At 30.0% G+C, this 142150-nt stretch overlaps 22 protein-coding genes and 6 non-coding genes across 31 annotated transcripts; 12 read left to right on the top strand and 16 right to left on the bottom strand.

The window, feature by feature from the left end:
* Positions 1-10320: 10320 nt before the first annotated feature.
* On the top strand, positions 10321-13264 carry LOC124945680 (tobamovirus multiplication protein 2A). 2 transcript variants are annotated; one of them, XM_047486151.1, is made up of 7 exons: positions 10321-10465; positions 10824-11120; positions 11749-11848; positions 12169-12249; positions 12332-12436; positions 12523-12735; positions 12818-13264. In XM_047486151.1, the coding sequence occupies exons 2-7, from the start codon at positions 10888-10890 to the stop codon at positions 12926-12928; spliced, it is 843 nt and encodes a 280-aa protein (XP_047342107.1). In that variant the 5' UTR covers positions 10321-10465; positions 10824-10887; the 3' UTR covers positions 12929-13264. The 2 variants fall into 2 exon arrangements, with proteins under 2 accessions (XP_047342107.1, XP_047342108.1); XM_047486152.1 differs by having other exon boundaries at positions 10326-10465; positions 10839-11120.
* Positions 13265-20373: 7109 nt separating this feature from the next.
* LOC124945011 (type I inositol polyphosphate 5-phosphatase 2) lies at positions 20374-23840 on the top strand. 2 transcript variants are annotated; one of them, XM_047485372.1, is made up of 11 exons: positions 20374-20595; positions 20719-20824; positions 20923-21015; positions 21102-21192; positions 21278-21382; positions 21495-22305; positions 22390-22574; positions 22688-22796; positions 22876-23024; positions 23136-23414; positions 23495-23840. In XM_047485372.1, the coding sequence occupies exons 1-10, from the start codon at positions 20563-20565 to the stop codon at positions 23371-23373; spliced, it is 1920 nt and encodes a 639-aa protein (XP_047341328.1). In that variant the 5' UTR covers positions 20374-20562; the 3' UTR covers positions 23374-23414; positions 23495-23840. The 2 variants fall into 2 exon arrangements, with proteins under 2 accessions (XP_047341328.1, XP_047341327.1); XM_047485371.1 differs by having other exon boundaries at positions 23136-23420; positions 23497-23840.
* Positions 23841-25398: 1558 nt separating this feature from the next.
* LOC124910877 lies at positions 25399-25490 on the bottom strand. The gene has a single exon (XR_007096494.1). It is a non-coding gene; the product is annotated as a small nucleolar RNA Z101 (small nucleolar RNA).
* A 48-nt stretch (positions 25491-25538) lies between these two features.
* Positions 25539-25629, bottom strand: LOC124910876. Its single transcript, XR_007096493.1, has one exon. It is a non-coding gene; the product is annotated as a small nucleolar RNA Z101 (small nucleolar RNA).
* Positions 25630-25706: 77 nt separating this feature from the next.
* On the bottom strand, positions 25707-25789 carry LOC124910909. Its single transcript, XR_007096519.1, has one exon. It is a non-coding gene; the product is annotated as a small nucleolar RNA snoR14 (small nucleolar RNA).
* Positions 25790-29601: 3812 nt separating this feature from the next.
* LOC124946115 (tobamovirus multiplication protein 2B) lies at positions 29602-32027 on the bottom strand. Its single transcript, XM_047486680.1, has 5 exons — positions 31791-32027; positions 30488-30553; positions 30328-30392; positions 30118-30205; positions 29602-29834 (listed from the first exon to the last, which is right to left on the bottom strand). The coding sequence occupies exons 1-5, from the start codon at positions 31959-31961 to the stop codon at positions 29781-29783; spliced, it is 444 nt and encodes a 147-aa protein (XP_047342636.1). The 5' UTR covers positions 31962-32027; the 3' UTR covers positions 29602-29780.
* A 1164-nt stretch (positions 32028-33191) lies between these two features.
* On the bottom strand, positions 33192-34586 carry LOC124945206. Its single transcript, XM_047485599.1, has one exon. It carries the CDS (start codon positions 34510-34512, stop codon positions 33484-33486), a length of 1029 nt encoding a protein of 342 aa, XP_047341555.1. The 5' UTR covers positions 34513-34586; the 3' UTR covers positions 33192-33483.
* Positions 34587-36176: 1590 nt separating this feature from the next.
* Positions 36177-37131, top strand: LOC124910104 (eukaryotic translation initiation factor 2 subunit 3-like). The gene is made up of 4 exons (XM_047450725.1): positions 36177-36212; positions 36322-36384; positions 36547-36774; positions 36869-37131. The coding sequence occupies exons 1-4, from the start codon at positions 36177-36179 to the stop codon at positions 37118-37120; spliced, it is 579 nt and encodes a 192-aa protein (XP_047306681.1). The 3' UTR covers positions 37121-37131.
* Positions 37132-37234: 103 nt separating this feature from the next.
* LOC124910103 (eukaryotic translation initiation factor 2 subunit 3-like) lies at positions 37235-38077 on the top strand. Its single transcript, XM_047450724.1, has 3 exons — positions 37235-37288; positions 37386-37646; positions 37733-38077. Exons 1-3 carry the CDS (start codon positions 37235-37237, stop codon positions 38075-38077), a joined length of 660 nt encoding a protein of 219 aa, XP_047306680.1.
* Positions 38078-38660: 583 nt separating this feature from the next.
* TRNAD-GUC lies at positions 38661-38732 on the bottom strand. The gene has a single exon. It is a non-coding gene; the product is annotated as a tRNA-Asp (tRNA).
* A 2226-nt stretch (positions 38733-40958) lies between these two features.
* LOC124945594 (nuclear intron maturase 2, mitochondrial) lies at positions 40959-43460 on the top strand. The gene has a single exon (XM_047486057.1). It carries the CDS (start codon positions 41198-41200, stop codon positions 43328-43330), a length of 2133 nt encoding a protein of 710 aa, XP_047342013.1. The 5' UTR covers positions 40959-41197; the 3' UTR covers positions 43331-43460.
* A 2691-nt stretch (positions 43461-46151) lies between these two features.
* Positions 46152-49272, bottom strand: LOC124945356 (protein NRT1/ PTR FAMILY 7.3). The gene is made up of 5 exons (XM_047485777.1): positions 49154-49272; positions 48901-49012; positions 48026-48243; positions 47366-47928; positions 46152-47215 (listed from the first exon to the last, which is right to left on the bottom strand). Exons 1-5 carry the CDS (start codon positions 49181-49183, stop codon positions 46336-46338), a joined length of 1803 nt encoding a protein of 600 aa, XP_047341733.1. The 5' UTR covers positions 49184-49272; the 3' UTR covers positions 46152-46335.
* A 21923-nt stretch (positions 49273-71195) lies between these two features.
* On the bottom strand, positions 71196-73521 carry LOC124944489 (pentatricopeptide repeat-containing protein At5g46580, chloroplastic-like). The gene has a single exon (XM_047484748.1). It carries the CDS (start codon positions 73454-73456, stop codon positions 71318-71320), a length of 2139 nt encoding a protein of 712 aa, XP_047340704.1. The 5' UTR covers positions 73457-73521; the 3' UTR covers positions 71196-71317.
* A 4459-nt stretch (positions 73522-77980) lies between these two features.
* Positions 77981-78932, top strand: LOC124910102 (NAC domain-containing protein 71-like). The gene is made up of 3 exons (XM_047450723.1): positions 77981-78170; positions 78242-78714; positions 78801-78932. The coding sequence occupies exons 1-3, from the start codon at positions 78014-78016 to the stop codon at positions 78930-78932; spliced, it is 762 nt and encodes a 253-aa protein (XP_047306679.1). The 5' UTR covers positions 77981-78013.
* A 476-nt stretch (positions 78933-79408) lies between these two features.
* On the top strand, positions 79409-79480 carry TRNAC-GCA. Its single transcript has one exon. It is a non-coding gene; the product is annotated as a tRNA-Cys (tRNA).
* Positions 79481-79929: 449 nt separating this feature from the next.
* LOC124944817 (ferredoxin C 2, chloroplastic) lies at positions 79930-81186 on the bottom strand. Of its 2 annotated transcripts, none has more exons than XM_047485161.1 (6): positions 80900-81186; positions 80680-80743; positions 80494-80582; positions 80335-80403; positions 80218-80262; positions 79930-80132 (listed from the first exon to the last, which is right to left on the bottom strand). In XM_047485161.1, exons 1-6 carry the CDS (start codon positions 81125-81127, stop codon positions 80088-80090), a joined length of 540 nt encoding a protein of 179 aa, XP_047341117.1. In that variant the 5' UTR covers positions 81128-81186; the 3' UTR covers positions 79930-80087. The 2 variants fall into 2 exon arrangements, with proteins under 2 accessions (XP_047341117.1, XP_047341118.1); XM_047485162.1 differs by having other exon boundaries at positions 80685-80743; positions 80900-81080.
* A 203-nt stretch (positions 81187-81389) lies between these two features.
* LOC124944816 (AP-2 complex subunit mu) lies at positions 81390-86687 on the top strand. Its single transcript, XM_047485160.1, has 13 exons — positions 81390-81625; positions 82974-83151; positions 83538-83628; positions 84020-84114; positions 84345-84434; positions 84515-84563; positions 84641-84779; positions 85289-85405; positions 85585-85675; positions 85757-85899; positions 86059-86173; positions 86245-86289; positions 86418-86687. Exons 1-13 carry the CDS (start codon positions 81543-81545, stop codon positions 86496-86498), a joined length of 1317 nt encoding a protein of 438 aa, XP_047341116.1. The 5' UTR covers positions 81390-81542; the 3' UTR covers positions 86499-86687.
* An 834-nt stretch (positions 86688-87521) lies between these two features.
* On the top strand, positions 87522-87911 carry LOC124910101. The gene has a single exon (XM_047450722.1). The coding sequence runs from the start codon at positions 87522-87524 to the stop codon at positions 87909-87911; it is 390 nt and encodes a 129-aa protein (XP_047306678.1).
* A 1999-nt stretch (positions 87912-89910) lies between these two features.
* On the top strand, positions 89911-91284 carry LOC124946081 (mitochondrial carnitine/acylcarnitine carrier-like protein). Its single transcript, XM_047486645.1, has 2 exons — positions 89911-90337; positions 90674-91284. The coding sequence occupies exons 1-2, from the start codon at positions 89946-89948 to the stop codon at positions 91173-91175; spliced, it is 894 nt and encodes a 297-aa protein (XP_047342601.1). The 5' UTR covers positions 89911-89945; the 3' UTR covers positions 91176-91284.
* A 2232-nt stretch (positions 91285-93516) lies between these two features.
* Positions 93517-94559, top strand: LOC124945236 (abscisic acid receptor PYR1-like). Its single transcript, XM_047485632.1, has one exon. The coding sequence runs from the start codon at positions 93592-93594 to the stop codon at positions 94213-94215; it is 624 nt and encodes a 207-aa protein (XP_047341588.1). The 5' UTR covers positions 93517-93591; the 3' UTR covers positions 94216-94559.
* A 4180-nt stretch (positions 94560-98739) lies between these two features.
* Positions 98740-98827, bottom strand: TRNAM-CAU. The gene is given in 2 exon segments: positions 98740-98775; positions 98790-98827. It is a non-coding gene; the product is annotated as a tRNA-Met (tRNA).
* A 1356-nt stretch (positions 98828-100183) lies between these two features.
* Positions 100184-102432, bottom strand: LOC124944754 (transcription factor MYC2-like). Its single transcript, XM_047485092.1, has one exon. The coding sequence runs from the start codon at positions 102332-102334 to the stop codon at positions 100436-100438; it is 1899 nt and encodes a 632-aa protein (XP_047341048.1). The 5' UTR covers positions 102335-102432; the 3' UTR covers positions 100184-100435.
* Positions 102433-109296: 6864 nt separating this feature from the next.
* On the bottom strand, positions 109297-110439 carry LOC124945851 (transcription factor MYC2-like). Its single transcript, XM_047486362.1, has one exon. The coding sequence runs from the start codon at positions 110352-110354 to the stop codon at positions 109332-109334; it is 1023 nt and encodes a 340-aa protein (XP_047342318.1). The 5' UTR covers positions 110355-110439; the 3' UTR covers positions 109297-109331.
* Positions 110440-111961: 1522 nt separating this feature from the next.
* LOC124910506 (glycine-rich protein DOT1) lies at positions 111962-113002 on the bottom strand. Its single transcript, XM_047451152.1, has one exon. The coding sequence runs from the start codon at positions 112827-112829 to the stop codon at positions 112197-112199; it is 633 nt and encodes a 210-aa protein (XP_047307108.1). The 5' UTR covers positions 112830-113002; the 3' UTR covers positions 111962-112196.
* Positions 113003-125023: 12021 nt separating this feature from the next.
* On the bottom strand, positions 125024-125620 carry LOC124910100. The gene has a single exon (XM_047450721.1). The coding sequence runs from the start codon at positions 125618-125620 to the stop codon at positions 125024-125026; it is 597 nt and encodes a 198-aa protein (XP_047306677.1).
* Positions 125621-128618: 2998 nt separating this feature from the next.
* Positions 128619-129630, bottom strand: LOC124910738 (protein TORNADO 2-like). Its single transcript, XM_047451419.1, has 2 exons — positions 129117-129630; positions 128619-129049 (listed from the first exon to the last, which is right to left on the bottom strand). The coding sequence occupies exons 1-2, from the start codon at positions 129615-129617 to the stop codon at positions 128738-128740; spliced, it is 813 nt and encodes a 270-aa protein (XP_047307375.1). The 5' UTR covers positions 129618-129630; the 3' UTR covers positions 128619-128737.
* A 1337-nt stretch (positions 129631-130967) lies between these two features.
* On the top strand, positions 130968-132056 carry LOC124910464 (RING-H2 finger protein ATL51-like). Its single transcript, XM_047451106.1, has one exon. The coding sequence runs from the start codon at positions 131043-131045 to the stop codon at positions 131856-131858; it is 816 nt and encodes a 271-aa protein (XP_047307062.1). The 5' UTR covers positions 130968-131042; the 3' UTR covers positions 131859-132056.
* Positions 132057-138055: 5999 nt separating this feature from the next.
* Positions 138056-139644, bottom strand: LOC124945448 (transcription factor bHLH71). The gene is made up of 3 exons (XM_047485893.1): positions 139239-139644; positions 138304-138756; positions 138056-138232 (listed from the first exon to the last, which is right to left on the bottom strand). The coding sequence occupies exons 1-3, from the start codon at positions 139575-139577 to the stop codon at positions 138143-138145; spliced, it is 882 nt and encodes a 293-aa protein (XP_047341849.1). The 5' UTR covers positions 139578-139644; the 3' UTR covers positions 138056-138142.
* Positions 139645-142150: the final 2506 nt, after the last annotated feature.

The following is a 142150-nucleotide window of genomic DNA, read 5'->3' as shown; positions in this document are numbered from 1 at the left end:
TCTAAGAGTTTTGATTCTCTTACCTGTTTGATTCTCAATCAAAATCTTCCACTCTTTAAACTTTTCAAAAACATCAGACTTATGTTTTAAAAGTAACACCCAAACTTTCCTAGAATAATCATCAATGATGGACAGAAAATATTGGTTCCCTCCATGTGTAACAACACTAGAAGGACCCCACACATCAGCATGTAAATATTCAAGGATATCAGTACACTTAGACACATTTGGGTAAGAGGAGATGGGAAAACTCACCTTATGTTGTTTTCCTAGCACACATGATTCACAGAAGGGGATGGGGGACAATTTATCACTACCAAAGTGACCACCTTTATGCAAAATTTCTAGACCTTTGTTACTCATGTGACCTAATCTATTATGCCAAAGAACAGATTTATCACCAATCACAGAGTTCACAGAGTCACAAGTAGTCTCAGCATGACACACATACAAATTGTTCATCTTTTTAGCAGTAAAGATAACAAGAGACCCACGTAAAATTTTCATAACACCTTTCCCCCACTTTCCCTCCAAACCATCATTCTCAAGAGATGCACAAGACAACAAATTATAACGCAAATCAGGAACATGCCTCACATTCTTCAAAGTAAACACAGAGCCACAAGAGAATCTTAGGCATACATCACCTATTCCTAACACTTTGCAATTTTTCGAATTTGCCATAGACACAAAACCATGTTCAATCTCTTTATAGTTGGAAAACAAATCTCTAAATGGAGTCACATGAAAAGTACAACCAGAGTCAACTAGCCAATCAGATTTGCACAAAGAATCAGATAACACAGAGTTTAAGCTAGCATAATCACATAGATTATTAATCATAAAAATATCACCCATATTGCCCTCACAAACAGCCACATTAGCATTTTCAGTATGCTGATTTCTCTTAGGCTTAGGACAATCTTTGATAAAATGACCAGACTCATGACAATTATAACACTTTTTAGCACTAGACCTAGACTTAGATCTGCTTTTACTAGCAGGATGAGATTTCTTACCAGAACTCTCATTACTGACATTCTTTTGGGCATTCGACCTACCCTGAGATCTACCCCTCACATGCATGACTTCCCCACCAGACTGTTTACCCCTCTCGGAGTGTTTTAAATCTAACTCCTTACTCTTAAGACCATTGACAACAATATCAAGAGTGACACTGTCTCTACCATACTTAATGGCAGACTTCACATCATTAAAAGAATCAGGAATAGCATTCAACAAGACAATATGGGCATACTCATCAATGTTTTTATCACCACACAACTTAATATCAGAAATAAGTTTAGTGAAAATATCTAGATTATCTTCAATGTCCTTGGACATATCCAATCTAAATTTAAAAAACTTTTCAAGTAAAAACATTTTATTAGGCAGAGAAGTTTCAGTATAGAGTTCAGACAATTTATCCCACAAGGTTTTTGCACACTCTAAATTACCAATTTTTCTCATCACAGAATCAGATAAATTCAAGTATATAGAGGCACAAGCATTTTCATTCATTTCACTATTTTTCTCAACGGTATCAGTAACAGCATAAACCTGACTAACAGCTTTAAAACATTTTTTCTGAATCAAAACACATTTCATTTTTTGTTTCCAAATGCTAAAATCAGTTTTTCCGTCAAACGGAACCATACCATATTGATTAACACCAGACATGCTATCAAACAAATTAAAAGCAATCAACAATCAATTGGCAGAATTTAATAGGAGGGTTCAAGCTATGATACCTTGCGAAACTTAAAGAAAGTTTCGACTTACCCACCCCGCTCGGGGATTTGCTGCTTCGTCTTCTCAGCAGCGGCACGGTAGCGGCACGACAGCGGCACGATAGCGGCACGGCAGCGGCACGACAACGGCACGGCAGCGGCACGACAGCGGCACGGTAGCGGCACGGAAGCGGCACGGAAGCGGCACGGTAGCGGCACGACAGCGGCACGGCGGCGGCTTTGATTCTCAACGGTCGCGACAAACGCGACACCGACAACGGTTGAACAAGACAACAACGACTTGTTATCCAGAGGCGGCAGCGACAAGAGGATTAAAGAAGGAACAGAGGACAGATCTGCGCTTACTGGTGAAGATAACTTATATCCTCCAACCTAATCTCAAACTTCAATTACAAACCCTAAACCCTAGCTCTGATACCACTGTTGGGTGTGAATGCGATTGAAGTTTGGCTCAGTCCTCTTGTTTATCGATTCCGTTGCACCACTATCTCACACAAAGGAGGCAACCCTCTCACTAGCATCCAAACACCACAAAGGAATTTGACCTCTACCTCCCACCAAGAGAGTAGTATCTATTTATATTATTAGGTCAAGCCCAATAAGCGGGTTACTAGAGATTGGGCCACAATGTTGGGCCAACCAATACCCAACACACACAAATCCGATGACTTTGCACCAACTGCAATGCGGTTGCCTTACCCGTGTTGATCAACCCAAAACCAATAGCTAGTTTCTCGCTATGATAAAACATCATTTTTCCTCATTCTCATCCACATCCAGTTAGTGAGCAAAAAAGTATTCTCCCCAACATAATCGCATTTTTTTGGCTATCATCGAAACCAACTCTTCAACTTTCTCATATATCTCCTTCTTATGATAATGAGACTTGTCTCCTGAATTGCTCTTTCTTCACTTCAATCCAGGTACTTGCACGATGCATCTCGATACCCTTTCGTTTCAACTTCTTCATCACATCATGCAGTTTTCCTTAGCAAGCCGAGACTATTGTATATGATCAAGAGCACCACGTAGTTTCCAAGCTTCTCCGGTTCAATGCCATATATCTTCTCAACTACTATTTTCCCCATAACCATATCTTTCTTCAATCTACAAGACGTCAACAAAGCCGCCCACATGCATGTTCACGGTTGGACTAAATGGGACTTCCGATATGAAATCGAAAGCCTCCTCGAGAAACCCTTCTCGGCCTAAGAGCTCGATCATACACGGGTAGTGCATTGGGCGAGGCTTGACTCTGTGGAATTCGGCCATCGATTCAAAGATCTCCCATCCGAGTTTTGATAACCCTGAGTAGCTACAAGCCGATAAAACTTGAAGAAATAATAAATTAAATTATTTATGAGCCGTAAAAATGTAATTGTTATTAGTTTGTTAATTTGTTTTTAGTAGTTTTATTATTTGTTAAAAACAGTTATTTTGTTATTATGAAAGTTAAAACACTATATAAGATGAATGAATGGTTAAAAAACCTTATCGATTTTATTTTTCTCTCAAGGTTCCTTTGCGCTCTCTCTCAATTCACAAATCAAGTTATCCGCTAAATTTGCACATGGTATCAGAGCCAGATCGTTGAAAAAAGAAACTTATCATGATTCGAGAAGGACCGTTAGGTTTGTCTGATCATATGATACTATCTAGCAATAACCCTAGCCTTAGTCAAACTCTAGTGCGAGTCTCGGCTCTGATCGCTAAGCCTATGACGATCGAGAGTCAAATACCAATAACATGTATTGTTCCAGTTAAGAGAAAATACAACAACGATCTGTTAGTTATTCATGCAGCGGATCATCTAGGGATGAATATCACTTCTGCAGTTCTTACTGGAAGAGACACATACTTTGGCTGGAGTTTGAGTGTTCGTCTAGCATTTCAAGCGAAGATCAAAAGCGATTTCATCGATGGATCATATCCTCAACAAAAAGAAAGTGATGAACATGATCAATGGAGTATTGTTGATGCTCTGGTTAAAGCTTGGATAATGAACACGATAGAGCCAAAAATTAGAAGAAGGTTTCAGTCAAAGAAAACTAGTCACGATTTGTGGTTAGAAGTTCAATCTCGATATGAAGGTAATAACGGACCAAGAATGTATGGATTACAAAGAGATATCAGTTTTGTTCAGCAAGACGATTTAGATCTGGAGGAATATTATTAAAGGTCAGGTTGTTTTGGGATGAAATGTTAGGGCTGAAACCACTTCGAAGATGCATGTGTAAGGGAGTTCGAATCGACTGTGATGGATGTTTTCTTGAGGCTGAGATGCTTCAGGACGATGAAGAACTGAAACTGTTGCAATTCTTGATGGGCCTCGATAAGAGGTATGAGTATGTAAAGGATCAGATCCTCATGCAAGATCCATGGCCAGATGTGTACAAATCATTCACTATGTTACAAAATATTGAAAAAAAATCTAGACAGAAAAGACCATATCAAGAAGAAAGAAGATTTTACAAAGAAGGGAAGTCAAAATGTTGACAAAAATAAATCTGTTTGTTCTCATTGTGGAGGAAAGGGACATATTAAGGAAGGATGCTTTAAGCTGATAGGATATCCGGATTGGTGGAAACAACCAAGGGATAATCATGGAAAGAAGAAGAATGTATATCAAAACGGGAATGCACATGCTGCAGCTGATCTTGAAGACGTTCCTGATAAGAATATGAGGGACATTAAGACTAAAGGAGGTGGCTCTACTTCCTCTGTAGGTAAGTATTCTTTATCAAATCTGTTTTCATTTAATCTGTTTGATTATAGTTTTAGCATTAATGAACAAATTATTATGACAGATAAATGGCTTATTGATTCAGGAGCATCATGTCATATTTGTAATAACAAAAATATGTTTATTAATTTGAAGAAGTTAGAAAAGTCTAAGATTATGTACTTAGCTGATGGATCTTGTAGGAATATAACTGATATAGGAACTGTAGAAGTATCTAATGGATTGAAAACTTAAAGATGTATTGTATGCATCTTGTTTTAAATATTCTTTAATTACAGTTTCTAAATTAGTCAAAGAAAACAAAACGGAATGTGTTTTTTCAGAATTTGTGTGTTATTTGCAGGACCGTAAGAAAAGGTTCAAGGTGATTATGGGAAAAAGGAGTGAAAATTTGTATTTCACTGAGAATAGTTTGTTTTCTTGTAATGATGATGATTCTGTTGGTAACATTTCCTCTAATAATGTTGTTGATTCTATGTTGATTCATAAACGATTAGGACATCCTTCTTATGATGTTATCAAACTTGCATTTCCAGGTTGTTTGAATAAAAAATTTCATTGTAATACTTGTCCACTTGCAAAAATGCAAAGATTACCGTTTACAAGAAGTGAATCTAAAACACAAACTATTTTTGAACTTATTCATGTTGATTTATGAGGACCATATCGAGAACAGTCTATTTTGAACATACTTTATATGCTTACAATTATTGATGACTTTTCTAGGTGTACATGATCTTTCTAAACTCTAATAAAGTGTTTGTGTTTGATAAACTTCAATATTTTTTTTAAATGATAAAAAATCAATTTAACATTAGTATCAAAACTATTCGATCAGATAATGGAACTGAATTTATAAATGAAAGATGTTCAGGATTATTTAATTTTTTAGGAATTATTCATCAAACAACATGTGCTTACTCACCACAACAAAATGGTGTTATAGAAAGAAAACACAAACATTTGATCCAGGTTGCAAGATCTTTAATGATAGATTCTAATTTTAAAACCTAAATTTTGGTCTTTTTCGTTATTGACAGCAACTTATATTATTAACAGAATTTCTACAAACATTTTGAATGGAAAAACACCAATTGAGATTTTGAGTGGAAAGAAACCAGATTATGATTCTTTTAGAGTATTTGGTTGTCTATGCTATGCTGCAAATGTTTTTCCAAACAAGTCAAAATTCTCAAATAGAGCTAATAAATGTGTTTTCATTGGTTATCCTTTAAATAAAAAAGGTAATACAGTTTATGACATTGATGAAGGTAATGTTTATGTTTCTAGAGATATTATATATTTCATGAAAACATTTTTCCTTTTTCAAAAAAGGTTGAGCATGATGAAAATATTGTAAAAGGTGATAAGTTACATAATGTACCTTGTTTCTTTGATGAAGAATTTTACAAATCATGATAATCTAGATTTAGATCATCATGACCTTAAATTTGATGAACATTATATTCCAGAGTGTGATTTACAACATAATCATATTAATCTAGAATCTAATGTTCAAATAGAAAATTATGAACATGATTTACAGCATAATCTTGTTAATCTAGAATCTAATGATCATTCTGAAAATTCTGAACATGAAAGTATACCTTTAAATGTTCAAAAAGAAACAAATAATGATACTTCTAAAAGAAGTTCTAGATGCACTAATCCACGTGTTTGGATGAAAGATTATGTAGCAAATCAAGTTGAAACAAATGTTAAACAAAAAAGGATTTTCTTACCACCTTCTTATCCGTTTGTTTCAACTTGTAAAGATATTGAGTATACTGATTTTCTTGGAAATATTGATCATTTTCTGAACCAACAACTTATAAACAAGCTGTTTTAAACCCAGAATGGGTAAAAACAATGAATGAAGAGTTAACTGCTCTATATAAAAATCAAACATGGACTTTGACTAATTTACCAAATGGTAAAAAGGCCATTGGTTGTAGATGGATCTATAAAACAAAGTTAAATGTTGATGGAACTGTTAATAAATATAAGCCAGATTAGTTGCAAAGGGTTATAATCAAAATGATGGAATTGATTTTCATCAAGTCTATGCACCAGTGGCTAAGAATGTGACTATAAGATTACCATAACCGGCGAATAACGCGTTCCACGATATCACATTCTTTCGTGGTATTTTCTCAAACACGTTCCTAGCGTCTTCGATTCTTCCCCATTTGCTATAGAAATTTACGAGCAATGCGCCCGCGACCGTGTCGAACGAGACATGCATGAGCTTGTCTTGCGTGCTCTAACGAGGCTAACCTAGTGCAAACTCTTATGATTATCGAGAACGTGAAATAGTCCATTTTAGCGCCGGAATCCCTCATTTCGTAGTACATTTCCAATGCCTCCTCGCTATAGCCGTGAAGAGCGTAGCCCACAATGATCGAATTCCAGCTGACCGCCGTTTTTTCTTGTAGCTCGTTGAAGACGCATCGAGCGTCTTTGATACTCCCGGTTTTTCCGATGGAAATGATTCCAATTCCGGTAGATGCTTTGATCATTGTGGCGAAAGTGTGAGCACTGGCTTCAGATAAATCATGCCACATTGTTATGAACAGATGTAGTTTCCTGGATCAACTAGCCCTCCTATAATCGTGTTCCATGAAACTAGATTCTTAACAGGCATTTCATCGAACAGGTTGCGTGCATCAATCATCATCCCGCATTTCACATGCATAAGCAATACTCTATTGCTCATGTACATGATGTACTGATCAGGATCATAACCACAAACATTCATATGATTATACACCCTTTTAACCCTCCCTGATTGATCTTCATCGCATTCTAGTAATTCAAACAAACAATTTATGGCCGGCTTCGAGATACCTTTTGTGAAGAACTGATTTCTCTATTCACGACCTTAGATATTTCAATTTTGACGGATATATCATATATATTGTATACTATAAAATACAATTAATATTAATACTTCACTCTTAATAAAAAAAATTATAAAAAAATTGTAAATTTCTTAAAACAACTTAAAAAAACATATTTTACAATGAGACAAAAAAAATAATAAGAAGAAGAAAACTTTAAACTACTTTAATTAAATAAACATTGTATTCAGTTTTCCATATTTATTCTCTGTTGGTTTCGTTAATCAATATCATAAAAAAAATTTGTCCTAAATTGACTAGTAGATTATTTGTTTTCTTTAGGATTGGGATCGTCCTTTAAATTTTTGTTTCCTCTTCTTCTCTCAATCTCTTTTGTTTGATATTACAGTCTATATTCAAAATAAGTTTGGTTTTATTAACATATAATGTTCTATGATTATTTGAAAAAAATTGTGGTAAATAAAAAGTTGTTTTGAATTTCTTGACCATAGCATGTTATTTGGTTAATCCATTTATTTGTATTTCATTTGTGATTTAGTTATTTTAATCTAAACTATTTTGATTTTTTATTTATTTCTAGACATTTAATGATATTTATTTTTAACACAATATTAATATATATATATATATATATATATAAAGTAAAGTTATAATTTATGTGTTTAAAATAAATATATATATTACATATATAATATTATTTTAATTTACCAAAAAAATGGGGGAGAATTTAATTTCTCTTAATGAAACTAATTTTATTAATTTTCATGAGCTTTAAAATGTTAACTTGCAATTTCATGAATTTTGTTTTTTTTATGATCTGATAATTTTTTCTATTGGAGTTGAGTTAGTTTTGGGAACAAATATTATTGAATATATTAATATAAATTAAATATAATCCAGTACATTATCTAATCTAAATTAATATTTTATATAATATTAAAAAAAATTATCAAAAATTCATATAAATTAGATCATATTTATTAAATGACTCACAATTTGATTGTCCAATGGAAACTAATTGGAATAGCTGATGGGCCGGGCATTTATTAGGCTAAAAAATAAGAAAATGTCCATTGGTCCATTATAATTGAAATCAGGTATTAAAAAATTGGGTTTGATTTATAAGAATCCAATCAAGTCCTTGCTCAAAATCCTAAAACGGTGACAAAAGGAAAGTGTTTGGCTGAATGATTGTGTGTGTGTGTGAGAGAAATAATAAAACCATTAAAATGGGTGTTTCTTAATTATTTGTTTGTATTTGACATTTATTAATTTGGCTAGATATATTTGAAGTTTGAACGAGGTGGACCTGTCTTTGTTGTTGTTCTCTTTCCATTTTCCTCCTCTTAGGATTTTTATCATCTTAATTCTTAACCAACAACAACTCTTCTTGTGTGTGGGGTTCGGTCGGTTGTTTATAAATTTTAATAATAATGTTATAAGATGACCCACATTATCACCCCCACGTGACCACTATCCGACACATCTCGCGTGCCATCACTCATTAAAAATTAAAGTGACACAATTCAGCTTCTTTTTCTTTAACTTTACAACTATATATTATGAGACTAAATTTACTCTATTTCAAGTTAAAAAAATAATAATAATTAATATATCTGAGCTAAACGGATTTGCCGTCCCATGCCAAATCAATATATTATAAGTCATGCGTGAGGTATGATATATAACTATGTATTATTGAATTTTATATTATAACTATTTCATACCTAATATCAATCTGGAAAATATTTAAATTTCAAATCTTATGAATTTTAAATTTGGGTTGACTATTTGAAATTTATATGATTAATTCTTTGTCCACACGTAAATAAATGTGATTGTCTACTTTCCACACCTATTCTTTCTCTCAGGTCTCATATTAACATTAATATGACCCATTGCCTTTATATCTAATTATTCTCAATCAATAACCACCTTATTTGAATATTTATTACTTTCTATCACAAAATAAGAACTCTGATTGATCTCGAGTGTTTAAAAAAAAATATGTTTTCATCATATTATTATAATTTTAATCACCAAATTATTTAATTTATCAATTTAAATATTCTTAATTTTAATTTTTATTAAATTTTAAATAAATATTTTAATAATTTATCTTAATTATAAAAAACTCTATCATCATACCAGTTCAAGTTATTTGGAATCTCATCAATTCCTATCCCCTATTAGATGAGACTGACTCTCATATGCAAACATCTCTAAGAAAAACATAATATATTATCTATAGAATTAATATTTACAAATATTCAAAATCATTATTCATCATTAAACATTTTAGCAATACAATTAAACAACCTAAAAATCTGTATAATATATAATTTATTAAACAACCTGCCTAAAGTTTTATAAAGAATTAAATGAAGGTATTTGTTTATAAAGGTCGGTTTGGAAGGACTTCTTGACTATAATATTTTTATGTGAATAAATTTGTACAAATAGGAGTTTTCTATACCAAATTTGAAACACATAATTTGAAAATTATATTAAACAACTCAATTATACTTCTGCACTGTTCAGAATGAAATTAGATTGTGTGGATAATGATGTTTTGTTATATTTATTAAGGTTATTATTATTTTTCTCTCTCTAAATAAATATATTAAAAAAATATCAACCAAACAAGACACAGACAAATTAACAAAAGCTAGAGAGAGACCGAAGTAACGACAACGAATCGTGGACGGCGACAACTCTGCTCTCAAAAAGTATGTTTCAGCGCGGCAAATATAATCGAAAATCAATCCTCCAACTATGTTATCTGAGTCATAAAACACCCCTATTTATTGTTAATTTCATTCAAATTTTCAAATCAATAACTGTTATGCTTCCTTTTGGAACTGGAGAACGAAATTGACATTATTTAGAAAGATCAGGGGCATGTTTTGTATGATAGGTCCCCAAGGGCAAAGTTGAAATATAATTTGGGTTGGCAAAAAAAAAAATAAAAAAAAAAAAAATCAATCTTCCAGCTGGCGAGATAAACACAGAACGAAAGCATAGACGTATTTCTTCCCCATGTCTCTTTCCGTTGCGAAGCGTTCTGCCTCGCATCTGTGAAAAATTGAGATCGCCGCTTCCTTATACGAGTAAGTTCTTCGATTTTATGCTTATGAATTGATTCGATATGATATGATATGATGTATTTCTGCTGAAAATGGTGATCTCCGTGTGTCGTTCTTAAACAATTTCTATTGATTTCCTTCTCGCGACATAGATTTATCTTCATCGATGTTTCAATTGAGGAATTTGGATATCATAGGATTTTAGATTAATTGTTTTTGTATCGATTGACCGGGTTTTGTTAGATTCCGCGATGAAATATGTGTAAATGGTTTCCGATTGATTTAATCGAAATAAGGATGTCCGATCAGTGGAGAATATTCAATTGCCGTCCTTTTTAACTTTTTTATTTTTTTCTTTCTACATTTTTCCAATACTTTTCAGCTTGTAAAAATTAAGGTTTTGGTGAAGCAGAGGATATATCAGTTGATTTCTGGGATTTTGAAAGATGGCGTGTAAAGGGTGTTTGGAATGTTTGTTGAAACTATTAAACTTCTTGCTCACTCTTTTGGGTCTGGCTATGGTGGGTTATGGGGTCTTCTTGTTTGTCATGTACAACAAGTCATCGGCTGATGATTCTTCACAACCACCTTCCAGCAATGATATGATACAGTTTGGTCGACCAATGCTCATTACGATGTCTCTGTCAAGCAGCTTTCTTGATAACCTGCCAAAGGCTTGGTAAAGTAACACAATTTTTACTGAAATTATATGTTCTCTTCACTTTTCAAGATTAATTGAAGAACTAGTTCGTATGAAGAAAATTATACAGAAACAAAGAAGAAAATTTTGATTTCACACAAATTGATCAAAGTTATATGTGGACTATGACTAACCTAGAAGTTTATTGTGCTTTATGATAGATAGGCATTGAGTTTTCTTGAACGAGAATGAAGCAAATATTTAGAAAAAACACAATTCTATCAAACAGTGGTAGACTTAAAATTCCATGCATAGTTAAGGAAACAAGATAGAGCAACAGAATCAAGTGGAAAGAAAGAAAAGAGAAAAATAAATAAATTTTGATGTTTGCATCGTCCACTGGTTTCCTTATCAGAGTTTTAATGTTCCAAGTGCTTATGGTTCCTTGTATAGGGGTGTATTGCCACAAGATCCCCCTGGCAAATCGTATGCATTGTTCCTAGTATTGGTAAAATGAAATATTTATGATGATATGAGTAACTTGTTAAGATTCAGATATCTTTCAAGTGTCTTTTGGTGATGACATTTTGCTTTTATATAACCAAGATCATGAGAATAAGTTTTTCGGGCAATCAAGTGATGCCATGTTCATTTCATGTTTTTGCAGGTTCATATATGTATTCATTGGTGTTGGCGGCGTTCTGTTTGTAGTATCTTGTTTTGGTTGTATTGGAGCTGCAACAAGGAATGGATGCTGCCTAACATGTGTATCCTAAATCAGCAGCGAATACTGCTTTAGACCACTTTGATATATTTATTAACTTAACGGTGACACAGTGATCCATTCTGCTATGTCAAAATATAGCCGTTTGTGTTCATCGTCATCATTTATATTTAGTACTTTCATACTAGTTTCTATTTATTTCTCTAACTCCTTGTTTGTGATAAGGATGATAAGTTTCATCATGCTGCAATTCATTAATCCATGAATCTTCCTCCCCACTTGCTTACATAAAACTCAATTATGATGGACATTGAGCTTGTTTTGGTCTTTATACAATTTTGTGTAATCCTTGATGGAAGACAGTATGCGATGTTGATTATCTTGCTTATCTTGGTTCAACTGGGATGTGCAGCCTTCATATTTTTCGATGAGAGCTGGAAAGATGTGCGTGGTTTTGTTCTTCTCCTTAAGATTAGTAGTTCCTTTCACCTTTACTGATTGTGTAACATTTGCTGTCTTTCTTCAGGTAATACCAACTGATAAAACTGGAGATTTTGATGAGATATATGGCTTTCTAGATGACAACTGGGAAATTATCAAGTGGGTTGCTCTTGGTTTTGTTATTTTTGAGGTAAGCTGATAAGATAAGTTTCCAAATTGGATGGATTTGTTATTTTTGAGGTAAGTGAGATATTTTAATAATATACGTGATTGCAGGCTCTTCTATTCATCTTGGCCCTTATAGTAAGAGCAGCAAACAGACCAGCTGAGTATGACAGTGACGATGAATACATCGGTGGACCCAGGCAACAAATCCGCCAGCCTTTGGTTAACAGGCAGCCAGCTCCAGTCACCGGAGTACCTGTTACTGCTAGCCTTGATCAACGTCCAAGCAGAAACGATGCTTGGAGTGCACGTATGAGAGAAAAGGTACAATGACGTCTGTTTTCAGTACAAATAAATGTTTAGTATTTGAGTCATTGCATTAAGTTTTTATTCTTGTGGAAACCAGTATGGTCTGGACACTTCGGAGTTCACATACAACCCAGCGGATCCAAACAGGACCCAGCAAGCTGCAGGAGGACAGCCACCGGCAGAGGAGAAGCGTTGCACCATCATGTAATAACCGGGGGAATAATCTTGGTGGGTTTGTGCTAAAAATTGAGTTTGGGGTCGATTTTTTTGTTTTCATTGACTGGTGTGAGATACTTTGATGTTGAGCAGATAAACTAAGTATGTTTCTGTTGTACAAAACATTCAATTGAGTTTTATTTTGCCACTTCTAGCTAGTTTCCTCCTCGGCCAACGCATCTAAAAAGGTGCCCCAGTGCATTTTGATGGTTTTAGTACATGGATTTGATCTTAGGATTTGTAATTTGTATGGGTCGAGGTTGGAATATGATTTGCACAGTTGAAGTTAACCATGATTTAATTAGTGCCATTGACTGGCTTCTGTTTTGTTTTAACCAAACATTCTTGAACAATTTGTGATTCTTAAATAAAAAGAACAATAGCAGAATGCTCCTGGTATGATTTGCTTTGTTTCTACTCGACTGATGATAATAATATAGTGGTCCCTTTTAAATGAGTAAAGTCAACAGGATGGAGGTTAGGAGAAGGGGCAGTTGGAACAGCTGTTGGGCACCTTCCTTATTAAGACAGTCATGTCTATAATGTGATGAGTTCAAAATGATATGGGTGATATTTGTCCATTTCAAGATAGATTCAAACCAATCATACTTCTTTCTTGTCTTCACCTTCTTGTTTTATCTGTCTGTGTTTTTGCTCTCGGTTGGGTTGGATTTATTGCAGATAACAAAATGACGGCTATTATTATATAATAATAATAATACACTACTTGCAATTTGGCCTAGTTGAGTTAGTTCTTTGTTAGCTAGTGTGTTACTGGTCCTCTATTGTCCCAATTAAGTGATGTATAATGAATTAACCATTCATTATTTTAAGCAACTTTTTCTATCTCCCGGTAAGTGGGGCTGAATTCCATCAGATTTGGAGTAATGAAAACCAAAAGAATTGCAACTGGATGAAGAGCCAAGAGACAAACATAATGCAACTGGATGAAAGGGCAATAGAGAAAACATAATGGAACTGGATGAAGGGCCAATAGAGAAACATAATTGAATTGGATTTGATTTGTGTGGTTTGGATGATTTAGATTAAGTAATTTGGTTTGAAGACGAAATGTGTAATTAGTAAAAAATAAGTTTTAATCCAAATCAAGAAACACAACTTACTTAGTTGAAATCTTAAATGATCAATAGTTTTAAATTAATTATCAAATAGTTCAAATTCCAACCATAGAATAAGAATTTTCTTACGAATCATATAAGTTCTTTATTTTTTTATTATTTGAAAGAATTTTAACTATTTTAAACAAAAGTAAATATATCACGAACAATTTCAAATTAAATTATATATAAAGATATTTAAAATTTGATTAAACTTATATTATAACTTCACCCAATTTAGATTTATGTGAAAAACACATATTTGATTACATAACTCAGGTCTTCATAATCATGAGTCCGAGTATTTCCATTCGAAACATTTAAAAAAAAAATTGTGTAACTTATATTCAAATTCAGATATAAAAATGTAAAAAATGAATTTATTGACTAACTCAACCAATTATGTCATGTATATAATATAGTTGATATTAATATACAAATAAATAAATTAAAAATACATAAATTTACTGCATGGTTTCATGGTAATATAGATCTTTAAGATAAAGTTAAAGGATAACTTCACTATTTCCACCACCCTAAATAAGTAATTTCACCCGATAAAATAAAGGCGGGAAAGATAGAAGGTAAGTTCTCGGAGAATACAATTCAATCGGCAGTCATGGCTGGAACCGGCGAATTCCTCCCAATTGTGCTTCTTTCGAGCGCGAGGAGAGAAATTGAAAGAGGAATTGAAAGAGAAAGAAGGAAGGATTATCCTACTGTCCGCACCGGCGTCGGTTAGTGGATTTCATTTTCGCCATTTTGATTATCCCGACTTTAACTGTATCTTGTTGATGTTCATCGCTGTCACTTGAATCTACTACTTGCATTATTAATGTCAACATCTGCATATCGTGTGAGTATGCGTGTGCAAAATGAATAGAGTTTGGCACTTTGCTCGCACTCATTAGATGTGGTCCAACATAAGAGAAATTCACAAGGAAATTTCGTTTTCCTTTGTTTTGTTCTGTTCTGTTCTTAATTGGCCTGATTATATCAATTCATGTAGGTTCCTCTTATGTATTTTTCTTTAATCTGACTGCGACGGATCATATCATTTTGCATTTGCTTTTGCTTTTAGCTATTGTCTAATCACTTTTCTTATTTTTATAATTCTTGTTTTATCCCTCATAATAGTTGTACCAAAAAGGAAATCTTCCTTCATCTATATTGCACTCATATGGATTGAATAAACAATGATGCAAACTTCAATGATCTACAGTCATTAACTAATAATCTATAGCGCTGATCAGGTCAATAATTGTTAGGTCAAGACTTGTTTCAAGATAATATTAACAAATCCTTCTGAAATATTTCATGTTTCTTTGTTAAATTGGTTAATCAGCATGAAAACATGACCTATGAGTACCTGATTATACATAAAACTTAATTATTAAACTAACTACTAGCTATTATTGGTTAATCTTACTATTTTACGATCTCTAATCTCTGGATGCAGGAGGATTAAGCAATATCTCCAGACTGCGTCATTTGGAATTAGCAAAAGTTACACAGGTATTACTTTCTTTTCTCGTTCTTTTTTCGACACATTAATGATCCTCACTTCAATTTGGGGCAATCTAATACTCTTTTCAATTGAGTTACCCTAGTGAGTTAGTTACATAGGTATTACAAGTCAATATAACCCTAGTTTGGTGTTGGTATATTTAATTTTCAAAATTAAACTTAACATTCTCATATCTCAACATCATCTATAATAATGACTTTCTAGATTCAAATCAAAACACTATTATGTAAAAGTAAAAAACAAATAAGAAAGAAAAGGTAAATCAAAGTCAAATTGAAGGGAATCCAAAAAGCTCCTTTTGAGCTTATCAAACACAAATATTTCCAGTCCCTGATTCCCTGCCCTTGAAGTTACTTCATTGTCAATTGAATACAGTAAAAGTTATTAAACTAAAAGCATGATCAGAAACAACAAAAGAGTGACAGAATAAAAGAAATCCCTATATCCCTATATGTGTAGACATGGAAAACCTAATTAAAGTGTCAACCACCTTTTTACTATCTTATCCAAAGGCTCAAAATAATATATAGGATAAAAACACACATTGAATGAAAACCACATACTTCAATTATTCATAGATTCTCAGAATACACTACCCATACCTACCTATATCATCTATATTAAAAACGGAAAAAACTTGTTAGAGGCATTTAATTAAAGTGTCAACTAAAGTTTCACGTTCCTAGCTAAAACTTGATATATGAAAGAGGCGTGAACGTTAAAAGAACTCCGCTTCTCTAGCTAGTATCGCAAAATTCAACAAAGAAAACGGATAGAGTTAGTTTGAACTAGATCGGCCTTATTTGGCAAGTCTTATCTGAGATTATCCAAATAATTTCAAATCTCATAAACACAATCATCATTGTGTTCATTGTCTAAAATAAATGAAACCTTTATTTTCTTTCCAAACTATATACAGGAAGGGTAAAATGATCCAAGGATTCAAAAGTATTCTTGTTGGCCGCCCAAACATTTGGCCAATGCATTTTTTTGGAATCAACCCAGCCACAAACTCAAACATCTTTTTAATATAACTAATATGATGCTCAAATAGAATATACTTGAGAATCTCTAACCTACTAACTTGTATAAAAAAAATTGTATTTGGCATATATTCTTCAGTGGTTTTAGATGACCAGCCAAATAAAAAGTTTGAATCTCTATCAATTGTTTATTTCAGCCGAGTCTCCTGCTAAAATTAGTGGTGACTCACCAACAAAAAATATCTACTATGAATTGCCTCAACAAGATGCTAAGTTGGCTTGAAAAACAATGACAAAATATACACTGACAAAAGGTGTAAATAAAATTATTAAAATCTTAGAGGCCACTTGCTAAATGTGTATTTGGTGATACTTACAAAATTGCTTAGGTATATAAATCTGCCTATTTAATAGGAATGCGATAATTTTCTCAAAGATCAATAAATGAGAGTTTATGTTGCATTTCTTTATGTTATCGTAAGGCTTACAAAATATCTTTGAGGCCACTTGCTAAATATCACTATACAGCTATGTTAATGACAATTTCCTGTAAATCCTATATATGGTATAATAAAGAGAAATTTAAATATATATTATCATACAATATTCACTCTATCTCATATCTGAACAACTATAGGATTCTTAGCAAAGCAAATTAGTGTTATATAGTTTAAAATTTATCATTGTGTCTGAATTTTAATTTAATATAATTAAAATTAATGTGCAAAAATAAATGTGACTATATGGTTGGTTTAATGGGGGCAATTTGAGGACCAAAAGAGGGATTGTTTGAAATCCTAATGAATTTTAAGCACAATCTTGTTTGTTTTGGGTTTTAGATTTGATGGTTTTGTATTTGATACAAAATGATACTATTTAGAAGGGAAAATTGAAAAGAGAAAAACAAATGATAAAATGAATTATTGATATAACATGCAATATTTTAATTTTCTCTTATTTTTTAAAGTCATTCTCACAAAATTTATGTTAAAATCATCTACCAAAACAAACACCACCTAGTATAGAAAAAAATCGTTTTGGACTGTTTAGTCTTTAGCACAAATTCCAATTCCAACCATAAAACTTTGGTTGTATAGCTGTCCAATGAGCATCGATTGGATTAGAATTTCGGCTACCAAAAAAAATAAATATCTTATATAAAATAATAAATAGAAGTAATTATTTTCTTTTAGTTTCCTTCCCCTCTCTGGGTTCACATTTAATTTGGACCTCAACTGGAGTCAGCGCTAGTTTATGTTTGCGTTGTCTCTGTCTCCTCGATGTTGACTGCCAGCCATCTTATATTGAAATATATTAGTATGAAATTGTACAGGCTACCAATTGAGGGGGTATATTGAAAAGGCATAACATTTTAGGATAATATTATTTTCTTATGATGGAATAAAATAACTGCAAGTGGTGTATACTTTTTATGTTTTAGTATTCATTGATCGGAAATAGTAATTATAATTGAGTATAAATACAATTAAATATGAATGTTGATGTATATCAAATTTAATTAAAATCATATCTAATCACTAGTAGTAACATTACAACAACAACAAAAAGGTAATAGTTGACATTATTATCTCTAAACTTGGCTTCTCAGATTGAAATATTCATGATGATTTTTTTTCTAGAGCTTTTAGGACTCTGTGTTAATGACTTAGTTTGGTGGAATTAAATTAAGAAGAGTATCGAGATATTATGACCTTCAACGTATCACTCTTGTCTAAATTGTGTTGACGGTTTTTTAAGGAGAATGATAGTCTCTAAGTGAATGTGATCCAAGCAAAACATATGTTGGATTGGTCGGGTTGGTTTATTAAGTCGATAGTCAATTTGTTTGGGATTGATTTTATTTTAAAAAAAAAATAACTAACGAATAACCTATTAATTTTCTCATAATAAATTAAAATAAATATCATCTAATAAAAGATGATTTTGTTGGAAGAAGTGATTCTAGAAGAGCCAGGTTTACCAAGTACAAAGTACTATGGACCATGAAGCACAACATGCGACTCAGCTGTCCTGCACCATTGCTTTTAGTTCTCGTCTAGTTATTCCTTTTCCTAATCATGCCGTAGCCACCTTGAAAAAGTTGGCAGGACACGGATGGGTACCACATTTTCTCTCTCTATAGAATTTTCAAATTAGCATTCCATATTTGATATTTCCGTGTGCAGTGAATCGTGATAGAGACTTTATTTTTGTAATTCACTTAAAAGTCTTACAACTACTATACTATTATTGGCTCAAAAGAAGAGGGAGATTCTTGGCAGAAGGGCTCAAGTACTCTCTACTTTTAAATGGCATATATCTTACCACCAAACAATGGAATATTTGTTAGAATTTATTTTTTGCTTAAAGCATATATATGTTAGAATAAGTACTTCAAGTCATTCATTCAATCATTAATTATGTCTTCACTGTGTTGATTTTTCGTCTCTTGTTGTTCATCGCGTCTTGGATGGAAAAGTAAAACAAGTAAAACGTATGAAATGAGTGGTTTTTCAAATTGATGGTCAATATATGATATATTTGAAAGTAGAGTATATGATTTGAACACTTCTACCAAGTCTTAGGTGTGAATTGAGATTCTTATTTTAATCTTTGTGTCATAGTCATCTTGAAAACTCTTTAAATATCTTTACTCATATCCCCCCTCCCCTTCTAAGAAAGCAATAATGCTATTTTATGTCTCTCCACTAGCTAGGCTTTAGCTATTAGATCAGATGGATCTTACAAGTTACAATAATAGGATCAAGTTGGGAAATTCTATCATCTTAAAATGTTGAGTAGCATTCTATATTCTTATTCTATTTATGTGGCTGTAATTCAACGCCATCCCCAAAATCAACCTAGAATGACATATCCCTTGAATTTGTTTCACCCCCCAAAAAATAAAAAGATAAAAAAAAAAGGAAACTATATTTTGCTTAACTGCATCCACGTATAGTGCTCTGGACCCCCATGCATGCTCTCTTCTTGCCTGTTGTCATTTCATGTCCCATCATATTGTAAAACCTCTATTCTGTCTCTAGATGATTCTGTGTAAATATATTACTGGTTAGGTATACCGTCTTGTGAATAATCAAATATCTGCTGATGCAAGTAGGCGCCTGAACTTATACAATTGACTTAAGCTTTCTTGTTAATATATTGTGGTGCCAAATCTGGGGTTTTCAACATATCTAGTTCTTTAATGTCCTATGGGTCCTTTCCTTTTCTTTCCAATTGTTTGGATTTTTTATGCTTTTACTATTTTAATATGTATACCTATCAACATATGCATTCTATATTATATTATAAAAGAAAATGTGCATGCTAGTCCATGTCTTTTTTTTGGTAGTTCTAATTAATGCTTTTTTAATTCATCCTTTTCACGGAGGAAAACAACCTAATCTTTTTTCTTTTCAGTGAAACTGGCCAGCTGGGGGTGTCAATGATTAATCATTAGGTAAATGTAATATTTGAAATCTGATATCTGGATCGTTCAACTTGCAATTGTTTGACATTAGCTGTGACTCAAGGAATTGTTTTTTTTTTCTTCCCTTTATGGGAACTATTGATAGCAACCCAATACTTCATTGAAAGGTGTGGAGGTGGCAATAATCAAATTTAATAATGATTTGTCGAAGAAGAAAATGACATTGCCAATTTGCATTGATCTTTTTAATTAATACTTGTGCCTAAATAAATTAATTTTCAACAATATCATCGTGCCTTTGATTTTCTACACGAAAGGGACATGCTCTAAGAAGACCATGGACTGTATATATATATTTCATTTGAGAGGCTGTGAATGACTAGTGAAGGTGACCATTACTTTTTTGTCCTTCATATTTTGTCTCAGGACAAACCTTTTCTGTCACGAACTTCATTGCAGTATTTAGTCTTCACGAAGCTTAGTGAAAGCCTTTGACAAGTTTGTTATAACTCTCTTTATAATTCTGACTTCCTTATTTCACATCTTAACGAGTTTGTTCTAAGAAAAATGAGAACTAGGAAAGGAGGAAAGCGGTCCGAGGTGAGCAGCTCACTGTGCTTTATTATATACAGTACTTACTTTCCATTTGTTTGCTTCAATGATCCGCAAGTAAAATATGTAGCTTCTTCTATTCTTTGTGTTTGATTTTGACTGGTTCTGCAGCAGTTTTGGCCATCCCTCATGATGAAAAAATGGCTGAATATCAAACCAAAAGTATACGATTTTAGTGAAGATGAAGTCGACACTGAAACAGAGAGCGAAGATGACGGTAAGATGTATCAATAATTATAATCAAATTTGTTTCTTGATTCTCTATCTCTCTCTTTTATCTTGATCGGTTTCTCTTTGCTTATTATTATTATTCAGCTTACTCTGTTAAAGATAAAAGAAATCAAGTGGACGAGGATCATGCAAGGAGAATGCAAGGCAACCAATCTACATGTGAAAATCAAACTTCAGGCAATATAGAATCTCTCTCACTCTATATTTATATATCTTAAGTGGTGACCGGAAGATTTAACCTTTCATATTTATTATTTGTGCAGGTAGAAAATCTTCTAAGGGACATGTTTTCAGACACAGGAGAGGAAAATCAGAGACCTTGCGCGCTCAGTACATCAATACAAAAGATGTGAGGTTAGTTGGGAAAAGTCCTGTTCTTTACTTATTATGGGGTCTTAATATCACTTAATTATTGATTAATTCGAGCAACATGCTTCAGGGTTACTGTCGGGACTTGGAATGTGGCTGGAAGACTTCCTAACGAAGATCTTGAAATTGATGACTGGCTTGATATGAATGAACCGTCGGACATGTATATTATCGGGTGAGTAATTTGTACTGAATTTGTAATCTTAAATCGTCCAAAAACAAAACCCAGTCGCAAGTCCTGTTTTACTGCCTCTTTTGATGTTATAGTTATTGAATATTGTATATAGATTCCAAGAGGTGGTCCCTTTAAATGCTGGGAATGTGTTTGGGGCCGAGACGAGGAGGCCAATTGCAAAATGGGAAGCGATCATTCGTAGAACATTGAATAATAAAACATGTGAACCTGAAACAAAGCATAAATGCTTCAGTGCCCCACCTTCTCCAGTACTAAGAACTTCTTCTGCTGCTGCTGATATTCTTGACGATGAATTCGACCAATCTGCTTTAAACAAGGCTGCAGAAGATTCGTTGGTCACTAATGATCTTAGCGAATCCAGCAAGCATAAATTTAATGAAATAATGAATATCGGGCAGAACCTCCGATTCAAGAGAATTTATGGTATTGATTGTGACAGAAGATTGGATTGGCCAGAGCTTTCTTTAGATGCAACACCTCAAGTTCTCTCTTCCAGTTTTAAAAAATTGAGAAGAGTCTCCAGCCTTTCAGAAAGAGTGAGTTGTGTCTGGAAGGAAAATCTTCCAGTCTTGGGAGCTCAAACCATGAGAATGCATCACAGTTCTGGAGACCTATCACTGATGGGGATGGTGGCCACCAAGGAAAAGCCAGTTGAAAAGGTCTCCGACTCGGAGGATGAGGATGAGGATGAGGATGAAGATGAATTTTCCATGGAAAACGAATCAAGTGAAGCTGATGATGGAGATGGAACGGATTCACGTCCCAAGTACGTGCGTATTATCAGCAAGCAGATGGTGGGAATATATATATCAGTTTGGGTTCGAAAACGGTTGAGGAGACATATAAATTATCTGAAAGTGTCTCCTGTTGGAGTTGGGCTTATGGGCTATATGGGTAACAAGGTATCTATCTATCTATTATTATTGAATCAACTGTTCTCATCATCATCATAGCCTTTAATCTAATTTGAGTCTCTTGTTTTTCAGGGTTCTGTTTCAGTTAGCATGTCTCTGTTTCAAACACGTATGTGTTTTGTCTGTTCTCATTTAACTTCCGGCCACAAGTATGGCGACGAGCAGAGGCGCAATTGTGATGTGCTTGAGATCCTAAAACGCACCAGTTTTTCTTCTATACCTGACACTAATGAGACACTGACAATTCCAGGCCACGAGTAAGCATTTCTTGTATATATAATTGTTAAGTATTTCATTAATTCGTACTTGTTTTTATAAACTGGAAGTAGAGTGATGAATGAATGAATGAATTGGTTTTGGTGTTTAACAGCAAAATATTCTGGTTTGGCGACTTGAATTATCGGCTGAACATGGCAGATGCAGAGGTCAGGGAACTTGTTGCGAAGAAACAATGGGATGAGCTTCTGAACACTGATCAGGTAATAATTTATTATTATTATTATTATTATTAAATGTTTAATTATTTATATAAATGATTTTTATGTTTGTGACTGACAGCTAAGCCAAGAACTCCGTTATGGGCATGTGTTTGAAGGATGGAGAGAAGGAAGCATAAACTTTGCACCTACTTACAAATATGAAATAAACTCCGACAATTATGTGGGTGAAGAATATAAAGAAGGAAAGAAGAAGAGATCCCCTGCATGGTAACAATTCAAGTACATTAATTCATTACATATTTATTGATTCATGTATGATTTTATGATTATTAAGATGTATGTATGTATGTATGTATGTATGTATCGTTGATGTTGTAGGTGTGATAGAATACTATGGACGGGGAAAGGAATAAAACAGCTATCATATGGGAGAGCAGAGACAAAGATGTCGGATCATCGTCCAGTGAGTGCAGTATTCATGTTGGAAGTTGAAGTGTTTGATCACAGGAAGTTGAACAAGGCACTCAACAACTCAACAATGGCAGCAGTTCATCCCGAGATTTTTCTTGAAGAGGATGATGATGATGATGATGATGATGTAGGACTGGAACGATAAGAATAACAAGGGAAGGAAGGAAGGACAGAAAGAAAGAAAGAAAGAAGGTAAGCCACATTATGAGAAGGGTACTGTAGTTTATGCTTTAATATGTACTAAACTGTTGATCGATATTTGTTGCAGATAAGTGCAAGTCTTTTTAGATGACCTGCAAGCAAATGAATATCTCTTATTGATGATGACAAAAGGGGGTCCAGGACTCACCTACTGCCTTTACAGAAGATATGTTATTAAATTTGAACAATTTTAATCATTCTTTTCTTGGTGAAGGGGGGATGTTTATTGATGTAGTAAGTAGTGTGGTTGATGCAATTTTACAAACAGAATACGTTTGTGACAATTTTGTGTTGTACAAGGGGGGACTTATCATGTATATAAATTCGGTTAATCATTTTTATTTTTTTTTGTATCATTATATTGAAGTGTATGTATGTTTAATAATATAAGTTGTGATTGAAGGAATTTTATCTTTATTTTATAGGTATAATAAGTTGTTTTACGTGTATTTAAATCTACACAGTATAAATTTGGAAGTACTAAAAAGTTAAATTAAACAATCATTTATTCTATCATACTGCATTCTGACTATAAAAATATTAATTTCGTTTTAAATTAATAATTGAATTAATGTGAAACCCGAAAATCAGTTTTACTTCAAAATAAACTCTTAAATAACTAACCATTTAGCTCATAGTTCTTGCAATTTATAAGAACCATTTTATGTTATATTCACATTTCAAACAATGCTTCCTATACTAACAAACTTTTTCATTTTATTTCTCAAACTACAACTTTACCTTTTTAAATTATTAATTAATTTCCTCATTCTTTACTATTAATTAACTATCTCTTAATCAACTAATTAAAATATATTATATAAATATTAAAATAAAATAATACATATATTATACTTTTACTTAAATTTAAAAATATAATATATTATATTTATAAATTTAGTTAAAAATAAATAAATATACTTTTTCTTTTAATATTTATATAATATATTTAAATTAATTAATAATTAAGAGAGGGTATTCATTAATGGATTAACTAATATTTAATGGGGTAATTTTGAAAAAAAATTTGAATTGTGGGGGAGAAACATTGTCCCAATTAACAAAAAAAACATTTGAGAGTTACTTAATTTTAGAGAGACCCGGCTATTATTTCTTTGAAACTAGGAATTTGACATGGAAAGTGAAAACATATGCTCGACAATGTTTTATTGTAACAAAATTTATAAATACTAAGCAGAAACAAAAGAAATTTCAACCATGTCTGCAACAATTGTCTAAGAGTATGGCTATCCATAACCCAGCCATAACCCAATTTGCCTTTGATTGTGTTAGTTTATCATGACTAATTGGTAAAAACTCAATCAGTTCATTCCATCTTACTATTTGTCAAATTTTGATAAAAAATCAAAACCAATAAAATGTTATCAGCCTCTAATTGGTGACCATATTTTTTTTAAATCTGGGAATGATAAAATTGTCAATTGCTTGGAAAGGCCAATATCAAGGTAAGTGGGAAGGCAACACTAATATTAAAAGTGAGCATCTGAAGACTAGTGGATTTGGCATGCTTTTTTTGGCATGCGAGGATCATATAACAACATTAACATCCTTCATAAACCACCGGTGTGCGATGATGTTCTGGAAACATCAATCAAAGGCTGACAAATGTCAACATTTTATTGGATGAGTTTGATGGTGAGAATTGATTGTGATTTTTGTCAAAATTTGACAAAAAAAAAAGAAACGCAATGAACTGAATTAAATGACCAATGCAATGAACTAATTGTAGTTTTAGTCATTAAATGACCAACCAATTGGTCATGATAATAAACCTAAAACTAAAGACAAAGTCTGATGATCATGTATGAAAGTTTTGAACTTTTAAAAATACAAAGCATGTAACCAAAATATTCTGCCTAGTTGAGCAAACCTATCCTGTGTTCAAAAAGTGGATTCGATACAAGTATTAGACAAGTTTATGAGATATTTTTCTTAAGAACCAAATTGAGAATGGCATCAGTTCTCCAAGGTGTTTTAACATCATAGATAGATCAGATGCAAATTACCCATTTGTCAATGATAATTCATCATTTGCCATTTAGAATTCAAAATATACAATCTAAAATTACAATAAAAATAAAGATGTGCGAATTGCATCAGTTCTCCAAGGTGTTTTAGCATCATAGATAGATCAGATGCAAATTACCCATTTGATTTTGATATTCATCCTTTGCAATCACATACCAGAAAAAAACATTCTATAAGATTGTATTTAGCCTATCTAAAACAAGTAATATGTTAATTTGATTTGAGTAAACGATCAGAACCTGTAGAGATTCATAGTAAACATCAGTAAATCAGTGGATTGACAGACTTATGAATTTCTATCGTCACCTCGCTTCTTCAACATCATATAATAATATATAAAAAAAAAAAAAAAAAAAAAAAAAAAAAAAAAAAAAAAAGATTGCTCAGAACTTCTTAGAGGGTTGTGTTTTTCCTTCACAGACGAATTCCAAAAAGAATCCATCTTTAGACACAAAAGAGATCTTCATTGCCTCAAATCAAAATTTTGAAAAAAATACATAGATTGAAACTAATATTATTACTGTGCAATTGCAAGAGAGAAGTGGACGAGTCTTGATTTTGTGAGTATGGAGGGCGATGAGACATGAATGGATTTATAAAGGCGTCAACTGAAACCCTAAATTTACTTTCCAAGACAAATGCGGCCGCCGCCGCTGCTAACCCTAGTCCTGTTTATATTCTTAATAGACAATTTTAAATTAATAATGTCCACTAATGACTAACCCATTTGTAGCTCCAGGCCGGTCTAGGTAAGCCCAATAAGCAATCTAATTAAAACAATCTTTTTCTCACCCATTTTGAAAAAGCAAATTATTATATTTGAATATCTACTTTAGTGATAGAGTTTCTTTTGTTTTTTTTCATAAGTTCAAAATTTGAAATTTCTATTAACATTTTTTTCTTGGGATTGAGCTTCTTTAACATGTTTCATGTACAATCATTATCTGCCCTAAATAAATTTTGTTTTTTCCAACTCAAGAGTAGTAAAATGTGAAAAAAAAAGATAAATGGATGAGATTTGAACATATGACTAAATTAAAATTCACACACTTATATTTTAAACGTTCCTACATCAAAGTATTTAAAATAAAAAATTTACGTAAAATCGTTAATTAACTATAAACTTGTAAAATCTAAAATTATTTGATATATTAAGAGTTTAATTTGAAAAAATATCAGTTATATATTATTATTATTATTATTATTTATATCTATAATTAATAATTTATACTTTGTGAATTTTAAAAATTTATATATTTAAATATATAATTAATTAAAAATTAATAATAAACAAATAATACTATAAAAAAAATATATTTACAAAATTAATTATATTAATTAATTAATTTAAATAAATATTATTATTTTTAATTTATAAATATAAATTTGTTATTTTTAACGTAAAATCGAAATTATTTATAAAATCGTGAAATCTTATTCTCGTAAATTTAAAATCGTAAAAATTTACCTATTTAAGGATTTACTTAAAATCGATTTAAAAAGTTTTACTAAATCATTTTATGTTTAAAAAAATATAACTATATGTTTTTAATGGGTTGTCTGAGTAGTTGGGCTGCCCTAATCTGGGATTGATGGGCTTCCCAAAGGGGCGGGTCCTGTGTGAATACATTAAGTTTAAGTTTAAGTTGGATAATTAATATGGGTTGTATCTTGTTTATTTATTTTTAAATAGTTCCCTAAAATTATATGTTGCTTGGCCCAAACACAAATTTTATGAACTTAACCTACTCTACGATAAATTATGACAGATAAACGAGGTTCGAATTAAGGTTTCTGAATGTAACAAATGGTCTTTGCCCACCTGAAGGATGGTTTAAAATTAATTGTGACGCAGCAGTTTGTAAAAACAGTAAATAGTTCCAAAATTTTGAATGAGAAGCACATCACTGATGTAGAAAATGAAGAAGATTGTGGTGAACATGAAGGCTTTGGTTAAACAAAGATAAAATTTTAGATTATCTTTTACTAAATGTTTGTCCATTGTGTGACAAGTTTAGCAAAAATGAAATGTCTAAATTGTATGTGAGTTTGTAACCTAATGTTGAACTCAAATGTGTCGTCTACGATAGGGGTGTAAATGAGTCGAGCTGCTCGTGAGTGACTCAGTCAAAGTTCGATTCGAGTTCGGTCAAAATTGAATTCTAGCCGAGCTCGAGCCAACTCGTTTAAGATTCGAACTGAATTCGAGTTTAGGTAAGACTCGTTTGATGACTCGTCGAGCTTTTTCGAGCCTAATCATATATTTTTATTTATTACCTTGTAATCAAAATTTAAAATATACTCATAAGACTATTTATAGACTTATTGCTTATTGGCCTCCCAAAAATATACTTATAAATTAAAAAATATATGTTATATAATGTTTATAAGGAATAAAAAAATTTGATATTAATTAATTACATAAATATAATTTTTGAAAATCAAATCAAAATATAATTATAATGTAATTTTATTTAATCTCAGTTTATTATATTTTATAAGATATAAACTTATTTTTATTTAACTATAAAATGTTTTATTTTTTAAAATAAATATAATAGAATGTAATATATTTTCAAGTTTATCTCAAATACAATACACGACTTCAAAATATTCTTTTTAAATTTGTTTGAACATGAATATCTCTCTCAGGTATTCTACGTGTATTCTTATGTAAATCAATTAATACGTCCATTTTTACGTGAACCAAGTTCTGGCTGAGAAAGAGTTACGAAGCTTAAAACAAAAAAAAAATACGCAGAAAGTTGTACGGTTCCATTATATTTTTTTTAATATAAGAAATTAATATATAAATATATTTAAATTCGAACCTTTCGAGTCAAACTCGAGCCTATGGTTATATGATCGAGCTGAGTTCGAACTTAATATTTTGAAAACTCGAGCTTAATATTGAAAGCTCGATCGAGCTCGAGTCGAGCCAAACTCGAGTTAGGACTAGTTCGAACTCGGCTCGACTCGTTTACACCCCTAGTCTACGAGGACAGTTTGAATTCAGTTATGAATTATAATTTTTACGGAAAAAAAAACAAGGTTTAAATGGTCAAATCGGGATCCTTGAGTGCTAATTAATATTTCGGATATTTTCTTTCAAATATCACAATTTAAAGTTCTTTATTATTAAAATTATACAAAAAGGAGGTTTTGTATAAACAATTTTAAACGTTGTTAATTTATTATTTACGTGACATTTATAAATAAATAAATTAATATCACTAATTTAACAATCAAATTGATGGAAAAAGTCGATGTAAGAAACCAAATGTCACTTCAATTATCATTGGAAACACTCTGAATGAAAAATGGATAGTCATGTGGCTACGGGTATCCATAGCTACATAGTGTCATGCTAGTTGTTTTTTTCAACCAAGAAAAATGAATTTTAGCGAAAAATGGTTTTAACTATCGAATTTTAAATAATCGTTAGTCTGAAACTTATAAATGTCACGTATATAATAAGTTTACAACGCTTAAAACCGTTTAATTCATTTTGTATAATTTTAACAATAAATAGTTCTAAATTGTAAGATTAAAAATAAAAATGTTCAAAATTTAAATTGACGGAATGAGCTTTAATTTCTCAATTGGGTCATTAAACAACAACCCCATAATTATATGTTGGCTAGCTCAAATGCAAAAGTTTATGGACAAATAAATGAAATAGTAGAACTAGAAGGATAAGTTTGAGTTTTTTAAGTTATTGAGCTTGCATACCAATCAAGTTAGGATTCAAATGAAGAGGAGAAGCTGGAGTTGGATGAGACTGAATAAAAACTTATTCATGCACGAGCAAATCAATGTTCTGGCAGCGGAAAATCATTTTAGGGAACACGCTTTATTGAGATTGAGCGATCTCGGTGATTAAACTACAAGATTGCCCCTTCTACGGTCCAGCGAGTTAGAGTTGTGCTTCACCATAAAGAATAAAGATATCATTTGAAGTAATATCAACTTTAAGGAATCTGAAATGATAAAATAGGATAGGATGAATGTAAATTGAATTAATTTTCTTTAAAACAAAATTAATCACATTGTCAATTTGTAATAGACATATGAATCAAATGAAAAACAAAATTACAAGCAGAAATACCCAGAAGAAGCTATATTCATCAAACTTTTTCATTTCACTAAACTGTCAACAGTAGTGTTTTGATAATATAGTAGCCTTCCTGTTTGATGTAAACAAATTCAACTGTCAAGGGAAGATGTTAAATTTCTCGTCAAGAGTAGAAAATGATGCATCAAAACAGAAAAATAAAAGTCGACAGGCCATTAAGAATAAACTCAGCTATTCGACACCTCAGTTAGTCGCTCCTCCTCTTCTTCCTTTGGTTGTTCCTACAATAAGAAGTTTTGATTATCAGAAAATTCCTAATAATTTATTAAGTAATACTCGCAAATAGGTTAAAATCTATTGAAATAGAATTTTAGTCGCACAAAAGAGACATCAACTCTACTCATTATATAGAGATGCTTGTGGATAGGATTGAATAGGTTTTTGATTTGGTTGTATTTGATTGGATGTAAATGTTTGATGTATATCTTTTGTGAGATCTTAAGCCAAGCCTTTTTAGATTCTCCAACATCAACTTTTGTTCACAGTTTTGAGTTTTAGAATTACCTCTCGTGGAGGTTCGGATGATAAACACTTGAACTGGGAGCTTTCAATATTTGCTAGTAACTGGATTACGGTTTTCAGATGAGAAACACTGCAATTTATTAAAACCACGAATAGTAAATATTGCGAAAGTTATACCCTACCAAACAGTCAAGTCAATATATTGGTTTCAATGGAAAAGGAAATAATAATAATAATACAGTTTGCAGCAACCTTTGTAAGCCACTGTCTATATGTGCATCCAACGATGATATTACACGGGGCATCTGCTCCAGTACCTGTATCTCAAAGCAACAACGCAATGAAAAGATCAACATAGACCACATATAGTAGGTCTTGAATTCTTCATTTTGGTTTTGGAAGATCAAATCACCTGCTCAGTGTTCTTTATAGTTGATGCTTTAGCCAAAAGGTTTTTTGGAAGCTTTACAAGGTGGCTCTGGAAACACAACCAAACATGTATATAAATGATAAATGGAATAAATAATTCATAGGAATCCCACACAACTACGATCAAACTATTCATCCAATAATGCTTATAACTAAATAATTAACAGGAGGCATTGGCGAATAAAACAAACTGAATTCTCTCAAGTTGATTTGGAATTGAAGGCCCAATTCCAAATCTATCATTTGCTTGAGGACTTATAAAATAAGGATTTGAAATTATAATTCCAATGAAATTGAATGTGTATGGACTTTTATGTTTTAATTTCAGCCTTCCTACTATGGAATTGTAAATCCATCAAGAATTTAATTATAATTAAATTCTTAAACTTATTAAATGAGAATTTCAATTATCATCAAAACAAGGCCTTAATGTATTGAATGATCAGGTATTTTAGACACTGCAAAGACAAAATGAAGAGAAAAGTTGTAATAGAACACAAAATTCCACTTCAATCTCATTTCCCTAATATTATGAATGGTATATCTAGTCTTCAAACATGGAAGATGAATCTCAAAGGGACCAAGTAGCTTATGATAAAACGATGATGAGAGCAAATATAAGCTATATTTGTGGTACTATAAGTTTCGTGTTTTCAGTATCAAAGTGTTCTTTTCCCTTTACGACTTATTGACATTCCATGACAAAAGAATATAGATGATATGCTAGTCGTGATTACTCATATTCTTTACCACTAAAAGGAAATCATAAAACCAGTACTGAGACTCCCCACTCCATGAAGGCAATCAATGAAAGCCATAAAACCAGTTTATTTAACGTGATCCTGAAACTGAGGCTTAAGATTGTTCAAGTTGCATCTACAAAAGAATTGATTCCCCTCATAGATCTTCTACCTCGACAAACCACATTGTCAAATCTCTAGGAGGACATTGATCGATTTCTCTTCTCAAAAGAACTGATTATATCAAGAGTAGATTGATTCAATTCCTCAATATCCAACATCTAACACAATCACAGTCAACTACCAAACAACTAATTTACTTTCCCATAAAGTTAACTGACTTCAAGTAAACCCTACTTTTCCAAAGTAAGATTGATTCAACATCATTTTGCTGTTACATCAGAACAAATAGAACTGCGTATCGATTGAAAACAACAAAATCTGTAGGAAACATTTAGCATATTCAATAATTAAACTCAATTTAGAGAAATGAAAGCCGCAACAAAACTTCTGCTGAACAACTGAAAAGAAAAAAAGGATAAGAACCTGAGAAGGAGAGGATTGTTGCATGAGGTGGAGGAGATTCGATGTGGATTGAACAACCTGTGATATTTGATCGGCCACCATTGCTTTTGCTGAGCCTTCTCTAGTACTCGGCGCTTTCCGGCCTCCAGCAGTTGACGGTGTTGCTCCGATCTTCGTCGAAGAGGTCGCCATTTTCGGCCTCGATCGCCTTTAACTTCTCTTGCTATCGATAATCATCAGCTATGTCTCCAGAAAGGTTTTTCTTGTATAGAAGAAGAGAAACAAGTTGCAATTTGTATAGATTTAATATGTTTAGGGGCATATATTGAATAAAGTAGACTTAGGGGGGACAATTCTTCTACTTTATAAGTTCAAGGGCTAGTAAGTGCTTAATAAATATAAATATATATATTTTTTTCATATTTTAATTTTTCATCTCGATAACGGGAACTAATTCAAATAAGATAAATTTGATTTGTTCTAATATTCAATTATTTTTGTTATGCTATTTGGCTGGATTAAGTGATATATTTTTAACAAGTTAATGAATTCGTCAAATGTCTGGTGATATATTTAAAACATTTTTTTTTATATTTATAAAGGATATACTCGTCTTACTGAGGCAAGAAGGGTTCATGAATGACAAAAGTTGTAAAATTTGTATTCAATATAATTTTCGTCATTATACTAAATGTTTCAAGATTCTAATGGTTTTAAATATGTGTCATGTCAGTTGAATATTTTTCGATTGAATGACTGATCAAATAAGCAATTTTATTATCTCGGAAAAAAAAAATTTATTTTTTAACTTGATTGTGTCAATTTGGATTAATCTTGTAGTGGTGAGAAGATACTCTAGAGTATTAAATAAATGTGTTTGAAAAATGGTCATTTCTTATTACATTATGATTTTCAAATTCAATACTTTCATCGGAAAGCAAATAAGCAAAACAAATGTTTATAAGTGCATTTTATTATATTACCAAAGTGAATTTAATACTATGTAATGACATTCTAGTGATCGCAAATTTGCAACAAAATTATTGTGAACGAAATGACTATAATATCTCAGTTATTAATATTTCAAATAGTATAAAAATATTTGTTTCATAGTTTTAAATGATTTGATAATATAAATATTTGACTAAAAGAATCAAATGTTGGAAGTTTTAGAAAATAGTTCAGTTCACCACCAACAGTGGGAATTTCTTTAGCATGCTTATTCTTAACAACAAATTCAAAATTTAACATGAATGAAACATCACAATGTCAATCAATAATTCAATATCATGTCAGACATGTCCACTAAGAAAACCATTATGGGTTTTGAATTTGGGATAGAATACTCAGAATTTTTTTTGATCATCATCATAATCTACTGGTTCGAATCTGATAGATAGATTGATAACAGACAATGAATAATAGGGAAGAACAACCATTGAAGTATTCAGATAATCAAAAAGGGTTTAACTTTTCCAAAAATGAATTCATACCATCTATTAAGAATCTTTGAAACAGAACAACAAGAACAACAAGCGGACAGAGATTGAAGGACTCAATCAAAGAATTACAGAGCAACCTGTTCTTGTGGGAATTGGAAGATGCAAAGCTAAATGCATAATCACCACCACACAAGTAGTAATAAAAGCAACATTCATTTAGTAATTTCAAAGAAGTTCTTTGAAAGAAGAACAAGCCTTTTGATCTGCAAAACTCACTGCTGATTCATGTTCTTCTTAGCCTCTTTCTTCCCACCATTAATTTCATCTCCACCACCACCACCAATCTTCCTCTGCTGCTCAGAATCACCATAACTCTCTCGGATTGGATTTGCAGTCTTTGCCCATTGCCGTCCCTGTGGTGATGATGCTGTTTTCATTTCATCCAAAACCCACACCATCTCTCTGTTATGACTCTGCAGGACCTCCAGCTCTTTTCTAGTAGACAAAAACAAGTCTTTCATTGCAATTAGATCACTCTTATTATCCCCATTATCAGGTTTCACCTTAGTCTGATCCACAGCATCAATCCTCTGTATGGAGATCTTATTCACAGTCAAGTACGGCAACTGTTTCTTGATATCCTCTGTAAAATTGACTCCCCAACGGAATGACATTGAAAGCCTCTTCATCAGAGGAAGCTCCGTCTTGGCTGTAACAGCCATGCCTGACAAAAGACACTCCTTATATGGAGATGATTCCATTGCCTTCCAAGGAAATGGACTTGCCAATGGAAGAAATTCAAATGAATTATCTCCATCAGCCTTATCACATTTGTTCCCAGCCTTGGGAGCCGAATGAGTTATCTTGTGAAGAGAGAAATTCCCAAATTGAGGTTTAATTTGAAGAGAGAAAGTAGGGTTAGGGTTAGGGTTACCAGGGTTGACAGTGAAATGAGCGGAGAGCATAAGAGACGAATCGCGCGGCGATCCGAAGAGACCGATGCCAGACTTGAGCGTCACGCTCAACGGCGGCGAAGACGATGCGGCGGCGGCGCAGGTTCCGGTGAGATCCGTGACGACGTAATTAGGGGAATATGATAATTTGAGAGACGGACCTGATGAGAAGTTTGTTGAAAGAGAAAGGGAGACATCGGAGGCGTCTGTACCGGCGATTGAAGATAGAAACGGAAAACCGAAGACGGTGACCGGTACTTTAGCTCGTAGAAGAACTGGATTTGTGTTCTGAATCTTTGTATTGTTATTCTGTGAATTCAGATCCTGCAGTTTCATGGAAAGCTTCATCTTCTTCTTCTTTGATTCCTGCTGGACTTCTCTCACTCTCTGGAAATGGATGAACGAAGAAGATGAAGATGAAGAAATCTGAGATTTCAGAGATGTATTTATATTGAAGAAACGGAGCGGGAGTATAATGAGTTTTTTTTTAAACGTTGGATGAGACTTTTCATTGGGTCCCATGGACCCATATACATACAAGTATATTTGTCAGCTAGTTAATTCAAATTTTGGAGCTTGATCTTGGATTATTTGAATTTTTGAAAAACAAGTAATCATTTGAAAAAACAATCTTTTATGGTTAGAAATCCGGTTATTTAATAAAAAAAAAAATTAACTTTTTTATCATGACAAAAAAAGGTAAATTATTTGAGTAAAAAGATTTATATAGTATAAATATATAATAAAAACAATATTTTAGTTGATATTTTTATATATTAATATTGGATCATGTGAATTATGATGATCTGTCATTTCAAAATAATTTCAAACTCAAAACTAAATAGATTTGTTTCTATATTTGAATTTAAACAATGATTTAAATGATAAAATTAAGAATTTTAACTATTCATTTAGATATAATAATAATTTGTAAACAAAGTTAATTGTAAAATTTAATAAGTATATGCAGTTTAAATTTAAAACAATTTAGGACACGCAAATTTAAGAATATGAGTAAATATCTATATATATATATAATGATGCTTAATTTTTAAAGTGTCCGGATTGCCGGGTCGAGAGCTGTGGTTAATTTGGATACTTGGTCGGATTGTGGGTTTACCCGTTTTTAAATTTAAAACGGTTAAAAATAAAATTAAAAATGCTAGAGGTATGTTTCGAACTTGCAACCTAACAAAACAAGTACAACTCTTTAACCAACTAGGCTACAAAGACTTTATATTTTAAATTCAACACCAAATTTGATAAACGCGGGACGTTTTAACATTAATATAAGTTCAACTTTTTAACTAACTAATCTATATATATATAATGATGCTTAATTTTTAAAGTGTCCGGATTGCCGGGTGGAGAGCTGTGGTTAATTTGGATACTTGAGTCGGATTGTGGGTTTACCTTTTTTAAATTTAAAACGGTTAAAAATAAAATTAAAAATGCTAGAGGTATGTTTCAAACTTGCAACCTAACAAAATAAATACAACTCTTTAACCAACTAGGCTACAAAGACTTTATATTTTAAATTCAAACACCAAATTTGATAAATGCGGGACGTTTTAATATTAATATAAGTTCAACTTTTTAACTAATTAATATATAATGATGTTGAGTAAATGGATACTTGGGTCGGATTATGTGTTGACCCACATATAAACTTAAAACGGTTAAAAATAAAATTAAAAATGTTATCTGTAATTTTTTTCACGATTTTTTATATTATTATTCGTGCAAATGCACGGGCTAAATGCTAGTTTTATTAATATCCTTTTGTCCAAAATAAAATAAGGTGAAGAAGAAAGAAAAATACAAATTTGGATGGGCCTACTTAACAGAAAAAAGGCCCGTGATGGTTAGGCCCATGAGAGAAGTTGTTTAATTTCGGCTTTTTCACACAAGGAAGGAGAATCTCGCTAATCTCTCTGGTTCGAAGTGCTAGCCTTCGGCGATTTTTTCTCGACGCTTGTAAGTAGGTGTTTTTTCTCGACGCTTGTAAGTAGATGTGTCTTTCAACCAGTGCTATCGATGCTAAACTTGTTTACTACTTTATAATCCTTCCTAACTTAAAGAAGCTATAATAATAATAATAATAATAATACTTCTCTTCTTCCAATTGTTTCTGTAATCTGTCTTTTATCTTTTCAGTATTTGAATCTTTTTTTTTTGAGAACGCAGTATTTGAGGCATGTGTCTTTTGTTGATTGCCCTGTAAGTTACATGTCTAATCTTTGGTGGTTCAAAACATTGATGATGATCTTGTTTAAAGTACATGTTGTTGTAGCATTTTTGTTTGATGTTTGATCAATGCTAACCTTTTTTAAGATCAACATGAGGCTGAATTTCTTCTGTTTGTTTTCTATTTTCATATAGGGACATGACACTCTCATGGCTACGATGCTTAATGGAGCAGTAATCATGGATGGAGCATTGCTCCTGATTGCTGCTAATGAAAGTTGTCCTCAACCTCAAACTTCAGAGCATTTGGTTGCTATTGAAATAATGCAGCTCAAACATTTAATAATTCTCCAGAATAAGGTTGATCTAGTTCAGGAAAATGTAGCCATCAATCAACGTGAAGCAATTAAGAATTTTATCCAGGTTTGTCGCCTTCGAGTGTTTACAATGGTAAAATCTTGATCATATATACGTGGTGCTTTCTACTAACTTGTTCCCTCAATGTTTCTCAAACCAGAATACTGTTGCAGATGGTGCACATGTGATCCCAGTTTCTGCTCATTTGAAATATAATATTGACGTTCTGTGTGAATATATTGTGAAAAAGATCCCCATTCCAAAGAGGAACTTCATTTCACCTCCAAACATGATAGTTATCCGGTCTTTTGATGTTAATAAACCTGGCTTTGAAGTTGATGAAATTAGAGGTGGTGTTGCTGGTGGAAGCATTCTCAAGGTACACTGCTTTTTCTTCAGTTCATTCTTTTGATAATCATATTCCTCTTACAAAAAAAGGGATTTTTGAGAAAACCCTGTTTGATAAGGGGATATGAATTGACTATAGAACCTAAATTGGAAGTTTATGTAAATACGATATGTCAACATGATAGTTAATGAAGTAGTAGGTTTAGAAAGAAAGAAAGATGTTCATCAACAAGTTATAGTTTGAATGTCAAATCTATCTTGAGTATCAAGAATTTGGTTTCCTTAAGACAAATTGACCAAAATATATACATTGTGTTGTGTGTGTGAAGGGGGTTTTGAAGGTTAATCAGTTGATTGAGGTTCGGCCTGGCATTGTGGTTAAGGATGTGAATGGGAAGATTAGATGCACACCAATATATTCTAGGATTGTTTCATTGTATGCTGAGCAAAATGAGCTGCAATTTGCTGTTCCGGGTGGGCTGATTGGTGTTGGTACTACCATGGACCCTACTTTGACACGAGCTGATAGATTGGTTGGTCAGGTTCTTGGAGAGGTGGGGTCTCTGCCTGATATATATGTGGAACTTGAGGTGAGTTATTTATTCTGTCTTAAATATTAAACTCTTCTGGCTTGTGAGATTTGATGATAAAACAAATGAAATATTGATTTTGAAAGGTGAGTTTCCAATTGTTGGGCCTGCTAGTTGGATTGAGATTGAAGGGAGGAAAAGAGAGCCAGGGAAAGGTTGCAAAGCTGACAAAGGGAGAGATACTGATGTTGAACATAGGTTCGATGTCAACAGGTGCTCGTGTCATTGCGGTGAAGAAAGATCTGACAGAAGAAGTTCAATCGACAAAACATCTTCATCTGGCAAAACTTCAACTGACATCTCCCGTGTGCACCAGCAAAGTTGAGAAAGTTGCACTTAGTAGACGTATTGAGAAGCATTGGCGTCTAATTGGTTGGGGTCAGATTCAAGCTGGTATCACCCTTGATGTTCCCACCCCTTCCCAGTTTTGAGAACAACAACAACAACATTTCTTAATTTATTGGTAACACTTTTGTGAATAACAACACTGTCTTTTTTAATTATTCTTGCTCCTTTTAGTTTCTTAGTTATTGGGAACACATTTGTGAAGAACAACACTAGTCTTTTGTAATTATTCTTGCTGCTTTTTGTTTCTAGCTATTTGTGTGAGATTATTGTTACATTATCATCCTTCTTCCTAACCTCTTATTAGATTAAATTACTATATAAAACAGAAATATAAATAATCTTATATACTGTATAGTTATGTCTTTACACATTAGGTGAGCCAGAATCATATAAAAAATAATAAAAAAAGTAACTATAACAAAAATATAAAATTAGGTACATACTACACTTAAACTACTAAGGATATCACCACTTCACCGGTAAACAAGATAAGACAATTGTGTCCTACAAGTGTACATTTACTCGTAATGCCCACGAAAAGACACCTTACATCAAAATAAATCATGCAATATATAAAGTTGCCGTTAATGCAACCTCCATTACGGGGCCTGTTCTTGTAGTAAATGTGAAACACTTTATCGTTGATTTTGAAACAAAACAAAAGAACACCGTTGCCGGGGATCGAACCCGGGTCACCCGCGTGACAGGCGGGAATACTTACCACTATACTACAACGACTTGGTGTTATATAATTCAACCTATTATATTTTCCTATATTACTATTGTCTATTTAAAACCTATCATCTTACTACTATTCATTCCACAGCCGGTGCACAGACCCATACTGCCCCGATTTGGTTCGTCTTGATAATATAAAGTGGGTGGTATATAAGATTTTGTTTGCATAATTTTTTTTTTTAAGTTTAAAATATTTTCATTTAACTAAAAAAAATGTATTATAAGTCAATTGTCTACCTTTAATTATCGATATATATTACATAACTCAAAATTAATGTGAATAATATCGAAAATTTATTTAAAAAAAATGTCATCTTTTAAATTGATAACAATATTTTTATGAATTATCTACTCTTTTAGCCTAGCGGCAATAATATGTAGATATTCTTAGTCTCCTCGAGAGGTCTTGGGTTCAATCCCATCAGGTGCCAAGTTTTATGCCTGGTTAAATGTGTTTGCGGGTATGTGCTTAACCCAACCCCTTTTGACCACTTTTTAGAATTTATCCGACGACAAATTCTTGAAATTCTTCTCCAAGAACATGCACATCATTATACTCAACAATAATAACAAATCAGAAATTCATTCGCATCATCGGAAATGCAAGAAACGTCGTTCGTTGATTGAAACACGGTCGGGAGCGCCACAGAATCCCCGATCGAATCATTCGCAAGCGCCACTAGGGTTTCAATTGCATCACCAGAAAAGTAAGAAACGTTGTCCATCGATTAACACATGATCGACATGAGCGACACAGTCGATACATCACACTCGACAACACGAACGATAGCACCGCACAATTCCCGGTCGGATCATATTCACAAGCGTCGTTATGGTTTCAATCGTACTGATCGCGCATCGCTCAAGCGTCGAAAGTCCATTTTGGTTGCTCTCGGTCGACATTGACCACCTGTTTAAAGAGTGCGTGTTTGTATCAAAGTTGTGAATAATTTTTTCTCAAAACATGAATATCACTAACTTTCCAGGTACATGGAACAAAATCATAGATTTGTGAAGAAAAAGGCTAAAGGCGATACTTTCTACACGAATGTTTTCAAATACTTCTTTGAAGTCCTGATCTATAATACCTGGAGAGAAAAAAATACAAAAATTAATAGCACGAACAAGAGAATAGAAGGAAAAGTTTGAAATGATATTTTTTCTGATGACAACGCTCTCATACATACATAGAGGAGAATTCCGATTTACGAAAACAGTTGGAAACTCAGTCAAATGTGAAATATTCCCTACAAAATCATTACAAATAAATGAAGGTTCAAATAATTATTGTTTGATGACTTGTTTGTAATTCAATTATTTATTATTCTGTTTGTTTTTGCAATTCAGTTGGTATTTTCAACAAAATTAGAATCTGTCTAGCTTTGTTTTGAAATCCATTTTTTTAAAATTTTTTTTAATGAAATTATATTAATCATAATTTTTTTTGATCGAATTCAAACCGAGTGATGAATATCTCATCATTTAAAGTGATAATAATATTTATATAAATAATATATATCATATTTAATCTTATTTTTTAAAATTTATTCAATTTAAATTTTATTTACTTATCCACCAACAAATATAAAGATTTAAATGTAAATTGTATGCTTATTTGTTATAATTCCTTTTTATTTTTATTGAATTCAAAACTAGTTTTTGTTTATTAAAAAAATAGATATAATTTTTTAATAATTTATATAAAAGTTATTCAAAATTATTTTTTCATTTTCACCTAAATTTTTTGTGTGATAATTTTCATGACTCGTTAGGAACTTGTGATAGTTTTCAAATATTTTTTAGTTTCTAAATATTAATATTTTGAGCGATAATTATTGTTATAATATATATATATATATATTAAAATAAAACAATTAATTTATATAGTAATCTTTTTGAATGTCTTAAACAGTGTTGAGTATTTTTATAAAAAAATATAACTTTATTATTATTAAATAAAAATAATTAATATTATTGTTAATTAAAATTAATAAATTATTTTTTTTTTAAAAATGTCAATCTTTTACATTACATTTATTTGACGTTTTAACTTTTAAAATTATTTAATATGTATTTCAATTTGTTTTAGTAAAGGAAATAAAATCAGATATTAAACAATTTATATAGTAATTTGACAATTGAGTCAAAGTTCAGGACAAAATAACAATTAGGCACCTAATAAAACCTAGTCCAGACTCTTCTTCTTCTTCGACCTGCAATCCATTGGTTCTTACACAATCGGTTAAGGGGCTGAATTTGAAAAAGACTTTGTAATCTTCATTTCTTTTTCATCCAAAAACATTCAGCAAGAAAAGGGGAGAACTTGGAATGTAATAATCGTCTTCTTCAATTGGAAATGACGGCAGCTGAAATCAACTTAAGACTGTGCTTGTGCTTCACTGAAAAATCTTCCACCGCGTAAGCCTTTGAATCTTATACTTGTTACTTTATCGTCTGTATCTCCGATGCATCGTCGCCTTTTATTGTTTAGCCATCGAACATTAACAAATTCCAAACCAGACATACAGTGGTTTGTTCCTTGCCCTAGAAGAACTAATGGGTTTAAGATGTTGTCGTCGTTCAATTCAACCCAGCATAATCGTAGTAGAGGTCCTGACCCGAATGACCCATCCACCTTGATAAAAGAGGACGCAGTTGCTGTCTGTTCCCAGATGTGGCTCGATAATTTTCGGGAACCTAATAAAACCGAGGCCAATTTGACTCAGTATCTGCGTCGATTTGAGTTATGGGTATTGTCTTATCAGAAGGTTTATGCAGATGATATAGGTGCTTATTTGCCTCGAAGTGGAATACAAAGGTCTGCTCTTGAGGATCTTCTTGCGCTTCGCAATGCTGTTCTTGATGGTAAGTTTAAGTGGGGAGCGAGGTTAGATTTCTATATAAAGTCACCTAGGGATAAGACTGAGTATGAATCTTTATCGAAGAGGAAGATTAAGGCGGTTTTGACAACTACACAGCCAAGTCCTTTTCAGGATAAGATTGTTCAAGAGGTTCTGTTCATGATCTTGGAGCCTGTTTACGAGGCTCGCTTCTCGCCTAAATCGTTTGCATTCAGGCCTGGAAGGACTGCCCATACGGTGCTGAGGGTGATAAGGAGGAATTTCGCCGGTTATTTATGGTATATTAAAGGTGATTTGAGTACTGTTTTGGATGGGATGAAAGTTGGGATGGTTATAGGTGCTTTGATGAGAGACGTTAGAGATAAAAAGGTTATTGATTTGATCAAGTCGGCATTGGTGACATCTGTTGTCACAACTGCACCCCATTTGGTCGATACCAAGAAGAAGAAGAAGAGGAAGTATCAGAAGAAGAGGGTTTTAGCTGACGACGAGCCAAAGCCCGATCCTTATTGGCTTGATTCCTTCTTTGGTTTCGCACCTGAAGAAGCTGAAAAGGTTCCAAATTGGGGACATTGTGGTATCCTTAGTCCCCTTCTTGCCAACATCTGTCTTGACGAATTGGATCATTGGATGGAAGACAGGATCGAAGAGTTCTACCGCCCGTCCAAAACCGACGTCATTTGGAATGCTCCTGAAGGGGAAGTTGAACAGGGGAATACTTCTTGGCCGGAGTTTGTTCCCACCAGTGGTCCAGATAAGACGAGGAAGATTGATTATATCCGATTCGGCGGTCACATTCTGATCGGCATACGTGGTCCAAGAGCTGATGCTGCAATTTTGAGGAAAGAGTTAATCGAATATTGCGATCAAAAATATCAATTGAAACTCGATAACGATTGCCTCCCTATAGAACACATAACCAAAGGGATAATGTTTCTCGACCATGTATTATGCAGGAGAGTTGTGTATCCAACTCTTCGATACACAGCAACAGGAGGAAAGATCATAAGCGAGAAGGGAGTAGGAACTCTTCTCTCCGTTACTGCTAGCTTGAAACAATGCATTAGGCAATTCAGAAAGCTGAATTTCCTAAAGGGCGATAGAGATCCAGATCCTCAGCCCTGTTTTAGAATGTTTCACGCCACTCAAGCTCACACAAACGCTCAGATGAACAAGTTCTTGGGGACAATGGTGGAGTGGTATCGATACGCTGATAATAGAAAAAAGATTGTGAATTTTTGTTCGTATATTATTAGGGGTTCTCTGGCGAAGCTTTATGCTGCGAAATATAAACTACGATCGCGTGCCAAAGTTTACAAGATTGGTTCGAGAAATCTTAGTCGGCCTTTGAAGGATAGAAAAGGAATTTCGCCCGAGTTTCATCACTTGTTGAGAATGGGTCTTGTGGAATCTATCGATGGACTACAGTACACTCGAATGTCGTTGATACCTGAGCCAGATTACAGTCCGTTTCCCGCGAATTGGAGGCCTGATCATGAGAGAACTTTACTTGAATTGATTAGTCTCGATGATCCAAAGACGATAGAGGAGCAGAGAACCTCTCTTAGAGAACAGGGACTTGTTTCGCCTCAGGATTTCATGTCAATGCTTGTATGGAATTACAAAAAGATTGGTGTTCTTAGGAATCAAGAGAATGATCATACCAAAGAATTGTTATCTGGATCCATCAACAATATTAATGGTGAAGAAAAGGCGGTTCAAGCAGCACAAGTGTAGAACATAATTTATTTTGTATGCGTCCTGATTTCACAGAAAGGTTTTTCTTAGAAGTTCTAATTTGATATTATTCAAGGATTTTTCTTAGAACTTCTAATTTGATATCATTTTAGTAAGATGTGATTTCATTGAAAGATTTTTCTTTAAACTTTTAATATGATTTCATACAAATGTTATTGCACCAAACTGGTTTATGAGTCCCTCCCATTTTGTGCTTATAACTTTTATATTATTTAGGCCCTGCACCATGAAAACCTTGTCTAATGCATTATACTCAATAACTTCACTTCAGTTACTTAACATTAACATGTTTATAATATTACTCACTAATAAAAAAGATTAAAAATTTATAATAATATTTATTTTAAATAAATATAATATCTAATAAATTGATAATATTAAAATAATTTACAAAAGCTTATAACTACTATATTAGTTATTTTTTAATTTATTATTTAAATATATATATATATATATATATATTATTTTATTTTAAAAAATTAAAATTAATAATATAAAAATTCATTTTTTATTAAATTTTGTTTTAAAATATTAATATTTAATATAAAACTCATTTAATTAAATAAATTTAAAAATATAAATTATAAATAAAATATATAAAATTATTTAAATCTTAATTATAATTAGTTAAATGAGTTTTATATTAGGTAGAGTTCAATTTTTATTTAAATAATTAATAAAGATATATGAATTTGTTTTTAAATTAATTAATTTTTAAAAACTTTTGATAAATTATTATAATATAAATTATGTTTTAAATGAAAACAAATCTTCATCTATATATAGAAAAAGATAATATTTATATATAATAATTCACATTATATATAATTAACATAATTTATTATATAAATCTAGTTACAAATCTTTGTCATTAAATATTTTATAATATTATTTTTGAATAATATTAAATAAATTATTTTTTTTATTATTTATTATAAATTTAATTATTTTTTAATAAAGAAAGTAAAATATTTTATTATCTTATAATATTTAAATTTATTTTATTATTTTAAAGTTAATAAATTAATAACTTTTTTAAGTTAAAAAAAATAAAATTTTAATTGATAATTCATTATTTATTAATTATATTAGTTATTGAAATATTTCTAAATAAATAAATAAATGTTTTATAATTAAAATTTTAATTAATAATTAATTAAAATAATTATTAATAAATATTACTTTTTTTTAGTTTATTATTAGATTATTTTTATTATTTTTTAAACTTAAATAAATATAAAATTATTATATAAATAAATATTTTTAAAATTTTAAAACATATAAAAAAATTATATACTCACTTTACTATTATTATTATATTTATTATTATTATTATATTTAATATAATAATTAATTTATTATTATATAAAACAAATAATATCATAAATTATTAATCTTAAATTTTAATAATTAAACTATTTAAAAGGTAAAGATTTCAAGGATAAGATGTTGGAAGATGGTAATAATATAATAATATATATGTATATATATATATATATATATATTTAAATAAAAAAATAAAAAAATAAATTATATATATATATTATATAATAATGTAAGAATTAATAAAATTTAAATTTAAATTTAAAATTAAAATAATAAATATTTATTATATATCTATATATATATATTGGTTGTATTATATAATATTTATAATAAATCATACCATACATAATTAACATAATTTATTATTATAAATTTAGTTACACTTTCTCATTAAATATTATTTTTTAAATATATTATTTTTTATAATATTATTTTTTTGAATAATATTAAATTAAATATAAAATTTAAATTTTTATTAAATAATCTTATAACATTAAAAAAAAATTAAATATTTTATCATAAATTTTATTACTATTTTTTTAATAAAAAATGTAAATTTATAAAAATAAAATATTTTATCTGAAAAACAAAATATTAAAATAAAAAATTAATTATATTACCATAAATTTATTAAAGATTTAATATTTATAATTAAATTTAATTTATTAAAAATTTCTAAAATATAAAAAATGTAAATTTATAAAATTAAAATTTACTTATCTGAAAATAAAAATATTAAAATAAAATTTTAATTATATTATAATAAATATATTAAATATGTTATATTTATATTTAAAATTAATTTATTAAAAATTCTAATATATAGAAATTAATTTATTTATTATATAAATATTTTAATACAAAGATAAGTTTAAAAATTAAAAGATAAATATAAAATAATTATTTGTTTTTTAGTTTCCTCTATTACTTCATTAATAAAAGATAAATTATTATAACATTAAAAAAAATTAATCTCCTCTCTCCTTGTTTTATAATATTTTGTTAATTAATTATATATATATATATATATTTATTTATACCTTAAACAAAATAAAAAAATTTAAATTAACCAACTTCGTATCTTCTTTTTCTTTGTTTTACTCAAACTCAAAATTTGTTGTTAGTTTAAATTTGAAATGGAATCCTTTGAATCTAGTGATAGTTTTATTAAATCAATTTACTATTTAATGTGCACAAAGAAAGTTAAGATAATTATTTATCTTAGCACCTATATAATTTGATTTTTATCTGCTTATTAATAAGACATTATTATTTATTTATTTATGTTTTAAGTAATTTTATTTGTAATTGTTATTATTAAATGTTGAACAGAGAGTTTATCTCCTTCTCCTCCGGACTTTGTAATGATTCTTTATATTAGCTGACGATTATTTTTTTTATCTAATGTGTATGACTTAATATATGGTAAATTTAATTTTTGTAAAAATATTTAAAGTTACACAATAGATAATTGCTCAAAGTCCATCCATTATAGATTGCTTTAATACTCCATAATTGGTAGAAAATATTGAAGTTTGAAGATTACACATGATATATATATATATAAGAAAAAGTTAAACCTAACTATCATTTTAGCCTTATTCATAATATACCTTGAACAAACAGATAGAAAATGAGTTGGATGACATTAATTTAATTCAAACATGATGATCTTCATCTTCAACCTGATAACCATTAATTCCACTAGTACTTTCCACTTTGATGTTCTTATACCACCTCGCGCATGTAATGTATACCATCAAATCCATTGCAGTCAATCCAGCCAACAGAAAATAAAACCTATCTAAATGACCCTTATTAAGATTCCCTGGAATCCACCCCGGCATATGATCATTAGTCGAGATCTTCATAACCATGGTCACAAGCAAGCTGCTCACGTAATTCCCCAATGAAATCGAGGTCATGCAGAGTGCGCTCCCGAAGCTCTTTAACCCATCCGGGGCTTGAGCATTGAAGAACTCTAGTTGTCCCACATACATGAACACTTCAGATGCTCCTATCAATGCATATTGAGGAACCTGCCAAAACACGCTTAGAGTACTCGATCCTTCGCAGTGTGTGCAGTCTTTTCTCGCGTACTTTAGTCGGTAGCATTCCACGATCCCTGCTGCTAGCATGGCTAAGACGGCAATGACAAGACCGACTCCCATTCGTTGAAGCTCGGTTAGACCTTTCGAGCTTGTCTTCTTGATCCGGCTCACTATGGGATCGAGTACGCGTCGGTAGAGGAAGATGAATAGAGCTACGCTGAGTATGTCGAAGCTTGACATGCTTGCTGGAGGGATTTGGAAGTTTGAGATCTTGCAATTCATAGCGGCTCCTTGTTCCACGAAGAGGGAAGCCATTTGGGTGAAGACAACCGAGTACAGTATAGTACATAGCCATATCGGTAACAATCTTAATATGCATTTTACTTCTTCGACTTGTGAAATCGGACATAGGCGCCATCGATTGCAAATCCGCTTCTCTTGATCCTCAGAATCTCTTGATGAGATGTACGCAGCTCTATCGAGGAACCTGTTTCATTGTCAATTCATTGCACAACTTAGTTTATAATTATATTTTCCTTTTGAGTCATGGTTGTCCTGGCTCATGCTCTTGCATGAAAAAAAATGAAAAGTTCTTCATTTTTTCATAAAACATTAATAACAAATAATTATAACTTACTTGAATCCATCGGTGTGAAGCATTTTACGTCCGGTGTTCATCGAACTATCCTTGTCATCGGCATCGTACAAGTTCTCTTCGCCAGACGATAGCTGAACCTTCCATTTCTTCGAGGCGGATACAATGACTTGACAAACCCTAGAAAGCGGGTTTCCGCTCGGCTTAAAGTGCCTGTATCTTGACGTGCCACCGAGGAAAAGGACAAGAGCAGCAAAGGCAGATGCGGTTGAACTCCAAAACCCTAGAGCCCACAATCCTTCATCCTCGAAATAACCTAGGATTGTGTTTGAGAAAAGGGATCCGAGGTTTAAAGCAAGATAGAAGTAACTAAAGAAGGCAACTTTAGAAACACCCTCTTTAGTATCTTCTTCGTCGAACTGATCGGCTCCAAAGGTGGCGATGTTAGGTTGGTAACCTCCGTTCCCAAGAGCTATCATGTAGATCGCGATATAAAAGAACCAAACTTCCCAGCCAGCATCAGGCTGACATTTCGTAGTTCGGCCTCCACATCCTTTAGGTTTGAGGAGAAACATGTTTGATGCTATCGATAGTAACACCAAACCCTACAATACATAATAATTTTACACGATAAGTATAAAAGTGAAAACCGAACGAAAAAAATGAAACTAATGAGAATAGATATAATCGATCATCACTTACAGCGACAAAGATGGCTTGGAAGATGACACATGTCTTGTATCTTCCCCAATAAGAATCACTAAGAAATGCCCCGACGAGAGAAAAGATATAGACGGTTCCAGTCCACTTGCTTACATTGTTAGCCGCTTCGGCGTTGTCTTGTTGTAACACTCTTGTGAGGAACAACACCAAGTTCACCCCAACACCAAAGAAAGCAAGAGTAGCCAGACCTTGATTCACTGTTCATTTTATTTATTTATTTTGGTTAGAATTAATTATATTATTAAAAAAAAACATTAATGTTTATCATAGGACAGCCACAAAAAAAAATATAAATTTGTAGCATTATTTCAAAATCTCAATAATAATACTATTGTGGTTGCCCCCAAGTGGGCATGTCAGTGGCATTTATGTATTTATGTCTCATGGAAAGTGAAATGTCTAATTTCTTATGCCACATATTATTTTCTCAAATAATAGCTACATAAACTTAATTACATATTCAGATTCATCCCCCCTTTCTTTCAATTTTTTTTACTCATTCACTTATTAGAAAACTTTTAATTATATAAATTTGAAAATAATAATTGGGTTATATATTATTAATTTTTACTTAAATGAATGTTATTAGTTTTACTAATCACTAGGTCTAGGTTTACTTTAAAAATAAGTGGCCATATGAACACGTGGCAAGACGTCATGTCATGCAAACTAAAATAACTTCTGATCACGTCTCAAGTCACGTCTTCTTCTATTTCAAGTTTCAGACCAGCCCTAGAAGAGAATCCACCATTTTTACTCAACCAATTCCTTGTTCATGATGTACTAAATACAAAACCCTAGAAGAGAAGAGAGGGCTAAACCATGCAATAAATTAATAATTAATCAAAAATTACCAAGAATAACGATTCCAGCAACCCATTGCCCACTTCTTTCTCTAATTGCCGGTCTCCCATGAAAATCCACTGTTCCATCAAGTGTAGTGCATTCTCCTTCTCCCGACTTTCTCTACAAATATCAACAAATTAACCAAAATCAGACTTTTATTTATCCAAACAGAGGAGAGAAGAACATGGGTATATATAATATATGATCTCCATTTATATAAATAGGGAACAGTTGAAAGCAAGATCATATGGAGAGACAAACCTCCATGGAGAACTCTAGACAAGAGGCCATTGAAAACTGATCAGATACAGAGAGTGATCAGATCAGTACAAAGCAGAAGAGAAAGAATTGGTGGTGGTTAACTGCTGCAGATCAGTGTGTAATGAAGATAATTTGGATTGTGGCAGAGACTCCTATATATAGAGATTTAGAAGGTCACGTGGACGGCTCAGATCAATCAACACTCCCCATATATCATATCCATTTTTTTTATTCTTAACCTAATACTAGTTTAAGCACAAAATCTCAATTTTGTATTAGGCCAGCAGTAATTAATTAGAAAACTAGTACTAAAGTTAACTAGACATGCGTGTTAATTAGTGTGTGCATAATTGAAGTTTATAATGCTTGTTGAGGAAATGATGGGTCCCTTGTCTCGTATCAACATCAAATTGTCTCTTATGGTCCACTAAACCAAATTGTTTCTAGGAATTTCTTGTCCTTTTCTTTTAGTTGGAATTTCATTCCTTTGATTTGACACTTTAGTTTGGTAAATCCTCTCTTGCTATATATAATTATGGTTTAATTAATACACATTTTAACAATTCAATGTCTCAGGGGCACGTATATACGAGACAGGACCTAGCGGTAGAGCTACTCTGGACGAGCGATAGCATGACATACTCTCATTAACCGTCATCTTTAGATTTTCATAATTTATGATTCCGAAGTATATATGTTTTATCGTTTTGTATTTGAATGTAAAATGTATTATTAGGATTATTGGTATTTCAAAGATAATATTTTTAATATTGAAATTGCTTATAACTTAGGTTTTGACATCATAAAAGCACCTGATGAAATGGAATATTCTTTACTAGCTAGCTAGAAGCCTCTCAAAGAATAATTAATTAATTGAAGTATATACTTGAAGGATAGAAAACCTAGCTAGGAAGAAAGGTAGTGTAAATGGAATAAATGAATCAAATTATTTAGCTACACTATTATGTTAAGTTCCATCAAAATATCTTGAGATCTATCTCTCTACTATTATTTTTATTATTATTATTATTATTATTATTATAATTGTGAATAAGGATAAGAATCAGAATAATAATAATAATTAATTCGACCCCCCTGACCTAAGTACCCGTACAAAAAATTACTGCATATATTAATTAGTGGAAACAAGCATAATGGGTTGGACAAAAAATGCAAATAATGTACTAAGATCTTGATGCCTAATCAACTATTTTTTCCTTGGTCAATATTCTTCATTGTGCATGGAGAGAAATTGATGCTTTATCAAGGGTGTGCTGGCATCATATTTTCTTTAATTTCATAATTTGAAATTAAAATGTCCATGTTCTTTAATTTCATATAATAATTAACATGTTCAAAAAGTTGAACATATTCACTTCTCTTCGATTAATTCCAATAAAACATGTACACTTATGATTCTGATACGAGAATCATAAATTAGCTTGAAACAATATTATCTTGATCATCAAGATAAATTAAGGGTTCTTAATTTGTTGTTTTAAGAAGGTATAAATATATAAAAAAAAATTGTAAACAAGGTTCTATATATATATATATGTTATATATTTAGTAAGGATATTGAAGGTGATTAATATGGCAGTTAACATTTAAAAACTGTTTAGAGGAGTTCATGTGAGAATGAACTAATTTTTTGATGTTGATTGATTCATGTATAAATTAAGACAGTGTGATGGTTGAATCATCTTAGGAACAAAAAAAGTAACACAACATAATCAACCAAAAAAACGTCCATTTTCCATTTCTTAACAAAGCTGTAATCGTTAGAACTTCTGCTTAACTAATCTACTATAAACAATTGCCAAATCAAATGCAACATAGTCAATAGAACAACTGTATAAACAATTTTTCATTTTTTTAAAACAAAACTTCTTAATTATATATATATATCTTAATTAATAGTAAATTTAATAAAAAGAATATTTCACTTTAAAAAAATGATATCGTGTAAATTAATTAGTTGACACAAATAAGTTAAAATTCACTGATTTATCAATCAAACAAATGAATTTGGCAAGTCAAATGAAGAACAGATGAGATCCTTTGCTACGGATCTCACACAAATTCAATTCCTAAATCTGCTGTTTGAGAGTACTTTAATATATATAATCTAACAAATAACAATTGTAGGGAAAAAGTGAATGATCTAGGATAGGCTCACAATACATTAATTAGTGGTTAAAATATGTAATTACTTTTAAAAGGTCCTAAATCTGTTACTTTTTTTTTTTAACGTCCATGAATATTAAAAATGAAAAAATCTACAATTACTGTATCTCAAGTAGTCCTTTATTTATAATAATAATATATATATATATATATATATATATATATATATATATATATATATATATATATATATATATATATATATATATATATATGATTAATTAATCTGATCCACATATATAGTCATCCATAGTTGATAGTGGGAGTATCATCCATCCACAAATTAAGCAAATACCTAACTAGTAATTAGTATATATATGAATCAATAAATAATATATATAATATGTGGAGATTATATTATAATTAATTGGTTGGCATTAATTAATGAATGAATTGTTTAATAAAGTTTGGTATTTGTGGGACCGTAGGTAAATAATGAGAAAGGCTGGTGATGATCAAGAGTCCATTAATGGAAATTGGAAAGATTTGAATGGCTGGCTATGAAAGCCGAATCCTCGTATTTATTTTTCTGGATCGATCCATCACTTATCTTCTTACGCACGCATGTATATATACATATGATAATTAATGAATGTATTAATTAATTATAAGGTATGAAATTAGGTTGGTAGGATGTAAAGATTCCAAAATTGACTAATCAAAACATGATGCAGTACCCTCCATTTGATTCATCGGCCAATTGGAATGAATTAGGGTTGGAGAGTCAGAACCCACCACTTGTCATATAAGATCACAAAGTAAATTAATTTTCCTGTCATTGTATATATATGCATCATCAATTTCTCTTTAATTTATAAAATAAATAAATTACTAGGGTTTGAGTTTGGATTATATACTGAAAATGAGTTGAAATGTAAATAGTGATAATGTAACAAATATTTGATTTGGGTAGTGTCACATCATATATATATATATATATATATAATACCATAATATAAGATGGGGTTGAGGGAGACAATGAACCGTACGTATTAATTATTAACAATTCCACTCCCTTTAGTTGTGTGGTTATAATTAACCATTTTCAAATCTATATATCTTCTTGTGCACGATCATCAAAAATAAATTAGGTAGGTAACCCATGAACACCATCCTATTCCTCTCCCATATATCATCATTAATATATTATATTATATATAATCCTAAGGTATTTTCTACTAATTTACTTCACTTTCCTATATATATCAACAGTCAGCACAATCATAACTATATATAAAAGTGTATTTCACCCAAATTTATCTAATATATTTCACCAAAACTCTAAAATTTCACATTTCACCAATTTAAAATAAAATATATATTTTTTTTTATTAATTATAACTTTTAATTAGCAAGTCACAAAATGTAAGTATACCTAATAAATCATAGATTTCAAGTATCACTAACAACAAATTATTGAAAAATCTGAAAGGAGCTCCGAGAGGAAGAAGACAAATGACAAACAAAATTCAAGCTTGAAATAGAAATACAAAATTTTTACTGTGCTGTTAAATGTGATTATCGGAAAAAAAAAAAAGTCAAATATGTGTACTAAGAGGGCTACTATCATCATTCATCTTAGTGCATACTTGCCTTAATCTAATTATCAAAATTTTAGTTTCATTTGATTAAATTTGTGGCAATTTTTTGTCTTAACTTGGTTTTTAATGATTCACGATATTAACTCACATTAATTTACATATGATCTTCAAGGGACTCTGGTTTAATAAAAAAGAGTTATTTTTTCGAAAAAAAATATCACTAACAACAATTTGATCAAACCTTGATTAATTGTTGGATTCATGATAGCCATCCCAAAATAAACCATAGTCACATTTTATTTTATTTTTACCATTTAGTATTGTGAAACTAATTCATAATATATATATAGTCACATTCTAAATTTCATGAAAAAGAGTTTCAACTTAAAATTGACCATTTACCAATATTGTTTCCCAAGTACATGTGATCTTTAAATAAATAAATAAATCTCATTTAAGAAAAAAATAAATCATGAAAAAGAACATTTTAATAATTAATTTGATCAAAATCTAATTTTTTTTAAATAAAATTGTATTTTCTTGGTTTTATATATTTTTCTAATAAATACAGATATAGATAAATAATAAAAATGAATAGACATATATATAATATAGGTATTTTTGACATGTTAATTTTTATGTCAAATAATATATAGTTAATTTTTCTAACTGCCATGTTCAGACTTTTCAGTATATTATATGAATAATATTTTATCATCAGCAAAAATAAAAAATAAAAGATCCACAAAGTTGATGTTAATCATGACTCGTGAGGTTGCAAATTAATTATAAATGACCTAATCGCTCATGCAAGATTAACGTGTCTTTAAATATTGAAAGAGAATAAATCTGGCATTAATTTATATATAATTAATTATCCGCTATAAATAATAGATTTATTGAAATTAATGCATGTTTTGCATTTGGATAATTTGAAGGTTAATAATTAGGTCCGTGATTCATGAAGATGATCATGGAATGATGACTGATTCGACCAATCTTATAATAATATACATACCTATATCAAGACCTTATTTTTTTTATGCTTTTTGTCTTTGGGAGATGTAGACAGTAGGTATATTTTTTATTTTTTTTATTTAGTATGTGGAAAATTATATACATTAAGCCTTCTAGCTGTATCTTTTATTATTTAAATATTTTCCTATTAACTTTTCTTCTGGTGAATATATATATATAGTGGCTAACATTCCATTAATGAAAGATGCATCATATAAGTAAGTTAGGTCATCCCACTACCCATCCCAATTGTCATTACAAATTAATAAAATATAAAATTCCATAAATAAATTGCATAAATTAAAAAAAATTAAAAAAATAAAGAAATTAGATTTTTTGGCTAGATTTATTGTGAAATTTTTGTCGTCTTTTTCAACGAATACGGGTTTTAATAAATTGAACCCCTTTCCAGACTAGTAATTCCATAGTAAAGTCTAAATAATTGATTTATGATTTTATACAAATATATAGAGAATTTTTCCATTTAAAGTGGTTTAGGGTTTAGAACTAACAATTTGAAAGAGATGAGTGTGTGTCACCTCATGTTATGAAGGGTCGACATTGAACCCAATTCAATTAGCCCTTTTGTCTTTAATATAGAAAACAAATTAAAGTTTCTGGAAAGCTTTATATATAGTGGATTGAGTTATTTATGTTTTTCTTTTCTTTTTGAAAGTTGGGTAGATTATTAATTTAAAAAATATATATATACCCAAGTGGAAGCCATTTGTGAAAAAATAAAAACTAAGATTGCTAAAGATCTATATAATTAGGTTAATTAAAGATAAGTTGAGGTTTAAAGTTTGGTTAGAACCTTAAAATTTCAAAATATTAAATCTTCAGACAATTATGGGAAAGAATGATAGATTTATTAATTGATAAAATACATTTTTTTTTTATTAATTAACAAAAACAGTAAAAATAAGAAATAAAAATGACTTTGAGTGTGTGTATACTTCCAACATCCATGAACTATGGAGCTTTGGATTTGCCCTTTGGAGTACATTATATATCAGCAAACAAATTAAAGTTGGCTATCTTGATTTGGAATTGCTTTGCTTATAAAGGTGAGAAAAAACTTTTAGCAATTAATTTACCATTTTCTATCTACTTGATAAAGAAATTTAAAGGGTTTCAAGCTAGCTCGCATACTTAATTAATAATTAGGCACTAATCACACCCCTAACATGAAGTGGGAAGGTGACCAAGGTTACCACTATTTCTTGGTTTTTCTTGTCATGTGGTAAACGTAAGATCAAATCGATAGTGACATTGAAATTAAGATTCATTATTCGAGATATATATGACATTCTTTTTAATCAATTTATGACGTGTTTTTTTAAATGTAGTTTTTTTTTTCTTAATCAATTTATCATGTGGTAAAACATACAAACAACAAGAAAATATGAAATTAAATTGGGTCAAAGATTGACATTTCTAGTATATTCGACTTTTTAGTGATCACTAATCATTTTATCTATATATAGCTAGAGGTATAACTTAACAACCCGTTCTAGTCAATTCAAGGTCGATTAATTTTAAGCCAAAATGCCACATATAAAAACTAAAGAGAAGGGTATATGGAACCATATCATTTCAATATTAGTCATTTTGCACTAACCAGCCCAAGCCTACAATAAACTCGTGTGAGATCTTCAAAATGCTAATTAATTATTAATTAATCAATGATTTGGTAATTTTGATCTTTTAGATTAAACAAATAAAAATTGATTTAATCATCATAAAGGATAATTAAATATAAAGTGTTGTAACTTAACTAATGATAAAAATTTAATTTAAAAAATCACTACATTACATCATTTTTGCCTTTTGGTGCCATCAATAGCCTCTTCTTCCATCTTCTTTTACCTATCATTTTATATTTTATTGTCTTTAATCTTTTTTCTCTTACTTTCATTGTTAGTGTGAATAAGCATGATGTTTGTTTTTTTACTTTTATGTTGGGAAGGGAAGAAAGAAGGAAAGTGGAAAGCACCATGGAAATACCTTAGTGGGCTTAAGCCTAAATCCAAGTTTTTATCTAATATATAAATATAATCTTATATTATCTACTTTGCTTTTTTGGTGTCTTGCAAAGATTGAAAGTCTTATAATGTAGTTTGGATGGTAAGGGTTCCTTTAAAGTAAAGAAAATTAGATCATATGAAAGGAGAATATAGAAGAGAATATTCTTAAAACATGATAAATATGTTTTTTTTTAAACTATTTTTCTATATTCCCCCCTTAACTATAAGTATATTTCAAATTATATTTTGGAAAATATTGATTGATAATCTGTAAATTTTCAATAAATCTTTGTAATTGCATTTGCACCCATGTTGAATGTAGACTTTCTTGGTAAAACATATGAAAACATTTTATTATCAAAATGATTCAAACATACATTGTCTTTCTTTAATAATAAAAAAATCTATTACAAATAGAAAATACTCCACACATGTCGAATATGAGAAAAAAAAGAAGTAATTTATAAACATAAGAAAGTGAAAATGAATCATATCTACAAAAGTGCACTGAAAAGAGGATCTTAATGGATTAAACAAATATTGTATAATATTTTTAACTTTCTTGATCATAACAAGACTGCCTAACTTAGCATTGGGCTTATTTGTAACATTTAATAACACTAATTCTATAGTTCTATACAATTCCCAGACCCAGCCCAATCATGTAAAGGCCACACCAAATTTTACCAATTGTAAATTTGCATATCATGCAGTTGCAGTGTATAATAGTATTTATGAAAATGTTTATTTTCTTAACAAAATGTTTATTTTATAAATAAATCGTAATGGATAACGAACAAACATTACATAAAAAAAAATGCAAAGGAAAGCAAGAAAGGCAGCCAATAAAGATACATTTGGAGGGTTGAAATAAATTAAAATTAAAATTCTAATTTAACAGTTATATAATTGTAATTCCGTTATTATATTTGAAAAAACTGTAAAATTGTAATTTAGTTGAGTATGGTTCAATCTTGTAAAGACAAAAAAAAAGATCGATTCGACATATTAATTTTCTAAATAAAAAAATATTTAATATTTTAACTTTCTAAATTAAAAAAACAAAATATCGGTTCGACGTGTTAACTTTATAAATTAAAAAAAAAATAAAACATCGGTTCAACATGATAAAATAAATATCGGTTAAAAATGTTAAATTAGTAAAATAAGAAAAATATTGTTTCGAAATTTTAATTTTTTAAATTAAAAAATCAAATTATCAATTTAACACTTTAATAATAAGATATTTTGTCAAATTATCAATTTAACATGTTGATAATAATATATTTTGTTTGAAAAAAATATTATAATTACAATTTCGAGCATAAAAAAGTGGAATTGAGAATTAAAAAAATACATTGGTTTGAATTTTATTAAAATTTGAATTTCAATTCTTAATCTTAGATATTCTACCCAATCTAAGGATTAAAATTAAATCCTCCAAATGCAATTTCAATTCTAATTTCATGGATACCAATCGTAATGGTTATGGATGATTCCAATAGTTTTTACAAGTTAACACAGTCTTCCTAGTTTAAGACTCCTATTATAGAATAATTAGATATTTATGCTTCTCATTTTGGGTAAAAGTTTGTATGACTAACATTTTATTTTATTTAGTTAGAACTCAAAGAGAATATCAAATTTTCTTTTTCGGTGAAGGAGGAAAAAGAAACACTATTACTATCTTCCTTTTGGTAAAAAAAAAAAAGCATATATATGATTTACTATATTCCTCTTGCAAAATTCAAATTTAGTAGGAATTAAAGGAAGACTATTTAACAATAATTCCATTTTTTTTTACTTAAAAATTATGGGGAGAGAAAAGTCAATAATGGGAGACAAAAGTTAATGGGAATACAAATCTCGCACTTTGCTATATTTTTAGTTATAAATAAACCACTTTATAATATAGGAAAGTTTTAAGTGAGAGTATTATAAATCAAATTAAAAATTCAAGGTTTCAATTTATACTAAAAAAATATGATTTAAGTTGAAGTGGGCTGATAAATTAGCTAAATAAAAAAAAATTAACAAATTAATATAACTCATGCTTTCTTAAGTAACATATGAAACTAATTCATCATGCAAATATTATTATTATTATTATTATTATTATGAAAAGAAACGACAATCATAATCCTATTAATTATTTTAATTTCTGTTAATAAATAAAATATATATAATTAATTTATAATGCAAACTAGTTAAATAATATTTTTACTTTTTAATTAGTAAACTCCGAGCATGCATATAAAGTCCAAAACTGTTCTTCTAATTAATTAATTGACTAGTTAAGATTAGTGTCACTTATTTTCAAACCTCCAAATGACTAAATAATCGTATAATTGATGGTTTGGCTAAGACTTGTCTTGTTTTGGCTAACTAAATTAAAATTTTATTTATTCAAATTTATAAATGTTACCAAAAAAATCATTGAAAAGTCATATATATAAATAAAATATTTATTTAGCATGTGACTTGTGATTGAAGAACAATCAGCATCATTAATATAAAACTCAATCCTATTAATTAACTTAATACATTAATCTAGCTAATTAATGCATATTAATTAGTTGTAATAATTTGTATACCGTTAAATGAGACGTTTTTGGTTAGTTTATATTACTGCCATTTCTCAGTACACAACAAATAATAAGTCAAACAACTTGTTATTAATTAATTAATTGTGAAGCATATAATTATTCATTATATATTATAAATGCTGTCATTTTAAAAAGTATTAAAATACAATTTGTAGTTTTGTTTTGAACTGAATTTGAACATAATTTAATATTTTAAATATAATTTAGAACTGTTACACTCCTTTGTTTGTATCTCTTCATTCCCACTCTAATAATATCTTGTAATATTTTTCTGTAAGAAGATATGATAAATGATAGCAAGTTCAACAATAAAAGACAAAAACTTGTCATTCCAACATAATTAAATATATATAATATTTTTATAAAACTATTTAGTATTTATAGACTCAAATCAGCATTTGATTCTATAGCTAATTAAAGAAAAAAAATATACATAAAAAATATATATTATCTCATTAACACAGTATACTTTATTCAACATTGTATTTAATCATTTAATCCATACAATATAGTTTATGATCAATTTTCATATAATTTAAATAACCATATATCTTATCAAATTCAACAGTACATTAATTTAATTATTTGAGTTGTCTTCTATATTTGCTGCTTATCAATTGACCTTTACAATTTTCTTGATGCAGATATAGTATAATATTATTGAGTAAGTGATTTAGTGATATTTTTTTCATATTTATAATCTTAAATGTTATAAATATTAGTTAAGATATTTTTTATAATTTATAATAAATCCTATCATAATTAAATTGAAATATTATTTTCATTAGATTTTATTATTTAATTATGATTTTTTGCAAAGAATAGAATAAATGGGTAATATATATATATATATATATATATATATATTATTATTATTATTATTATTGTGTCATGTAAACATGAAATGGTTTTGGTTGAATATTTTAATTTAATTTATAATTTGTATCGAGTTTATATTTTTATTAAAGTTATTTCATTTTAATAATTTTCTTTTAAGTAAAAACAAATTTATTTTAATTACCATTCCAACTGATTATAGCTCATATATGTAAAAAAAAAAATTATTAAAGAATAATGAACAAGTATATATCATTTTAGTTTGAAATATTTGATTTAGTAATATTTTTATTTTATGAAAACGTCACACACTGGCACAACCATAATTTAACATATATTGTAATTTTATTTTGTGTTTATAAAACATAATCAATCTATATTGAAGGCTCACATCTCATAAGTTGCTAATAAATGTGGATTATGATTTTTTATTAGATTATAACTCAGTGACAATTATTTTCTTGACAAATATTTTGTGTTGAAGGCACGACGTGCTTATTCATAATCAATAAATATACTTTATCGTCAATAAATAAACTTACATTTTATTAACATATAACTTGATAAGGAAGTGTGATATGATATTAGGATAAATTTATATGAAAATATTGTTATGCGGTGTTTTCACTATGATTTGTTGTTCTTGAACAGGATGAACAGTGTTCCGAGCAGCATGAAGATTAAGATAGTTGCACCGACCGAGAGAAAGTACAGTGTTTGGATATTGGTGGTTCTATTTTGAATCGTTAATTTAATAAATTATCATAAAAATAAATAACTAAATTTTATTTAATAAAAAGAAAAAAAAAGCAAATACAATTTTAATTTATAAACCGTGGCAAACTGTTTTGATTAATAATTATTTTTTATAAAATGTTTTATAATTTTATATTTAATTAATAATAAATTAAAAATTTTAATTAAAAAATAAATTTAATTTTTTTTAAATATTGGTTTTTAAGTATTTTTTCAATAATATTAAATGAAACCAATAATCTTATAATAATAAAAAATCTAAAAAATAATCTAATTTTAAATATTTTATTATAAATCTAAATAATAACATTTTTTTGTATAAAAACATAAAATTTATAAAAATAAAATATTTGATCTGAAAGACAAAATATTTAAGTAAAATATTAATATATTATAATATTTAAATTTTGAAAAATAATAAATCAACTTTTTTTTATATTTTTAATTTCTTATAAAATATTTAATTTAATATAGATATATATATATATATATTATATATATTTTTTAATTATTGTTTTTAAAAAATCTCTGTTAAAATAAAAACAAAATTATATTTAATTCATATATTAAAGATTTAATATTTATAATTAAAATAAAAAAACAATAAGTGATTTTTTAAAATTTTAATTAAATTAAAAAAATTATTAGTTTTATAACTTTAATTAACTAATTATTTAATATATATCGGTTTTTTATAATTTGTTTTTGAATAGTTAAAATATAAAATTATTGTTTTAATATTTTTAATATATTCAATAATTGTTTTGTAAAATAAAAAAAAATAGAAAATATTTATAATAACTAAATAATTATTAACAATATTTTATTTAAAATATTGATAAAGATTAAAAAATAGTTAGATAATTAAATTTAATTAAATTAAATTATTTTACTTGTTTATATTCTTATTTTTTTTACATTTTTCTTGTGAACTAATTATTATTAAGTTTTTACTCCAGTTCAATAAAAAAAAGTGAAAACAAGTTTATTTGAATTATCATTTCAAGATTTAACTGATGATATATTTAAGTAATCAGTGAATAATGAAAAAGTATATATCATAATAATTTAAATGATATTCATATTTATTGATGTCAGAAATATTCTATGTTGCCTTAATTTATTTCTTTAAATTTTCTCTTGAAATGTATGGTAAATTAAATTGTTATCTTCTTTTTTTTGTTTAAAAAAAAATGTTTACTTAATAAATAAAAACATAATAGATTTTTAAAAGCAAATAAACATAATTAATTGAAACTAAATAAAATATATAAAAGCTTTTAGAATAAACTCATCTCATTTTAAGACTTTAACTTTAAAAACAATTTACAAGACCATTATTTTGAATCTATAATAAAACACAATATTATATATATATATATATATATATATATTAAAGTTCTCACATGGTTGGTGGTCGGTTCTCGTATTGTTGGCTCTCGGTCCTCGCATTGTTGGTTGTCGGTTCTAACATTGTTGGTGGTCGGTTCTCGCATTGTTGGCTATGGGTCCTCATATTGTTGGATGTCGGTTCTAGCATCGTTGGTTATCGGTCCTCACATCGTTGGCTGTCGGTCCTCACATTGTAGGCTCTTAGTACTCGCATCATTGGTTGTAGGTCCTACTATCGTTGGTTGTCGTTCCTCGCATTGTTGGTTGTTGGTCCTAGCATCGTTGGCTATGGGTCCTCACATTGTTGGATGTTGCTCCTCGCATTGTTGGCTCTTGGTCCTTGCATCGTTGGATGACGGTCCTAGTATCGTTGGTTATTGGTCCTCGCATTGTTGGTTGTCGGTCCTAGCATCGTTGGCTCTCGATCCTCGCATCATTGACTGTCGGTCCTAACATCATTGGCTGTCGGTCCTCGCATTATTGGTTGTCAGTCCTACCATCGTTGGCTATGGGTCCTCGCATTGTTGGCTGTCAGTTCTCACATTGTTGGATGTCGGTCCTCGCATCATTTGTTGTCGGTCCTCGCATTATTGGTTCTCAGCCCTCGCATCGTTGGTTGTCGGTTCTAACATCCTTGGTTGTTGGTCCTCACATCGTTGGTTGTCGGTCCTCGCATTGTTGGCTTTTAGTCCTCGCATCGTTGGTTGTCGGTCCTAGCATTGTTGGTTGTCGGTCCTAACATCGTTCATATATATATATATATATATATATATATATATATATATATATATATATATATATATATATATATATATATATATATATATATATATATATATATATATATATATATATATATATATATATATATATATCAACTAATTTCAATCCTACACCAACAAGGTTATATTTTCACTTACAATGTTATTAATAAAAATTAAATTTAAAATATTTAGTTTATTAAACAAATTTTGTAACACTTAAGTTATCTTATTAAGTAACTATAATAATAATGTTATTTTCTAAGTCTTAATCTTCTGGCCCAAGAATTTGGAGTCATATGCTTCATTAATTCATTATAATTATTCAAATTTCTCATCCTTTCTTTAAATTCAGAAAATCAAAACGGGTAGCTATTGTCAAGAGTAGGGAGTATTGTGGCCTATGTAACATATATATTTTTAGCATTTAAAAAAATAGTAAAAATATAATATTTAAAATTAACAAAGATAATTTAACATATTTAATTAGTTTTTTTATAAATCATTTATCTAACTAAATAAGTTTAAACCTTAAAAAAAATTAAAGTTATCCCAAATTAGTATTTTACCATGTAAATTTAGATTTTTGAGTCTAATATAGCATACCAAAGACTGCACTCTTTTTTATAACATCTTAGATAGTTTTATAAAAATTAATTATTTATTAATTTGAGTAAGTTAATTTGGGTTGGGTTAGATTGGGTTGAATTTGGGTTAAATTGAATTCATGTTAAATTTATTTCAAGTTGGGTTAGGTTAGGTTATTCAAATTATTCAAATTAAATTAATTTAAATTAATTTTTTTTCATCAATCCAATATAAACTAACCATATTCCAACTCTAATATATTATCTTAATTTTTATTACGTTGATCTTTGTTACAATAAAATGAAAAATAATTGAAAATTTTAAAACTAATTAATAATATATTTATCAATTATTAATTTAGTAATACATAACTAATATATCATTATATCACTATTATTTTAAAACTCTTTAATTATTAATTTGTTTATTTTCATAAACAGAATTTATCGTATTCAAGACTTTAATTAGTATGATTCATATTAATCTCACCTATTATTTTTTTCAACCAATTTAATAACTAAAATATCAAAATAATTTTAAACAAATCAAAATTATGTTAAATAATAAAAAAACATTAAACAAAATAAAATGTGTTAGACATGTCAAAAACATGTTAAACGTGTTAAAACGTGTTAAATGTGTCAAAAACGTGTTAAATGGATTAAAACAAGTTACATGTTTGTTAAAACTAAAAACGTATTAAACGAGATAAAACGTGTCAAACAAATAAAATATTAGTTAAACGAATTAAAAACGTGTTGAATAAGTCAAAAACGTGTTAAATTAGATAAATGTTAAACAGATCAAAATGTGTTAACTGGGACAAAAACTCGTTAAATATTAAATGAGTAAAAAACGTAACAAATATGTTAGAAACTAAAATTTAGTTTGAGTTACCCAACTCAACTCATGTTCAACCCATATTATTCATTAATATGAGTTGAATAATGGATTGACCAAATTTAATTTGGGTTGAGATTACGACAACCCTATAATGTCGTCTAAAAAAAGCGTTTGAAAGTCCAAATAATTCAACATGTAAATAATCTTTCAAATAGAGTAAATATAAGTTTTAACCATTTATATGAATATCTATTTTAGAGATTATTACAATAATACAAGTATTTAAAGAATTAATACAATAATAAAAAGTGTTATCCTTTAATAAATTTTATTGATGGTTTATTTTTTAAAATTTAATTAATTTAGTGCAATCTTCTTTGAAGTTTAATTTCATTTTTTTTAAATTAATTTTATTTTTAGTTATAATTACATTTAATTGGATACAAAAGTATTTTTTATCACAAAAATATATTATGCATTATATTACAAACACTTATCAACTTAAACATAAGACATACATATAAATAAAAAATTACACAGTTATTAAAAGATAACTACTTAAATTAAATAAAAAAATAGAAACCAACAATTAAAAAAAACATTAAGTAATTTGATGATAAAATAAATGTATATATTATTGTTTTAAAAAATTGAGTAAACAAACAAAAACATTTTTAATTATATATGTTTCATTTAATAATACATTGCATAATAATAATAATATACATTATATAATTTATTTTTTTAGTCCTTACAGTGGGTCATGTTAGTATCTTACATTTAAAATAATATTATGTTTTTTAAAAATGAATTTATAAAAATAATTTTTTAGTGATTTTGGTAAAAAGAAATAATAGACTATATGGATTGGAGAAATAAAGTATGAATAATAGAAGTGATGAAAGAATATAATAAGTGCTAGTTTGATCTATTTTTTTTTTATTATACTTATATCTTGGAAAATATTGATTGATATTCTTTAAATTTTGAAAAAATCTTGGAAATATTAGTATACTTATGTTATTGTTGAATGTAGACTTTCTTGGTAAAACATATGAAAAAAAATTATTATCAAAATGATTCAAATAGACATTGTCTTTTTATTTCTTTAATAATAAAAAATCTATTACAAATATAAAATACTCCACACATGTAGAATATGTAATTTATAACCTCTCTCAGAGAGAGAAAAAAAAAACATAAGAAAGTGAAAAGGAATCATATCTAAAAAAAAGTGCACTGAAAAGAGGATGTTAATGGATTAAACAAAAAAATTGTATAAGAAGAAATTAATTATTTAGTTCTATACAATTCTCAGACTCAGCCTAAGGCCACAACAAATTTGACCCATTGTAAATTTGCAAATCATGTAGTGTATAATATAGTATTAAATATCTACTTAAATAATTTTTTTTTTCTTAAGAAAATGTTATTTTATAAATAAATTGAAAGTTCAAGTTATGCTTGTAAAGGAGCAGAAAACGAACCCACAAAGAAGACTATTGAATCCCCTGGCTCCAGGCGTTTTAATATCCCAGATCAAACCATATTTTGATCAGGATTGAATATTATATTTCTTTCTTCTCTTTTTCATTTTTTTTCTTGAGTATTTTTTTTCTTGAATAATCTATGATAAATCATGACATAGTTTTTGTATATGAAATTTAACCATTTTTTTTTATGTGATCTTCGCAAGAAAAATAAATTAATGAAACTGTTTTACCTTTTTAAAAGAAAAAATAAATCAGTATTATTTTTTTTTTTAAATTAATATAACTCATTACTATGAAAAGGAAGTAACATGAAACTAAATTATAATGCAAATATTATTATTATATGAAAAGGAACAACAATATATCATTATCATATTAGTTATTTCAATTTCTGTTAATAAATAAATTTTACATAATTAATTTATATTGCAAGCAAGTTACTGTTTAATTAGTAAACTAGTAAACTCCAACAATTGTTTATAATTTATAATAAATCATATCATAATTAAATTGAAAAATATTATTTTCATTAGATTTTACTATTTAATTATGATTTTTGTTAAGAATAGAATAAATGGGTTATATATATATATATATATATATATATATATATATATATATATTATTGTGTATATATTATTGTGTCACGTAAACATGAAATTGATTTGGTTGAATATTTTAATTTAATTTATAATTTTTATCCAGTTTATATTTTTATTAAAGTTATTTCAGTTTAATAATTTTCTTTTAAGTAAAATCAAGTTCATTTTAATTACCATTCCAACTGATTATAGCTTTATATATGTAAAAAGTAAATAATTTATTAGAGAATAATAATTAAACAAGTATACATCATTTTAGTTTTAATGAAATATTTAATTTAGTAATAATTTTATTTTGTGAAGACGTCACGACATTAGCATTAGTACGAACCCACAATTTGACATATATTGTAATTTTATTTTGTGTTTACAAAGCATAATCAATTTATATTGAATGCTCACATCACATAAATAGCTAACAAATGTGGAATATTATTTTTTATAAAAAAATTTATAACTTAATGACACTTATTTCTTGAAAAATATTTTGTGTTAAAGGCACGACGTTCTTTTTCATAGTAAATAAATACACCTCTATTTTATTGAAACATGTTTAACTTTTTTTTATAATGAATAAATAAACCTCTATTTTATTGACATATAACTTGATAATGAAGTATGATATGGATATCATGAAAGATTTATATTGAAATATAAATATTTATATGAAAATATTGTTCAGTGTTTCCAAGCAGCATGAAAATTAAGGTAGCTCAAAGCAGCATGAAGATTAAGGTGGTTGCACCACCTGAGAGTAAGTACAGTGTGTTTGGATTGGTGGTTCTATTTTGCATAATTGAGTTAATAAATTATCATAAAAGTTAATAGATAAATAAATTTTATTTAAAAAAAAAAATCAATTATAATTTTAATTTATAAACCGTGCAAACTGTTTTGATTATTAATTATATTTTATAAAATTATAAATAAATATTTTATAATTTTATATTTAATTACTAAATTAATTTGAAAAAATTAATAAATAAATTTGAAAATTTTATTAAAATATTGGTTTTTAAGTATTTTTTCAATAATATTAAATGAATCCAATAATCTTATAATATTATAAAAACTTAAAATTAATATAATTTTAAATATTTTATTATAAGTTAATCTAAGTAATTACATTTTTTTTGGATAGAACTTAAAATTTATCAAAATAAAATATTTGATCGAAAGACAAAATATTTAAGTATTTAATTCATATATTAAAGATTTAATATTTATAACTAAAATACAAAAACAATAAGTAATTTTTTAAAATTTTATTTAAATTGAAATGTTTATTAAAAAAATGTTTTAGTTTTTATAACTTTAATTAAAATATAACATTTAATATATATCAGTTTTTATAATTTGTTTTTGAATAGTTAAAATATAAAATTATTGTTTTAATATTTTTTATATATTAAATAATTGTTTTGTAAAATTAAAAACAAAAGTTAGAAAATATTTATAATAACTAAATAAATATTAACAATATTTTAATAAAAATATTAATAAAGATTAAAAAATAGTTCGATATTTCAATTTAATTTAAATATTTTTTTTTTACATTCTTATTTTTATACATTTTTTAAGTTCAAAATAATTTATTGTGTTTTATTATAAATTCAAAATAATGGTCTTGTAAATTGTTTTTAGAGTTAAAGTCTTGAAATGAGTTTATTCTAAAATCTTTAATATAGTTTATTTAGTTTCAATTAATTATGCTTATTTGCTTTTTAAAATCTATTATGTTTTTCTTTATTAAGTAAACATTTTTTTTAAACAGAAAAAAAGAGATTACAATTTAATTTACCATATATTTCAGAGAAAAATTTCAAGAAATAAATTAAGGCAAACCATCCAACATAGAATATTATATGAATATCATTTAAAAACCAATTATTTCACAAAATTATAATGATATATTTTCTCATTATTCTCTTATTATTATTAATAAAATAAAATATGTTATTCTTGTAAAGGAGCAACCAAACAAAATATGCAAAATCTCTTAACTCCAACGTTTTAATCTCCTGAATCTTCCTATAAAATAAATAAATTAATGAAATTGTTTCAATTTTTTTTTAAATTAATAACTCATTACTATGGAAACAAAAAACATTAAACTAAATTCTCATGCAAATATTATTATTATATGAAAAGGAACGACAATATATCATGATCATATTAGTTATTTTAATTTATGATAATAAAATAAAATTTACATAATTAATCTATAACGCAAGTAGGTTAAATTATATTTTTACTTTTTAATTAGTAAACTCCAACAACTGTTCATTAAATTGCCACCAAACCATCTCAAACCTTCAAATTAATTGACTAGTTAAGATTGGTGCTAGTTATTTTCAACCCTCCAAATGACTATAATATATAATCTTATAAATAATTAAATCTAGCTGGTGGTTTGGTTTGTGATATAGCTAAATTAAATTTTATTTATTCAAAAATATAAATGTTTTGCCAATGAAACATAGAAAAACCATATATAAATAAAATATTTATTTAGCATGTGACTTGTGAGTGAAGTTTTGCTCTTTTGGCATCAATATTAAATCTTATAATTAATTTACTAAATTATCTAAGCTAATTAATGTGTATTAATTAGTTGTGAATTGTAATAATTTGTATAACATTATTATGAGATCTTTGGTTAGTTGCCTACCACTTCTCAACTACACTAACAAATAATAAGTCAAATAATTCTCTTCTTAATTAGTCAAACCTCACTCACTCAATATATTATTTAATTCATGATATATATATTTCAAATTAAATAACTTAAGAAACAAAATATGAAAATATAATTTCTTAAGTTTTTTTTTTAAACTGAATTATATAATTTAAAACTGTTACACTATTTGGTTGTATTCTTCTGATATCTTCTTGTGAAAAAATATGATAAATATTTGCAAATTCAAGTGTGTATTTTTTCATCCCAACATAATTAAATATATAACTATTTAGTATTATTTATACATTATAACTCACTAGAGAAAAAAACATACATTAAAATTATGTATTTTTTCATTAACATAGTATACTTTATCATCAATTTTCAAATAATTTAAATAATTAATCATACATTTTATAAAATTCATCATACATTAATTTAATTAACTGGGTTGTACGTCTTCTATAATATATTTATTTATAGTTAGAGTTTGCGGCTTAGCAAGTGATCAACCTTCTAGAAAAATGATTTAGGAAGGATTTATTATTATTATTATTATTATTATTATTATTATTATTATTATAATAGTTCATCTGTCTCAAGGCATCTGGGTACGTAGGTGATTAGACATGTTTTTGCAGTAAGATTATTGTTTCATTTTTATAATTATAAATGTTATAAATCTTGTAAATAATAAAATATTAGTTAAGTTACTTCTATAATTTATAATAAATCATATCATATCATAATTAAATTGAAAATTATATATTTTAATTAGTTATCAGATAGTTTTCTATTAAATATTTTTATTTTATTTATATATTTTCTAGTGAACTAATAATTTATTAAGGTCTTATTTATTTTTACCATGTTTTTTATTTTTATTCAATGATTTTTTTGTAAGTAAAAACAAGTTCATTTGAATTTTCATTCCAATATATATATATATATATATATATAAAATAATAATAATAATGAAAGTATATATATCATTTAATTCAGTAAAATAATTGAATTAGTAATAATTTTATTTTGACTAAAATTACACCAACACTATATTGTAATTTTTATCTTTGTTGTTAACGTGACGACACAACACATAATTGAATTACAGCACAATATAGGAGTGATAACAGCTACTAAATTTGAAATCCGATTTTTCATTTACATTTTTTTGCTAAAATTTTTATTACATCTATTTTGAGCTTCCAAAACAACATTGATTTCAAGTTAACAAATATAGAATTTAGATTATAATAAATTCGATAGTTAACAATGGAGAGGAAATAGGTTTGTATTTGTGTTCTAGAGCTACAGGAATTCTTTAAGGTAATTTTGTAATATGATTCAAAATCATCTTTCTTAATTACCAAATTCAACTGAAGTTATGGTTTAAATATGACTATTAAATTAAATTTTGAGCATAATAAATAAAATTTATTAAATTTTTATTAAAATATTGGTTTTTAAGTATATATTTTTTGTAGTATATTATTTTTTAAATAAAATAAAATTAATCTTATAATATTTAAAAACCTAAAAAATAATTTTATTATAAATTTAATTAATAAAAATAATTGTATAAATTTATTTTTTACATAAATAAAATATTTTATCTGGATAACAAATATTTATGTAAAATATTAATAACTTATAATATTTAAATTTTGAAAAAATATAAATTACCTCTTTTCTTTTTATTTATATTTTTAATTTCTTATCAAATATTTTATTTTATTATTATATAGTATTTTTATTATATAATATATATATATATATTAAACTTTTTAAAATAAATAAAAAATTAATTATATTATAATTGATATATTAAAGATTTAATATTTATAATTAAAATATAAAAAGTTTAAGTAATATTTTAAAATTTTAATTAAATTGATTTTTTTTATTAAAAAAATATTTTAGTTTTTATAACTTTATTTAAATAATTAATATATATATATATATCAGTTTTTATAATTTATTTTTAAATAATTAGAATATAAAATTATTGTTTAAATATGTTTTATATATTAAATCATTGTTTTGAAAAATAAAAAAAGGTAGAATATATATATATATATATATATATATATATAATAACTAAATAAAAAGTTGATCAATATTTTAATTATAATATTAATAAAGATTAATTTATCAATATAAATAAATAATTAAAGAAGATTAAATAAGAGATATATTTTTATATTTTTAATATTATTATTATTGCGGTTATGTAAATATCAAGTTTTATTTTTTGTTGGATATTTCAATTTAATTAATTTTATTTGAGATTATATTCTTATTTTTTTTCATTAGGTTTGTGAGTTATTAATTAAGTTCTTACTCCATTTCAATCATTTTTAAGTGAAAACAAACTTATTTGAAAATTACCATTTTAACTGATTATAACATATATGTAAAAATAAATAATTTATAATAATGAACAAGTATATATCACTATAATTTAGTATTAGTGAAATAATTGACTTAGAAAATCAAATAATTGATTTTTAAATGATATTGATATTTATTGTTATCAGAAAATTCTATGTTTATTGGTTTGTTTTGTTATTCTTTGGTAGCAATATTATTTATGGTTACTGTTTGAAAGTTTTGTTGTTTGTAGAAACCACCTATCTTTCTTGTTTTTGTTGGGTTTTCACATGAAAGCTCTTTTAATTCATTAATCTTTGTCCCAAGAGTATTTAATTGGATTCCCACTAAGAACAAACTCCTTAAATTTATAGAAAAAAAGAAGGTTGAGAATCTTAAGAAAATTTCTCATGATGTTTGATACAAGTAATGAATGGAGTACACACAATTATTCTAGTCTATTATGCTGTTGCCACCCAAGAGAGCAAATCCTCTTTTGTAGCTATAAACAAACCAGCTTGATCTTCACCTTGCTTAAACGGAACACCAATCTTCTTCACGTGATCATCAAATTCCTTGGCGAGACCTTGCGAGAATTTATGTGTTCCAGCTCCGGTACTGGCTGTGAACATCTCCGGCAAAGCCCCTTCTTCTCCCCTCTCCACCATCTTCTTCACCGACCGCATCCATTCCTCCAACGCAGTAAGAGCCGCACCAACAGACAGTGACCGCACATTCATGTGCCATTCTTCTTTATTCTTGCTATGCATACTGGGGTACAATCCAAACATAGTTCCCAAATACAACAACTCGTGGGCCCTCTCATGGAGGCCACCACGATTCCTGCATATGTCGATCAAGCAGTTGCAGAATGGTCTTCTCGATTCCCCGGATGTGGCTGTCAGGATTTGCTTGAATTTCTCTTTTACAGCGTCGAATGTCGTTTCGTCGTCTTCCAGAAGTCTTATGAAGGCGGCTAGTTCTTGGTTAGCTTTCTGAAGGCAGACAAGGACTTTATCGATGTCGGATGGTTCGTTAAAGAAGGATACGACAGACATCAAGCAGCCGCAAAGCCTGTCGTCCGGTTTGATTCCTTTCTTAATCGAGAACTCAAATACAGAAACTAAATCGTCTATTCTCTTAGCCCTCCCCAAGCATTGTATCAAGCAAGTGCATCCCATCACATTGAGGTCAATACCGGATTTTGACATTTCGTCGAATACCTCCATTGCTTTCTCCGGGTTGCCTCCACTTCCATATATATTAAGCATAGCGGTGTAGCTCCAACTATCAAGTTTGCAAGTTCTCGATCCCTTCATCTCATTAAACAAGGTCTCGCCTTCTTCAACTAATCCGAGATCAGCGCACATGCCCAACAATGTATTGTAAAGGAAGAAATCCATAGGCCATCCGTTTGACCTCATTCTCTCCCACAACTCCAATGCGTCTTTTCCCCATCTCGCCTTTCCGTAGATCTTAACCAATGCTGTTAGAGTTTTCTCATCCGGATCCACACCTGATTCAACCATTTCTTCGAATAAGGTTCTTGCTAAACCTGGTTTACCAGCTTTACCTAATGCCTCCAAGAGGGTATTGTAGAGAACCAGATTAGGCTTAACATCAAGTGACTTCATCTCTTCTAAAACAAACCTAATCCCATCGTAATCCCCTGTTTCGCCAAACATCTTTCCCAAAATGGAGAAGGCCATTGAGTCGGGTTTCCACCCACTTGCTTTTCCTCTGTCGTAAAAACTCATTACATCTTCTACTTTGCCTAATTTTGCATACACGTCTAAGATAGAAGAGTATGTAACCTCATCGGGCATAACTCCGGTTTTATACATTCTCTCGAACCATTCTAAAGCCTTGTCATAAAACCCACATCTTTTTGCAGAAGTTATAACGGTGGAATAAGTAATGTTATCAAGTTCAACACCAGTATTAATCATGTCGAAAGCAAGTTCTTCTATGGTTTGAAATTGCTTACCGAATCTTAAAGACTTCATCGCGACATTGTAGAAGATGGTTTCCATGGGAAATAACTTCTGGGTCCTGATCCAATTGAAGAAAATGAGTGTCTTCTGCCATGGTTTTAAGTTGTTGAGTAACAAAAGTGCACTGTCTCTGGTGACGGCTTGAGGGATTTCCGCTAGAGCTGCGATGAAAGCTTCTTCGGAAGGACCGCATTCGTTGAGCTTGAAAGCGAATTGCTTGAGGCTTCTGATTTGAGGGTTGTATGAATACTGAGATTTCTTCTGGCGATTGAGGGTGAGAACAGAAGGCTTAGGTCTGGTGGGGTTGACCCAGGTGGATTTTGGGTTCCTATTGAGTTGGGTTTCAGGTGGTGGGTCGTCGGTGATGACGGTGGTTGTGGTGGAAATGCTCTTTAGTTGGTCGGAAAGTGACGGATTTCGGGGGCGAGTGTCTGATAAATCAGGCGGAGGTTTTGGGGATGTCTTGGAAGAGGCGCAGTGGAGTTTGAATCGTCGTCTAGTGGGGAGATGTATCATCGGAGACTTGAAATGAGTTGGGCGCTTCGGTTCTTGGGTTTGCTGTCTGATGCGATGGACATCAAGAGAGATCGAAAGGGTGGTAGCCATGATCTGATCCTTTCAGGCGAGATGAAAACTGAAAGAGAGACTGTACTAGTTTTGGGACCTTATCTAAACCCCCCAATGCCTAAACGGAGGAGAAAGGGTTTTTCGGAAAAATAATTCATTTATGACCGAAATCTATGTAGGATTGTTCAATTTTCATCTTATACTTTAATAACATCAATTTTACACAACGAAGTTTGACGTTGTTGACGTCAGAATAAAGTACTTCTCCTTTTTCAATATTTCGCTCTGATGTAAATAGTGTTAGATATTTCTCAGTAACAATGTAAGTCATTATTTTAACGAGAAGTTTCACCCTTTTCTCATTTTCACGGTGAGCAATGGTGAGAAAAATAAATTTCTGAAATGATCTTTTGTATCCTAGCAAAAAATTGTCAAACTCTTTCTAAGAATATTTCGAGATCTCTAGTAAAAATGATGTTAAAGTGACAAATTATTTTCGTCTCAAATCTAATCAAGTTTGTTTGAAGAATTTGTTTAAATAGACGACTTTTCATCGAAGAGGAGGGAGACGGACTATCCTCATGGATACTATTACACATGTTTCGATTGACTTAGAGACTGATGACAAAATTTTCTGATCGACTATCCCAATTTCAAAACTAGCTACATTTATCATTTGTCCCTCCAAATGATTTTATCCCGATTTTTTGGAAAGAGTTGTGGAAATAAACATTAAAAATCTTGATTTTGGCTAGGTAGTTATCAATTAAAAAATAAGGGATTTAATCTCGTTAGTAGATGCAACAATATTTGTTTGAAGAGTGAAAAAATCATTGATAATATTTTCTTCATTGCGACATTGTCAAGAGTAGGACCCCTAGTCAAGAGCATGTGGACTCTTCTTCATAGTTTTCTTCATTTTTAATTGGATACTCCAAACAAATGTTGCCGACTTCTAAGTCAACTGGATTGAATGAAGTTCTAGCAACAACAACAACATCGTGAATGACTAAAAATCAATTCTCCTCATAATGTGGTGGACGATTTAAAAAGAAAAAAATATAAGAGTTTTCGAATTTAAAAGTTATGAGTACGGTCATTTCAAATAATTCATGTTACACGTGTTCACTTCAATCTAAAAGGGGCTACAACAACAAATGTCCCAAACTTCCTGGTCAAACGAATTGAATGTTACACGCAACCTTGTCAAGAGCATGTTGACTCTTTTATAGAATTTCCTTCATTTTCAATGGGATACACCAGTAAATTATGTTGACTTCTTGGTTAAATAGATTGAATGAAGTTCTAGCAACAACATCGAGGACGGCTAAAAGTCGATTTCCCTTATAATGTGGTGGACAAATTGAAAAAAAAAAAATATAAGAGTTTTCGAATGAAAAAGTTATAGGTATGGTCAATTCAAATTATTCATGTTACACACGTTCACTTCAATCCAAAAGAGGCTACAATTATATGAGAATTTTCGATCTTATTGACATTTAAAATTCTCATTCATTTTTAATGAGTGACTCCTTCATTTTCAATGGGATAAACCAAAAAATTTCGCCGACTTTTTGGTCAAATATATTGAATGAAGTTATAGCAACACCATCGCATACGACTAAAAACCAAATGTGGTGAACGAATTGGAAAGAAAAAAATATTTAAAAATTTTGAATGAAAAAGTTGTGGGTATAGTCATTTTAAATTATTTATGTTACACAATCTAAAAAGTGGTTATAATTTGATGAGAATTTTCGATTTTATTGGAATTATAAAATTCTTAACTTGTTTCTTATTTTTTACTTTGTTTTTCTTTTACACTTCGTAACGTTTGAACTTTTTTTTTTTCTCTTTTTAATAAAATTGTCATTTAAAAATAAAAACTTTAATAGTATCAGTTTTACTACTGAAATTTTAATTTCTTGGGGGATGGCCCATTGCTGTTACTATCAACTGCTTATCTAGGTAAATAATGTTTGTAACCCTACCTTTTTTTTATACATGATTTTAAAGGAGAGGTAAAATTATAAATCAAATAATTATGTACAAATAAAATTCCATTAGTGGGACAAATTAAGATGTACTTTTGTTCTTGTTCTTTTTTTTACCTTTATTCTTTCGGCTTAGGTAGTGACGTGAGTTTATTTGTCCCTTTAATCTTTTGTGATATTATATTTCTAAAAATGTTAAAATTTTCACATTTTAATTGTATATATAATATATATATTAATTACTATTAAGTACTTTGCCCAACAAAGTAGGATCTTTGGAAGTTTTATTTTGTGTAATGCAATATATATATATATATATATATATATATATAATCATATCTTTTAGTAAACTATTATAATATTAATGTTTGTAAATTTATATTATGTAACATTTAAATTTGATTTTTTTTAACGTTATTTTCAATTATTTGTAAATTAATTTTTATTGGGTGATGTCCGAGTCTTTGGATAGTTGCTGAGAAGTTTGGATTGATGCAATTGATATGAAAAGTCTACATATTTTGGTCATCATCCCAATTATTTTTTGTTGGACTATTATTAAAAATACTATTATTACGACGCTTTCTGAGATTCGTTTAGGAAAGTGAGTCTGGCGGAGTTAATCATCTTCTCGAGAATTTATGAGTTTAATAACTTATTAAATATCGTTTTTTCTTATTTCTTATTTTTTTATTTATATTGTGTTTTTAATGTTATTATTTGTCGTTATGTTTAAACGTTTTTTTTTTCATTTTTAATATGCATTGACCTTTTTAAAATAGATTTTATTTTTATTTTCATACTTGTGTATGATATTGAGATAAATCAGTCCTAAATGCTAAATCTAATTACAAAAATTAAGTAAATTCAAACTGCAACTATATGTTGCTATAAAGCTAACATTCGGCTGGCTGAGTTTCCTTTCTTTTTAACACAATAATTCATTTATTCACTTTTTATCCCCTCAAGTAAAAAGCATTCTCCATCATCTTCACAATAATTTCATTTTCCTTTTTTTTTAACTTATAGTTGAGCATAATTAGACAATTGATCAAGATTTGAACATACCCTTTAACTTTAACTTTTGAATGTTATTCAAAATTAAAATAATTCATTTATTCATTGTTTTGTTGCACACCATGATTTTTTTTTTTGTGAAAATCAACCATCTCCTTATTTGTGGGTCAAATTGGTAATTTTGATTCTTTATATATACATGTGATTGTTTTCTTTCTATTATTTGTTGTTAAAATATAATTGTGAATTGAAAAAGTGAAAAAAAAAGTGAAAATATTAAAGAAACTGATTAAGTCGCGTTTGCTTCAAGAAAAGATGATGCACCAAACTTTCACTACATTTTAAATATAACCCTTTATGAACAGTTAGTGAGTGAAATGGTAGCCGTTTTCATTAAATTTTAAAAATAAATTAAAAAAGAGCTTTTGTCCTACTCATCATGACGTGTAAGTAGTCATGCTTTTTCTCTTGTAAAAATATATATTAAACGCTTTTTTATGTCAAATATTTTGTAAAATTAATTTTTTTACTTCTTTTTATTTAGATTTTTTTTATATAAAAATACTTATATAACGATAATTTTTTTACAAAATAAATATAAAATATTTTATATTTTAATTAATAAATTAAATAATGTAAAATTTTGATTAAATTAAAAAGAAAATTTTAACTTAAAAAGAACTTATGAATACAAGTTTAAAATAATGAAGGACATTGTCATTTCTTTTAAATTTTATAACTTATTTTTATGGTTAAATTTAAAAAAATATGAAGTTTTGTTAGTTCATAGATTTACGTAATATTTATAACTAAATAAAATAAATGATAAGTTAAAAATCTAATAAAAATAATTTTTTTATATAATTATAAAATTAAGAAGCCCAAATTTAGAAAAAAAAACATGTTTAAAAATTCAATTTAAAATTGTCCCGCGATAATTGAATTGAATTATCTCATTTTGGACGGTTTTTTCCCGTTTGACCGAGATAGGACGAGAATGGTATTTGTGTTCCCGCCCCGATTACATTCTGATTATGTCCCAAACAATAATTATTTTAAATTATACATTTTCTGAATTATACACTAATTTGTGTCCCCGCCCCCGATTTAAAATTCTGAATTTTTTGAATTATACATGTTTCTTTTTTGAAAACATGATAATATTATTTTCTTCTTTAGTGGTGTGAAACGGGTTCGAGTTAGTCTGGTCGCTTTTCGGAAATGGAGGCTTCAAGACAACCAAACCTCTTTTCTCTGTTGCCATGACGAATCAATCATTCTCTCTTTATATCTTATATATAACCCTCCATCTCTTCACTGCTTCCACTAATCCACTCTACCTTCTCTGACTATTAATACCCTGTTTCCAAAAATGATCCTCTGGTACCAAGGATGCAAGTTCTTTGTAATTATTGACCAAAAGCTTTTACTTTTGTATTTTTCAAATTCTAACTACCCACACCAGCTAAAGAACATACTACATAGTAAGTTAGTAACATAGTCCAATCATTGTGTGAATAGTAGGCATCCTCAATTCTTCATTTCCTTCTTTTTGTTTTCTTTCTTTTCGCTTTGATTGAGGAAAATGAGTGTGGCAACATTGCCGCCGGGATTTCGGTTCCACCCAACTGATGAGGAACTGGTTGGCTATTACCTGAAAAGGAAAGTCGATGGATTGGAGATTGAACTTGAAGTGATTCCTGTCATTCATTTCTACAAGTTTGATCCGTGGGAGCTTCCAGGTACTACTACTAACATTTGATCAATCCTAAATAACGAAGAATACCCGTTTGATTAAATGAGAAATTTGCAGAGAAATCGTTTCTTCCAAGAAGAGATATGGAATGGTTTTTCTTCTGCGCTCGTGATAAGAAATATCCAAATGGATCAAGAACCAATAGAGCAACAAAGGCAGGATATTGGAAAGCCACTGGTAAGGATAGGAAGATTGTCTGTCGACAATATTCATCTTCAACTATGGGATATAGAAAGACTCTAGTTTTCTATTGTGGGCGGGCACCATTAGGCGATCGGACAGACTGGATGATGCATGAGTATCGTCTATCTGATCATGATACTTTTGCTTTATGCCGTGTCATGAAGAAACCAAATAATAACAAGATAAAGAAGATGATCCAGACAGGGGACAGTTCAACTTCTTACCAGACAAATACAATGCCAATGATTGAGAATGAAATGTGTTTAATGGGGACAACAACTAATTCTGCAACTAGCCTTAATTTGGTATCAACAACTGATGATCTTATTCTCGATTCTTCTTCAAAGGTATGTACTCAAATTTAATCTAAACAGATTTCTTAAATGGTGGTTATAATCTGAAGTTTAAGGATTTTGAAATTCTTCTTATACAGGAACATTTAGATTACTCAAATTTGACAGATGAAGTTATCTTCGTCGGAGATTCAAGCCTGAGTCAATTTGGGTACGTGGGTTCTTATGGGAATGACCATATTGAATTCAATCCAATGAATTTTCTAGCATGATTTCTCTGTCATTTTGGGCTTTCTGGCCGTAGATGCTTGTTGTTAGCTGGATGGAACCATTTTATGTCTTTCTTATAGTAAAAGTATTATATATAATTAACAATTAGCTGGTTGTGAACTTGTGACAACTCTTTTGAATACATAATATTATATGCAGCTAGAGTTGAGACTTTGTTACTTTACTATTAGCAGCTATTGCAACAATTCCACAAAATGTCTAAAAATACATGCATTATATATAATAAATGCGTAAAGTAAGAAATAATAAGTTATTTGTGAATGTTCAAACAATTGATCAAGATATTAGCAAATCTTTTACTTTTAATTGAAATGGAATTTTGTAATGTTGTTTACCTTAATTTTTTTTACTATTACAAGTAAAGATTTAATGCAAATGTAAAATAAAAGATTATTTGTTTTCAAATTTGATAAGATTTTATAATCAAATATAATATAAAAAATAAAACTTTCAAAAGGGGTCCTTAGCTCAGTGGTAGAGCATTTGACTGCAGATCAAGAGGTCACCGGTTCGAACCCGGTAGGGCCCTTATTTATTTTTATTTTTCTGTCAAGTTTTTTTTTTCTAACTCTTCAAGAGTTTTTTTATCTCAGTTTTTTATCTTAATTAATGTTTATGCCTATGCTATTTAAGGAGTTTAGTGTTCGGATGAGACTAATGTTTTCTTCCAAGGTTTGCCAAAGTGTCCCATTTGCATTGGGGATCTTATGCAACAACTTAATCTTGCACAGTCACAATCAGGATCTGATTTGGAAGAACTCATTATCCACTACATAAGATGACCAACTCAGAATGGATTAACCATAAGATGTTCGAGACACTCCATTGTATTCTTAATTTTTGTTTTCTTTCCCTACTATGTTGTTTTTGTTTAATCTTTCATGAACAATGTAATCTTTCTTTCATTTTGTATCATATTTTGTTCATGATAAGTAAAATTTACATTTTCACAGCAAAAGAAGAAGAAACTAATTAGAATTTGCACCATTGTAATGTTTTTGTTTTGACCAAAAGTAAGAACAAGTCCAATAACCATATATTACATGCACCACCACAAGTTACAAACATGTCCTCTCTCAACAAGAATCCTACAAAAACATAACCTTTAATTAGCAATGCAATCAAGCTCCCCTCCCTTATTCATCACCCATAGCTAACTCCAATGCATAATCATCCCTCTCCTGCAAAATTAACAACATAAACATTATCATCCACAAACCAAAACATTTATCACTAGACGCCTTCTTCTATAAGGAGTAGACTTACAATCGGTCCTCGAGCAAAATATCTACCAAATTGAAGCCAATATACCTGCAATCAAATACAAGTTAGTAATTACAAACCCATCAACTGTTTATATTTCAGAATATAATATATATATACCTCATCCTCGTCTTGTGTTTCAACCTCAAGATCAGTAGATGGATAACCCACACATAGAAGTGCATAACCCTGCATCATCATCATCATCGTCATCAAATAATATGGTGATCAGAGAAGAATAAGATAGAATGAAGCTAAAGGATGATTATATATACATGCCTGTGACTTCAATTCAGCAGAAATTCCTAAAGCTTCAGGTTGTCTCAATTGTCCAGATTTTACACGAACAGCACAACTAGTACAACACCCTGCCAACATTATCCTCCATTTTAGTTTATGAGTGACCATTCTGGGAGAGGAGAGGACTTTCAGATAAATACAATTGCAACTTATATTGAACAATACCGTGCCTGCAAGCGAATGGGAGGGATATATTCTGAGATTCACCACTATGTAATATATATTGATCCTACAAAAGCACATCAATTATGTAACAACAGCCTTATAGACAAAGAAACCAAGCAAGTGATGATTTTGATAAGAAATAGGTCTAATAATGATGAGTGAAATCTTAATGAACTAGAAAACTAAAGGATACCCAGTTGGACTGAGAGGTAGAAAGTACCTCGGGCACAAAGAATTCATGAACAATTCCTCGTTGTCGGTCATGAACGGTGACTTTGTGAGTTGGGATTGACGGCGAACTGTTGCTGACTTGGTCGGAGACTATTGCCTGAAGCTCCGACGTGGTCTTTCTCCGGCATTTAAACGAATTACGGGAGGGAAGTTTCCGGCTAGATGCCGTATTTCTGTAAATTGAAGTGGAAATACTACAAGGTGCTCGAAGATCCATAGAAAGGTGATCTCTTTCTTTCTCTCTCTCCTTTGCTGATGAATTTCTGAATGTGTATTGTTTAGAGATAACACTGGTAAGAAATGGGCCAAATCAGAACCGTTCGATTCAGATCATTCATTCAATATCCACCGCTAGTTTCCCCTATCTTCTTTTATTTAATAAATTATTTAAATTTGTATTAATAAAAGTTTTTTAAATTCATTTTATAATAATAATAAAAAAAGTTGAAAAATTCTTCTTCTTCTTCATTCTTGATTTTGAGCTTGGCTGGCTGGCTCTCATTCGACGTGTTGTTCCTGTATTCTTTGAGCACTCTGAAGCAGAATCGAGCTGGAACCCAAACCCTAGATCCGATCTGACCCAATTTCTTCCTCTGAATTCTTCGGGTGGGTCTTCCTAGTGGATCGGAGCCATGCCTGTGGCTGCTTCCGCTATCTACTTCTTGAATCTCCGTGGAGATGTCCTCATCAATCGCCTCTATCGTGATGACGTTGGGTAAGTTACTCTCTTCTTCCTCATTTCTCTATTCCACTTTATGTATGTTGGTGCTCTGGTATGCCGCTTGATTCAGCTCAAAAATGATATTTTTGGATAAGAAATGACTAGATAATCTGAGATATGTTACATTTTGCATACTGGTTATTAGAGTAGAGGGTATGTTCCAAAACTGGATTTGATTGTGAAGATTAAGGCTTTACATAAAGATGTTCTATAATTGGAGGAATTAAGTCATTTAGTGTACTTGCCTAACAGATGTTATAACGATAGATTCTCTCTAAGAACGCCCTAAGTTGAAATGGTCGCCTCGTTATATTCTACTTCTTATTTTACTATGACATATATCAATTACAGTAAATTCATCTGAATTAAATAACTGTTCTAAAAGATTCTAACATGTGTAAACAAAAGATCAATAACGACAAAAAGAATCTAACTGGAATGTTAAGGATCAATTTGGTGTCGTATACTACACGTGCATAGATTGGAATGTTTTAGAACTTTTGTGAAGCATACAACACCAAATTGATCCTTTAACATTCCAGCTTTCTCTGTAAAATACTTTATCATTTTTTGCACTAGAAGTCAAATTATTTCAATTGTGTAAGGCAATTGAATTAAAGAAGAAAGAAAAGGAAAAGAGAGAGGGTACTTAGATGTACTCATTTTTGTCGTTTCCTTCTATTCAGGAAACTTTATTGGAAAATTTGATAATGTGAATGAAATTTTAGTTTTCTGATTGTTATGAGTACTAAGAATGTAACCACCAACTTAGTCTTAGGTCAAGGAAATGTTTTCTAGTTGAACAGCATGGGTTACATAAATCCCATAGAACCATTGATCTTGACATGAGTTAACATGCAATATCATTTCTCTCAATTCTTGAGTCTCATGTATAATCCACTCTTTCCTTGATTTGGCATTGTCTTTTAGCTTGCCAAGATGTCTTAGTTTGTAATTTTCTTTACTTCAATACACCATTCTGCAAATGCTTTCATCACTCTTTCTTTCCATTTTTAAAGTTGTTGACTGGTTTATTGTGATCACAAACTTTCAAAAGTGCTACGTTTGGGTTATCCAGTTTTGTCCTTTGATATCTCAAAATTTATATTTCAATTCTATGTTCTTAAGGTAACTGGCCACTTTTATTTTGTTTTAACCTTGTGTATTGACATTCATGAACATTTTACTCCTTTAGTTTAGATACTATGGAAGTTCTGGTGTCATTTTTCACGAACATTACAGAATTAAGATTTTGCTATTTACTCCTTTAGTTTGTTGTATAAAGAAGTTTTTAGCTTCTTGCCTTTGATTCTTTCCATTGTCATTCTCGTGTAATGTACAGGGGAAATATGGTAGACGCATTTCGGACGCATATAATGCAGACGAAAGAACTTGGTACATGTCCAGTGCGGCAGATAGGAGGTTGCTCTTTCATATATATGAGAATTAGCAATGTATACATTGTGATTGTTGTAAGCAGTAACGCTAATGCTGCTTGTGCTTTCAAGTTTGTCGTTGAGGTAATCGACATCTTACTGCTGCTAAATTTCTCTACAGGTGCACTAAGCTTATCCACGTTCAATCATAATGTACTTTCATAAAATTAGTGTATTTATAGATGCCATATGTTTCCTCTAGTATCTAAACATGAATACTGGGAATCTTGTCATGTTAGCAAAAAAATGGGGGAAAACAGTAATACAGTATTAATATTAACTATATATAAATTTTGGTCTCAAAGTACATCAACATAAACCCCTGATTTGTATGAACTGACACAATCATAAGCACGAGTCAACAAATATTTAACAAATGTTATGCTATAGATTATGTTATAAAAAGTGGTGCATAAATTACCATTTCTCATTTCTGGGTTCCTAATCTTGGAAAATATCTGATTCTGCAGGCTGTTGCACTATTCAAATCCTACTTTGGCGGGGCTTTTGATGAAGATGCTATTCGCAACAACTTTGTTCTGATATATGAGCTTTTAGATGGTATAGTAGTAGAAGATTGCTCTTATACTGAATTTCTTCATCACCAAAGATGGTTGTCAAATCCACTTATGTTTTGAAACAATTTAAAAATCATTTTGCATTAGTGAAATGGAACCTGTAAATAGTGATTTATATGGCTTATAAAAGTTAGCCCAGCTGAAAAGCTTTCCTGACATTGGATATGCAAAGAAGCTGCTTAATAAAGAAAATCTATTGCTCAACTTTGTTATGGAAAATATGGTATTAATCTAATAAAAAGCAATACATTACACTTGGAAGTATATGACATAACACTATCTATCTCCTCACACGCGTATCTTTTTCAAATCACGATTAAACATTTTAAGCTCCCCTATTCTTCACTTACTACGTTTATTCATAAAAATTGCAGAGATTATGGATTTTGGTTATCCTCAAAATCTTTCACCAGAAATTCTAAAGCTTTACATTACTCAGGAAGGTGTACGGTCACCATTCTCTTCTAAGGTTTGTGTTTTGAGTTTTTGCTTGTAAATTAACCAAAGGTGTTTGACATTCATTTGTTGTGATTCAGTATATTTTACAAGGAAGGGTACTTTATGTGTTTCTAAGGATCTAGTTTCTTGTTGAATAATGATTGTCTCTACTTGACTTTCGTGTTTACTGAAGTACTTAATAAAAAAAAATCCTTTAAAATAATTGTTCCATCTGCTTATCAGTCTATTTGATATAAACAGCCTATTGATAGACCAGTCCCCAATGCAACATTACAAGTTACAGGTGCTGTTGGCTGGCGCAGAGAGGGTCTTGTTTACAAAAAGAATGAGGTTAACTTGATTTCTCCCGTTTTTAGAGGCCTCTTTCAGTTGAATATGTTTTCATGCTGATTACCACAAATTTCATTCAGGTGTTTCTGGATATTGTGGAAAGTGTGAATCTCCTTATGTCTTCAAAAGGTGTGTTTTCATATACCCTTTGGTGTAGTGCTGTTAAATCCTCCTTTGTTACTCATGTACATTTTGGCTCTTAACAGGTAGTGTTCTGCGCTGTGATGTGACGGGAAAAGTTCTTATGAAATGCTTTCTTTCGGGGATGCCTGACTTAAAGCTGGGTCTAAATGATAAAATTGGACTTGAGAAAGAGTCGCAACTTAAATCACGTCCCTCTAAGAGGTAAGGTCCCTTGTCTCCTGAAACTATTTTTAATTCTTGTACTGCAGAAATAATGATTTAAGTTACCAGCAATTGAAAGTGAATCTTAGCGAAAACATTTCTAATGACTAGAGTGTACCATGACAGATGTTCCAAATTGGTAATAGTCTATTTTGTTATCAGCTTTTGTCATGTTGATCATGATCCTGAAAAATGTACATTTGTTATGTTTGTCAAAAATGACAATGATTTAAATAATAATATGGATCATGATCGAGAAAAAAAGCTTTATGCGAATTGAAGCAAAAAATTACACTATATTTGGATCAAAATATGGAAGTTATTTGTCTATCAAATGAAAGAACAAAATTACATTGTAAATCTGGATCACGATCCAAAACAAAATTCATATACCGGACGGAAAAAAATCACTCTCAATTTTAATTTTGTTGATTTTTCAATGGATCATGATTGTAAAAAAATTGTCAGTTTCCAAATAGGCTCAATAATAATGTTGCAATCTTGTGCAGTGGGAAGACAATCGAACTTGATGATGTAACCTTTCACCAATGTGTAAATCTGACAAGGTTTAACACAGAGAAAACTGTCAGTTTTGTGCCACCAGATGGTGAATTTGAGTTGATGAAGTAAGTATAATTATAACTCCCTCCCTTCATTACAAAATTGGAAATGCACTGAACTGCACACCTGAATCTGATGATACATTTGGCATCACTGCTATAGTTAGTTATCCTTTAATGAGAATATTTCTACCGTATTTGTAGATAGTAATTGAACTCCTTTCACATACATGGACTCATGACAGGTATCGTATTACCGAGGGAGTAAATCTTCCATTTCGAGTTTTGCCAACAATCAAGGAATTAGGTAGGACTCGCATGGAAATAAATGTCAAGGTCAGTAAACTTTGGCAGTTTTCACTTCATGTGGAGATGAGAAAATGTTTTATCAGTATTTGACATTGTCTATGAATTCAGGTAAAGAGTGTTTTTGGAGCAAAAATGTTTGCGCTTGGTGTAGTTGTGAAGATTCCTGTCCCGAAACAAACAGCAAAAACCAGTTTCCAAGTGACATCAGGCAAAGCTAAATATAATGCCGCACTTGATTGCTTAATTTGGAAGTGAGTGTCGGCGTTCTTCCTCCATTTTTAATCTACTAAATCGGGTCGAGTTAGTAAATGATGGACTTTCTATATGAGAATTTTGTGGATGTTGTCCTCTATCCTTTCTTTTGCTTATATGTTGTTGATTAGCCATTTACTGTGTTTGAAATATTGTAGGATAAGAAAATTTCCTGGACAAACTGAACCGACATTGAGTGCAGAAGTGGAGTTGATCTCCACAATCACAGAAAAGAAGTCATGGACTAGACCACCAATTCAGATGGAATTCCAGGTAAAATAACTGCTGCCATTAATCATTTTTATCGTCAAGATCATGTGTCTGATCTACTACTATTTTGGCAGGTTCCCATGTTTACGGCCTCTGGACTACGTGTTCGTTTCCTCAAGGTACACACAATCATGGGTATTATATATTATAACGTTTGACTTCATTTCAGCATCTGTTTCAAAAGTGCCGTGTCTGAAATATTTCTCATATTTAAAAGACTTGTAATTGCTTGCGAAATTTTTGACAGGTCTGGGAGAAGAGCGGTTACAACACTGTCGAGTGGGTTCGCTACATTACCAAAGCGGGTTCATACGAAATTAGGTGCTAGAAACGTAGAGACGACGTAAATGATTGGTTTGGAATTTAGGGAAAGATTACCATGGCAGGCCAAGGAATCTCTCCAGTATTTTGTGGTTTTTCTGCAGTATCGATGTTGATTGAGTTGTTATTTTTTTTTAGTTGCAACGATACCTAATTGTTTCTCACATTAATTATATATAAATATTCTTTTCACACATTCATAAATCTCTTATGGTTTGAATTGAGACCCTCTATATGTAAAATGTAAATCACCCCGGCCCTTTATATCAAAGTTTTTAGGGCATGATAAGAATTCAAAGGATTTTAATAACAAAATTTGGGATAGTATTTGACCATGATTAATAAATAACAAAAGAAAATGTTTCAACATTAAATAAAATTTAATATTAATATAAAAAACTATGTATTTAATCAAACCAAACAATTACTTGCCTAAAAATGACAGGAAAAATAAAATTACTTTCCAATTCTATCCTCACTTTACCTTTACCTAGTCTTAAATAATTTATATTTATAAATTTTATAGACCATTTAAAAAAATGGTGGGGGGAAAAGATGAGAAGATACTTAAACCAATAATAATAATAATATTATTAATAAAGCATTGATAATTGTGATTAGTGAGATATTGATTCGAATCCATATTGACAAATAAAATAGTTTCTAAATGAGTCTTAGTGACGACTTAGTTGAGGAGGGCCTTGAGTTGAGTCTTGTCAACTTAATTTTGTATAAGTTGAAAATATAAATAAATTTAATATAAAATTTAGTCCTCCAGGTAATATGAGTGGTGTATTGTAAATGAATAAACTATTCTTCCTCTATCATTTTTCTTACCAAATTTCAGCACCTTCAGTTGCCGACTGATTCTGACTCTGTCTCTATCAATCATCTAAAAATGTCCAGCCAGGAAAATCCCAATACGCGCACAAAAAGAAGAAGAAGAAGATTATGATTATTATTATTTAAATGCTTCAAAATTAGATTACATTACAAAATAATATTCCAGGAATAGAAGAGAGAGGTATTGATGGAGTGTTTGTGCCTGGCCTCGCCCGTCGTTTCAATATTCCTCCGAAGAAGAAGACGAGGTCGTCGGTACCAGCGTTTATCATTATCATCATCAGAAGAAGAAGAAGAAGTAGGGCAATTAGTAACGGTGGTGGCGGGGAAAGATCAGAAGATGAAGTTCTTGGTGGATCGACTTGTTCTTGACCTCAATCCCTTTCGGATCCTCATGGAGTCGACGCTGATGACGAAGAAGAACAACAAAGGAGGAGGAGGAGGAATCATATTCATGGATGTTGACTCCATTCTTATCGAACACATCTTGTGGCTCATCAAAAACGATTCTTCGTCCCTTTCCAATCTCACTCTCAATCTCACTGACATCCTTGATTTCTATACGAACGATGATTAATTTATTATTATTATATATATAGCAGCAGCAGCAATCTTTAGTAGTAGGATATATACATTTTGATCATTTCTCTGTATTTGCATTTATTATCTCAAATTATAGTGTTACTCTTTTCAATTCCTGGTTTTCATATCATCTCATCTCAAATCAAAACATTATGAATTTTTTAAAATCTCAAAAAGAAAGTGAATTAAATATTGTATTCTTTTTTCATCTCACTTGTACAATTAACTCAAAACAACTTTATATAATATCAAGAAATAGGGCCTCCACTTGAAATCATCAACAAGTTAATCATTAATAATGTTCATCATAAATGGTGTTTCTCTTACAATAACTCAATTACTAGGGTAATCCTCCTCATCTCTTTAAAGCTAATTAATATATATGTTTCTATCCTGAGGCATGTTGCTAATCCGTCTTCTAGATGACAACACGACGAGCGAGATAACAAAGAAGATAGATATCTTAGGTGGTTTTGGATGGTAGCTTAACTTATATGTAGTTGTATAAGGACTATAAACCAAATGTGATATTTTCGTTGTCCTATTATATTAACTAGACGAGTTTTGAATAGTTAAGGTTAATCTAGTAACTCGATATAATAATTAATTTGTTATTGAAAAAAACTAAATAACTAAATAATCATTTATTAAACTGTTTTTATTATCTTTTCTCTATCGGGATTTATACCAACTAAAACAGAATCAGTTAGGTGAACCAAAACATATATTATAAGACTAGCTCGTTGACAACTCATCCTTGAAAGGCCTTAGTTAGGTAATTCTAGTTTAATGAATGGGTTGTGACCTGTCTGTCTGTCTTCCAGCATTAGGCCCAAACCCAACAGGTAGGTAATCAGGAACAAGATATTCTTCAACAAAACAAAAGTCGGTCTTTTTTAGTCAAAACTCAACCATCTCATCTTTCAATAATCAAAAACCTAGAAATTATCCACCCTTTCTTACAATGTTTTCAATGCATCCAATCTAGCCATCATTTTACATGAATAACATATATATATATATATTTATAACTAACTTAGTTGATATGGGAAAATTCAGTGACCCTCTAAATAAATAAATAAATAAATAGACATAACTTATAACTTATAATGTATCCCAAATCTAAAACCATAAAATTCCTTAAAGTCTGCATTTCGAGTCTAGATGACAATGACTGGGCTTCATTTGCTATTATTATTATTATTATTATTGTATTTTTTTTCTTCTATAAAAAATATAATTAGATGAGATAAAAGACTTTAATACATTGTTTGTAACAAATAAATTTGTTATTTGATTAGAATCTTATTTTAATTAAATTTTAGGGTTCATTTTAAATTAGACTAAAATGGATGCATTTGTTTGTTTGTGTTATGAAAAGAAAGATTAGAAAAATAAAGGCTGGATCGATCGATCAATCGAGTTCTCTCCGTCTGATCAAGCTTGGGGAGGGGAGGGGAGGGGATTCTGATTCTGGCGCAGTTATCCCCAAGTTGCTGGAAGGGAAGAAAGTGACCACAAACCCAGTTTTGGATCTGTCTGCTCTGCTCTGATCTGCTCTTCTCTACTCTACTGGTTCGAATCTCTATCTCTCTATTACTATTACTCCTATAAGTATTGATGGCTTACAAATCCTATTCTCCACCAACCACAATTGCTTTTGTCGCACTCGATCCCTCTCATGTGGCTCTTATTTCCCTCTAACACTCTCCATTCATCTTGCCCAATCCTCCCCTTTTACGTCTTTGGACCTCCTCATTATCAATCGGATCACAAATCCTTTTCTCACTAATCGATCTACCTTAATCCTGATGTATTATTGATTAGATTTGGTAACACAAATGTATTTGAATTGATTCCATTTCCTCTTCTCTCAGATTGATTATCCTAAGTTACTAGAGGATTTGTTGGAGCTTGTTTGTGTCTGGGTTTTCCATCAATTGCAACTTTTCAACTACGGTAGGTTGGTTGGATTAAGATATGGGTTTCCAACTCTGTTTGATGATAAAACTTTTCAATTGTTATGTAGATGGGTGACGTTGCCAAGGACTTATTGTCTGGAACAGTCGGGGGTGCAGCCCAGTTGATTGTCGGACACCCTTTTGATACAATCAAGGTCAAGCTTCAAAGCCAGCCTGCTCCCCTTCCAGGCCAACTTCCTAAATTCTCTGGTGCAATTGATGCCGTCAAGAAGACAATAGCTTCAGAAGGTCCTGGTGGCCTTTACAAAGGAATGGGAGCTCCTCTTGCCACTGTAGCAGCTTTCAATGCCCTCCTCTTCACTGTCAGAGGTCAAATGGAAGTTCTTCTTAGGCCTGAACCGGGTGCACCACTTACCCTTAACCAGCAAGTTGTGGCTGGTGCTGGTGCAGGTTTTGCCGTCTCCTTCTTGGCTTGCCCTACTGAATTGATCAAATGCAGGTCAGTGAGACATCTACCTCTGCTTTTAGGCCTTGTTTCATAAAAAGCAGGTTTTTTGGAACAGAAACATTTTTAAGGAAGAAATAGGATGTATTTTAGTTGATAATTTGAATGATATGATAGGATAGGATAGTTCAGGGTTATTTAGATTAAAACAGATTAGGTTAATCCAATCATTTATTCCTTCGTCAATCATATAATTGATTATTGATGGATAAACTTTTGATTGGATATTGAGTTATTTGATATAACCCACATCAAATAAGCTTAAGCTGATAATATTGTATCTTGGTTTTCTGTTAATAATAATAATAATGCCATTTGATTTCAAAACAGGTTACAGGCACAGAGTGCTTTGGCTGGGGCAGACTCAGTTGGTGCAACCGTAAAATACTCGGGACCAATGGACGTGGCTCGACAAGTCATTAGGTCGGAAGGGGGACTGAGGGGTCTGTTTAAAGGTTTGGTACCAACCATGGCTCGTGAAGTGCCCGGAAATGCAGCCATGTTTGGTGTTTATGAGGCTCTGAAGCAGTACATAGCCGGAGGGCAAGACACTTCTGGATTAGGAAGAGGCTCGTTAATAGTGGCAGGAGGCCTGGCCGGTGCATCGTTTTGGGTATCTGTTTACCCTACTGACGTGGTGAAGAGTGTGATACAAGTAGATGATTTCAAGAACCCTAAGTACTCTGGCTCGATCGATGCGTTTAAGAAGATATTAAGTGCGGAGGGGGTGAAGGGTTTGTATAAGGGGTTCGGTCCAGCTATGGCTAGAAGTGTTCCAGCTAATGCTGCCTGCTTCTTGGCTTATGAAGTAACTAGGTCTTCTTTGGGCTAACAAAGATCTAGCCATTGATGTTTGCTGTTTTTGTTCTTACTTATTGCATAATAATTGTTCAATTTGTAGACACTTGCTAATTTAAATGTTTTCACATTTTTTTCCCCCCCATTTACTTACAAGTTATAACCATTTTCACTTAAATGTTCATATTTATTTCAAATTTAGCAAAATTTATAGGACATTAACCAATGTGTATGTATTTAACAATAATAATTTGACCCGGCCCTTTAGAATGTTCATTTGCCTATAGGGCTGCCATAAGAAAGAAGGAAGCTTCAAATTTTATCCAACATTTTAATATAATTTGGTATCCAAATTAATTATAGTCTAAACTTTTATACTAGTTTGAAACATGAGACTATAAACATAACGTCATTTGAATTATTAAAATCAAGTAAAATTCAGTACCTATAAATTTATTAAAATCAAGTAAAATTCAGTACCTATAAATTTAGTACCTATAAATTTAGTAAAATCAAGTAAAATTCAGTACCTATAAATTTATTAAAATCAAGTAAAATTCAGTACCTATAAATTTATTAAAATCAAGTAAATTTCAGTAGCTATAAATTTAGTACCTATAAATTTATTAAAATCAAGTAAAATTCAGTACCTATAAATTTATTAAAACCAAGTAAAATTCAGTACCTGTAAACATAACGTCATTTGAAACATAAACTCCAATTTTTTATATTTTTTTGGAAGTCCTATAGTTTCAAATGATCTACTAGGTACCCTTTAAGGACTTTTTTTTTTTTAGTGAGTTCTTATTGAAACTGAAATCAAAACTCCACATTTTTTTATTATTATTTTGGAAGTCATATAGTTTCAAAGAGTTACCCTTTAAGGACTTTTTATTTTATTTTATTTTTTATACCTAATGATAAGCATGTATTAATATAAATATATAAAAATTTAGGAAATTATTGAATTGGTTTTCAATTAATATAATAACATATAAATTATTGTGTAACATAATACATAGTGACATTGTACTGCAGCCTGACTCCACATACTTTTGTGTCTTAGACTTACTTTGATGTGCTCTAACCCAAAAATAAAAATATATATTAATAAAAATATATATTCTTTTAAATTAGTATAATAAATTTGTTTTGATTTTAACCAAATAACTTAATTTTGTTGGTTAGATGTTATTAACACATAGTGACCTATTTATCAAACTTGGTTGATTTTTATTTTTTCTGATTATTGGTGCTTCTTGTGGGAACGGAGGCCTTAGACGACGTTCGAGCTGATCTTACATTAGTGTCGCAGCGGTTTGTCTACTCCTGGTTTTATGTCCCTATGTTCCCTCACACATAGAGGGGCAAAATAGTAATTATTTTAAATGACTGTTTTGCCCCTCTATGTGAGGGAACATGAACCAGTCGGAGCGAGATTCTATCCCCTAGTGTCGTCCCTCACTTACTGCCTTGTTCTGATCCGCGGCTATGTTGTGTTGTAAACCAACCAAACGAGTCCTAATGATGGTAGTAAGTATAATAATAATGTATTGCCCTCAATGGGGTGTCTATTGTCATTGAGCATCATTGTTAGGTTTTAAAAAATAGATATCATTGTTAAATCTCCAACTCATAGTCAAGTTGAGAACAAGAGAGAGAAAATGGCTAAGAGTAGACCAGTTTGATTCCCAATAATGTAGCTGTAATCAAGCATAACCAAAAAAAATCATTTTTCTAATTGTAACTTTGTTTTTTTATACCTAAAAAAAATTGAGAGAATAACAGAATAATATCATGATAATGGGTCTAGTCTGTCTTAAAAGAGTTTATACCGAATTTGTAAATAAGTAATTTTCTAAATAAATAAAAAATGGAACTTAATGTGATTTTTATATTAGTTTTGACAAAAATATTTTATTAAAAAAAATAAGAGATGAGAAAATGGTGACTAATATTGTATTATGATATTGTCAATGCTAACTAAGCTGATAGCAACTCATTAAGCTTTTTAATCATTTTTAAAAAAAATCCTAATAATAATTTAATGTGTCCAGAAAAATATAATAGAATAACAAATGATAACCAATAGTCTTAATAAACGAATTTAATTTTTAATTTTTTTTAATGTGGGATTCACCGCTTTTGCATGCTTGCAGATGCAGTTGGGGAACATGCTGACCTGGCAAGCAATTAGAAAGGAGAGAGAAGTTTAGGGAACAATTCGATCAACTATTATTATTACAAGTGGAAAAGGCAAATATAATAATATTTATTAAATACAATTAGTAAAAAGACAAGAAAGCCCATTTCCACTTCCCAATATTACTTCTCTTCTTCGTCTCCTTCTTCATTTTCATATGCACAAAATATTTTAAAATTCTGTGCACTCATCTGACATCTCTCAATCTAGAACACTCTCTCTCTATAACTGAATTCGCGATAGATCGATGGCGGAAGAACTGCAACAACAGCAATCGGAGGAAATCGCTACGATTCAAGAACTCAAATCGTTGCCAGGTCTCACTTCTGATGAGTTCGATGAGCTAAAGCGATTCATATCCGAGTTTCACACCTACAGAGTCAACTCCGGCCAATGCTCTTCACTACTCGCTCAGCGTATACACGCGCCACGAGATGTCGTCTGGTCAGTCATTCGTCGCTTCGACAAGCCGCAGATATACAAGCATTTCATCAAAAGTTGCTCTGTCAACGAAGGATTCACTATCTGCGTCGGATGCACGCGCGACGTCAACGTTATTTCTGGATTACCGGCGGAGACCAGTACGGAAAGGCTTGAACTACTAGACGATGAACGATTCGTCTTTGGATTCAGGATCATCGGAGGAGAACATCGTTTGAGGAATTACCGTTCGGTTACAACTGTACACGAGATCGAGAGTAACGGCAAGATCCATACCGTTGTTCTTGAATCGTATATTGTAGATGTTCCTGAAGGGAATACTGAAGAAGACACTCGTCTGTTCGCTGATACGGTTATTAAGCTGAATCTGCAGAAGCTTGCGTCGGTGACGGAAGCGATGGTTCGTGATTCCTCCGGCGACCGCAAATAAATCGCAGGTGTGAAGTATTTTGGTTTTTTTTTTACCTATGAATTCATAAAAAAAAGAAAAAAAGAGGAGCGATAGAAAAATCTTCTTAAGATCTGAAGTTTGATTTCTTTGTTTCTTTCTTTGTTTCTCGTGGTCGTATTGATTCGAGTTTTGAAGAGAATTTGTGGCTCCTTGTTTTGTTGTTTTGGGATGATAATCTCTTTAGCACGCTTTGTTAATCAATTTGGTTGCCAACAGATTCCCTTTTCCAGGCCTGTTGAAGTTTGGACAGGCATTATTAATATTGTTCTGTTCTGCTCTGTTCTGTACAGAAATATTCCATTAATGAGGGTTTTTTCTGCTGCTGCCTATTCTAGATTTTGTTTTGAATCTTGCCTTACTATACTTACTCTTAATAATCTTCATTATCAGATATGCAAACAAGCAAGCAAGCAATCTGTAATGAAAGATTATAGGTACAGATTGAGAGATTGTGACACTTGATTGGGAAAAAGCATATGCTTATTTATTATTCCCTTTGGTTTTCAAATAGGAAATCCAGCTAAACATATTGATGTAGGAATTTACTACTAGCTAGGGTCTAGGGCTCTAAGGCTGGCCATTAACTATGGACACTAACTACTACACACAATGATTTGAGTTTATCAAGTCTGTTGTCCTCATTCTTCATGAGTCTTAAAAGAAAAGAAAAGAAAGTAGTACTATCATTTGTTAGGTGATCATCACATGCATGACTACTTATCTAAGTTATTGTCTGTCATATTATTTTATCATTTGTATTGGATTTGGTTTAGATTCTTTTTGAAAACAGAGTAAGTGCATTTATATTATTTAGTTTGATCATTGAATCCAAATTTTGGGATATCTCTAGTTGTATTATTCATAACTAGATTAGATTACTATGGGTGATTTATTAGTTAAGTTTCAGCCTCCATGGGATATTTGAATCCAGTTTGGATATTCCAATCTATTAGTTAATCTTGAAACCTCCTCAAATCTTTAGGAGAACTATATTTTGACTTGTTATAATACATTTGAGTGTTCTTTTGATGAAGAAGATGTTGATATAGAACAATATTAATTGTTTCTCAAAAGTTAGATATCCTTTGTTATGCTCAAAATGTTTCGAAAACAAAAACTAGTCTAATGCGGATGAGACAATACTTATGAAAGTAACACTAATAAAACTACTAAGAGTGTTATCAACTTTGATTTTAGTTCTTTGTGTTCATGCTAGTTTGATCTTTTTTTGGTATGATTGTTGAGATTTAGTGGTTTGGATATTATTACTTATTATTTTTTACATGAAATAATGTCTTATTTTTTATTAAAACATATTTTGAATATAATTGGTCTTAGAGCATCTCCAATGGAGCTGCAAAACGAAACCCAAAATGGGATCAGCAGCTCCAACAGTACGCAAAACGAAAACCTAAAATGGGATAACCCATCCTCCCTCTCCAAAAACTGCATATATGCGTTGCTCCTGTAGCAATCGCATATATATTTTTTTTTTTTACTTTTTAGCCCTTGATCTTTTATTTAGTTCATTTTATATATTAAACTTATTTATATAATTAATTTATATATTTTATTTATATTTTAATTTATTTATATTTTAATTTATTTATATTTTAATTTGTTTATATGTTTAATTTATTTATATGTTTTATTTATTTATATTTTATATTTATCTTATATTTTATATTAAGTTTATTTATATAATTATTAATTTAATTTATATAATATTTTTTATATAACATAAATTTATAATATAATTTAAAAAATTATAATAATATTAAAAAAAATTACTTTAATATTATATATATATATTGATTGATCATTTGTGGGAGAAATACAACAATTCCAACATTTAAAAAATTATCTGCTTTTTATTTGTACGAATAATTTTTTATTTCAATCTCATATGTATTTTTTTTTTCGTGTATTGTAATTTTTGAATTTTTAATAAATTTTTATAATTAATTTATATTTAAGTTTAAAATATTTGGATGATATTATAATATTGTGGTGTAATTTATAAGTTTGTAAAAGATATGGGTGATATTAAAAAGTTATAAAAGTTGATGTAAGAAGGAATATTATAAGAATATTCTTTTGGGTTTGAGAATGGGTTTTTCGGTTGGAGTAGAATTACTGTTTGATGTAACATTTACACCAAAATGAGTTTGAAAATGGGTTTTTCGGTTGGAGATGGTCTTAAACCATGTAATTGGAAAAAGGGAAAAAAATAATGATAAATATATGCATCAAAGTAAATACAAATAATATATATCTAACTACAAAATTTACATACTAGACCAAAATCAGAATTAATATATTAGTTTCTCAATTAATAATACATATGTGTCTTGATTATAGGTAAATTCATCCATATGTAATAATACATTTAAGCATCCAAAATTGACAAATATTATGATATATTATTCAAAATTAATTTACGGAATTGTAAAATTGGATTTGGGGCTTTTTATCTGCCCATTGAAATTACGGACATCTTTCAAATCTTATAATTTGTTTGGCGTTTTTTATTGTTAAAATTATATCAAACTAGGTTTTATTTTAACAATTTAAAATGTCTTTTAACTTATTATTTACGTGAGATTTATAAAATAAATAAATTAAAGATCCATTTATTAATTTAACTACAAAATTTCATAAAATTCGATTGTTAAAATTCTTCTTTCATTCAAATTCGGGACCCAATAAGGAGTTAAAAATTGACAATTCTATAATAAAAAATGTATTGTAAATTTCTCATCATAAGCAACTTATCTAGTTAATCTTGAAAACAAATAAATTTTAATTCACCATGTTAATTGCAAATTAATTACCATTAAAGTTTGTATTAATTGACATAATTCTTTATATATGTATATACAGAAATAATCTATTTCAATTTGATTTAATGTTGGCTACACATTTCCAATGAATTTATGGAGTAATAATTTGGATAAATATTCCGCATGTTGCCGTCACACCATTATTGGTGTTTCTCAAATTGTATGGCAATAAATGGTCACTCCATTTGTGGAAACTTTTTAGAAATTTGCAGATTTTAATGATTAATTTTTCAATGGAATGGAAGCACATATTGTAGCCACATATATATATATATATATATATATATATATATATATAGCCCATTATTTTTCTATACCTTCACTTGGAAGTTTAATTCAGACTTATGTAATTGCATTCGATAAAAATTGCTATTTTAAAATTAACCCTCATTAAAAAACGCTATTAAATGTGAAAAATCCAAAAATCATTTTCTCAAGATTAATTAATTTGGTTATATGTCACAGTTTTCTTTTGCTCCAAGACACTTCTTTTTGGAAGAAATAATCTGGAGGGATAGTATTCTTAATTTCTTATAGAATACTCTATTTAATTAAATTGAGGTTATTTTAAAAATAATTAAGACAGTAACTTATATATTATTCTTTAGAAAAAAATTAACAGCGAATACTTTTTTTTTTTTCTTTGAAATATTATAATGCAATATAAATTTGAACATGACACCTTTATTTATTTATTTTTATTTTGGCAACCCAAAAAGAAAAGTGTGTCCCACAATAAAAATAAAATGGTGCCTCCTCCATGTTAGACGATTGGCCATAATTGGCTGGTGCAAGTTGCCAACTTGAATGATAAAAAATCAAATTAATTCATTTAAACATATTTATATCTTCAATTAAATTATAATATTTATTTTTCTTTATTAAAAAAATCCAATTATTGTGACATGTTGTCCACTTGCTTTTCTTATAAGTTATAATAGCTTCTTAAAACAACATATTTCAAATTATGACAAGTTAGGTAGCAAATTGTGTGATTATCTTATCGCAAATCAATTTATCATATAATTTTTCTCTATAGCATAAACTAAAGAGATAAGGTTAAGATTAGAATTTCAATGAATTGAATTGACATATTGATGTCTAAAATTTTGGTGTTAGTTTTCCAAACAAGGTGCAAGTATGAATTTTATACTATATATTATTAATTAATTTTTAAAAGTTTTGGCAACTATTTTGACCACAAATAGCCAATCTATAACTTTGTTGTTTGGCATTGGTGGGCCATATTGACAGTGGAAATAATAATTCATTTTGTAGGCCTTAATTAGAAGGATTTCCTTAGATTTTATTGGTTTCAAATGGGCCATAAGCCCACATCAAATTTAAACGTAAAAGGCATCAAAGAGTGGGGTCAGGCAATATCAACTCTAGTATAAATTTAAAAAAAAATCTAGCTAAGTTTGATAGTTAGTTGAGACATGTTTTTTAGTATCGTTCGTAAATAAATAAACTAATTTTCATATTTGTTGTATTATATGTACTCATCTTCCTCACAGTTTTGATAAAACATTTAAATAATAATATTTGTTTATTCTTAGTGTCAGCATTGAAAGTTTTATATTAAAAAAATGATCATTTGAAATAGATTAAACAGAACTTACTTAATAAAAACATAGATTTATAAAGAATAAAAAATTTATGGGGTGAGAGAGGCTCGAACTCTCGACCTCAGGATAACTCAGAACATGCTATGAGACCTACGCGCTAGCCAACTGCGCCACCACCCCTTGTGTTAAATTTGAAAACCTTTTTATTCATAGCTTAAACTTATTAATTAAATGATCATAAGAAAAACAAGAATTGGATTATTTGCTGAAACTATGAGATATTGAAAAGACTTGTGATCATATAACAATAAAATAAAAAGGAAATTGATCAGTTTTGTAAAGTTATGTGTATAGTTATTTGTTAATTAATGACACCCTAATTTGATGTTTTTATTTGTGTGTCCCTAAAAGCTTGTTGGATGTAGGGTTATTTGGAAATAATATTAAGTTCTTAGAATAAAAAAAGGATTATTTAACTTATTTGACTACTTTGTGCTAATCCATGCATTCTATTCAGATTAAATCAAATTTATTTATCTTGTAGGAAAATGATTTTAATAAAAATATGTATTTCTTTAGAATAGTATATAGGGTTCTCTCTCTTTTTTTTAAATGATTAATGCTTGATAAAGAAAGATAAGAATTTAACATAATAATTAGATAATAATGGTTATGGATGAAGACTCCTAGTTAGTAAAACAATGTAACTCAATTGTCATGAATAAGTTTGGTCATAAAATCAAGGCGCTAATTGAAGAGGTAAATATCGATGATTCTTAGCATTTTGTGATTTTAAATGAATTATTCAAGTCTTTCCACAAATATTAATTGAGTTACGGGTTAGGCTATGATTTAAAGTTGAGAAGACATTATGAATTTTTTTAGGTCGGTTTGGCAGCAAATTAAATAACCGGCCGGTCTAAAACCAATATCTTCCTCTCTTTAGTAGTTTATTGGCTCATTTGAAAAAAGAAGTAACATGTGATCATTTTGTATCTGTTCTTTCTCTTTATGCTTTTACCAAAATTGTTCAGTTCAATGAATGTGTATAAAAATGCAAGTGGATGGATAAAACATGATGGCGACCCACTCCTACATTATTAACCATTAATAGTATTATCTAATAAAAGAACTAGTTAGCACATGTTAAATTCATGTCCCTTTACCTAATAATGTAAATATCCTCATCTTATGTTTTATGATACTTCATATCAAACTTTAATATAAGCACAATATGTTACTCTTTTTTATTCATTTCAAATAACATTATTATGATCTCTAAAATTGATGACCCACTTTAACTTAACTCCTTCTCTTTCAGCCTAGATAGCAAGTACTTTGGTTGGGTTTTCAATCAATCCTAGGCCCTGTCTAAAGATCTGGAATTAAGAAGTCATTTCTGGTAATACCCTAAAATAGGTTAATTCAGAATAATGACCTCAAGTTTATTATTACTTAATTGGGTAAAAACATATATTATATGGTCCTATATTATGGAAACATACCTTTCTAATTAAAACAAGATGAACAACAAGAGACCAGATTTGAATTTATATATATAAATAGGACCCATCAAATACTAATAACCTTAATTGTTGTTGAGTGACCTCTCTATCTACATTACAAACAAACAACAGACAGACAATAGTAGTACCTCTTCAAAACAAGAAAACCCGGTCGGAATATTCCTTAATTGGGTTTTCCTCGTTTATGTACATTGATTATTTCATATTTTCAAATTTTAGGACACTATATACTATACTATATTATAGATAGAATTCTAATTAATTAAACTAGTTTAGATATGAGGGCCTGCTTAAGCAATTCTTGTGTGTAGAATCTGCTGCTCATCTTCACTGTTGATTGTTGGATCATCAGCTCATTCATCACCGATACGCTTCCGTGCTGGACTTCGAGATCCAATTCTTTCATCGCAGACATTAGTTTCGCAGTTGGATGGTTCTTCCTTCCGCTCTGCACTCGGATCATTGCGTCCCATCCGATTATCTTCACGTCGATCTCTAAGTCAGTCAGTTTTCCGGTTCTCATCATCTTCATATCACGCTCGGCTTGAGATGATGAGGATGATTCCTTGTTGGCTAATTCACGTTTCAGTGTCTCGATTTGATTCCTCAGTTCGTCTTTCTCTGAATCGTGGCTATCCACCTTCGATTTAAGCTCGTTTATGTATGAAATTGCGTCCCCTAGAAGGGAAGCTTTGTCCATTTTTGAAACGTTGGGGACAACTGCCCTGAGTGCGTAGAATCTTTGGTTCAGTTTTTCTCTCCTCTGTCTCTCTGCTTCCACATGATTCAGGGGCTCTTCCCTTCCGTTTGCAGGCTTTCTTCCTCGTTTCCTTGGCTTCTTTTCTGGCTCTGCAACTTTGCTGCTACCCGTTTCTCGAACTACCGACGCTTCTAAGTCAGAATTGTCGGAATCCAATCCGCCGGTTGTTGATTTCGCCTTACCTGAAGAGGGTAACATCAGGGGGGAGGTGAATGATAACATTCCTTCATCGTTGCTACCGAGAGATGCAGGGGATCTCTTCTTGTTGTTCTTATCAACAGAAGCCCCAATTTGGGAATGGCTGGAAAAGAGATTTCTTTCACCGAAACTCAAGATCTCGCCGGATTCTGGCTTACAGGAGATGGAATTTTCATTTTTGCATTCATTTCTCTCGTACCCTTGTCCTGAGAAATTCAATTCTCGAGTGTAATTAGGTTGAGATTGCATCTGGCTCTGACTTTCAGTCAGAGTACTCATCGATCTAGCTGGTTTATCGAAATTCATCTGTTTCGGACCCTGATGATTATGATGATGATGATGGTTGCTGTTGTTGGAAAGATTCAGATTTGCAGGCTCTCTAACTTCCGCCGCCATGGATGGTGGTTCGGTAAGATAACTGGTCGATGGATCGTTCTCGCTGTGATTATTATTCATCACTGGAGCCGGAGGCCAAGAACCCAGATCAGGATTATTGAAATTGAATAAAGTTTTTACCTTATTCAACAGTCCTGATGTCTGAAAGATCAACTCAGTTGAACCCAATTCAACTACTCCATTAGAACAAGGAATACAAACCATAGTTTGTAATCCAAACATATGACCTTGTCGAGCCCTCTCACATGAAGATCCAGCTAACCGTTCAGCTCCAGCAGCCCAAACAGTTGAGGAAGTCATAAAAGCCTGACCAGGCAGACCGCTCCCATTGGAAAACGATTGAGTCATCGAAAGCAAGAAAAACCACTCCGTATCAGTCACTTCCTCATCGATAGCCTCATCAGCTGAAGAAGATCCGCCGGAGATAAGTGAATTGAGATCTCGGAGAACCTTTTTCCGATGCTCCTGATCCTCAGGCGACGAAAAGGCAACTGATTTCCGTTTACCCTTATCTTCTTCTCCCTTATAGTACCCATCGCACCATCCAAGCGCAGAGACGCCGGAGTAATCGAGCACAGATGATTGCCAGAAGATGGCGTAGGTCCAACTTTCACGGGCACCTTCAATCAAGGCTTGTAAGCGTTGCTGGAGTGATTCCTGGTTGAGAACTCTTGGGTATTCCGATGAGGAAGGAGACGTCGGCGCCGGTGGCCAATAGGTGGTGAGATCGGATGACATGAAAGTCTCGATTGTTGATGAATTGTCGTCTGTCCATAGATTCATAGCTGGCAAACGATAATCTGTCATTGAAAATTAGGATGAAGATGAATGAATGAATGAATTACAGGTGGGAACGGAAGGATTGGAGGAGAGAGATAAAGTGGGAAAAGGGCGGCGATTGAAAATGGTGGCTGAGGAATTTCGGAGAAGAGATAAAGGAGATAAATTTGGAATACATTTGGGATTTATTTCAGATTAATTTCAGAAGCATTTGGAAACTACCTGTAGCCTTCTGCTTTTAGTGAAACCAAGCCAAATAGATTAATTATTAACTTTTTATTACAACTTCTTATTTCCCTTTTTTACAATTAAACAAATCTAAAACTTATTTTAATTAATAAAACAAAATACCCATGATGAAATTTTGATTATGAAAATAAACCAAATGATTTTAGAATAGAAAAAAAAGTAAAAGTTAGTTTTGTTAAAAATTTGAATAATGTAATTGATTGAACCACCAAATTATTAAAAAGTTACTTAAATAACTTGATTCCAAAATTTGGTTTAAAATGTCTTAAGTAGTAGAGTATTTGTGTGTTGTTTTTTGAATTTGGTTGCCAATTATAATTTTTTTTTTCTTTCTATATTTGCTATCTTTTTTGTTTTTTATACAAAAATATGTCTACATTTTAACCTTTTATACTATTCTATATCAATAATAAATGTGGAGTGAATTAGTTAGAATAAAGTTAATTTGAGCTTAATTAATTTGAGTTGGATTATATGGGTTAGATATTTATCCTAACCATAAACTGAACTCTGCTTTTTCTCTGTTACATTTTTTGATTGAGTGTAATTTGCATGTTTATAATTTTAATATTGAATGTTATTAATTTAGCCTTAGTCACGTTTTTAATTTATGAAAAAAAATAAAATATTTAAAGAAAGAAAGAGAGTTTGGAAAGTAGAGAGAAGGTTCAGTCCCCCTTGACCAGTATGGAAAGGAAAGGAAAGGATGAGGAAGTGGTATGCACGTGATTTGTGTGTTTTCGACTGCTCACACGTTTCTCTCATTCATTTTAGCCGACGTATGAGAACAAAAACACTTTCTAATAATAATAATATAACAACCTTTTTATTTAATTAATTAATTAATTAATTATATCACAAGCTTTCTAGAAAGGCGTCACGTAACGACAAACTTGTGGCTGCTACCACACTTTCTATGTGGGGTAGCCATCAAATATTGTTTTCTTTTTAAATAAAATAAACACTTCAAATAACCCAGCCCAACATCAAATAATCTTCCAGGGAATGGAATCCACTGTTGGTTTGGGTTGTGGGCTTCAGGCCCATAATAATATATTTGTTCAAATAAAATTATAAAATTGAAATTGATTAAAAAATTATATCATCTTTTGAATTATATTATCCATAGAATATAATTTACTCTCATTACCTTAATCGGACGTGTAACGAATTTACGGGTCGCTAAACAATAATGAGCAACTATGTATCAAACGTTTTCCAAAAAAACTATGTATAAAACAATAGAGTTTGGGTTGATTTTAAATTTTTTAAAATTGACTTAAAAAATAACAGAAAATTTATGAATACAACAAGTGGATGAATGTGATTTTTTTTTTTCTTTTAAATTAGAGAAAAAAAATAAAAAGTTAAAGATAACGTCACATTTTTTATTTTTTGGGTAGCTGAAGCCTTACTAACCCTTGGGAGATTTGTCTGAAAATGAAGATCTTTTAGTAAACAATTGCATTTTTATTATATAAAGGATAACTTTAGTAAAGGTGGTCTTATAAGAAAGACTTTCAACTACAATATCACCCAACAGCCTTCCCTAAGGCCATTTTAAAATGATGATTCCCAAAGCATGGGACAAATAGTTATAAATAGGATTGTGAGTAAAACTTAAATAAATGAAATTAATTAACAAGGATAGTAAGTAGTATTAAATATGTTTTTTAAGTTAAAAAAAAGCTATGACTATAGGGATAATACAATTTTTTAACATTAATATATATAATAATTATAATATTAACCAAATATTTTTCATGTGATTAATGCGATGATGATGATATTGATACATGGTACATGATTAGATTGAACTAATGGCTTACATCATTTTAAGGACACAAATATCAATTGGTAGAAGTATGTACCTAATTTAATCTTATTTTCTTATTTTAACTAGATTTAAGATTAAAATCTTTAATATCTATATATTCTATGTCGATAAATTGAGATAAACTGTAATTGCGGAAATGTACCTGGATCTTGAATGAAGAACGATTCATTAAGTCGCTCTTCTTTATTTTTTTTTATCTTGAATCTTCGTGTTCTGGATCTGAACCTGGATCATAATGTTTGAATCTGGAATGTCTTGTGGGTGAAGTTTAAGTCTTCCAATCTTATATTGATAGCCCTTCTTGAGTGTTCTTGAGAGATGAACATGAACCTCATTTTGTCTGATGAGAGAAACAAATATGTAGACTATCTATATGAGTTGGGAACCTAACCCTAATATACTCATTTATTATTCGGCCCATCAACAAAATAATAAATGATATTTCTGCTTCTACACAAATATGTCCCCATATTTATTATAGATGTTTAAATAAACACATAACATTTATATTTTATAAATCACTTTATTTGGACTTTAATCTTTATTATTATAACAACTAATATGAAATTATTAAATAATATATGTACCCAAATATTGGAAACAATTCCAACACTTACTGTATATATATCACATATAATTGTATATAATTATTAATAAGAATGATGGAGATCATTAGAAAATGATGCAATTTCAAGGGGAATGACCGCCACCACGTCCACCTTCTTCACCACTTCCACTTCCACTTCCTCTTTCACTTTCGCTGTCGCTCCCAGCACCACGTCTCATTCTTCTTGAGAGCATGCATTTCTACTCCATTGTTGCCACTAATTCCTTGACATTCTTTGCTTCTATTTAAGAAGCAGATTCACCATCGTCTATTGCGTTTGATAAGAAACAAGAGAAAGTTGTTACAAAATTCTCATCCCTAAATCGTCAGGCCTTACAATGTTCCTTTTTGGTCAAGATTCTTCATCTTATTGTTGACTAGATTCTTTTTTATGTGGACTTCTTGGTAACCTTTCATTTTTTGCTCCTTCATCTACTGAAGTATTTTGAGCTAAGTTAGGGCTCCCCTTGTCACTATTATCACTACTACAGGAGCTACTCGTAGACGTGGGTATGGTAGATTAGTCTGAACAGTTTCCTCAACTTCATTCATGTAGTACGAAGAAATTTTTGTCGAAAATAACATCTCTCGACACAATGCATTTGTGGGTTGATGGATCCAGACACCACCACCATTTTCTTCTTTCGTCATAGCCGGCGAACATACATTTAATAATCTTTGCATCCAATTTTCTCCTTCTCGAGTCTGGAATATGGACATAACAAGTAGATCCAAAAACTCGAAAATGCTTAACATTTGGCTTAAAACCATAAAAGCATCTCGAATGGAGATTTGAACTCATTTGGGCTAAGCGGAACTCGATTGATGACATGGACAACACAACTCATTCCTTCTGCCCATAAGTGCTTTGGTATATTCTTCATATGCAACCACGACTTACAAGTCTCTATAACGTGTCAAATCTTCCTTTCAGCAATCCCATTCTGTTATGGGGTCTCAGGACATGAGAGTTTTCTTTTTTTACCATTTTGCCAATAAAATAATTCAAACTCTTCTGAGCAAAATTTTCCACCATTGTCTGTCCGCAATACTCGAATTTTTCTTTCTTGTTCTCCTTCTACCGTCTCCTTAAACTCGAGAAATTTAGAGAACACTTCAGACTTCTCTTTCACGAAGCACACCCAAATGAATCGGGAAAATTATCTACAAACAACAACATATATTTACTTCCCGAGTATGAGGCAGTTCAAGTTGGTCCCATCAAATCACTATGAACTCAATCCAAAGGATCCTTACTTCTCGATATAGAGTTGTTGAATGGAAGTCGATGAGCCTTCCCATATTGACATCCTTCACACACGCTTCCCTCCTCAATTCTTAGATTTTCAGGTATACCTTCGACAAGTTTCTTTCGAGACATAACATTGAACTTAGTCATATTGACATGCCCAAGCCTTGCATGCCATAGAAAGGAGGTGCTTTTGTCGTTCACATTTTCTATGTACGAATTTGATGCTGAAAGGACAAAAAATCATTTACCCGAGTTCTAGTGTGAATCACATTCGCCTTGATTTCTTTCACATTCCTTAAGAACTTCACATCGTGTGGACCGAACAATACAAGGTTTTCGGCGTCTACAACATTTGTGACCAAGAAAAGGTTCTTCCGAATTCCTGGAACTTGGTAGACATTCTTCAGAGTAATAGATTCTCCTTTGTCGTTATCAATGACAACCAATTCTTCCTTTTTAACTTCGTGAACTGAGTTATCTGCCGTGACAATGCCACCGCCCCCATTATGAACTCGACTCGACAAAAACACGAAATCATCTCTAGTAACGTGATGTCTGCACCTTGAATCGACGATCCACCTTTGATTGATTTCCTATTTACCATGAGAAGCCTCTGTTTTCTTTTCCTTCGAAGTCGTCACATCAACATGAAAAGCCTTGTCCCAGTCCTACTCAACACGCTGGTTAGACTTTTCTCCGAGATTTGAACTAGCAAAATTTTCATTCAAATTTACTCGACAATCTCTCTTGTAGTGTCCAGTCTTGCCGTGCCTGAAACACTTAAGGGGCTTTTTAGGAATATTTGAAGAATCCTAACATGTTTCTTTCCTCTTCGACTTTCTCTTTTTCCAGCTAGATTTCTTAACGAACAACGCATTGTTCGACTCTTCCTTTATACTCGTTCCAACCATATGTGCGGCCAGTGCCGTTCCTGAGATTTTTTAGGCCTTAGGCGAAAACACGAAATTGGGGCTCTACGCATAAACTTCACTTGTGTTTCACCGTAGATCTTCAATAACCTTCCAATATCTACAAAGATGCAACATAAATTGTCAATGAAAGTGACTTCTTCTTGCATTTTTAGATGCAAAATCATTGATAATTGTATCGTAATCAATATATTCCAAAAAATCTTTTTCAATATATAAAATAACAAGTCCATTCAATCTATCTTGAGACATCGAAGACCTTAGATAATTTTTCAATAATTTTAACTTAGAAAAACTTCTTTCAGCAGAAGCTACCGTAACAGGCAATGTTAGTAAAATTCGATATACAATAAAGACATTAGGATAGCAATCTATTGACATTACAAAATCAAGAATTTCAGCAGCGGGCATATCCAAACTAGGTAAAACAACTTGTAGTATTTTTAGTTCAGAAAACAAATCACTCAAATTAACATCACACGTACCTTCATGAGAAAATACATTACAAAATGTGCTCCACTTTTCTTTCAATTTGCTTTCATTAAATGCCTTCAACTTTCCAGAATTTATAAGGAACCCAAATAAGTCATTAAACTCATTCAATTGTTCAAACCTATGTTTTAGGGATGCAAGAGACATATCAACCAATACTAAAAAATAGTTGATCCTAAAAGATTCTTCTAGCGATTGTTGTTCAACATTAGAAGTATTATCATCAAAATATTTTCAAACAATTAATCTATTTTCAAAGATCTTTACGGCTTAACAACAAATACACAATCTCAAAACAAAATATAAAAATAAATAACAATCAAACCCTGATGTTGAATTATCACTTTTAATGGTTAAACCTTAACTCAAGGCTCAACCCAGCGAAACAGAGCCATCGTCGAAATTATTTTGTTGTTGGTTTCGTTGTCGGTTTCGTTGTGAGTTTCGTTGTCGATGTAGGATACAGAGACTAAGAGAGACAGACAGTAGGGTTTTCAATTTTTTGTTCTGATAGTGTTAATTTATTTCTCTATTTGGGCTATAGAGCAATGGGCCAAAAAATCTAACATAATAAAAAAAATTAAAGAATAAGAAACTAAAAATCCTTATTAATACCTAGCAGCATATATAAAAAAAAATGGGCCCCTTTTTGGTCATAGGCCCTAGGTTATGGCCTAGGCTGCCTACCCCTCCGGGTCGGGCTTGTGTGCGGCCAATGACTCTTGAGATGACAATAGATTTTCAAACTCTTCGAGTGAAGGTTGTTAAGCCCAACCTTGAATCGAGGTGATGAATGGTGTATATTCGGGTCGAAGTCCTCGAACAATATGCCTTTTTGTTCGAGTCTTTGAGATTTTCTCATCTGAGTTCAATAAAGAAATTTTTAAGCATATGTTCTTTACCTTAAGAAAGAACTCCGAGACAGATCTAATTTTCTTTGAGGCTGCCAACTCGTTTTCAAGCATCTGGAGACGAGCATTGTTCTTTTTGTTGAAAAGACAATTAAGTGTTTCCCAAATCTCACGAGCAGATCCAAAGCTGATGATGTGCTCAAACAGATTGTGGGAGATTAACCTCTTCAACACAAATTCTGCCTTCGCGTTGAGTCTCTTCCGCTTCTTCGATGCTTCCGCATTTTCAACAACATCCTCAAGAGCTACATCATCATCGACTACGACGATGTCCCATAAATCTTCCCCGATTAGGTATGATTCCATTTTTTTATATCCGGTAGTTTGATTGGTTTAACAACTCCAAACCGAATCCAGCTACACGACCACCACTTTCCATATCGAATAACAACGATACCTTCTTCACCAAGGTTACAAAAGCTCTGATACCATGTAACGAAGTCACAATCATGGCTTTAATGATCGAACCGTGAAGAAATATATTAAAAAGTAAATAGAAAATTTAGATAATGAAAACAAACTTGAATGAAAATTTGTCTACTTACTGAAATAAAACACCATTACACCCTTATAAAAAATAAAAACATAACTTAGACATTAACCTATTAGACATGAAGAGTCTTATACCTAAAAAAAATAAAAACATAACTTAGACATTAACCTATTAGACATGAAGAGTCTTATTTACTAAGGATAAGATAAAAGATTAGACAATAACAACCAGAAACATTTATTATTATTATTATTTTAATTTCTAACCGAAGTCCAAATTTGGGAATGAATGGAAAAGAGATTTCTTTCACCAAAACTCAAGATCTCGCCGGAATCTGGCTGGCTCTGATTTTCAGTCAGAATACTCATCGATATAGCTGGTTTATCGAAATTCATCTGTTTCGGACCTTGATGATTATGATGATGGTTGTTGTTAGAGAGATTTAGACTTGCAGGCTCTCTAACTTCCGCCGCCATGGATGGTGGTTCAGTAAGATAACTCGTCGATGGATCGTTCTCGCTGTGATTATTATTCGTCACCGGAGCCAGAGGCCAAGAACCCAAATCAGGATTATTGAAATCGAATAGAGTTTTTACCTTATTAAACAGTCCTGATGTCTGAAAGATCAACTCAGTTGAACCCAATTCAACTACTCCATTAGAACAAGGAATACAAACCATAGTTTGTAATCCAAACATATGACCTTGTCGAGCCCTCTCACATGAAGATCCAGCTAACAGTTCAGCTCCTACAGCCCAAACAGTTGATGAAGTCATAAAAGCCTGACCAAGCAGACCGCTCCCATTGGAAAACGACTGAGTCATCGAAAGCAAGAAAAACCACTCCGTATCAGTCACTTCCTCATCGATGGCTTCATCGGCTGAAGAGGATCCGCCGGAGATATGTGAATTGAGATCTCGGAGAACCCTTTTCCGGTGCTCTTGATCCTCAGGCGACGCAACTGATTTCCGTTTACCCTTATCTTCCTCTCCCTGATAGTACCCATCGCACCATCCAAGCGCAGATATGCCTGAGTAATCGAGCACAGATGATTGCCAGAAGATGGCGTAGGTCCAACTTTCACGGGAACCTTCAATCAAGGCTTGTAGGCGTTGCTGGAGTGATTCTTGATTGAGAACTCTTGGGTATTCCGATGAGGAAGGAGACGTCGGCGCCCAAGGCCAATAGGTGGTGAGATCCGATGACATGAAATTCTCAATCGTTGATGAATTGTCGTCTGTCCATAGATTCATAGCTGGCAAACGATAATCTGTCATTGAAAATTAGGATGAAGATGAATGAATGAATGAATTACAGGTGGGAACGGAGGGATTGGAGGAGAGAGAGATAAAGTGGGAAAAGGGCGGCAATCAAAAATGGTGGCTGAGGGATTTTGAAAAAGAGATAAAGGAGATGAATTTAAAATACATTTGAGTTTTATTTCAGATTAATTTTAGAAGCATTTGGAAACTCCCTGTTGCCTTCTGCTTCTTTTAGTGAAACTAAGCCAAATAGATAATTAATTATTAACTTTTAATTACAACTTCTTATTTCCCTTTTATACAATTAAACGGATCTAAAACTTATTTTAATTAATAAAACAAAATACCCATGATGAAATTTTGTAGTGATTTGCTTGTTGTTAGAGGATTGTGAAAATAAATCAAATGATTTTAGAATAGAAAAAAAGTCAAAGTTATTTTTGTTAAGAATTTGAATAATGTAATTGATTCAACCACCAAATTATTAAAAAGTTACTTAAATAACTTAATTCCAAAATTTGGTTTAAAATGTCTTAAGTAGAGTATTTGTTTGCTGTTTTTTGAATTTGGTTACCAATTATAATTATTTTTCTATATTTGCTATCTTTTTTGTTTTTTATGCAAAATATGTTTTCTAGATTTTAACCTTTTATACTATTATATCTCAATAATAAATGCGTAGTTAGTTAGTTTTAATAAAGTTAATTTGAACCATAACTACTGAACTATGGTTATTCCATGTTACATTTTTTTTGATTGAGTATATTAGTTTGCATGTTTATAATTTTAATATTGAATGTTATTAAGTTAGCCTTAGTCACGTTTTTAATTTATGAAAAATAAAATAAAATATATAAAGAAAGAAAGAAAGAGAGTTTGGAAAGGAAATGGTGAGGAAGTGGTATGCACGTGATATTCGTGTGTTTTGACTGCTCACACGTTTCTCTCATTCATCTTAGCCGACGTAGGAGAACAAAAACACTTTCTAATAATAATAATATAACAACCTTTTTATTTAATTAATTAATTCATTATATCACAAGCTTTCTAGAAAGGCGTCACGTAACGACAAACTTGTGGCTGCTACCCCCACTTTCTATGTGGATAGCCATCAAATATTGTTTTCTTTTTAAACAAAAAAAAATTCAAATATCCCAGCCCAACATCAAATATCTTCCAGAGAATGAAGTCCACTTTTGGTTTGGGTTGTGGACTTCAGGCCCATAATAAAATATTTCAAATAAAATGAAATTTATTTGAAAATTATATTATCCTCTTAACACATTTATGGCCTCTAAACACTAATGAGGATCTTTTAGTAAACAATTGCATTTTTATTATATTAAGGATAACTTTAATAACGGATTGATATATATGAGCCTTAAAGAAAAGAAAGACTTTCAACTACAGTAACAACTAATTCTAAATATTTTAATTGGAGTCGACTAAGTAAAATGATGATTCACAAAGCATGGGACAAATAACTAGAAATAGGATTGTGAGTAAATGATTTCCTCCAAACTAATTAACAGGGATAGTAAGTAGTTTTAAGTAAAAACAAATACTATGACAATAGAGATAATACTAATTTTTAACATTAAATATATATAATAATTATAAAATTAACCAAATATTTTTCATGTGATTATTGCGATGATGATATTGATACATGGATGGTACATGAGTAGATTGAAGTACTATAAAATGTATAATGGCTTACATAATTTTTTTAAGTACACAAATGTTAATTGGTAAAAGTACGTACCCAATTTAATCTTATTCTTTACCTTAATTATACTTATACCTATAACATATAATTAATAAGAATGATGGAAATCATTAGAAAATGATGCAATTTCAAGGGGAATGACCTCCACCACGTCCACCTCCTTCACCACTTCCACTTCCACTGCCGCTCCCAGCACCGCCGTAACCGCCTCCTCCACCTGAGCCACCACCTCCACCACTGCCGCCACCATACCCGCCTGCACCACCACCACTACCGCTACCCTCACCAGATCCCCTACCACCACCATACCCACCTGCACCACCACTACCACTACCCCCTCCACCACCACCACCACCACCACCACCACCACCTCCGCCTCCACCGCCTCCACTGCCACCCTGCCCACCACCAGAGCCATACCCAGACCCACTACCTTCTCCATAACCGCCACCATGAGCTCCACCTTCAGCATACCCTGAGCCGCCGCCACCACCTCCACCGCTCCCTCCACCTCCACCACCATTACCATGCGTTCCTCCAGCAGCACCATAACCGCCTCCACTTCCATATCCACTCCCACTACCACTTCCGTAACCACCAGAAGCACCACCAGCATACCCACCTCCTCCTCCGGCGCCATGTCCCCCACCACCACCGCCGCCACCTTCTTCAAGGGCATTTAGAAGGGCTCTGGTGGCCGAGCATAGGCCCAAACCCAAAAATGCAAAGAAAATGAAAGAGAGAAGTTTGTGTTGGGCCATGTTGTATTATTATTAATTGGATGAGTAGATCATGGATATGGTGGCATGTATTTATAGGGACTAGAGCTAGCTAGCTAGATAGCTAGAGAGAAAGAGCGTCCTCCAATTAATCCAACCGGGTTTTTGAAAAGGATAGGCAAGGCAGGCGTGGAACTTGGCATGCACTTGTCACATGCAAATGAATTAAGAAGTTTGAGTGAGATCGATCATTTTCATGGGAAAAAAAGTGTCTGGTCCTCCAATAATTATTAAGTGCATAAATAAGAGATCGACAGATCATTGCATGTGCTTGAATATTGCGCGCAATTCCATCAAATAACCTAATGTGCTTTTGCTGTAACCCATTCCATTTCATACCATACCATACATGATATATACATGTTACAACTAATATTAAAACTCCTCAATGCATTTTACCAATTCAAAATCAATTTTCACCAAATTCATTCATATATATAATCGTACCAATTTTTTTTTTTTAAATTCCATTCAATCGTAAGTAGCTAGCTTTTCACCATGTTCTTCTTTCTTTGGTTAATTTGGTTTGAATGAGAAATTTAAAATTAAATTAATATAGATTTATTAAAATGAATTAGAAAATAGAAAGCAAAATATATAAGTTGTTGTAGGTCTAAAAGAATGTTCCATGTGTAGTATACTCATTAGCTAGGGTAGGTAAAGATTTTACATTCTAGCTAGCTAGCTAGCTAGGTTGTTGACGTTGAGTCCTCCACTCCAAGTCTCCAATCACATTTTCTCTTTTCCATTTCATAGTATATGTGCCACTCATTCACTAGTGCGCCGGAACACCATGAAAAGTGATGTAAACTCTCATTATTTTCACATTGGAAACTCAATATTTTTCATTTAAATATGATATTGTTTGGTACAAGATTATCAAAATTTAGGGTATGGATGAAAATATTTTAAGGTGTTTAGTAACCATAAAATTAAAATTGGAGATATAATTCAATTCTTAAGGTTCTTAAATTATTTAAGATTAAGAAATTAAATTTAAATTATAGTTATAATTGAATTCAAATTTATAATTCTCAATTTCATTATTTTTTTTTTTTTGCTTGAAATAGTAATTTCAAATATTTATTTTATAAACAAAAATATTTAACGTGTTGAACCGATATTTATTTTTTAATTTAGAAATTTAAAATGTTTAAAGGATATATATAATTTAATTTAACAAATTAATATTTTGAATTGATATATATATATATATATATATTTACAAATAATAAGTTACATGTTGAACCTATATCAATTTTACTCATCCAAACATACTCTAAGAGATATTAATAGTTAATAAATAAATTATTCTTTAAAACATAAATTAAAGATATTTTAGTTAATAAATTAAAGGTATTTAAAGATACTGAATTATTTAAATAATTCATTAGTTATTTAAATATAATAATAGTATTATTAAAATATTTAATATTTTTAATAATGTTGTGATAATATCTAAACTGTTAGATATTAGATATTTAATATGTATATTAAAACAGTTAAATGAATTATTTTGTTTTTTTTTTTCAAAAATCAATTTAGCACATATATTAATAAGAAAATAAGTAAATGAATCATTTTCTTTTATATTTCAAATATATCGATCCAAATAAGAATGAAGTTTCTCAGACCAAAATTTTAATCAAAGCCCGCACAAAACATCTTCACATATCATTCAAATTTCAAATCCTTTCTGAATTCTTACAAAAAATAGATTTCAGACTTGGATTATGTTATGAGAATCATCTTACATATTAAATAATTGTATCAATTTCATTCAATATAAAATAAATTATTATTACATCATAAATATTTTATCAATTTAATTATTCTATTTTTTGTTTTATGTGAATGTAGACACTCATTTTTTTATCTCCAAATTTTATTATTTTTAATAATTCCTAATCTATAAAAATAATTTTAAAAAATCCAAAATATAAACGTTAAAAAAATTTGGAAAAAAAAATTTGATAAATATATCATGTCATTTTGTTTAAAATATATATATTGTAGAATAATTTAAAGTTAATTAATGAATTTAGTTTAAATAAATTAAACTCATCATTAATTAGTTATTATTTAAATATTTTTAGAATAGAATAATAATAAAAATGATAATTGAGGTAAATACTCATTGTTATTTATTATTGTTTAATTTAAAAAACAATAAAATTTAAACAAATAATAAATATATATATATATATTTATTGATAATATTATCATGATTAATTTATTTCTATTTTGTAGAAAAAGAAAGGGATAACCTAAAACAAAAAAAAGTTCAATTTAAAAAGATCGATGAGTTAACCCAAGCTGAAGATAATTAAAAAAAATGATTTTTTTAACCTTCATTTCCGCCACTGTCGACTCCTTCCATTCCAAAAGGAGAGCGAGACTCTCGCCTCTCTCTAAACCTTTTATCAAAAAATGATCGGCGACAAAAAAAGGCAGAAGGATCTCCCATAATCGTCGACTGGATCTGGTCTCCCAATGCCCGCCGAGAAGACCGCATCGTCCCCTATTCGTCGACTGGATCTAGTCTCCCCTATGACCGTCGAGAAGATCGCGTCGAAATCAACTCTCAACACGCCTATAAAAAAGAGATGGAGCAAACGAAGAAAGGGAGGAGGAAAAAAAGAAAAAAAAAAGTCAAATTGAAGAACCCCCGATTATTTTTTCAATTTTTCTTCTCGGAGTGATAGAGAGTGAGAGAGTTAGCTAGAATAGAGTGATTTAGGTTAGCTGTTCAAGATCTTTATCTTCTATAAGATTCCTTTAAATCTAATATACTAAAAAGAAAGGGATAAGCCTAATAAAAAAAGTTCAATTAGAGCAGGGAAGATAATTAAAAAAGAATTTTATTTTAACCCACATTTCCGCCCCTGCCGACTCCTTCCATTCCAAAAGGAGAGCGAGGCTCTCGCCTCTCTCTAAACCTTTTCTCAAAAATTGATCGGCTACAAAAAAGGCAGAAGGATCTCCCATGTTCATCGACTGAATCTGGTCTCTCAATGCCTGCCGAGAAGACCGTGTCGTCCCCTATTCGTCGAATGAATCTAGTCTCCCTTATGACCGTCAAGAAGATCGCGTCGAAATCAACTCTCAACACGCCTATAAAAAGGATATGGAGCAAACGAAGAAAGGGAGGAGGGAAAAAAGAAAAAAAGAAAAGAAGAGCCAGATCGAAGAACTCCCGATTATTCTTTTAGTTTTTCTTCTCGGGGTAACAAAGAGTGAGAGAGTTATCTATAATAGAGTGATTTGGGTTACCTGTTCAAAATCTTTATCTTCTGTAAAATTCTTTTAAATCTGATATACTAAAAAGAAAGGGATAAGCCCAAACAAAGTCCAATTAGAGCAGGCCCATCAAAGTAGGCCTAATAAGAAAAGATTCAGATGAGCTAACCCTATTCGAAGATAATTAAAAAAATGATTTTTTAACCCTCATTTCCGCCCTGTCGACTTCTTCCATTCCAAACGTATAGCGAGGCTCTCGCCTCTCTCTAAATCTTTTCTCAAAAAATGATTGGCTACAAAAAAGGTAGAAGAATCTCTCTTGTTCTTCGACTGGATCTGATCTCCCAATGCCCGCTGAGAAGACGGCAATGTCCCTTTTTCGTCGACTAGATCTAGTCTCCTCTATGACCGTCGAGATGATCGCGTCAAAATCAACTCTCAACACGCCTATAAAATGAGATGGAGAAAACGAAGAAATGGAGGAGAGAGAAAAAGAAAAAAAGAGCCAGATCGAAGAACTCCCGATTATTCTTTCAGTTTTTTTCTTATCGTGACAAGAAGTAAGAGAGTTAGCTAGAACAGAGTGATTTGGGTTAGCTGTTCAAGGTCTTTATATTCTGTAAGATTCCTTTAAATCTGATATACTAAAAAGAAAAGGATAAGCCAAAACAAAAAGACCAATTAGAGCAGGCCCATAGAAAAGATCCAGATGAGCTAACCCTAGATCAAAATAATTTTAAAAAAAGATTTTTTTTAACCCTCATTTCCGCCCCTACCGACTCCTTCCATTCTAAAAGGAGAGTGAGGCTCTCGCTTCTCTTTAAACATTTTCTCAAAAAATGATCGGCAACATAAAAGGTAGAAGGATCACCCTTGTTCGTCGACTGGATCTGGTCTCCCAATGCCCGACGAGAAGACCGCATCGTCCCCTGTTCGTCGACTAGATCTAGTCTCCCCTATGACCGTCGAGAAGATCGCTTCGAAATCAACTCTCCACACGCCTATAAAAAGGAGATGGAGCAAACAAAGAAAATGAGGGGGGGAAAAGAATAAAAGAGTCAGATCGAAGACCCCCAATTATTCTTTCAGTTTTTTCTTCTCAGAGTGACAAAGAGTGAGAGAGTTAGCTAGAACATAGTGATTTGGGTTAGCTGCTCAAGATCTTTATCTTTTGTAAGATTCTTTTAAATCTGATATACTAAAAAGAAAGGAATAAGCCCAAACAAAAAAGTCCAATCAAAACAGGCCCATTAGAGTAGGCCCAATCTGAAAAGATCCAAATGAGCTAACCCTATATCAAGATAATTTAAAAAAAAGATTTTTTTATCCCTCATTTCTGCCCCTACCGACTCCTTCCATTCTAAAAGGAGAGTGAGGCTCTCGCTACTCTTTAAGCATTTTCTCAAAAAATGATCGGCAACAAAAAAGGCAGAAGGATCTCCCTTGTTCGTCGACTGGATCTGATCTCCCAATGCCCGACGAGAAGACCGCACCGTCCCCTGTTCGTCGACTAGATCTAGTCTCCCCTATGACCGTCGAGAAGATCGCTTCGAAATCAACTCTCCACACGCCTATAAAAAGGAGATGGAGCAAACGAAGAAAATGAGGGGGGGAAAAGAAAAAAAGAGCCAGATCGAAGACCCCCAATTATTCTTTTAGTTTTTCTTCTCGGAGTGACAAAGAGTGAGAGAGTTAGCTAGAACATAGTGATTTGGGTTATCTATTCAAGATCTTTATCTGTTGTAAGATTCTTTTAAACCTGATATACTAAAAAGAAAGGGATAAGCCAAACAAAAAAGTCCAATCAAAGCAGGCCCATCAGAATATGCCCAATCTGAAAATATCCAGATGAGCTAACCCTAGTTGAAGATAATTAAAAAAAAGATTTTTTTAACCCTCATTTCTGCCCCTGTCGACTCCTTCCATTCCAAAAGGAGAGTGAGGGCCTCTCTCTAAACCTCTTCTCAAAAAATGATCGGCGACAAAAAACGTAGAAGGATCTCCCTTATTCGTTGACTGGATCTGGTCTCCCAATGCTCACATATTCGTCGACTGAATATAGTCTCCCCTATGACTGCCGAAAAGATCACATCAAAATCAGCTCTCAACACGCCTATAAAAAGGAGATAGAGCAAACGAAGAAAGGGAAGAGGGAAAAAAAGAAAAGAAGAGCCAGATTAAAATCCCCCAATTATTCTTTAGAAAGAATGGTAATTTTATTTATAAAGGTTGAGCGAAGTACCAAGTATATTTATAAAGTTGTAAAATTCTATTTTTGTATATAAAGTTGTCAAAAGATGTAAAAAATATTTAAGATAACGGAAGTTATCTAACGGCGTTAAATTTGTATACACGTGGCATCCACGTATAATCCACCTATTATATATATTTTTAATCTATTTTTCTTTTTCATTTCAAACAAATCCTATGTTTTTTTTATATAGCTAACCTCCATCCTCTAGCAGCCGACCTCTTCACCAGCAACCACCATCACCTTTGAATACTGCAAATTGTAGTCGACCTCTTCACCAGCAACCGCCATCACTGCCGAATACTGCAAATTGCAGCCGACCTCTTCACCAGCAACCGCCATCACCGCCGAATATTGCAAATTACAGCCAACCTCTTCACCATCAACCAACAACCGCCATCACCGCCGAATACTACAAATTACACATTCATTCAAGATGCCACTGTCTTCACCTTCAACCTCTCGTCGTCGCCTCCGCCACCGTTGAATCTTCTCTCCTCCACTCTACAAATCACCATCGCCTCCAAAAACCCAAACGAGAATTCGGGTATCTTACAATTAAGCTTGTCAGTCATGTCGATTGGAAGATTGGGGCCATTAAATACCCGTAAGTACCATATTCATGTACTCTGTTCTGCTACGATGGCGTCGGCTGGTGAAGAGGGCGTCGACGAAGACTACTAGTGACGAGGGAGGCGACAGCGGTTGCTGGTGAAGAGGTCGGCAACGGGGCGCTGGTGAAGTAGGATGAGTTAGGTCTAAAAAAAAGGTTTGTTTGAAATGAAAAAGAAAAATAATTAAAATATATATATATATAATAGGTGGATGCCACGTGGATAAATATTAACCCAATTAAATTTTTTCCGTTATCTTAAATATTTTTTACATTTTTTGACAACTTCATATACAAAAATAGAATTTTACAACTTTATAAATAAATTTGACACATCGCTCCATCTTTCTAAACAAAATTGACATTCTTCCCATTATTCTTTCAATTTTTCTTCTCGGAGTGACAGAGAGTGAGAGAGTTAGCTAGAACATAGTGATTTGGGTTAGTTGTTCACGATCTTTATCTTCTGTAAGATTCTTTTAAATCTGATATACTAAAAAGAAAGGGATAAACCCAAACAAAAAATTCCAATCAAAGCAGGCCCAATCCGAAAAGATCCAGATGAGCTATCCGTAGATGAAGATAATTAAAAAAAAGATTTTTAACCTTCATTTTCGCCCCTGCCTACTCCTTCCATTCCAAAAGGAGAGCGGGATTCTCGCCTCTCTATAAACCTTTTCTCAAAAAATGATCGGCCACAAAAAAAGCAGAAGGATCTCCCATGTTCGTCGACTAGATCTGGTCTACCAATGCCCGTCGAGAAGACTGCATCGTCTCCTGTTCGTCGACTGGATTTAGTCTCCCCTATGACCGCCGAGAAGATCGCGTCGAAATCAACTCTCAATATGCCTATAAAAAGGAGATGGAGCAAACGAAGAAAGGGAGGAGGGGATAAAAGAAAAAGAAAAGAAGAGTCACATCGAAGAACCCCCGATTATTTTTTCAGTTTTTATCTTCTCGGAGTGACAAAGAATGAGAGAGTTAGCTAAAACAATGTGATTTGGGTTAGTTGTTCAAGATTTTTATCTTCTATAAGATTCCTTTAAACCTGATATACTAAAAAGAAAGAAATAAGCCTAAACAAAAAAGTCCAATCAGAACAGGCCCATCTGAGCAGGCCCAATCCGAAAAGATCCAAATGAGCTGACCCTAGTTGAAGATAATTAAAAAAAAAAGATTTTTTAACCCTCATTTCCTCCCCTGCTGACTCCTTCCATTCCAAAAGGAGAGCGAGGCTCTCGCCTCTCTAAACATTTTCTCAAAAAATGATCGTCGACAAAAAGGGTAGAAGAATCTCCCCTATTCGTCAACTGGATCTGGTCTCCCAATGCCCGCCGAGAAGACCGCATTGTCCCCTATTGGTCGACTGAATCTAGTCTCCCTTATGACCGCCGAGAAGATCGTGTCGAAATCAACTCTCAACGCGCCTATAAAAAGGAGATGGAGCAAACGAAGAAAGGGAGGAGGGAAAAAAGAAAAAAAGAAAAAAAAAAGAAGAGCTAGATCGAAGAGTGAGAGAGTTAACTAGAACATAGTTATTTGGGTTAGTTGTTCAAGATCTTTTTCTTCTGTAAGATTCTTTTAAATCTGATATACTATAAGAGTCTTCCTAATTATTTATTCTAAATCTTTGTTCTTATATGTTGAAAATTTTACTTTTCTTTTGAGTTTATTTGTTAAATTTGTAGGATGTTTTGGCTTTAGTGTAACAGGTTTGTGTTTTGATATTTTGATATTGGTTTTGGAGTCGCCCGTTCTGAGTTGAGGCTCAAGAAGGGTGACTCAAAAAGAAATATGATGATGATTTGAGGGTTTGGTTCCCTAATCGATCCACACTAACCTAATTGATGATTGTTTTTTATAGTAATTATTAGGTTTTACGTTTAATCGGTTTTTGAAAAGGAGCATGAAGATCCATGTTCTTCATGTTGTCGATCATTGTTTGAATGTATGGTATTCCAAACCCGTGGGTTAAACTCGGGATTCGAAACCTTTCCAAACTCGTGGGTCAAATCCGAGATTTGAAACCCACCGGCTAGATTTAACCAAAAAAAAAAAATACATCAATGGGTTTTGAATATATATTATTTTGGGCCTAACATTGATTTATTTTAAGTGTACATAAACAAATAAATAAATTGAAAATAGAGGCCCAAATTTCATCCATTGTTAGGCTTGTAGTCCATACTGTATTATGCCACATTTTTGTTTATTTTTATTTTACTATATAATATTTATTATTAGTTAAATTATTAATAATTTAAAAATAAAAAAAATCAAAATTAACAAGAAAGTTAATTTTTTTTATGTAAATTAAAATTTATTAGTCATGATTTGTTTTCATATTAAATTAATATTTTTTTATAATTTTTGTTAGGACTCTAAAAATCTTAAAAATAATTTTATATGTTTTACAAACTTAATTATAATTTAATATTTTAATACATGTCAATTGATATTTTAATTGTGTTTAGTAGGATTAGAAAAATGTCTCGACTTATGATTTAAATATTATTTTATAAACTCTACTATATTTATTTAATTTTTATGTTTTATTTTGTAATTAATAATTTGAATGAATTGAAATGATTAATTTGTTATTACGTCAAAACATGTTTAAATGATATTTCTTGAAAATTTATTGTTTATACGTTTTACATAATATTTTATGTTTTTAATTCAAGCATTAATAAGATACATTCTTAACATTAAGATTTAGTACGGTGTGATATAAAATGTCTAAAATATAATAATATTTTTTTTAAAGGCCAAAATTGTTGAAGTAAGAACTGTTTTTTTAACGGGCATGTGAGACATTTGTCAAAAGCCTTTTTTCACGTGTAACCAAGCACCGAACCCTTAAATTTTTATTTTCAAATGCGTTATTGTTTTACATGCCAAATAATTTATTTTTCCTAATTTTATAAAAATTCAGGTGCCGATTCTTTAGTCACAAACTGATTTTTAAACAATTCCCCAATTTGATTTAATTTTATTTCAAAATTTTTATTTTTTTTTATATTTTGTATTTATTTCTTAAAAGTCGAGAAAATTGTTTTTTGGGAAGGCGAACGTTTTTAAACGAATTTTTTAACATTTTTAATATTAACTTATTTTTGTTTATTTTTTTAATCAATTTTATCATTCAAATAATTAAATAAAATATTAAAATATTACAGTTTTTTTTAACTATATCCTTAAAGTTATTTTACTTGAATAAACTCAAATTATAACTCCCTTCATTCATAATAAAGAAAGGAACATGTTATTTGTGAATAACCCATACTAGGAACACTGTTTTTGTTCTACTTTTGTATTATTGGGATGACATTTATACAAATATAAATATAAATATAAATATAAATATAAATATAAATATAAATATAAATATAAATATAAATATAAATATAAATATAAATATAAATATAAATATAAATATAAATATAAATATAAATATAAATATAAATATAAATATAAATATAAATATAAATATAAATATAAATATAAATATAAATATAAATATAAATATAAATATAAATATAAATATAAATATAAATATAAATATAAATATAAATATAAATATATATAAAAGACTTGGATTCATTTGGTAATACCCGAGTTTTTGGGTAATTATTAAAATATTTGGATTGAGCTAAATGATAAACAAGACCTCCGAATTTGGGTAATAATCTCAGTTATCTTCTAATAGAGTATTTCATTAGAAAAAATTTCGACAAACATTCAATGACAGTAGTTGTCCGATACGTATCACATATTCTTATTATTACGATGGTTTATAAGATTTGTTCGGAAAATTGTGGAAAATTGTGTAGACGGTCGGGAAGTTAATTGTTATTATTTTTTTATTTGTCACTTTTTTTCATGTTACACTTTTTGGTTATGATTAAACTATTTTTATCATTTTTAAAATATATAGATATTTTGAAGATAAAATAAAAAGAGTAACATCTTTGTTGATAAATTATGATTAATAAAACACAAAATATGCTTAAATTAATACAAATCAAATCAAACCAAATCCCCTCAACATTCTTGTTTTGTTATATATATATATATATATATATATATATATATATATATATATATATATATATATATATATATATATATATATATATATATATATATATATATTTCTCCTATCTTATACATAAACAAATAATTATGTCTAGATCCAATACATAAATCATGTCTAAGTTCTCTTTATTAATGTATGATTCTAATCTCTAGATATATATACATCTTGACCTTTTTCTCATCATTAACTATATTTATTTTATATTAGTATTGAGATTAATAATTTATATACCCAGCAAAATCAAACACTATAACTCGAAATAATTTACAATTCTATCAAGTAAATATTTGGAAAAAAAACATTTAAAAAGGCATCTAAACTTATGTAGTTCAGTTAGATAATAAAATTGTATTTAAACGTATATATTATAAAAAAATTGACTGATTTAAAAGGTTAATAAACATAGTAATTATTTTTAATTTATATATTTCTTAATTAAATATTCATTTTTTTCTCTTTCTTTTTATAATTAATTAATTTTTTATTTATTTATTTATTTTTTTTAAATGAATATTTAATTAAAAAATATATAAAATTTCAAAAAAATAACTCGATTTATTATCCGAGGTTAATTGAGCCATTTTTTTATAATATTTACATTTAAATAAATTTTTATTACGATTTAAATGTGTTTTTTTCCTAAATATTTTGTAGACAATTTTAATCATATAATACTTAGGATTAGGATCTTAACACAATTTCAAAATTAAAATTATAACTCCTACTTCAACTCCAATTTGATAATACTTAGGATTAGGATCAATTTGTTCTTAATACATTGATTTTTTACGTTTGAACTACCAATAAATTAATTTACAGAAGTATTAATGATATATATCTTTGCGGGCTCCAATAAAAGAGAGGTCATTAATAAATAATAAAGAAGAATCAGACATGTTTGTTTGTATTCTTTGATTGATGAATGTGGCCAAATGGGAAGAAGACAACTTCATCACCAGTATTTCCATTGCATGTGCAACTGCAAATTATAAAGCTCCACATGCATCCATCCAGGCCCATTTTATTATTATTATTCATTTTTATTATTCATTTTTATATAAAGCCTTTACTTATAAATAATCCATATCTCTGTCTCACATTTTAAGACCACACAATTTTTAGTCCTTGTTTTATATGGATTGTTATCTCATAATCTATCATATATTATTCAAATTATTAATTTTAAAAACCAAAATATTCTATCAGTCTTAGTGTTTTCCTTAAATAACCCAAAATAATTTGGTATTTATAACCTTTATAAAAAAAATACATACAATATCCCTATTTATCATTTGTATTCAAATTTTTATGATATTTATAAAATAAGTTGTGTTAAATAATTATTATTTGATTTGTCTGTTTTCATCATATAATATTAAATATATATTATTAATTTTGTTTATGAATTGTCAATTCAATCATGATCCCATCATAAAAACAATAATATATAACACCCAACGCATATCACCACACAAAAAAAAATGTTGTTAATTATTTATAATGCCAATATATGATCATTATATACTTCCATGTTACACCAACCATTTAATTAAAATATCTATAGAGAGACGTCTATTAATTGTAACAAACATATATAAATTGATCATTTACCAACTGATCGATTTCTTCATAATTATAATTTCACCAACAATAAAAAAATAAATTAATTAATTATATCGAAATATTACAAATATATGTTTCATATACATATATATATTGTACTTTTGACCTGATCACAATATTAATATTACATAAAACAACAAATTAAGATTCATATTATTTGGGGCCCAATTTCTGAATTGTTTCTCAAATTCAAATTAAAACTCTGTCCACACATCACTGGAATAATTTGAATTTGAGAAACAAATTCAGGAAAATTAATTTTTCAAAAAAGGCGCCTACAAATTACAATACATATTACATAATAATCTTAATCACTAATTAGTAACTTAATTAAGGTAGAAATTACATTATTAGAGTGCTAATGAATTACCGATGTGCAACGGCGAACGTTCTTGAACAACCTTAGAGGTTTTGGATTGTCGGAAAACTTTCATCGGACTAGGAAAGTACCAACCTTTTGATTTTTCCGACGAAGATTTATTGTTATTGACTGTCGGAATGTAAACTGATCTCGATCTCGTCATCATTATATTATCCGTCTGACAATAATTCTGATCAATTTCTTTTGGTTTTTCTTTATTTCTGAACACAGATAAGAATGATAAATGTCGCCGGCTTCCCGTTGATTTCGTGTTATTCGAGATTGGGTCTCCGGCGGTTATTGACCGGAGTAAGTGATTCCCATCGGATATCGATCGGTGAAAGGAGGGTTCGTTTTCGATGAGATTGGAGACACGGCCGACGACGGCGTTGCCGGAAGTCAAGAGAGAGAATGAAGAATTCCTGCCGGAGGAGACGAAGCAAGCGCAGGGGCGGCGATGGGCGCAATTAGGGCAGAGGGTGATGAGACGGTCGCGGAGGCAGACGTGGCAGATTCCGGTACGGCGGCGTTTGGATGGGTGTTTTGGACATTTCCAGAATTCTTCTTCGTCTGGATAGAAAGACATGATTATATTATAGTCTTTCTGTTTTTGTTTCTATTTATTAGAAGAAGAAGATAAAGGAGAGTGGGAGAGGAGGTGTTTGATATGTATATATAATACTTGGTTTTTAATATTAAACAAATAAATATAATAGAATCTACATATTAAAGTACTAGATTCACATGCAGAACAGCTGGAGAGTGAAGAATGTGTATAAAAAAATAAATAACCAAACAAGTCCTAGCTAGTGGCAGTTATTAGTAAATAGAATACAAAATAGGAAAGCTATATAGGTAGTCAAACTATTCCAGCTTCTTTAATAGTGACACTGCCCCCCCTAGTGGGTCTGTTTCTTACGCAAAACCCGCTAACTATATATTAATAATAAATATCCAAATGGGATATACAATTTTTATATTAAAATATCACTTCTTATATTATTATATATTTAGGGTTTAATTTAATTAATTTGTTTTCTTGCTAGTGATTATATATATAGACTTATCGCATACTGCTTGTGATATTTGTCACAAAAATGTATAATCTAGCCCTCATTCATTTTTACATTAAAAATGAATATTAGTATTTGAAATATTTTGTGTAGTATTATTGAGATTAATTGAAGATGTCCTAGTTTTTGAGTAATTTTTGAGTTTTAAATTGATACAGCTGATATGACAAACTTAAATATTTGGATTACCATCCTAATTATGTTTTGGTGGACTATCTAGTTGGAGAGTAATGGTCTAACTTTCAATGGTCGTATTCATTCAATGCATATTATTTATAATCATATTATTATGATGTTTTCAGATATTCGTTCAGGAAAATGATAGAATTTATCAGGAATTTAATCGTTTTTTTCGAAAATTTACTATATAATATAAATGAACTTTAAATATATATATATATAATCCCATCAATAATATTTTTTTATTAAATGGATCAAATTCATTATCTCAACCTTTTGATATCATACATGATCATATGCAAATGATGGTTGCTGATTACATTATAGTATAATAAGATGCATGTGACATATATATATATATATGCAGTATTAATTATAAAATAATTAATTAAGATGCATGAGATGATGTTTTATGATAATAATGTAGGTGTCACCTCTAGCAAGGACCTAGCTAGGACCCATATATATATTAATTAAATATAAATAAAAATAAATAATTAAGAGACAGATTAAGGAGTTGCAACTGGCCGACACTTAATTGTTTTGCAGGAGAAAGTGAGAATTAAGAAGGACGGCAGCTAGCTAGTCTGGTAGGGTATCAAATTAATTAAGTGTTTAATTAATTACTTAATATGAAAATGAAGGATCAACCAATAATCAATGTGAAGTTGGAAGTCGGCACAACACATGATTACTATTTTTGTGTTTTAAGAATTTATATTATTATTATTATTATCAAATAAATAAAAATTACTAACTATAAATTAAATTATAAATAACGTGCATGCATGGGACCACATCATATATTATATAGAGAAGCACCGCCCCAATTCCTGATATTAATTTGATCTATCCATTTTCAAAGCTCCTTGATTAATGTTTTAGGTCGATTGGTCAAAGTTGTTTCGATATGCATTAAATACTAAGAAATAAACTAGGAAAATAGTTTTTTTTCTTTTCTTTTCAATAAGTCATGTTATATATGTTCTAATCTCTTTCCTTTTCATTTTTACTTATGTGTTTTTATATATATAGACATTTTATAATTTCTTTTAAGACCATATTGTCTTTTATTTTTCTTGGAGAAGATGATAGACTTTCTAGTTTGATTTACAAATATATTAAGCATTACTTAGATAGTAAACAGCGAACCTGTCTTCTAAAAGCGAGTGTTTACATCAAATCAAATCGATAAATATTTATAAATTCATACCCTTTAGAGTTACTTACAAAAATATTAATTATATATTATTATTATTTATATATAATTCAGTATAAAATGAATTCTAATAATAATAATAAATAAATATCCCAAAAGAAGTTATAATTATAAATTAAACTAACTGCATGATTTCATTTATTTGATTAAGTAATATATATATATATATATATATATATATATATATATATATATATATATATATTAAATATAAATTCACTTTATTTTATTAAAATTATATAAAATTATAAAATCAAAATTATTTATAAATTATCCTATAGTAAAAACATAAAACAATAAATTTAAAATGGTATGATATAACTATTTTAAAAGTTATCAAAGATCAAATTTTTTATATTTTATAATTGTATACCATTCTGGTTACTGAGTCCTGCTACAAAAGTAAAGCCCATTGAGACTAATCAGCCCATAGTAGTAAGCCCCATTTATTTTAAGAGATAACCCGGTGTTCGAAAATTTATTAATTAAATTTGCAAATAAGTATTATAAAACAATTTATACTTCATAAATAAAAATTAAACTACCTAATCTGCCTTGTAGAATACAAAATAATTCCTTAAAGTAGAACTAGAAGTACTCCGCTTAAATTTAAAATGATTTCAAATATAATCGAACTTATAATATTTTGGTCTTCACTAAATTATTTTGGTGAGGTATATTATAAATCATGATTTTAACATAGATATAATATAGACTTTACTTTTTCTTGCTCACAATTCATTAAGTTCATAATTTTTCATTCTTAACTTTTCAAATAATTTATTTTATTTAATAAAATATTAAAATATTTTTATTTTATTTTTATTAAATTTAAAATTTTAATATAAAAAATGTATTTTAATAATTAAAAACTTAAATATTTTTTTCCTTCTATTCTAATAAAACTAGGATGTTTAAATTTATAAAATAAAGTAGAAATTTTAAAATTGGATAAAAGGAGTTTTCAAATAAAAATTTGTATAATATATAATTGCTTTCGGTGCATGGCCCCGCAAATCATGTAAACTACATTCACCTTTGTCAGGAATTCTCGTGCAATTTGGTCTTTTTTTTCAAACATAATTTCATCAATCCCCAAAACAAACATCATTTTCTTATCCGACCATCAAAAATTCAATATCTTTTTTCAATGACATAGACAACACCAAAAGAGAAACAGACTAGACCTAGATATTCGATACCATTAACACAAAACACATATAATAATTAATTAGGTATAACCTTGATTGTATTGGCTAAATAAACTCTCGGTTTTGGCTCTGCGGAAGGCCCAACAACCAGCTATGTAGACACAAATGAGTGCGACAAATGTGACAATGAGGATAAGGTTGGCGTAACGCCACTCGCGGTTAAGATTAGCCAAGAGTCCCGCCTTGCACGAGTCGCATGTATAACATAGTTCTGTTTGATTATTGTTCCATTGCAAACAGTCCATGCCCGCCGCATTATTTATAGGGCTTATCCAATAACTTGGATTAACAAACGTGTACCCACAATCCGTAGGCGGCTTACAACATCCAGACTGAAATAACATAACCAAATTAAATTAAATAAATTATTTATAAATTGATTTGCTAATTGCTTGTAACCTGTAAAGGTGAAAGATGTGCGTTGAAGAAATCTTGAGCCATTCGATAACTCTGGCTAAGTTCGGCGCAGGTTGTAGAAGAGCTTAGACAAGTTCTGATTCCATCCCAATGCCAAGGATTCTGAATTCTTCGGCGAAGCCAACCAGAGTAGTCGTCGAGTTTGTATTCTAAGTAGGCTCGGCTCGGCGGTAGGTGGCCGGATCCTCCTATTGTGACCATGTAGATGAAAACTACTAGAAACCCAAGTAAGATAATCATGACTAGCATCGAAATGAGGTAGAGAATGAGGAGCCATTGCACGCGCCAAAAGCCACCCACCAAGCCAGCTAAGGTCACGACCAAGATCATGATTCCTAAAAGAATTATAGGCCATTGAAGGAGCTTCACGCACGAGTTATCGGCTTTTGTGGTCAGCCATATTCCGGCCAATATGATTGGGATCGAGAGGAGAACGGCCACGAAGTTGATGGATCCTATCGCATTAATGTTTTTGACAGCCATGGCATTTAGAGAGAAAGAGACAATAGGTTTGAAGTTTGAACTTTGTCTTGTAAAATAACCTTTAGAGCTAGCTTCTTTCAAAGTTTTTTTTTAATATTTAAAAAATACAAATTGTTTGATAAAATGAAAAATATTATTTGAATTTTTAATTGGTTAATTATTAAAATATTATTTGTTTTTAAATTTAATAAAATAAATAATTTAATTGTTAGAATGTTGAATTTTTAAAAAAGGGTAAACTTCCAATAAAATTTCAATAACCTCCTATCAAACTAAATTTTAAACTCGGCCCATTATCAATATCATGGGATTAGGTAGCTGATAGCCCCATATATATTGGGCCCAATTATTTTTACACCAGCAATCCATTATTTTATTTTCAATAGACAATCTTACTACAACCAATCATCTTGAATCAAGCCATTCTTTTCAAGTTGATATCTTTTTCTTTTTTTTTTTTTTTTTTTTTTTTTTTTTTTTTTTTATAAAATGTATATCAATAAATTTATTAAGATAAATACATAACAATTACTATGAGTGACATTAATTTATTTAGTTATTTAAATTTAATTTAACATTAAAAACATAATTTTAATAATTTCATTAAAACTTTTTAAATTAGTACAAAATAAAATAATTTGAAACTACTTAGATATAGCTACAAATATATATATCATCTACAAAATAAAATAAAATATTTAACTTTTATTTGAATTAAATTTAAGTTTGGTTTAAAATGAATATTTTAATATGCCTCATCCTCATCTTATTACACATAGCTTATATAAGAAAAAAAACAAAGCCCAAGCGGTTGTTTTTGTACATACTTAATTAAATGTGATATATTATTAGTCACTTTCAATATTTTATTTCTAAAGTTACAAGATAAGATATCTTCTAGGTTTCTAAACTTTCAACTGGAATATATACCCAATCCCACCAGCCAAGTGCCATATTTGAAATATGTCCCAAATTAAGGGATTTTTTATACTCTTGTTGGAATTAATTAAGCAAAGTGAAAAATCTTAAATGATAAATAATTACAGGTGTTACACTATTTCTACACCTAAGAACTTAGGGATGTTAATTTATAACAAATGTCTCAAATTAAATAAAAGTAACAATAATTTACAAGGAAATTGAGTTAATATTGTAGGTGCATTTACTACTTTGATATATTCCCAACTAACATCTTGTCCAAGATAAAGTTAAAGAAATTAAAGATAGATAGAAAAAAAGAACAAGAAAAGAAGAGAAAGCAATGCATTTGATGATGGGAATATTATTATCATCTCCATCTTTTTCCTCATATTCTTTGCAAATTGCATCTATACCTCCTCTGTTCATAATCACAAATTTCTCTATCTCCTCAAAATCAGACACCTTTCATGAAACATTCTCCAAGTTCAAAAAATCTCTTAGGGTATGGGATCATTAAGCAATCCGAAAATTTGGGCACCTTATACCAATTCCAAAGACTGTTCCCAAACACTTTGCAGCCTCCACTGTCCTCAATGGTGCTACAACATCCTCTTTCCTCCACCTCCGCCGCCGCTTCAATTCTCCGGCCACTCCACCCCCTCTACTCTCCTCATCGCCATCATCGGACTTCTCGCAAGTGCTTTCCTTCTTGTCACATATTACCTCGTCATCTCCAAATACTGTGTCAACTCTGTTTCGCATAATTCAAACGAGTCAGACCGAGCTCAAAACGAGGCCGATGAGGACCATGATCACAATCACACTAACCACATGATCCACGAACCGTGGCTTGTAACTGGGACGGGCCTAGATGAGTCCCTCATCAAGTCAATTGCGATTTTCAAGTATAAGAGACCCGAAAATGGATCAATTGTTCAAGGAACAGAGTGCTCTGTTTGTCTAAGTGAATTTCAAGATGATGAGAGTTTTAAACTGTTACCTAAGTGCAACCATCCGTTCCATGTTAACTGTATTGACACTTGGCTAAAGTCTCACTCCAATTGTCCTCTTTGTCGAGCCAATATTGTCGTCTTTCTCTCTAACCAATCTTCAGAACCCCCTTCCAATGACAGCCATACCACCATTGAAGAAAACGCTGAGCCACTTCAAGATGAAGGAAACCCAAAGAAGACGATTATAAGAGCTATGAGCGATCTGGGTAGGCTAGACACCGTAATTGAGATCAAAGATGAAGAACATGAGATGAACAGAGAGATTAGGAGAACTGTGTCAATGTCCATGGTGGATCATGTTTTGTGATCAAAAAGTTACATGAGACTTCATTATCATTTCATGATTAGTCATGTTTTTTTAAAGTTTTGATGAATTTGCAACATAATCAAGTAGTAGAGAGACTAACATGTACAATGTTGAAAGTTTAGTTGCTACCTAGTTCAATTGTGTGTGTGTTGAGAGTTGTTATTTTCAGCCCATAATTTAAATTGGACATTTCTTCTTGTTTAATAAAACTATCTTAAATTCACAAATATTATATCTAGCACAAAAAGTCATTGATTAATTTATAACATTGATTTATCATCACCTCTATTAAATTTTAATTAATAGTATTTTGTGGCCACATATTATGTCATGACAAGACCAAGCACGGAGGAATACACAATTAAAATTGAATCGTTTATATTTATAATTGTACTACACATGAGAACTTAAAAGAAAACTTGAAACTCAAATATTCATTCACTAGCAACTATATTAAAAGTCGGAATTATGAGAGTCTTTTGACACAATCCCGACTGAGCATTACTAAAATATAGTTAGTGATGTTTAAGTGTCTACATAATTGTTGAGAGGTTGAGATCGAGATACCAGAAATGATGAGCCTAAATTGTTGAATTATTATTCCTAATATATATTGATGGATTATTCAGTTGAAAAGAAATTCAACATGTATATCATCCACAATGTCATTATTACAATTGTATCACATCTTCGTTCTTGAAAGTTTATAAAATTGATTAGAAAGATTATCGCCTTTTTTAAAACATTTGTGCACGTTAATCTTTTGGTGCATTTTGCTTCGTGTCAGTTATTCTTTTGGTGCATTTGACTTAATGACTTTGTTTTCTCTTCTCATTGTCCTTGATAAAAGAAATTTCTTCCATTTTTTGGTTTGTCTAATTAAAATACTCATTATTTATGACCTATTTTTACAAAATAAAGAAATTATACTCTAATAAATTTAATTAAACTAGAGTTAGCGGGTGCCTAACTTAGGGCACTAACCCAAAAATAATAATAATTATATAATAAGGTGAAATTACTTCCCAATTCTCTAAATTTATGGCAATTTTTTTATTAATATTAATATGAACATTTCTAAGATTCTAACTAACTATAACTTGAAAACAGGGAGAAATTAAGAAAATATGAATAATATATTAATAGTAATTACAAGCTAATAAAGTGGATCAACAAACAATAAACTAATTACATATTCGAGATTAAATACTTAACACAATAGAGGTAATTTAAAATATTTCAGCATGTTGTGAACTGCGCACATGCTATGTCATTGCTGATCATGTGAGATGATATCCTTCTTCCACATATATAAATTAGAGTTAGTAATATTAATTATCAAGTTTTAAAAAATTTAATTCTTTTAATATTATCATACCTTAGCACTAATGGAGTTAAAAACCAAATATTCAAATGTTGTTATATTTAGATGAAAGATAGTAATGTTAAGTGTTTGATGGCATTTTAAGGCTAGAATACAAAGTGACTTCTGAATGGTCCTACTCCCATCTATAGAATGAAATAAATAAATAAATAAATAAATAAATGTTTGAAATGTCACAAATTAGTTCTCTGAAAAAGTGATGAATACCCACATAACCAAAAACTGCAAGATTTCCTCCTTACTGTCCCCATTTTATATGTATTTTCATACATTTTTTTTTGAAAATAAATTAATTTTCATAATTAGAAAAACATTGAATTTAGGATTTATTACTCTTGTTTCACTAATTCCATTAATGATTATTGATTATTAATCATGTGAAATATTATATATATATATTTTTTTAAAGTTTCATATATATATATATATATATATATATATATATATATATAATATATATATATATATATATATATATTAAAAATGAAAAAAAAATTGTTTAAACATGTGCATTATTATATTAATTTACAGTTATTGTTTACCACTCACACATGCAATATTTATATATTTAAGAATATTAATGTAGAAGGGATTTTCTGTTATTATTGATATTGATCTAACCAAATCTCTAACTAGTAATAGTGAAAAAATGGTAATAAACCCTTAATTCCCAACCCCACCTCTAGCTAGCTTCTTCTTTTTTAAATCAAATAAATTATTATTTTTTCTTAATAAAAGTATTTCGAAATATTATTATAAATAATAAATAAGTAGATAAAATAAAAATAATAATGAAAATAAATGATCTAGAGATCACAGTGCCAGTGCCAGGGCAGTGCACTCTCACGGCTGTCCTAGTAAAAAAACATTTTAAACAATGATCCAACCGTTGGCACTATATAATGACTTAAATATATATAAATATTAGTTGTTTTTTTAAGTTTATAAATGTATAAAAATAAAATATTCTGTTATTCCTAAAACAATAATCTTTAATAGGATTTTTAGTGAATTTTAAATTATTTGGGGACCAACTATCTTAATAATAAAACCCTTTTAATTATAAAAATATTTTATATCTTTATTTATTTCTCAATATATATTATATACTCTTTTATAATTATATATATATATATATTTCAATCCATAAATTAAAGTTTATATATTAATATAATTTTAAAATTTTATTTTATTCTTGAGATTTTAAAATCCTGCCATACAAGGAATCATAAGTACCTCATTCGATCACTATTTTTCTTTGGCAATAGCAAAGGCCAAGCCTTGCTCATTCACTATCCTTCTTATTTACCTATATTATTATTATTATTATTATTATTATTATTATTATTATTATTATTATTATTATTATTATCTTTTTATTTTATTTTATTTTATTTTTAAACTTCTGTCACCATTAAAAAATATTTTTTTTAATTAAAATAGTTATAACAAAAAATAATTTAATAATTTAAATATTGTATAAATAAAAAATAATTTATTACTAACAAAATAACATATAAATGATAAAATGTTAATATATATTATTTATTTTTAAAAAATTAACACGAACACAAACACGGATGGTGCTAACTTACAATGTATAAATTGTTAGGGCCTAAGTTGTGAAATGAACTAATTACAGCGTAGAAACAAACAAAAATGTTCATGATACACTATTAATACTAAAAGTTATTTAAATTTTAATATATGTCCAAATTTTGACATGTTAATTACTAAATCACAAATCATCAATCAATCTCGTTCAGCCTATATGAGTCTCAAAGTTCAAATTAATTATCTAAATGTTAAATTTGTTATAAAAAAAATCTTATTAATTTGTTTTAAGGGAAGACAAATTTTTACACTTAAAACAATGAATACATTATTTATTAATTATTTTTAATTTAAACTAAATGTATCTGAATTATGAAACAACCAAATTAAAAACTTATAGATATACATATATAAATTTGTTTTTTTTATAGACATGACAAATTCATGTATTGACCATTGGAACAGTTTCCAAAATAATTTAATGTTACTGAATAAAGAAGAATATATAAAAATGGTACAAGTTTACCCTCATTAGGTGAAGATAGGGATGGAAGCAAAGGACAATAATAGAAGCCATGCAAGAATCATAAGATATAAAAATGAGGTTCTGAATGGTCAAGTTGGAGGAGGGTCCCATAAAGAGATTATGAGAGGTACCATGCATCATCTTAATTACTAGACAAAATATAATAGGCAACTTAATTTGCCCCCACATCTAGGCCATTTGGACCTGGCTATGTTATGTTCTTGCTAGCTTTGCTCATGACTTTTCATCAACTGACTCTGGCTATGGAGGGTCGTCGTTGTTGGTTGATCGAGGGCACTACAACTAGCTAACTTAGGATGGATTTGATGTGTAATTATAAAAAAAACAATTTGCATTGCTAGCTAAGAGGAACGCAAATTGTCATGTTTGTGTTTTCAAGGCACATCTCTCGAGATTGCGAGATGTAAATGGCGTGTTTGGGGAAGGACATTTTCGAGAAATAGGTGGATAAAAATTGTTAGCTAAGGTGACTTAGAATTTCAAAGTTGGGGGTGTTTGAATGGACTGTTGGTGCAAGAAGACAAGAGGCTTTAATGAGGCTACCGGTTAACCTTTAGAATACAAACAAAACTAGAAGATAAGGGGGTGAATCATCATCATATACCGTACCTACATGTTAAAAAAATATGAGTGCCAAAATATTTAAATTGTTTTTTTTACTTGTTATTAATTACAGTAAGAAAATCAAAGTCTTAAACCAGGAACAAGTAAAAAATAATACAGTCCTAAAAAAATTTGTTAGATGGTTTGCTTGTAATTGTGTGAGTTAAAAGGTGAAAGAATGAATAACAATACAATAAAAAAATAGAAATATTAAATTTAACTTGAAAGTAAAAAGATTGTAGTAGACTCTCAATGTCTTATAGACGAAGACAGTAACATGAATTACTTGACTGACCAACATTATTGATCTTCCCGCAATCATAAAAAAAATTGCACAATGGTCCCAATTTTGGAAACTAAATAGGATACATACAATAGTTTTATAACATTTTTTTTTTTAAATTTAACTATAATTAAACATTATTTCTTTTACCTCTCATCAATTAATTCATTAATTAAAATATTAAAATATAATTTAAAAAAAATATTATTAAAAACCTTTGACTTTTTTTTTTTTAAAAAAAAAACACACCTTTTTCAAAATCACCAATAATCAACATTTTTAAATAATCAAAAATTTATTTAAAAATATTCTATCCAAACAAACTCTCATTTTAAATTAATTTTCTATAGTACTACTTTTAAATTAAATTAAACACCTTATGATTATACTATTATAAATTTAATATGATTAATCGCTATTTGATGTGTCTTATAGTTGTTTGATGTGTTTTATAGTTGTTGAATCAACGTTTAATCTTTTTGTATTGTCTTGGTGAAATATTTGAATTCCCTTATAGAGCATTACTAAAATCTAGTAGGTGGTCTAAATCTCTCCTTAATTGTTAGATGGTTGAATCAAAACACTAGAAATGGACGGACTAAATAGTTGGATTATTATCTTTAATATCTTTGGTGGAATATCTCGCTAGAAAAAATTGTCGTACTTTAATTCATTTATTTATTTCGATCGATTTGTATTATTCATAACGTCGATATCTGATATTTGTTCTGAAAAAATTATAAAATCGATTGAAAATATATCATTATTCTTTCTTTGCATGTTAATCTTTTGGTACATGTTTATTATCTTTGTTTTCTTTCTTATTGTCTTTGGTACGTTTTAATTTTGTTTTTGTCATTATTTGTTTAGTCGAAATACTTTCATTTTTTCATATGTACTAGTTTTAAAAAATAAATAAATTATACTCAGTATAAATTTAATTTAATTAGAGTGATCACAACTTAGGTGACAATTTTTTTCTTTATTAAAACTATAAGTTTCATAATTTTTTCGAGGGGCGACTAATTCACTCGAACTAAGAGTATAATCTGAAAACACACTCAATCAATTTAACTAAACGAGTCAAACGTGTCGCCTTATGAGTTCAAACTTAGGACCTCAAAGAAGATCAAAATATTCATATTCTTTTGTCACTAGACTAGAAATGGGGGCCGTGACAATAGTTGTATTCAAGTAACACAATGTCATCAAACATAGATATTTCAAAAACAAATTATATATACATAATTTCTAATGGAGCACAATTTCATGGTCACCTCAATATTTTAACTCACATTTTTTTATTTTATCAGTTTCCTTAATTTTTCTTGACAAAACTACAAAAACATCACCAACATATGTAAAAGAAATAGAAAAAAAATTACGACACTTGTTGAAGGATGTTTTCCAAAGTACTGTAATGTAAACTATGTAGTGAATGTTATCAAATATGGTACATGTTATTATCTATTTATCAAAACTGTATTTTTAATTTGATTATAGCCTTTATATAATAATGACATTACTTAAAGTATTGATTATTGTCATTATTGATCATACAAATACAATTCAATGGAAAGAGGATTTAATTATGTTTTTTTCCATCTTCATTACTTCAATTCTAGTGTCATTTTGTATATAAATTGACACTTTTTGGATAAATTACAAATTTTATAATTCTTTTTCGAAAAAAATAACTGCTTGTAGACTTGCAGTATAAACACAAACAAAAATTATTTTGGCAAACACATTTTATTATTTTTAATATGAAAAACATTTCTAAGTAATTCTAACTATGATCTATAGCTTGAAAAAAGTGACAAATTAAGAAAATATGGATAATATCTTAATAGTAATTACAAACTAACAAAGTGGATAACCAACTGTAAACTGTAAACTAGATACGAGATTAATTAAATAGTTTCGATTTCGAACATTCTGAGCATGCTGTGAACTGCATCGGCTATGTCATCTGCTGATGTGAAATGACATCCTTCTTCCACCTATTTATATATATATCAGAATTACTAATATTAATTATCAAACCAATTTATTTGTAATAGTATTATTATACCTTAACACTGATGGAGTAAAGAACCAAAGATTCAAATGTGGTTAGATTTAGATGAAGGATAGCAAGGTTAAGTGCTTGAAAGCTGGAAACCATCTTAGAAAGCTGAATTCTATGGCATTTTTTGGCGAGGATACGGAGATTTGCATGTGTTTGAATCAAAGTGACTTCGATGTCTGCCACCGATGCCTTGCACTTAGATGAAAACTTGTCAATTTGTGATTGTTTGTATTGAGGGCATTCGAAAAATTGTGCAAAAGGTTGTTGTTTGAGCTGATCAATTTCTAAATCCTCCTTTATGACATTGTTGGTGCCTTCGCCGATCGAGAGCAGAGGATATGTCGGTTGGTTAAGTTTTCTCAGAAAAATAAGCTTTTGAGCTTCAAGTGCCTGGAGATGGTGCTCTAATTCCTTAACATATTCAATAGCCCCGCCTACTATAGAAGCTTGGTCACCCTATTATAAAAGTGTCAAATTAAAATGTATTATTTATAAGGTCTTATAAATATATAATAAAATATATATAGATCATGATTATATTATTGACCCATCTGGGCCATCTTCTGAATGGTCCTACTCCCATCTCTAGAATGAAAAAATAAAAATAAATAAATGCTTGAAATGTCACAAACTCAGTTCCCGAAAAAGTGATGAATACCCACATAACCAAAAACTGCAATATTCCTTCTCACTGTCCCCATTTATATGTATTCTCATACTTCACAAATTCAAAACAATATATTTTTTAAACATTGGATTCATGATTTATTTCATTATTTCACTAATTCTATCTAGTTCAATTAATGACTACTGATCTTGTGCAATATTATATTAATTTAAATCTATTTGCTTACATCTCACACATGCAATAGTTAAATATTTAAGAAATTAGAGAATTGATAATTTCGAATCAAGTTAAATCTGAATTACTTAATTACCTTTTGGACATAGGATTCGGGCATGAGGGAGCGCAAGAGACAGAGGTGGTCGTTCATAAGTTTGCGGCGGTTCCTTTCGACAGTAATGTGAGTCATTCTCTGTGTCTCTGCTTCTTCTTTATTCTTACAAACCTTGGGCTTCCTCCTGACCCTCTTCTTCCGCCCCTGCTGCACATCCGATGAAGAAGGCGGCTGATGAAGAGGTAGGTGTGGCGGCATAAGCGGTGGTTCTTTGTCGGAGAAGGCGGTGGTGGAGGAAAAAGGGGCGGCAGAAATGGTGTCATAGATGATAAAATTGAAGAGGTCGGTGGAGGAGCTGGATATAGCTTCGACGGCCATTACTAATTGTCTATAAGCTCTAGAAAAAGTTTGTGTTGACTTTGTGTAATTTATAGAGAGAAAGAAGATCAGAACTGCAATCATTTGCTTTTAGGAATTCCCAACCCCACCTATAGCTTTTTATTTTATTTTTTAAATTAAATAAATTAATACTATTTTAATTAATATTCGTTCTTAATATATATATATAGAGAGAGAAGGGTAGATATATATAAGTTATAATTCGTTTAAGTAAATTAAAAAAAATAAACCACTTTAACTTAAATTAGAGATAATGATAAAATATAAATTTATAGGCACGGATTTAAAAATTCCAATTTTAGTGACATTAAAAAAAAAAAAAAATTGGTGATCTTAAAAAAAAAAAATTAAAAGAAAATTATGAATTAAATGAATGTATAAATATATATTTTGCCACATTTTTTTTTTATGAATTAGATAAATAAATATTAAATTAAATTTAAAAAATTAAGAAATTATAAGTTATGTCACCTTCCTAGCCTAACTAAAAAATATTAAAAAAGTTCTAGCATGCAACTTTTATTTTACAACAATCTTAATATAATTACAAAATTTCAAGATATATTTATATAAAATATCTTAACAAAAAAATGAACAAATTATTCATCAATATATTCATGATATCCAACAATATGAACAAATATTAACTAAATCAACATATCCTAGGAAAAATAAGAACTGAGACTTGTATAATGTAGTATAATAATTATCAATATTAATTAATCTTAATTGGAATAACTATTAAATTAATATATATTTCTATATAATAAAGTCAATAACTAATTAAGAAGGAAAAGGAAGTAACTTTTTTGGAAAATCTAACATCTAAATAATTTAATTAATTTGAGATATTTGTATTGGATTCTTTTCCCATAATCTATTTGATCATATCACTCTTACAGTTAGTGAATTTTATTAATTTTCTCCAATGTGTTTATTAATTATGTTCCAAATAATTACTTATATAGGATTGTTTCATAATTTCAAGTAATCATAAATAGTTAAATAAGATCAAAATTTTGAGAAACTATAATGGAGGATTTGGAGAAATAACAGAAAAATACAAAAATCCAATGGGACGTGTCAATTTGACATCAAATTCATGTGGTCCAGTTGATAATGAGAATACATTAATATAGGAAGCACCTATGCTAAATAAGATCTATTGAAAGCATTTATAATCCCTCTGAATTAATTAATTCATCAAAAAAATAATTTAATACATATAATGTTTCAAAATCACCCCAAGTGTTAGTCTACTTCTCGACAAAGGATAATTTCTCTTTCATTTTTGCTAGCTAGTAGTTAGAGTTGGTTGAATTATAAATATATGTAAGAGTTTATTTTAAAAATATATAAATGACTGATAAATCAAGCATTCCATTTATTTACATGTGTGAGACAAATAACTCTTGTCAACTAGTTTCAAATTGTTGGACAATCTAAAGTTATAAAGTGGAGAAATAAACAAATTTGTTATTAGTAACTCCAAAGTTTAATCTTCTTACACTTATTTTTTAGAAGGGTAAAGAATATTTTACGTAAATTAACATGTATATACAGTACTTATTCTTTTTTCTATATAAGAAAAATTGCATTAATAAATTAAGAGATATGTGACATTTCGATAATAAAAAGATATATAATTGATATGTTTTTTATTGTGGCAGTTTTGTCGGAAAATTTTGATAAATTTGTAAATTTTATTATTTGCTTGTTGGCCGAAATATAATATATTCCTCTCGATATATTATAAAATAGAATAAGATTATGTTAATTATTGATTTCTTTGAGTTGTTAGCTTTTCAAACTTGTAAGAAATATGAAGAAAAAAAATACCTAAAAAGATTTGTGGATAAATTTTTAAAGTTAGTTTATCGATTCAATATGTTAATTGTATTATAAATTATTAAATAATAATATACTTTTATTTAGAAAACATAAATATTGAAATTATAATTTCGAGCTTAAAATAATATAAGTGAGAATTATAAAAATAAACTGATTTGAATTCCAACTATTAATCTTAAATGTTCTACAAACTTACAAATTAAAATTACATCTCATAATTTCAATTCCATTTTTATTATTTAGCAGCCAAACATGAATGGATGAATCACATAATAATCAAAATTTAAGTATTATTTATTAATAATATCTTGGAACGACAATGATGAAAAATAAATAAATAAATAATTGATTACATGTTTCCTCCTAGTCATACATTTCCAAAACATGGTGCACTGCAAAGTCAAAAATGTAAGATGACTTCTCACTGCTTCTCTAATTAACGAAATTGGCTGCATATACTTTAAATTAATTCAAAGAAATGCCACAGATTATAAACACACACTAATTCAATTGCTTTCGTTATAGAATTTGGGATTAGAAATCAATTTGAATATTTTTTTTGATAAATTTAATTATTAAAATTATGATTTAGATGGATTTCAGTTGAAACAATTTATTTGCATTCTAATAATAATAAAGAAGATTGATAATACTGGTTTTGTTTTTAAATAGTTCATGGATAACAACAGTTTTTTTAAGTA

Source organism: Impatiens glandulifera, chromosome 7, assembly GCF_907164915.1.
Source record: "Impatiens glandulifera chromosome 7, dImpGla2.1, whole genome shotgun sequence".
In the NCBI taxonomy this organism is placed as follows: domain Eukaryota; kingdom Viridiplantae; phylum Streptophyta; class Magnoliopsida; order Ericales; family Balsaminaceae; genus Impatiens; species Impatiens glandulifera.
Note: the sequence above shows the minus strand (reverse complement) of the source record. Positions and strands in the feature narration are given on the sequence as shown.

Bases quoted from the DNA above. Each gene is read 5' to 3' on its own strand.
- LOC124944817 (XM_047485161.1), bottom strand. From the start codon at position 81,127: ATGGATCTTCGAGCACCTTGTAGTATTTCCACTTCAATTTACAGAAAT. The intron at 80,263-80,334 runs GTATATATATAT...ATTTGATTGCAG, and splicing joins AAACACAAGACGAGGATGAG to GTATATTGGCTTCAATTTGG. The intron at 80,133-80,217 runs GTAAGTCTACTC...TTAATTTTGCAG, and splicing joins ATTTTGCTCGAGGACCGATT to GAGAGGGATGATTATGCATT.
- LOC124944489 (XM_047484748.1), bottom strand. From the start codon at position 73,456: ATGGCTACCACCCTTTCGATCTCTCTTGATGTCCATCGCATCAGACAG.
- LOC124945594 (XM_047486057.1), top strand. From the start codon at position 41,198: ATGCATCGTCGCCTTTTATTGTTTAGCCATCGAACATTAACAAATTCC.
- LOC124910506 (XM_047451152.1), bottom strand. From the start codon at position 112,829: ATGGCCCAACACAAACTTCTCTCTTTCATTTTCTTTGCATTTTTGGGT.
- LOC124910104 (XM_047450725.1), top strand. From the start codon at position 36,177: ATGTGTCTTTCAACCAGTGCTATCGATGCTAAACTT. The intron at 36,213-36,321 runs GTTTACTACTTT...TTATCTTTTCAG, and splicing joins GTGCTATCGATGCTAAACTT to TATTTGAATCTTTTTTTTTT. The intron at 36,775-36,868 runs GTTTGTCGCCTT...TTCTCAAACCAG, and splicing joins CAATTAAGAATTTTATCCAG to AATACTGTTGCAGATGGTGC.
- LOC124910464 (XM_047451106.1), top strand. From the start codon at position 131,043: ATGGGATCATTAAGCAATCCGAAAATTTGGGCACCTTATACCAATTCC.
- LOC124910102 (XM_047450723.1), top strand. From the start codon at position 78,014: ATGAGTGTGGCAACATTGCCGCCGGGATTTCGGTTCCACCCAACTGAT. The intron at 78,171-78,241 runs GTACTACTACTA...AGAAATTTGCAG, and splicing joins TGATCCGTGGGAGCTTCCAG to AGAAATCGTTTCTTCCAAGA. The intron at 78,715-78,800 runs GTATGTACTCAA...CTTCTTATACAG, and splicing joins TTCTCGATTCTTCTTCAAAG to GAACATTTAGATTACTCAAA.
- LOC124910738 (XM_047451419.1), bottom strand. From the start codon at position 129,617: ATGGCTGTCAAAAACATTAATGCGATAGGATCCATCAACTTCGTGGCC. The intron at 129,050-129,116 runs GTTACAAGCAAT...ATGTTATTTCAG, and splicing joins CACATCTTTCACCTTTACAG to TCTGGATGTTGTAAGCCGCC.
- LOC124945011 (XM_047485372.1), top strand. From the start codon at position 20,563: ATGAGAACTAGGAAAGGAGGAAAGCGGTCCGAG. The intron at 21,016-21,101 runs GCAATATAGAAT...TTATTTGTGCAG, and splicing joins ATGTGAAAATCAAACTTCAG to GTAGAAAATCTTCTAAGGGA. The intron at 22,797-22,875 runs GTAATAATTTAT...TGTGACTGACAG, and splicing joins AGCTTCTGAACACTGATCAG to CTAAGCCAAGAACTCCGTTA.
- LOC124945448 (XM_047485893.1), bottom strand. From the start codon at position 139,577: ATGGCCGTCGAAGCTATATCCAGCTCCTCCACCGACCTCTTCAATTTT. The intron at 138,757-139,238 runs GTAATTAAGTAA...CTTTTATAATAG, and splicing joins CCGAATCCTATGTCCAAAAG to GGTGACCAAGCTTCTATAGT. The intron at 138,233-138,303 runs GTATAATAATAC...ATATATAAATAG, and splicing joins TTTACTCCATCAGTGTTAAG to GTGGAAGAAGGATGTCATTT.
- LOC124910103 (XM_047450724.1), top strand. From the start codon at position 37,235: ATGATAGTTAATGAAGTAGTAGGTTTAGAAAGAAAGAAAGATGTTCAT. The intron at 37,289-37,385 runs GTTATAGTTTGA...GTGTGTGTGAAG, and splicing joins AGAAAGATGTTCATCAACAA to GGGGTTTTGAAGGTTAATCA. The intron at 37,647-37,732 runs GTGAGTTATTTA...TGATTTTGAAAG, and splicing joins ATATATATGTGGAACTTGAG to GTGAGTTTCCAATTGTTGGG.
- LOC124910101 (XM_047450722.1), top strand. From the start codon at position 87,522: ATGGAGTGTTTGTGCCTGGCCTCGCCCGTCGTTTCAATATTCCTCCGA.
- LOC124946081 (XM_047486645.1), top strand. From the start codon at position 89,946: ATGGGTGACGTTGCCAAGGACTTATTGTCTGGAACAGTCGGGGGTGCA. The intron at 90,338-90,673 runs GTCAGTGAGACA...ATTTCAAAACAG, and splicing joins ACTGAATTGATCAAATGCAG to GTTACAGGCACAGAGTGCTT.
- LOC124945680 (XM_047486151.1), top strand. From the start codon at position 10,888: ATGGCGTGTAAAGGGTGTTTGGAATGTTTGTTGAAACTATTAAACTTC. The intron at 11,849-12,168 runs GTATCCTAAATC...GATGGAAGACAG, and splicing joins ATGGATGCTGCCTAACATGT to TATGCGATGTTGATTATCTT. The intron at 12,736-12,817 runs GTACAATGACGT...TGTGGAAACCAG, and splicing joins GTGCACGTATGAGAGAAAAG to TATGGTCTGGACACTTCGGA.
- LOC124945206 (XM_047485599.1), bottom strand. From the start codon at position 34,512: ATGAAGCTTTCCATGAAACTGCAGGATCTGAATTCACAGAATAACAAT.
- LOC124946115 (XM_047486680.1), bottom strand. From the start codon at position 31,961: ATGGCGACCTCTTCGACGAAGATCGGAGCAACACCGTCAACTGCTGGA. The intron at 30,554-31,790 runs GTTCTTATCCTT...TTGTGTTTCCAG, and splicing joins AACAATCCTCTCCTTCTCAG to AGCCACCTTGTAAAGCTTCC. The intron at 29,835-30,117 runs GTAATTCTAAAA...TTCTTATTGTAG, and splicing joins CATCCGAACCTCCACGAGAG to GAACAACCAAAGGAAGAAGA.
- LOC124944816 (XM_047485160.1), top strand. From the start codon at position 81,543: ATGCCTGTGGCTGCTTCCGCTATCTACTTCTTGAATCTCCGTGGAGAT. The intron at 83,152-83,537 runs GTAATCGACATC...CTGATTCTGCAG, and splicing joins CTTTCAAGTTTGTCGTTGAG to GCTGTTGCACTATTCAAATC. The intron at 86,290-86,417 runs GTACACACAATC...AATTTTTGACAG, and splicing joins TACGTGTTCGTTTCCTCAAG to GTCTGGGAGAAGAGCGGTTA.
- LOC124945236 (XM_047485632.1), top strand. From the start codon at position 93,592: ATGGCGGAAGAACTGCAACAACAGCAATCGGAGGAAATCGCTACGATT.
- LOC124944754 (XM_047485092.1), bottom strand. From the start codon at position 102,334: ATGACAGATTATCGTTTGCCAGCTATGAATCTATGGACAGACGACAAT.
- LOC124910100 (XM_047450721.1), bottom strand. From the start codon at position 125,620: ATGTCTTTCTATCCAGACGAAGAAGAATTCTGGAAATGTCCAAAACAC.
- LOC124945356 (XM_047485777.1), bottom strand. From the start codon at position 49,183: ATGGCCTCTTGTCTAGAGTTCTCCATGGAG. The intron at 49,013-49,153 runs GTTTGTCTCTCC...TGATATTTGTAG, and splicing joins GTCTAGAGTTCTCCATGGAG to AGAAAGTCGGGAGAAGGAGA. The intron at 47,216-47,365 runs GTAAGTTATAAT...ACAATGAAACAG, and splicing joins CTTCACACCGATGGATTCAA to GTTCCTCGATAGAGCTGCGT.
- LOC124945851 (XM_047486362.1), bottom strand. From the start codon at position 110,354: ATGACAGATTATCGTTTGCCAGCTATGAATCTATGGACAGACGACAAT.